The sequence below is a fragment of the Neomonachus schauinslandi genome, chromosome 10, assembly GCF_002201575.2.
Source record: "Neomonachus schauinslandi chromosome 10, ASM220157v2, whole genome shotgun sequence".
NCBI lineage: Eukaryota > Metazoa > Chordata > Mammalia > Carnivora > Phocidae > Neomonachus > Neomonachus schauinslandi.
Genome location: NC_058412.1, coordinates 117,761,471 through 117,905,649, shown reverse-complemented (window position 1 = coordinate 117,905,649; position 144,179 = coordinate 117,761,471). Strand labels below are relative to the sequence as shown.

Below are 144,179 nucleotides of genomic sequence, written 5' to 3'. Positions count from 1 at the left end.
TTATTTAATCCTAACAGTGAATTGTGTGTCAGGGTTCTGCAGAGAAACAGAACCACTAAGATATGTATACATACGGAGATTTACTTGGAGGACCTGGCCCACACAATTATGGAGACCCAGAAATCCCACAATCCGCAATCTGCAAGCTAGGGGGCAGTGGCATAATTCAATCCAAGTCTGAAGGCCTGAAGGCCAGGGGGGCTGGTGGTGTGAATCCCAGTCCAAGGGCAGGAGAAAATGAGGTGGGATATCCTAGCTTGGACAGCGAGGCTGGAAGAAAAGAGGTAAATTCCTTCCTCTACCTGTTGTTCTCTTGAGGCCCTCAAAGAATTGGATGTCACCCCCCTACGTTGGGGAGGAACCCCTGCTTCACTCAGCCCACCCATTCCAGTGCGTACCTCATCGGGAGACAACCTCGCAGACACACCCAGAAGGCGAGTTAAATCTGGGCCCCGGGGGGGCCAATCAAGTCAACACGAAATTAACCCCCACACAAGCCCAGGAGGTTGGAACTCTGTCCTTTTGCATTTTAACGGTAAAAAGACTGAGGCACAATGTCTTTTTGGTTTGGGTTCCCCCCAAGGAGACCCTGAAACGGGATCCAAGTGCAAGTGACTGATGTGGGAGGTGATCCCTAGAAACACGATGGGTGAGGGAGGAGGGGGAGAAGAGAAGGAAAGAGAATTATCGAGCAGGTCACAGTGTGGGCAACTGACTCTTAGCACGCCAAGAGGAGCACCAGCCCTGACGCTGGGGGAGCCAGGGGGCTGGGGAGCTGGGGAGCCAGGGGACTGGTCCTCCAACCGTCCACCACTGGAGGATCCACTACCTTTCCTTAAGATTTTATTTATTTTTAGAGAGAGAGAGAGCACGCGAGAGAGCGCGAGAAGGGGGAAGGGCAGAGGGAGAGGGAGAGAGAGAATCTCAAGAAGGCTCCCCGCCAAGCGTCGAGCCTGATGCGGGGCTTGATCTCATGACCCCGAGATCACGATGTGAGCCGAAACCAAGAGTCAGACGCTTAACTGACTGAGCCACCCAGGTGCCCCCAAGGGTCCGCTACTTTTGACTTCCCTTGCACCCTGAACACCCCAAGGCCAGAAAAATGCCCCCCAGGCAGTGTCAGGTGTTTGCAGAAAGCAGCCTTTGACTTATAAAGGTGAGTATGATTAGGAGAGGGGCCAGCAGCATCCACTGCACTCAGAGAAGTGGCTTGCACGCATCTATCGGCTAGGGTGGGACTGAGAAGGACTTGAATCTGTCTCGGCCAGCCTCCAAAGCACTCCATCTGGACGATGCTATTGGGATATGGAGGTTTCTAGTCCGGGGCAGAGGAGGGGTGGGAGTCACGAGGACCCGGGCTCACCCTCAGGGGGCGGGGGAGGACCGTGGTTTGAGGAGTAAGGTCAGAGCATCTCCTTCAGAGCTAGCTGGGGGAGCAGAGGAGGCTGGCTTTCCGGGGGGGCGGTCCATGGTGAGGGGCAGAGACTTGGGTTGAACAGACAGAAGGACGACCCCGTGCTCCAGGTCCGTGGAGGATGCTGGCCATTGCCAGGCCCCAGGCAGATGCACCTGTCCCGTGTCATCTGCACAAGGGCTCTGAAGAGGGACTGTCGCCCTCAACTTGCAGGGGAGGACACGGAAGTTCAGTGAGACAGTCCAGACTCACAAAACCAGCAAGTGCCAGGGCTGGAGTGTGAACCCTTTCTTTCATACCGGGAGGATGTATTTGTGGAGCCCCTCCGGAGTCCTACTGCCAGCCCTGGGAATGCAGCAGCGAACAGAAGCGACAACTCACGGAGTCGCCCTCACGGAGTCCACAGTCCGGTGAGGGAGACAGACCACAGCCAGTAGACAAATGGGACATCAGATGGTGACTGGTACTAAAGTAGTAGTAAGGCGGGGTAAGGGTGACAGCGTGTGGCATGGGCACAGAGCCTTTGCTGTTTGACAAGGAGAGCCCAGGGCAGGCCTACTCTGACACCCGGCCCGCAGGAAGGGAGAGCGCCGAGCGGGGACCTGGGAAAGGGCCGTCCACCTGGGGGCACAGCCGGGGCAAAGGCACGGAGGCCGCTGAGGACGAATGAGCAAGGCAGTTGGCTAGAGTGGGGCATGAGGTGGGGGGCACTCGGGGGAAAAGGGGCAGAGAGGAGACGGGGAAGGTAAGAAGGATCACGAGAGTCCCAAAGGAAGATCTTGCAGCGACTTGACTTTCCCTGAATGAGCAGGGTGAGGACATGATCTGACTGCCAGCTTCGCTGGCCTCCTCGGCATCTTCCACCCTGTGGGCAGGGTCCGCTTGGCCAGGGCTTGGGGGAGCTGGGCTGGGACAGGAAAGAACACCCTCCTGGGCTCCCAGCCCTCTGCGGCTCTCTCTCCACCCTCCAGCCCATCGGCCACCCTCCCTTCTCCTCCTCCCTGGAGCCACTCACTTCCCAAGACAAATGGCAGCTTCTTCCTGCCCATCCATCACTGCTCCCGGGCCCATCCATTAGCGGCCGCTCCCCCATCCTGCCCCCAGCCCCACCGTCCTTGCTCAGGGATGGGGTCCATTGATCAGAGGCCCATCTGCCGCTTGTCACATCCTGGCAGCCCTGACAGCAGGAGACAGAGCTGTTGCTGGCTGGGCCAGCCTGAGGCCAAGGGAGAGATGAAAGTGCCCCACCCCCAGGACTGGGGGCTAAGGCCAGGGCCCAGCGGGGAGGGGCAGGCTGGAGGCTCGGGGTAAGCCCTCCCCAGCCAGACACTCTTATTCCGGGTCTGCCAGGGCAAAGCGGAAAGTGAGTTCCTAGGGACAGACTCGCAGGCGCACCCATGCCCCCTTCCACCCTGCGTCTGCCCCAGCCTGGGTGTGCAAGCCAGGAGGGGCCCAAACACTTGAGAGCCCTCTCCTCCCAAATCCAGCTCTTCCCAGACTTCTTCATCTGCCTTAAAGGGCCAGTGCAGACCCCCAACCCGACCCTCCTTCGGATTCCTGCCAGAAGCCTCCCGGACCCGGCAGGCCCCTCTCACCAACCTCTTGGGTCACCCCGTTAGGTGACCAAAGAGAGTGACCTGTAGGGACCTCTTGCCCCCCGGCTTCGGGCTGGATTCAGACTACGGGAGGCACTGGCAGGAGAGCTAGAAGCAGGAGGAGAGAGGCTGGGATATTTATTCCCTGGCCCCCTGGCCTGCGGGATCCCTGCGGGTAAACATGGGTCCACCCATGGCCCCGGCTCTGCCAAGGAGCCCTCTCAACCGAGCCCCCCTGGGCAACCACTCCCCTTCGCCCCCTCCCCTGCATGTGGCAAAGGCTCCGCAGCATTGCCAGTCTGGGGATGGGCACTGCACCACCCCACGGCTCCCTCATCCTGCCTGCCTGTGTGCAAATGGCCCCTTCGTGATACTGCTCTCAGTTAACTGGTTTGAAAATGCGTCGGGTTCCTGGGTTCCCACTCAGATGTGATTCATACACCTGCCCTTCACTCTCTCCTAACCCAAAACCCCGGGGTGCAACATGGACACACCCCTCCCTCACCCTCCACCCCAGCCCCACCACTTTTCTCCCCACGCCTCCATCATCTATCTGTCCCCCTTCTCAAGGCCTCTTCCATGTCCCCACACAGCCCCCACACTCCACTCTCACCCCATCTGACTTTGTCAGCCCTCAGCTGCCACGCTGCAGGGCTCCCGGTCACCCATACAGCAAGTGTCCCTTGTCACCCCCACGGGGAGACCTTCTCCATGGGGCCCACACCCCTCCACCCTTCTCTTGAGCACTTCCTCTTTTTGCCCCCATGTTCTCCTGCTTCGGGGCCTTTGCTCATGCCGTGCCCTCCACTTGGAACGCCTTTCCCACCTTTCCGTATGTATATAAGTATACCTGCTCTCCTCAGAAAATGAGCTGTCAAGGAAGAAAAGGAGACTTTGCCGGGGGAGGAGAGGAAAGTCCCCTTGGGAACGGAAGGGGGTGCTGCTGCTGGGGGAGGCAGTGGGGCCCTTCCTTCCCCTGACCACTGCGGGCTCCTGCACCTGAATCCACACCTGTGAGGCCACACCTGGGCTGGTGCAAGCCCCAGGCTTCCCAGGCTCCCGGCTTCCTCTCCCTGAGCCCAGCCTCCCAGCCCCGCCCTCCCAGAGCTGTTCCTTGAGCAAACTGCAACAGCCACTGCCCTTCCCTTCACACCCTATGTCCCTCCGCATCAGTTCCACTCCCGGACCCAGGCCCCGCCCAACTCTCCAGTCTCACCTTCCACATGCGGAGTCGGTGGGACCAACAGGTCATGCCCTCTGGGAGCCCACACCCTCATCCCAGACCATGTTCCAGGTATCTGCACCCCAGAATTCTCTGCCCAAAGAATCAGTAGGCCTAAAATGTCATTGGTGCAGAGGTTAAAAATCTCTGCTAGAGTTCAGACTATTTAAACCTATTTAAACCGGCCCATCTATCAAGCTCACTTCCAGGGTCTACACGGGCCTCTCTCCCAGGTCCATCCGCAAGACAGACATGTCACTAGTCTGGGGGGTGGCCCAGAACAGCAGTCTGGGGGTGTAGACGAAGGTCAGATCTGGGGCTGGGGCATCCACGCACATGCAAACAACACTCCTCACTGTGCAGTGTTTGTACTCTTGCCTCAGACCTATGGGGTGAGCCTGCCCAGGGCCACAGGTTGGGGTCAGCCTCCCCCTTGCCCCCCAAAGCTGTCCCCAAGCTCTACCACCCCTCCACCTCCACGCAAAAGTCCTTCCACTCTTGCAGTCCTTCACCCGTCTCTGTCACCAGGGCCAGCTATGGACTTGGCAGAGCCTGGTGCCAACTGAAAATGTGGGACCCCTTATTCAAAAAGCAAGAAAAATGTGCCACTAAAAATACTAAAATGTAAAACTTCTTCCTTTCTTCCATGGGCTCTCTGTCTCCACCTGTCGTGGTGTTGGGATTTGCTAGTCAATGTTGTACTCCTGTGGGCACAGGGAACCCAGCTAGGCACGTGCAGACCCTCACGCACACATGCACAGCCCACCAGCCACCGGGGGCATCGTCCTGCCAGCCGCTGGACTCAGGCACATGCCCTGCTGGGGTGGGGAGCTCAGTCTCCCCTTCCCACAGGCCTGCTGCCTTAGCCCATGCTGTTAGCAGATATTATCATTATTATTATTACTATTGTTGTCTGCCGTAGCTCGGTAGAGCTTCCAACCAGGGGCAGTTCAGTCCCTCAAGGGACATTTGGCAAATATGGAGACATTTTTGGTTGTCCTACCTGCAGGGAGGGGTGCTTAGTGAATAGAGGCCATGGATGTTGCTTAACGGCCTAGTTTGCAAATGATACTCCCCCCAACAAAGAATCATTAGGCCTAAAATGTCATTGGTGCAGAGGTTAAAAATCTCTGCTGGAGTTCAGACTATTTAAACCTATTTAAATCGACCCATCGACCAAAAGAAGCATCCAGCTCCCACTCCTACAACTCCAGTTTCTACCACAAGGTGGTGCTTGAGGTAGCACGTCTCTATACTGGTGGATAATTCTGAGCCTAAATTAACAAATTATTCTCCTCGGTTATTCTTTTCTATCAAAAGCCATGCATGTAAAATAGCAAACCGTACTTAAAAATCCATATGGAGCTTTCTCTTCATACAGCATATTACAGAGCACATCCACGCACATCCTCTCCTTTGTTCCTCAAAACATTTCCACTGTGCAGGAATTATTAGTCCCATTTTACAGAGGAGGAAACTGAGGCTTCCAGAAGCAGTTCTCTTCTCAAACCAAGTGCCTCCCTAATGGTGGTTGGCTGGGGCCTTCCTGGCCTTGGAATTTTGGTTCCAATGGATTTGAAGCAACAAATTCTAGAATCCAGAAACAGCCCAGCCTTTGGGAGATCCCCCAGAGCTGACCCACCCTGGCTTCCCCTGCCTTTGTGCCCTGCACTCATCCACCAGAGCTGCTGGAGGCTCATTACCTGAACCCGGTGATTCCCAAACGTGTCTGCACGTTGCAATGCCCAGGGAAGCTTCAGAAAGTTCTGGTGCCTGTGTCCCATCCCAAGATTGTGAGTTCATCTGGAGTGTCTCAAAGATCCCCAAGTGATTCCACTGCACAGGTAAGCCTGGGAAACGCTGCCTTCACTGGCAGCCTTTGAAATAAATACCCTTCTTTTCAAGCATTTCACTACTTTATTAATTTTTCTGAACAGTTGAGAGGAAGGAGCAGAAGGTCTTCCTCAATCTCTGGGACCTACACGCTCACACCTGTTTCCAAGGGCAGGCAGCAGGTCCGTCTCTGCCTCAGCTTGCAGAAGCGTTCACCCCACCCAGACTCAGGCTCCGTCACAGACAGGCTGGTCAAGGAGGTTTCTTTTTCCATAAAAATGCAGTGCTCTTTCCAAAAAAAATTCTGACAAATCAAATTTCTTCATTTTGTCACAATTATTTATAAAGTAAAACACCGTGCACAACAGAAGTTCTCAAACTTGGCTGCACATGAGCATCACCTGGTTTTCAGAAGACCTCGATGCCAGACCAACCCAGCAGAATCTCTAGGGATCATCAAAGCCACTCCAGGTGATTTAATGGAAGACCACATTTGAGAACCAGTGGTGGAGACCCTGCTGTATAAGTGTGGCCCCTGGGCTAACAGCATCGGGATGCACCCCAGACCTACTGCATCTGAATCTGCATTTTAACAAAGTGATTTCTGTGCACATCAGAGTTCCAAAAGCATCTCTGTAGAACTGAAATCAGTCAATGCACACACCTGGTACAACCTGCCCCCTTCGCCACAGCCAGCCAGCCACCAACAGCCTCTCCAGTTAAGTCCTCTACCTGTCATCCTCACACCCGACACCCCCCCCCCCGGAAAAGTGCCCTTTGGGGACCGCTAGTTCTTGGGAGTTCAGGGGAGGGGAGGCATGCTTTCCAAAAACCACAGCACTTTCCAGCCACTTTATCTCAATTATTCTCGCTCAATCAGTTTGTCTGGAAATTTATATCGAGTGTCTTCTATGTACCAAGTGCTGTGTTAGTTGCTGGGCGTGCCACGGAGATATGCCTGTCCTCAAGGCGCTTACTTTCCCATGAACAGTCAGGCAAAACACAAGTGAGCAATCCAATTAACTGTTTAAAAATCCCAAGTTCTGGGGCGCCTGGGTGGCTCAGTCAGTTAAGCGTCTGCCTTCTGCTCAGGTCATGATCCCAGCATCCTGGGATCGAGCCCCGCATCGGGCGCCCTGCTCAACGGGGAGCCTGCTTCTCCCTCTCCCTCTACAGCTCCCCCTCCTTGTGCTCTCCTGCTCTCACTGTGTCAAATCAATAAATAAAATCTCTAAAAAATAAAAATCGCAGGTTCTGAGGAGTGCTGAAGAGGAAACAAGACCAGGAGAAAGAATCAAATGGGGGACCCCTCTTCACCACTCTTTGGTTTGGCCCAATTCAAATTGACTTTTGCTCAAATAAACTCTTTAAAAAAAAATTTTTTAAAGGACTAAAAGGGGCATTCACAGCCCCCAAGACAGTGGCCGGCAGGGGCCACTGTGAGGTGAGTGAGGGACCAGGGGGCCCACCGGGAGCAGGAAGCAGCCTTTGGAACACAGGGCAGGAGCACTGGAGGCAGACGGCCCCCCCATGGGCAAGTGTGGGGGGTCCTGGAAACATGAACAAGGCCAATAAGACCGACCTGGAGGGATTCAGGAGGCAGGGGACAAGAAGACTAGAGAGCCAGGCGAGGAGCGAGGCCTGGAAGGAGTGAAGATTTTACCATCAATGCAAATGGAAGCCTCCGCAGGCTTCTGAACTTGGGGGAGTGCGGGAATTTCAGCAATGTCTCAGAAAGCTTCTTTTGGCTGCTGGCTAGAGAACAGGCTGGGCTGGAGGCCACCAATGTGTCCGGGGACCAGTGACGGACGTTGAAGCCAGGTCACCTGGGCGCAGGTGGCCTTCCGGTGCCGGATGCTGCCGTGTGCACACGCAAAGCCCAGCGGGGCATGGAGGACAAGGAGGAAACCTTGTTCACCTTTTCAAAGGCTTCGCGGGATATCTGCTACGTTTTCTAAATGCAACGTTAAATAAAATCAAAAAGGCTGACTCTTTGGAGGCTCTGTTTCCTACCAGAGACGGACAGCCAGAAACAGCCCGTTTGCAGACATGTGCTCATTTACCTGCAAACATTGGGGGCAAAACTGCTACTTCAAAACCCGCCTGAAGGGTCTTTGTCTCCGGAGCTCTTCTCCTCTCTCCCTGCAGAATCCCATCTCTGCCCTGCCGCCGGACAAGGGCACTGGAAAGCTCTAAATAGGAAGGGCTGCATTGGTCCTGTGGATCTCTAGCAGGGGGCTCTGGCACAGGGCAGCGCATCCTTCCCAGCCCAAGGGCGCCCCCTGAAATCGCATGGCTGGACACCGAGCCGCTGGTTAAGACCTGGGTTCTGATGGAAGAAGGGGGCAGGGAAGCCAGGGCGACGTGCTTGACGACGAGATGGCACAGAGGGGAGACTCACATCTTGAGATATAAAAAGAGATCTAAAGATCCACATCTAAAGCAAGTGGACTGTGGCAGGGACTAGAGAGGCTAGCGGTTGGAGAGGGCTGGAGAGGAACGAGAGACAGACTTTCTTGACATTGGGAGGGTCTTGAGAATGTCTAGATGCTGATGGGGAGGATCCCAGAGAATCCTCAATAAATCCAGAGGCATGAGAAAAGCTAGCGTATCATCAGGACTTTATTTTTTTTAAGATTTTATTTATTTATCTGTTTGTTTATTTATTTATTTGACAGAGAGAGAGCATGAGCAGGGGGAGCAGCAGAGGGAGAGGGAGAAGCAGGCTCCCCGCTGAGCAGGAAGCCCGATGTGCAGCCTGATCACAGGACCCCAGGATCATGACCTGAGCCGAAGGCAGACGCTTAACCAACTGAGCCACCCAGTGCCCCTCATCAGGACTTTAGTTTATATTTCTCTGATGACTAGGTTACTAGTCAGTGTGGTCCAGAGAAATAAAACCAATAGGATATGGAGATATATATAAAACAAAACTTATTATAAGGAATTGGCTCACATGATCATGGACGCTGACAGGTCCCCAAATCTGCAGTCAGCAAGTTGGAGACCTAACAGAGTCGATGGTGTAGTTCTAGTCTGAAAGCCAGCAGGCTCAAGACCCAAGAAGAGCCGATATTTCAGTTCGAGTCCAAAGGCAGGGGGAGAACACATTTCCCGGCTCAAAGGCTGTCAGGCAGAAGTTCTCTCCTACTCATGGGAGGGTCTGCCTTTTCATTACATTCAAGCCTTCAACTGATTGGATGAGGCCCACCCACACTGGAGAAGGCAATCTGCTTTACTCACTCTACCAATTCAAATCTTAATCTCATCCAGAAATACTCTCACAGACACATTCCAGAATAATATTTGACCATGCCTGGGCAGACCCATGGCCCAGGCAAGTTGACACATAAAATTAACCATCACAACTAGTATGGTTGGAAATGTTCTCCTATGCTTGGGAGGTATTTATATTTATTCTTTAAAGGATTACACAGTTTTATCCTTTGCCTATTTGATTGTCAGTGATTTTCTTTATGAATTTATGGACATTAAACTTTGCTGTCACATATGTCAAAAAAGATTCTGTCACTTTGACTTTTGACCTTTACTCGAGGGCTATGTCTTGAAAATATAGGCAAGTAAACATCTTCAAAGCGAAATCTGTCCATCACCTTCCTTGGCAGTTCTATCCAAGGTCAAGGATAAAACCCTCCTTGGCTAGAGATCAAATAATTCTCTTTTTATCCTTTCTTCTAGACTTTTATTGTTTTATTTTTTACCTTCCACCATTTCAACCATCTAGTTTTTATTTTTTGGACTCTAGAACGAGATGAAGTTCTAAATTGACTGTTTTCCAAATAACCAGATTTACAGGTAGCATTTACTGAATAATCCATCCCTCTTCCACTGATATGTGACCCTTCATTTTTCACGGACCCAGTTATTCAGGGCTATCTATTTCATTCCATTGATTTGTCCGTCTAGTCTTATGCCAGTAACATACTGGTTTTATTATTGTAGCTTTATAATGCCTTTTAATACTTGGTAAGGCCAGCCTTTTTTCCAAATCGATTTAGCTATTTTCACCTTGTCAGGTTTTGTTTTTTTTTTAACATGTGTTTTAGAATCCGTTTTTACCTCTTTTTTCACTGGTCACCACGGGGATGTGACTTTGACATTTGCAAGGGGAGGGGAGGTGGGCTGTGCTCTGTGTGGACATCGCAGGCATGCTCAGTGGCCCCTAAGGGGGTCCCTAATGTGTCTGTCCTCCCCGGCGGCGAGGAGCTGGTGTGGGGCTCACACAGACTCAGAGGGAAATCCGGGCTGTTGGGGCAGAACCGTGTATTCCTTCCCTCCTACTACTTTGGTGTTTCTGCTAAATAAAAGTCCATTTTTATTCTTCGAGGAGCTGAGCAGGAAGATGTTTTACACCCTGGTTCTCACCCGTCGTGATCTATGTCCCTTTTACAAACTTATCTCTGGGTTTTTGCTCAGTTTATAAGCTAGGGGCAATCTTTCTTCCCTAAAGCCTCCTTCCGCCACAGTCTGGAGGAACCTTGAGATTTCCGGCCGATGATTTAAAGGACTATAACACTCGCAGGCTAAATTTGTTTTAGTGTCCATAAAACTCAAAAATTTCATAAAACAATTGGTGAAAATAAAATTACCAAAAAATGATATAGTACCAGCAGACTGCATAATAGTTACGGGAGAAATGGAGACCATGATTCACTGGGGGATAAAAATGACAACGTATTTATTGCAGTGCAGTGACAAGAAACTAATTTGTCCCTTTTACTTTTGAGACAGGGCAAGAATTCCGATTTTTCTCCTCTTGCTCTGTCTCTGACAGGGGAGCAGAAGGTGGTAGCAAATGGTTCTTGGCTTCAGGGGCTGCGTGTGTGCGTGTGCGTGTGTGTGTGCGTGTGCATGTGTGTGTGTGCGCGCACACACCAACGTGAAGGGTTTCGATAAAAACAAAACTGTGTTTTTTGCCTTACCTTGGTCTAGGTCTCTTTGAGCCTCAAAAGTTTCCTTGAGATTTCCTGGACGTGTGAGTGTATGCGTAAATGTCTGTGTTGCGTGTGTGAATGCATGTGCAGGTGCATTTATGCACAGTGTGTGTTGTCTCTGGCCATTATCAACAACAGTTTGAGAAGGGAGATGGTAGAACAATGAATCTTGCTTTTACCAAAGAAATGTGTGCCCTAAAGAGAAAGGGGAAAAAGAAACATAGCTGCAAAAATAAAAGCAAGTGATAACTTAAGCTCAGGGAAAGTGATTGAAATCAGATCAGTGGGTGTCTGAGGGTGAGGGGGTGGGTGGGAGATTGCACAAAGGGGTCGAGGGAAACTTTCCAGAGTCATGGAAATGTTCTCTGTCTTGACTGGGGTGGCGGTTACACAACTGTATACATTTGTCAAAAATCATTGACCTATAGGGGCACCTGGGTGGCTCAGTTGTTAAGCATCTGCCTTCGGCTCAGGTCATGATCTCAGGGTCCTGGGATCGAGCCCCACATTGGGCTCCCCGCTCGGTGGGAAGCCTGCTTCTCCCTCCCCCACTCCCCCTGCTTGTGTTCCCTCTCTCGCTGTGTCTCTGTGAAATAAATAAATAAAATCTTTAAAAAAAAAAATCATTGACCTATAAACATAAAATGTATGAGTTTAGGGGTGCCTGGGTGGCTCAGTCGGTTAAGCATCCAACTCTTAATTTCGGCTCAGGTCATGGTCTCAGGGTGGTGAGATTGAGCCCCAGTTGGCTCTGTGCTCAGCGGGGAGTCTGCTGGGATTCTCTCTCTCTCTCTCCCTCTGTCCCCTCCCTGCCCTTGTTCACACACATGTGAGCTCTAAATAAATACATAAATAAATAAAATGTATGAGTTTTATCTTATGTAAATTGTACCTAAGTAAATTTTTTTTTTAAATCCTTAGACTGGAAGACAGGGAAAAAGGAAAGGGAGTTGCTTCCAACCTGATGGATAGTGGTCAAACACACTGTCTGACACAGTGTGGGGAGCCCAGAGAGTGGTCCCTGAGTGAATGAGTGAGTGGCCAAACTTAACTCTCCCCAAAGACAGAGTCCACTGTTCAAATAAAGTAAGCTGTGGAGAGCAGCCTCTGGGAAGGTTTTATTATACCCACTCTACAGATGAGGCAGGTGAGGCTCAGAAAGTTCACCGGGCTTGCCACAAGTCACACAACTAATAAGAGGCTGGGAAAGAAAGTGACCCAGGCTCAGCTGCACACCCCAAATCATCATCACAATGAAGGGGGATGGGATTCACTTAGAGTGACCCTGCTGGGCTGATCTGAGCCTTTTCAGAACAGGAAGCACTAACACACACTTGCTAGTGCCTGGGGTCGGGGCAGGAGGGAAGAGCCCACTGCAGGCCACCACCTGCTCCCCGGAGTTGGCTCCCCACAGGAAGCCTGCCCTCAGCACACTCCACTGGGATGCTGAGGAGACGTAATGAGGGGAATGTGGACGGAGGTGTGGGCAGGAGTGAGGGCACCAGAGGCATGGTGGAGCCAGCAAGAGCTGGTCCCGCCCCTGCACCTGAGAGGTGAGAAGAGGTGGGGACAGGGACACGGGAGCACACCCCCACGAGCAGGGGACAAGGAGCCCCTCCAATGCTGGAAGCCAGGGCACAGGGAGCCCCAGAGTTCATGGGGATCAGCCTTCCCTGATGCACGGAACAGCGGGGAGATGGATGACAGAGCTGGGGCACATGCAGAACATTTGGAAACGGGCCTTCTCTGGATCCCCCAGCTCTCCACTTAGGCCTTGATGAAAATAAAGACATTATTTAGGGGTGAGATACAGGCAGACGAGCCAAGCAACCTCCTCGGAGGTGGGCATGAAGGTTGTTCTGGGCACAGAGGATGTCCTGTCAGCGTTCTGACTCAGCCCAGCCCTCTGACCAGCCCTCTGACCCAGCCGTACAGAGTCAGAGCTAACCTTCTTGGTACCTTCCGTAGTGAATTCTATGTGTCAACTTGACTGAGCCACAGAGTGCCCAGACACCTGGCCAAACAGTATTCTGGGTGTTTCTCGATGAGATTAAGATTTGAACTGGTAAACTGAGTAGAGCTGATTGACCTCCCTAATGGGGGTGGGCCTCCTCCAGTCAGGTGAAGGCCTGAACAGAACAAAAAGGCTGACCTTCCCCCATGTAAGAGAGCATTCTTCCTGATTGATGGCCTCGGGACTGGGACAACAGCCTTTTTCCTGCCTTCAGACTCGAACTGAAATATCTCTTCTGGGTCTTGAGCCTCCTGATTTCAGACTGGAATGACACCATGGGCTCTCCTGCGGCTCCAGCTTATAGATCCACCCTGCAGATCTTGGAACTTGTCAGCCTCCATAACAGTGTGAACCAATTCCTTATAATAAATCTCTTTATATATTGTATGTATGTATCATATGTAAATTAGCCATACGTATGCATCCCATCTCTGTTTCTCTGGAGAACCCTAATACAGTGCTCCTTGGTCATCAGCATGGGACCAGGGCTCGATGAGGTTAACACAAAATTTCCTACTCCAGACAACCAACCAAAGGAAGGTGTCAAGGCCCAACATGAGGCTGTGTAAGTAGGCGAACTCCCGATCCTGGAAGTAAGGGATGCCAGCCGGGAGGACGAGGTGGGGTCTGCCTGCCCACCTGCATTCCCCTTTGCTCTGGCTCCAGCACCCCGATCTGATGCGACATCATGTGGTTTGAGCCGGGCTGACCCAGCGCGCCCTCTGCATGAGCGCTGATACATGCCTGGCCAGGCAAAATGCACATTCTGCCTGACCCATGGCTGGTCCACACCAACGAGTCAGTCCTGCAGTAGTTGCTGGAACTACCATGAAAATTTTAAAATCTTCTCAGCTCTGGGTTGCTGAACAGGGAAGGTGTAAGCCTAGCACTGTAGGAGCCATTCTGACTGAGAAGAACACAGAAAGGAAAGGAGCACTGAGAGGTAAGCAGATTCTGATGCCGCTGGTCAAAGCCCTGGATCCAGTGCTTCCTGAAGGTGGATGTATCTCTAGATATCTTAGTTATGTAAGTCAACAAAATCCTGACAATACAGAGTTCAAAGCTCAGGAACCAGACTGAAGCAAAGGGTGGAGGTGAGAGGCACAGCAGAGTGGCGTCAGTCCTGGGAGATGACCTGAATGAGTGGGGGCTAGGGGAGAAGGGTGGAACATGGGCTGTCCACCCCCCAGAGTCTCAGGATGCACAGCATCCAACTTCCTAGAGAGAGAGTGTACAGGGGACACACTCTGCCACTCTGCTCAAAAGCCACCTCTCTATAGCCAAGACTCTGCCTGCCCTTCTGGAAGCTCAGTGCACAAGTATCAGTAGCTCCTCAGAGCCAGCCTCCCAACCCCAGCCGGGTACTAACGCCACTACACTCGTTAGCCAAATGCCAGGCGTGTTCGTTATCCTCAGTGAACTCTGCAGAAGAGATACCATCTTGTTAATTCCTCCTGCACTGTCTCTGCCCCCAGCCCCCACATTACTTCCTCCAGCTTGGTCAACTAAACTTCTCAGATGTCCCCCAGAATCCTGCACTTCTCCCTGTCCCCACTGCCTCCCCGGAGCACAAGCCTCTGTCCTCTTTCCCGGGACCATGTCAAGGACCGCCTAACCCATCTCCCAGCTTCCACTCTCGCCCCTGGTATCCTTCCCCGCCCCAGCTCCAGGGCGAGCTTGCTGAAATGAAAGTGGAAATACGGTATTGGCCTGTTACACACACCCCACCCCACCCCCACCGCTCCCAGAGGAATGTTCAGCATCTTTCATCTGCCTTGACAGTCTCAGCATGACCTAGTTCCTGCTGATGCTCCAGCACCACCTGTCACCTTCCCCTTCCCACCACGCCCCAGCACCCCACTGTTTGACTCTCTAGTGTGGCTTTTTGTTCCATACACTTTTCATTCAAGCACAGTGTACATACGGAAAAGGGCAAAAGCTATGTGTGGAGTTTCCCAAAGTGACCCATAACACTATCCATACCCCAAACCCCTGCTATCCTCTTCTAGCCCCACTCCCCCCACCCCGAGAGTAAACGCGTTCCCACTTTCCAGCCGTAGATTACACTTCCTGCTTTTGGAAGCTGACCCCAATGTACTCACAGCATCACACCTTCTGTTGCTGGCTGGGGTGGCTCAACATTAAGTCCACGAGATTCATCGTGTTGTACTTCATTTTCACTGCTGTGTAGCACTCCAGTGCATGAGCGGGCCACACTTTATCCATTTTACTGTTGATAGACGTCAGGATTCTTTCCAGTTTGGGTTATTACAAATAAAGCCTCTATGAACATCTATGCATGTCTGCTTTTTGACAGACAGACAGACAGAAGCATCCATTTCTCCTGAGTCCTGGTCCTGGCACTGGAGTTGAGGCCATTTTGCCTGGAAAGGAAGCGCTCCCTTCGGACCTCCCAACTCAGGGTCCGGACAGTGTATCCTGAAGCTGGAGGAGGGGCAGGAATCTTCAGGTTCCCAGAGAGGAGGAGCCTTTAGCCAGCGTGAGGCTGCAGCCCCCGAGCTCGCTGGTGAGCTCCCGAGAGGCGTCCGGCTGAGCCATGCCCTGATTTCCCACCCACAGGAACTCGGAGATAAATGTTTGTGGAGTTAAGCCTCCTAATTGGGGATCACTTTTTGCACAGCAATAGATAACTAACTAGTAATCCTGCTATCCAGAGCTACCCAGCCTACGTGTCCATGTGCAGGGCACGCTGCCGTGTGTAGCTGTCCCTGTGCCCATACGGGCTTGTTATTTATCAGCAGGTGTGTTGCTGCATAACAAGTCACGTTGATACACGAGGACCTGAAACAACTATTCTTGCTCACAGGCCTATGGCTCAGCAGCGCCCACTCACGCACCTGAGCTCAGCAGCCAGGAATGCAGGGCAGCTCTGCTGGCCCGGAATGGACACGCTCATGGGACTGCAGGGAAGATGGCTATAAGACGGTCTAGGATGGCCTCACCTGGGGGAACTGGGCTCCTCTGCATCCGGCCTCCAGGGGTCCCTCTGCCTCCAGCAGCCTAGCTCAGGCTTGTTCATGTGGGGACTGTCCTAAGACAGCCAGTGGAAGCTACCAGGCATCTGGAGGCCCGGGCTTGGGACAGATTCACTGCCCCTTCCACGTCACTCTGTTGTCCACAAAAAGCCTCCAGTCCAGCCCGGTTCCAAGGGGTGGGGAAATACACTTGGCCTTCTATTAGGAGAAACTGCAGAGTCACATGCGAAGGGTATGCATTCGAGCAGAAGCAAAGGAGTGAGAATATTTTTTGCAATCTATCCCAGCTACCCAAAGGTGAGGTGTGCGAACCTATCTACCCCCTTGGTCTGCATCTCAGCAGACTCTGGCTCAGGGGCAGCACCCTGACTTCAGGGCCTGTGTTCAGGTTTTCCTAACAATGTATACAGTGTGTTCGCATGCAGGCAAGCAGCCAACCCCCAGCCTCGAGGACAAGCCTTGTGTAAAAACAGAAGGTAGTCCGAGTACACACAGAGACGTACAGGTTGGCTGGCGACGGAGCCAATGCAAGCAGGTGCACGCAGCTTGGAAAACACGGTAGGAAGGGCACACGCACAAGCAGGCGTACACAGATGTATTATGCACACATAGCTTCACGGGCTGTGCACGCCGAGGCCACCATAACCACACCACCCCCCGCAGGCCTCACGGCTACAGGGGGTCTGCTGGCTTTGCATGCACCATGCACACATTGCTGCCCGAGTCCACGTGCACACACACTCCCGGTGGGTGACTCCCAGCCAGCATGTGAACACACAAACAGATCCGCACCAACAGATCCAAACTGTTGAATTCGTCTCCATTGGGCTGTCTTCTGCTTCCAGAAAGATGAATGTCCTCCTCTCAAAGATGAGCTGCTGACCCCACAAATCACTGCTCCTCGGCTCCTGTGCCCTCCCACCCCCCGACCCTCCCCCATTACTCATCCAAAGGGAAAATGCAAAAAGTAATAATAATTAGACAAGGACAAATCACTGGGCTGAGTTGGGGATGGCTCCACTCAATAAAGGGCCGTTTCCCTGGCAACCAGGGCAGGTGCTGGGAGGCGGGTGGGCGGGGGGAGACTGGGAGGCCCACAAGGGGTGGGTGTGGGGAGGTGTGGGCCAGGGCTCAGTCCCTGCACATGTCCAGAAGTTTCGAGAACCCCGGCTCCAGGGGACAAGGCAAGTCCAACCCCAATCCCAGGCACACTCATAAATTTTTCTTTTGAAGCACACATTCAGTGAAAGGGAGATTGATGAAGGTCTGTCACATCTTATATTTGACATTAAATGGTGCAAATCCTATCATTTTTTTTCAAAAGCTTATCTTTTGCTTCCAAAGAGTTAAAATCTTTAAGAAAAATATTTTAAACTATTATTATATGTGCTAGGTGCTTGTTTTTTTAAAAAAAAAAATGTAAATAATATGAAAGAATATAAAATAAAAAATAAAAGTCTCTCACCCGTAAGCCCAGCTCTGCTCCCCTGACATGGATACCCTAAACCTTTCTACAGGGTAGTGGTAGAGCTCACCCAGCACCTCTGACGTGCCACACACTGTTCCGAGCACTTCACGTCCATGAGCTCAGTTAATACTCCCAATAACCATATAAGGTAGATACCATTAAACCCCCATTTTTCAGAAAAGAAAGTTGAGGCACGGAGTCCAATGAGTAGCACAACCAGGATCCAAACCCAGGGAGTATGGCCCAGAATCCAAACTCTTTTCTACGACACCCTACTGCCTCTTATAATCCCTGACACTAATCTCCATCCTGTTTTCTGTCTTTCTGCATACAATCCTCATGATGATAGAACTGGACTGTCCAGAGGGTTAGGGCTCCAAGGCTTGCTGAGGAGGATGCAGGGGAAGAGGGAGAGGGGGCTGCAGCCTGGGGAGGGAGGGCCAGGGGCTGCCCAGGATGTGTCACTGACCGCCATCACCCTGGGGCCTCACGAAGAGGCCCGAGCCCTGCGACGGCACAGAGGAGGTGCAGTCGTCCATCTTCACATGACCACACCATTCGGGAATACTGGAAGGGCCCATTTTGCTGCCCCACATCAGCCTGGGCGGGGGGTTCTTGTATGTTCCTAGGGGAGGAGGGACAGCCCCCTGAAGGACTGGCAGGGGGGCTGTGAACCAGTCCTGTCTGTGAGCTGGTTGTTGTCTGTGTGCATTTCCCTCCCCTCCATTCCCCGCGCCCCGCACCCCCCGGGCCCTGCTCTGCCCCAGGAATCAGGATGCCATCCCTGAGCTCCCTTCCCAGGCCAGCAGGAGGCCCTGGCAGGAAACCAAGGGGCAGTGGGGCAATCAGGAAGGGGTCCCTTCCCCAGCTCCTCCTCTGTCTCCCCTCTGTCTGTCTGCTCCCCGCCCCCACCCCAAGTCCCCACAGGCTCAAGAAGAGCAAGGACACACCCAAGGGTGTGACCACAGGTTCTCAGGGAGTAAAAACCTCACATGTGACAATGGTTTGTGACCGCCCCCCCCCCCCAACAGAGCCACAGCACAAAAACAGACATACAGTATATCCATGGCATTGACATTTCACTGGGGCAAGGAGGGAGAAATTTAGGAAAACAAATGTCTTAAAAGTTTCCTTGCTGGAACTGTGGAAAGAGCCAAGATGTCCATCAACAGGTGAATGGATAAAGAAGATGTGGTATATATATACAATGGAATATTATGCAGCCATCAAAAGGAATGAGATCTTGCCATTTGCAACGACGTGGATGGAACTGGAGGGTATTATGTTGAGTGAAATAAGTCAAACAGAGAAAGACATGTATCATATGATCTCACTGATATGAGGAATTCTTAATCTCAGGAAACAAACTGAGGAGTGCTGGAGTGGGGGGTGGGGTGGGAAGGATGGAGTGACTGGGTGATAGACACTGGGGAGGGTATGTGCTCTGGTAAGCGCTGTGAATTGTGCAAGACTGTTGAATCTCAGATCTGTACCTCTGAAACAAATAATGCAATATATGTTAAGGAAAAAAAAAAAGAAGAAGAAGGTAGCGGGAGGGGAAGAATGAAGCGGGGGAAATTGGAGGGGTAGACGAAGCATGAGAGACGATGGACTCTGAAAAACAAACTGAGGGTTCTAGAGGGGAGGGGGGTGGGAGGATGGGTTAGCCTGGTGGTGGGTATTGAGGAGGGCACATTCTGCATGGAGCACTGGGTGTTATGCACAAACAATGAATCATGGAACACTTCATCTAAAACTAATGATGTAATGTATGGGGATTAACATAAGAATAAAAAAAAAAAAAGTTTCCTTGCTGGGAAGGGGTGCATTAGGGTTGCCGACACAAAACCACAAACTGGGTGACTTTGAACAACTGAAGTGTCCCCTCTCTCAGTTCTGGAGGCCGGGAGTCGGAAGCCAGGTGTCAGCAGGACCTCGCTTCCTCTGCAGGCTCTAGGGGAGACTCCTTCCTTGCCTCTCCTGGCATGCCTTAGCTGGGGGCCACATCCCCCCAGTCCCTGCTCCCTCGCTCCCTGTGTCTCTGTGTCCTTATAAGGACACCAGTCACCGGATGAGGGCCCACCCCAATCCAGTATGGCTTGTTATGGACTGAATGTTTTCGTACCTCAGCAAGTCACACATGGAAGCCCAACCTTAAGTGTGATGGTGTCAGGAAGTGAGGCCTCCAGGAAGTATTTAGGTCTAGCTTAGGTCAAGAGGGGATTAGTGTCCTTAACAGCAGAGGAAGACCGAGTAGTCTCTCCACGTCTCTCCGCAAGGAAAGGCCACGTGCACACACAGCCGGAAGGCTGCCATCTACAACCCAAGAAGTGGGTCCTCACCACACACCAAATCTGCCAGCACCTGGGTCTTGGACTTTTCACCTCCAGAACTGCGAGAAGTCAGTGTCTGCTGTTTACCACACCAGTCTGTGGTCTTCAGTTAGAGCAGCCCGAGTGACTAAGACAGATCTCACCTTAACTCGACATTTGCAAAGATCCTATTTCCAAATAAGGTCACCCTCACAGGTCAGCTTGAACAGATGGGGGGTGGGAAGGGGGCACAAATCAACCTACAATGGGGCAGTGAGGAAAACCAGTTGAGAAGCGTGGCTCTGCACCCACAGCTCCTGGGGGCGCCCACTTCCTCCTCTCCTGTCTCCTGGCTGCATCAGCCCGGGACATGACAGCTCCCCTGTGGTCACTGGTGCCTGGCGCCTGGAGAGCCCTTCCTGGCCCCTTTAATCCTGCCCACCAGCCTCTAAATAGCCTCTTCATTAGATTGTCTCAAATTAAACCCTGCCATTCTTCTAAGCATTTGATGTACGTCTCTTTCCTGCCAGGACCTTGACTCATTCGATTCAATTCCAAAACCCAGTGGTGTGGCGTGCTGGGAACGCTCAGGTACTACAGGTTTGGCTGTAAATGGGTGCAACCACTTTGGAAAACAGTCTGGCTCTGCCTTGTCAAGTTGAACATACGCAAGACGGTCTGATCCAGATGTCCTTTCCTGGAAACTTGCCCTAGAGAAGTGTGGTCTGTGTACTTCAGGAGACCTGTAATAAGAATGCTCCTGGGCAGAATTGTTTGCAATCGCCCCAAACTGGAAATAACCCGTAAGCCCATCAAATGTAAAATGGTGCAATTATAGCCGCTGTATTACTAATTATAATACCGCATAGCCAGACAATGGAATAATATTCGGCACAGAAAAAGAACTATGACTCCAGACAAAAACACGGATGAACCCTCCAAAACACAGAGTTAAATAAAGAAGGTAAGACACAAAACAATACATATGATGGAATTCCACGGACGTAAAATCCAAAACAGGCCAAACTCAATGATGATGTTCAAGGATACATACTTAGGAGAGGAAAATCATAAAGAAAAGCAAGAATCCTACAAGATTTCTGACCAGTCCTGTTCACAAAGGTCAAGGTCATGAAGAACAAGGAAAGACTGAGGAACTGTCGCAGACCGAAGGAGACAATGACAACCGAACGCAATTCGGGATTCTAGGCTGGATCCCAGAACCAAAAAAGAACATTAGTGGGAAAAGCACTGAAATCCAAATAACATCTATAGCTCAGTTGATGGCATTGTTTCAACATGATGCCCTTCCATGGGTCTATACACTGCTGTGGCTATGGAAGTGTCTTCAACAGAAGAAGCTGGACGAGGGGTAGAAAAGCAGTCTCAGTATTCTTTCTGCAACTGTCTTGTCAATCTAAAATTATTGCCCAACCTTTCGTGCACTGTTGGTGGGCATGCAAACTGGTGCAGCCACGCTGGAAAACAGCATGGAGCTTCCTCAAGAAGTTAAAAATAGAACTACCCTACCACCTGGGAATCACATACCTGGGTATTTACCCAAAGAATACAAAAACACTAATTCAAAGGGATACATGCACCCTGGTGTTTACAGCAGCATTATCTACAATAGCCAAGATAATGGAAGCAGCCCAAGCGTAGATCGATAATAAATGGATAAGGAAGATGTGGTCTATATATACAATGGAGTAGTACTCAGCCATGAAAAAGAATGAAATCTTGCCATTTGCAGCAATGTGGATGGAGCTAGAGAGTATTACGCTAAGCGAAATAAGTCAAAGACAAATACCATATGATTTCACTCATAGGTGGAATTTAAGAAACAAAACAAACGAGTAAAGGGGGAAAGAAAAGAGAGAGAGAGGCAAACCAAGAAACAGACTCTTACCTATACAGAACAAACTGATGGTTCCAGAGGGGAGGTGGATGGGGGGTGGGGATTAAGAAGCACCCTTGTGATGAGCACCAAGTGTCCTATGAAAGTGTTGAATCACTATATTGCACACCTGAAACTCATATTACACTGAATGTTAACTGGAATTTAAATAAAAACTTATAAAAATTTAAAAATATATTCCCCCCAAAAGATTTTTTTTTTAAGATTTTTTATTTATTTATTTGACAGAGAGAGACAGCGAGATAGGGAACACAAGCAGGGGGAGTGGGAGAGGGAGAAGCAGGCTCCCCGCTGAGCAAGGAGCCTGATGCAGGGCTCAATCCCAGGACCCTGGGATCATGACCTGAGCCGAAGGCAGACGCTTAACGACTGAGCCACCCAGGCGCCCCAAAAGATTTTTTTTTCTTAAAGCAATGATGATTGGGCGCCTGGGTGGCTCAGTGGGTTAAGCCTCTGCCTTCAGCTCAGGTCATGATCCCAGGGTCCTGGGATCGAGTCCCATTATCCGGCTCCTTGCTCAGCGGGGAGCCTGCTTCTCCCTCTGCCCCTCCCCCTGCTCAGGATCTCTCTCTCTCTCAAATTAATAAAATCTTAAAAAAAAAAATGAAAGCAATGATGATTACCATAACACTAAGCGTAATAGTTACCTCTTGGAGGAACTGACTCAAGAGAAGAACGTGGGGTGTTAGCAAGGTTTGATTTTTTTTTTTTAAAGATTTTATTTGACAGGGAGAGACACAGCGAGAGAGGGAACACAAGCAGGGGGACTGGGAGAGGGAGAAGCAGGCTTCCCGGGAGCAGGGAGCCTGACGCGGGGCTCGATCCCAGGACCCTAGGATTATGACCTGAGCCGAAGGCAGATGCTTAATGACTGAGCCACCCAGGTGCCCCAAGGTTTGATTTCTTGACCCAGGCGTTGGGTCCCTGGGTATTGGGTCCCCGGATGTTTGCTTTATATGTCTGCTTTAAACCGGACATTTACATGTTACGCACTTGTCTGTATATTAACTATTACTTGTGACTTTTTTGAATGTGAAAAAAAAAAGACCAAAGATTACCATGCCCTGCAGAGATGGGAGAATAGAAGCCCCCCCAGCTCGTGAAAGAGGAAAGAGCCTAGGTGCAGGTAAATAAAACCTTTTTCTGGTAGAGAGAGGGCAGGGAGGAGAGCGGGAGGGCATTAACAGTGCCTTCACCTCAAACATGGAGCAAGTTCATCCCCGTTCCATACACAGAGGTGTTTCTGCACAAGCAGGCTCCCGAGACACTGCGTCATGGGCATCTTCCGTGCGGACGCCTGCTTGGAGCTGGGCTCATTCTTTCTCAGCCCTCTGAGTGCGGCTCCACCATGACTCAGCCCCCCCAGCCCCCCGTGGACACGCAGGCTGTCCCCAGTGGCTCATGGCACAGGCCAGGATGCAACCTGCCTCCTCAGCCAGCACCCTGTAAGAGACCTTAGAAGAACTTTCCAGAGACTCAGTCCCCCAGCTGGAACATCTGGTCGGGGTCAGAAAGCTGTTGTCAAGTATGAATCAAGATGGGAAAATCCTGCCCTGTTTTTTCGTTTTTACTTATTTTTATTGTGAAATATGTATAATGTAACATGTGGCATTTTGATCGCTCCTAAGTGTACAAGTCAGTGGTGTTTAGGACATTGGCGTTGTGCCACCATCACCAATAGCCAGCTCCAAAACTCCACACCCCACACGGAACTCTATACCCATTAAGCAGTAATGCCCCATTCCTCTCTCCCAACCCCAACCTCTAGTCCACCTTCTGTCTCTGTGATTTTGCCTCTTCTAGATATTTCATAACAGCGGAACACAAAGGACAGAGGTCATGTCAGCTCTGTTGCTTTTTGCCCTGGAAGGCTCTCCCCATTCAGGCACCAGCCTGCCCCTGGGGGGCAAGTGGAGCAGAAGAGAACAGAGTGGGAAAGTCTGGCTTTTAGGTTTAAGATGTAAGATTCAGAAGAGTGTGTGCTGAAGGAGCTGTTCTTCCTGCAAAGAGGGAATTAAAACCAGGAAAACTTGGAGGAGTAGGGGAGGTGAAGAGTAAGAAGCTGATGCTGAAGGTCTCCAGGAAAAGGTCTCATGTGGCACCTGCTAAGGACAGGATGGGGAAGGAGCACTGGTACCTCGGATGAGACTGGGGATCTGACAGCGGAGGTGACCTGGACCCACTTGCCACCTGCACCCCTCGTCATGCTTGCAGCAATGGACGAGGGAGATACATGGCCTACGGCAGCAACATTCTTGATGCTCTGAATGTCTCTGTGCTCCTGAGGACAGAGAAGTGAGCTGAGATACCACAAGGGGTCTCAGCATCATGTGGCAATGAGCAAATGCAGCCAACAAATCCAGGGCAGGTCCATGGGCACCTCCAGGGACAGCATTCTGGGGGTGAGGGCTCGCAACCCAGCAAGGACCCACTCTATATAAGCACCCACCATCCCCAAGTGCAGTGCACCCCCAGGAAGAAAGGAGCAAGAGGAGAAATTTTAATTGGCTGAGAAGACCCTCAAGTGGTGAGTTTACCTTGAATTAGTTAGATTTCATTAGCTGCCAGATGGCGAAAGGGTATGTGTATTTGGAAGGGAGCGGGAGGTGCTGAGACAGAAATCAAATTCTAATACAAAATAACAAAAACTTGCATTTCCTGCCCAACTGAGTTTTAAAGACTAAGAATCCCAAACCGCCGCTCACATTTTATATCACAATGGCATTTTCAAACCGTTCTCCATAAGAGCTATGCCCACTCGTGCTCCCCTAATGAACAGGTAAGTGTGCTGTTTCCGCACACCCACACCAACATCCACTGCCGATCTGAAAAGTACCCTTAAAACAAAATTAAGTTCACTCCATTCCAACTGAACAGTTAGTTACATGCACCAGTCCATGACATTACGAATTCTGTCCACAACAGCTCTTGGCACAGAATGGGAAGAGAATATCAAACCAATGTTAATGAACTTGGAACCAAGTTCTTGGCTGGGAAAATATTGAGGCTCATTGAGAGATGTTCTTCCTTGGGGGGTTGTGAACATCGTGTCCAAGGCAACATCCACAAGGGAGACAACTTTATTAGAAGACAGCTGGGAAGGAGCATTGTGGGATGGTCTATGAGGCTCACCAAGGACAGAGCCCTGCAGACCCTCCAGAGTCCAGAAGACGCCCCTGCCTACCCAGCAGCCAAGCTCAGCATCTTCCTCTGCCACAGACCCATTCTCTCCACTTTCTCCATCTCTCAGGTCCCCGGACACCAACCTGGGTATCTACTCTAGGTTCTCTGTCATCAATCAGACTTTTATTTCTTTCTTTGCACCAGTGCACAGATTCTTAGGGCTGGGGGAGACCTCAAAGTTGTCAAGTTCAACTACGTAACAGATGCTTTAACTCCCCTATGGCCCCATCAGTGATGGACAGCTCCTTCCTTCCCAACACAGTCCATTCCACCCTGAACCCCCTGGGTGTAGAAAGTCCTCCTTAGGAGCTGGAAGCCGGGTATCTGTAAGTGCCACGTTTCTCCAGGAACACACAGAGTGCGTGCAACCCCCTTTCACATGCCAAGACTCATTTCCTCCAGAATAGCATCCTACCCTCTCCCGTGTGGGTTTCCTAGGGCTGGCATAACAAATTACCCAAAACGTGATGGTTTCAAACAACAGAAAATCATTCTCTCACAGTTCTGGAGGCCAGTCTGAAATCAAGGTGTCAGCAGGATTGGTTTCTTCTGGAGGGTCTGAGGGAGAATTTGTTCCATGCTCCTCCAAGCTTCTAGCAGCTGCCAGGAATCTTTCACATTCCTTGGCTTGTGGCTGCACCAGTCCGATCCGTGCCAACGTCTTCACATGCCCTTCTCCTACGCTTCTCCTCCTCTGTTTTCCTCTTTATAAGGACTGGTCACTGGATTTAGAGCCCACTCAGATGATCCAAATAAGCTTATATAATCCTCCATTTGGGCTGCCATTAACAAACTACTACAGACTGAGTAGCTTATAAACAATAGAAATGTGTTTCTCATAGTTCAGGAGGCTGGAAGTCCTCCTGATAAGGGTGCTAAGCAAAGTCCTGTGAGGGCTCTCTTCCTGAGTTCATAGCCAGCATCTTTTTGCTGTTTTCTCACATGGTAGAAGGGCTGGAGAGCTCTGTGCAGTCTCTATAAGGGCACTGGTCCCATTCAGGAGGGCTCTATCCGAATCACCTCCCAAGCGCCCAACCTCCTCATGCCATCACCTTTGGGGGTTAGGATTTCAACATGAATTTTTGGGAAGATATAAACATTTACACCATAGCAGATCACAGTCACAAGTTCCAGGGGGACGTACCTTTGGGGGCTCCATTACTCAAGCCAATACATCCTTAAAGTTCTTTATTCTGCCAAAAGACAGCCTATCTTCCCACCATGCTTCCGATGGCAAAATGTCAAGTCTGTTCTACTTCCTTTGGAGTAAAACGAAGTATGCCTATATGTATATATGTGTATATACACACATATTTTTCACAAAGTTGTCATCATCTTGTTCTGAGTTTATAATCTATATTTATAGTTGTATTTGGAAATCATGATTCAGTAGAAATGTACAAAAAAAAAAAAAGGTCTAACAAACAGGCAGAAAATGGTTTTCTTTCTTTATCTCTCCATCTCTGTATACCCTGGCCTGAAGGAAGCCAAGACCTGAGACTCTGACCTAAGTCTGTTTTACCATTTTAGAATTCCGTGAGAGTTGCCTGTGGAAAATGTAGTTAGACATGATTGGCTTATAGCCCTTCCCATTCCCAAACTCTTGACAAGTAAGGACAGATGAAAAGATCATAAATGTGAATACAGCGTGTGACATATAAGACATAATCCATGATACATACTGCTGTGTATAACTTATTTATATATAAAATTTTAGCTAGCGATCCATGCAGTGAAAATAAATAATAAATCATAAAGCCAGGTAAGGAGATTGAGAATGAAAGAGTGTTATTTTAGGTAAGGTGGGCAGGAGAGACGTCCCTGAGAAGGTCACATCTGAACAGAGACCTAAAGGAGTCCAGTGTGAGCCGAGGAAGCCCCAAGGGACAGCACGTCACACCATCACACCAAGGGAACAGAAAGTGCAAAGGTCAAATTAGAATGTACTCAAGACAGTCTTTTAAAAGCAGATTCCTGGTCCTGGTCCCCCACAGAGATTCTGGTTTAGTAAGTCTGGGAGGGACCCAGTTATCCCCACGTTCATCAATACAGGTGGCCCAAGGACCATATTTTGAGAAAATATGGTTTTATATTTCTCCCATTGTTTAGATCCTCAATCATTCCCAATGAATCTGTTCTATGCTTTTATAAAACCCCAACAGCTTCAGGGTTTAAGGCCTACACACACTAAAGTCAGCTAACAGAGCACGGAGGATTCTCCCAACACCTTCCTCTGCACCCACATGGCCTTCAGCAATACCCACAGAAGACGGGGCCCATCTGGGGGCTCTGGGATTCAGGGGCCGGGGATTGGACAGGCTGTAAGTGCTGGTGGGTGAAGGGTCTGAATGGTGTGCAAGTCACTCTCCGCCCCTCACACAGGTGCCCTACTCCCTGAATTCAGGGCGAGGTACAATGAAGGGAAATGCCCCTTCCTCCAGATATAGCCTTGGTCTACCTACCGGGTCCCCAGGCATCCACACTGCACCCCTCAAGGACTCTAAAATAACGACCGGGGCAGCAGCAGTAAATCCCAGGCCCACGCCTTACTGGCTACACGACTTAAGCAAGCGATTACACCTCTGAGCTTCAGTGAACCCATCCAGAAAATGGAAATAAAATTCCCATCCCTGAGGGCTGAGGGCTAGTAGGAGAGGACACATGGAAAGCTCTTGGTACAATCTCTGAGCCACAAAGGCATCCCATAAAATGTAACCCTTAATATGAATGATTTCATTATTTAACCCAAATAAATCCGGTGTGCCCATAAGCCCAGTCTCAGTCTGGTGGCACATTTAACGAAACCCAGTCTGACACTCAGAAGGTTATTGGAGGTCATTCTATTCTTCCTCTGCTCCCATCCCTGAGAGGGGGTCAAAGGACGCCGAAGGCATTACCCATCACGTAACTTCTTAATATGCCATTTGCATACCCTTTTATCCTTTAACTTCCCCCCTCCCCCCCCAACCCCCCCCACAGTTCCCTTGGCACCTCTCCCCGTCCCCCAATTCCTCTCTCTCAACTCCTGGCCAAAACACTCTAACTCCCACCCACACAGCCCTCGCGCTTCCCCCGCTCCTTCTTCCTTTCCACGTCCACGCTCTCTCTACGGTACATCTTAGCCTTTTAGATACAATTTCCCGATCCCCACTTCCCCCTCCACTGGCCCAGTAATAACCATGCCTGTCATTACAAATGTTGCATCTTTGGCGCTATAGGCAGAGGAAGCGGTGATATTCGTGAAAAAGTAGAGTGTAACCCACAAGCACACAAGCTCATCTCCCAAATGCAAATGGCGTGAGACGCAGGATACACACATGTAGACACGTGTGCAAGGCACATCTGTGCACACATGTGCTGTAACATGCATGTGTGTGCGTGCCTGTCACGTGAACACGGCACGAGCTTACCATACCGGCTGTGGCACGTGCGTGTGTGCACACACACCTGCGTGTAAACGGTGTGTGTGCTGCAGCAAGTGCACATGCCGGGTTGGCCCCGGGGTTCCGTGGTCCAGGCCTGCATCAAGCCAAGAAACGCTGGCCCAACAGCAGCCAAGCCAGGCCTCCCCGCCGCCAGCCAGTCCTCCCTCCCACTGGCCTCAAGAAACAAAGACAGTTTAGCAAGAACTCCCCAGCTAAGCGGTTTTTTTAAGACCTTCAGCCAGCAGTCGCCTGGCTGAGCTGAACGTCTCACTTTATTAGTGAGTTTGGCCTTGGGTGTCTGGCTGTTTGATCAATCCTACCGGGGGTCAGTGATATTTCCTCCGGGCCCCCCACCCCCACCCCTGCCTCTCCACGCACCTGATGAACAGCGGTGCCCCTGGACCGCTGATCACCTATTGATTTTCCAGCCGGAGGCTGCATCCGCCGCCAGATGCCATCTCCAGCCCTGTCACCAGGACCACTTAGTGACTAACTGATCCCCCCCCCGGGGCCCCTCCCCAGGCCCCCCGCCCAGACCCAACAGCCCTTCCCGCTGGCTCATCCTGCCTGTCTCCATCTGTCTGTGTCTAGCCTCTGCCCCGACTCTCTCTCAGAGCTGAGTGCTAGGCACAGACACCAAAGCCAAGGTCTTTTCTCGGTAACCACCCCCTTCTCCAGGCGGCCTGGCTTTGAACCACAGCCTGCGTGACCTTGGGCAACTTCAACGCCCTGCGCTTCAACGCCCTGCGCCTCAGTTCATCACTTGCAAAGCGGGGGCATATTAGAACCTACGCATCAAGTCTATAAGGCAGCCGTTTCCAAAGTATGACCTGGGGACTTCTGCAGTTCCGAGACCCTTCCAGAGTGTCCATTACCGTTAAAACTATGTCCGTAATAATATGAAGATGCTATTGGTCTTTTTTCGCTCTCGATGCAAGATCTTTTTTTTAAATACTCAGTGGAGTGATCCACAGACTACATGACATGCGAGATCTCAAAAACTTGCATGCAGACCCAGATATGAAAGCCCAGCTGTTTTCTGTGAAGCCTGACATGACAGAGATTTGCAAACACGTAAAACAATGCCATGCTGCCTTCGCCCTACATTTTTCTGTTAGGAAATGCAGTTATCTTTCATGAGATATTTATGTTAACTTGTAATGCGTTTATTACTGCGGTTTTAAATAAATTATAAACAAGTATGGTTACAATTTCTCAGTTTTAACTCTTTAATGGTACATAGCGCCACACACAACCCACAGTAGCCAGGGCTCTGAGATCCTCAGTGACTTTTAAGAGTGTAAGGAGCTCTTGAGACTAAAACGTTTGAGAACTGCTGATCCAAAGTGCTAACAACAGGGCCTGGTCACTGCAGCACTTGGTAAAGTACTATTAGACTGGGTAATTATCAATGGGCGATCTCCCCCACTTGAGCTGGGGGTTCTGGGGGGGGGGCGGCGCAGGGGAGTTGCCAGAGACCCTGATTGGGGATTTAGTCCCTGCAGCCAAATGGGGACAGGGCAGGGGCGGGGGCAGTTCCCTCTGCTGGCTTCTAGAACCCTCCTTACCTGGCAGTTTGGACGTTCAGCGCTGCTGCCAAGGGCAGCGAGCACTTGGCTGACCTTCGTCCGGGCACCTGGCATTGGCTGCTTCTTGCGCTGCATGCGCGTGCTCAGAGTCACCCAGCGGGAGGCTGTTGGTACAAACAGCACAGAGGGGATGTCATCGTAACAGCTACTCCTTGTTTAGCAGCTGCCAGGAGTCAGGCACTGTTGTAAGCACTTTAGGAAAGCGAAGCCGTTCGATTCCTGCAACAATCTTACGCCACTGTTCTAAAACGTACCTGGGACCGTGTCGTAATCAGGTGGAGTAAGATGACAAAGACAACTGCCTTGAAAGAAGAGCCTCTTTACTCACAGTTCCCAAGAGGACAACAGGCAGCAGGGCCCCCTGGAGAAGAGCAGAGTCCTCAGGAAGCAGGCACCAAGGGAGAGCCTGGGCCAGAGGCTCTGTTGTGGTTTTCACGGGAAGGAATGGGCAAGGCAAGGTAAGCAGTTCAGGACTGGTGAGTCTGAGTAACTTCGGCAGGCTCCAGGCTATCAGGCTGTCCCTAGTCGGGTGGTACCTCTAATGGCCCTGGGGTGATGTGGAGCACGGGAATACTGGCTTATGCGTCTAAGAAAAAGGTGAAGGCCGGGGTATGGGCTTTAGATTGGTCTGTTTGCATATGAAAGGTATGCTCCAGGCAAACTGTTTACTTTCTCTAGAAATTGGCTAGCCCTGGGAAGAGACAGTCCCCATCCAGGTCTGCAAAGCCCCAGGATGTCAAAGCATCCTAAAACCCAAAAAATAAAAAAGCATGATTAACACAGATGTGGTACAAGATTACTATCATCTTCATTTTAAAGACAAGAAAACTGAGGCAGGGGTTTGAAGAATCATGCCCAAAGCCCACAGCTGGTAGGTTGGTGACAACAGGAGTTGAACCCAGGCCTTGTGGCTCCAAAACCAGGCACTTAGCCACCATGCCACACAACCATACACCCGGGATTTTCCCCCCATATGGGGCTGCTCGCTGGCTGGTCTCCAATAGCCCAGGGTCTGGACTGGGATGGGGCCAAGCTGTGGCCATGGCTTCAACCTCACGGCCCTGGCACAGATGGACACAGCTCCAGGATCAGGCCGTATCTCTGAGTACCATGACCTTGGGCAATGCTTCCTGGTAGGAGCTAGTCCTCCTGCTCCTGGGCAGTGACCTAGGCATTCTGGCCACTCAAGACCACAGGAAGGATGGTTGCAAAGGACAGAAATGCAGATACAGGGCAGCCTCTGAGGGTTTGGACATCCCCCTGGCCCTTCAGATTTACTCTGCACATCTGTTCCTCGCCCCAGGTCCTCAGGTCTGCAAGGATCCTGATGGTAGAGCAGGGAGCTATGAGGATGGCCACCTCCTGGGGGCTGGCTTTACACCCCTCCCCTGCCTGCCCTGACTCCACTCTGAAGGTCCCTGGCCAGCCAAGTCAGTAATTAGAACCCCATAAAGTTCAGCTGTCATAATTTGATTTCTGTTGTTATTATTATCATATACTGGACCTGTAAACTGGGGAGGCTCAGGCCTTCCTCCAGGAGGTGGTCAGGATTGAAGGAGCTGGTGGGTCTTGCCCAGCCCTGAGCACAGTGGGCAGAGGAGGGTGCTGTCATGGGAGGAGCAGGGAGTCTCCTAACGTTCCGAGGCGCTCAGGCCGGGGCCAGGGCAGCTGGGAGTGCGCCTGGTGGACGGGCGGTGAGCGTGCGCCCGAGGGACACGGGTCTGGCGGGCTCTGGGCACTAACGGCACACAGGACCCAGAGTAGGACAGGTTTGTCCTGGCAGCACAAACACAGAGCGCCAGCGCCCCCTGCCGGCTGCTGCGCTCAGCGCCGCCTCTGCCTGCGCTGGGGCCACGCAGAACACAGCGCTCCGGCAACTGCCGCAGGGACTCAGCGGCCCTGAGCGCACAGGCAAGCCCCGGGGTGTGGACCCAGTGAGCTGCATTCTCTTGGGCAAGGCCCATGGCCTTTTGAGACTCAGTGTCCCCGCAACGTCGTCCTCGACGGTGTCCCTGCCTTCCCCTGGGGTCCACTTCCAACCCCACTGCTACACCACCCCATGTGCCTGACACTTCGTGCAATTCCAAGTCCCCGTGTGCCAACTCCTCTGCTTCAGACCCTGCAGGCAAAATGGCTGTTGCATAAAACATTGCTTTCCCATTAGAATAAACAAAAGCCCTGTAGGCCCAAATTGAAGGAAGATGGACAGACCGTCAGCGTCGCAAATCCCCTAGAAATCACAGGGTATGGTGAGACCCCCAGACCTCCAAGACGTTAGCTAGAAAAGGTGGAGGAGCTCATTCTTCCAAGGAAACAGCATTACCAAGGTGGGTTCCATTTCCAGCTCAAGCTTCAGAAGCCCGTGTGGCCTGTCACAGCCTGGGTGTCACGTGGTAGACTGGCATGGTGCCACAGAACAATCCACGCCGAACCTCGGTGGCACAAGAACGCCCACAGATTCCGTAGGTCGGGAATTTGGACAGGGCACAGTGGGGATGGCTTGGGGCCTCAGCTGAGCTCAGAGGATTCAAAAGGCTGGGGGCCTGGACGATTTCAGGCTGGAGAATCCCCTTCAAGATGACATCTTCATGTGCATCCTTGCCCCAGACTGGGATGGCTGAGGCCGGGCTCCACTGGCCTATTGGCTGGAGCCCCTCCAGCATCAGGCCGGGGTAGTTGGCCTCCGTAGGCGGTCAGCTGGATTTCACCTACAAATTCAAGATGTGGGTCCCTCCATCTCTGCTGGACAGAAGATGGCTGATGAAGGATTCCCCGAACCAACTGCAAGAGCTGGGGGCCATGAGGATGATGCCATGGGAAGGGGGCACTGAAGGACACAGCTCAAAAACCATCATGACTTGGATCAACTCTCTTTTCAAATTCAAGTACTGAAAAAGAGGACTTGGACTACCTCCATTTTGACCTCAAACTTTCCCGTTGATTAAGTTCTTTCCAGCTTGTCTCTTAACTCGGGCAAAAGACCCCGCAGGCAAAGGGTCCCCTAATGGGAACCAAAAACGCCCCCTCAAGCAAGAAGGACTGCCCAGAGCCAGCAAGACCCTGCGGGACTGACCCCAAGACAATGATGGACTTGACCTTCACTGCCCATCTGCACATACCCACAGACGTTTATCCCACGTTTTCTTTATATAAACCTGAAAGTATTTTCAGCACTTTGGAGACAATCTTTGAGACTCTAGTCTTCTGTCTTCCCAGTGTTGGCCTCACTGAAATAAGTTCCTTTCTTGTTTCACTACCACTCATTTCTCTGCGTTTGGATTTGGTCAGTGGTGAGTGGCTGAACCTGGTCTGGTTGGGTCCCCCTTGGCTACAGTACTTCTAGGGAAGGGGAAGGTGGGGAATGCAGGAAATAACAAGGAGCTCAGGGCACAGGGGAAGAGTTCTTCACACTGTCCTTTCCCCTCCATATTTGCTATGCCAGGGTGCCAGAAGCAAGGGACCAAAAGCACCCTCACCCTTCCCCTCAGCCCATTGCCAGGCTGGGACTGCCCTGTCTGGGGAATCACCGCCACCATATGGCCAGCAGAGGGCGGTGCAGCCCCATTCTGAGGCATCAGAAGCTGAGCAGATGAGCAGGACTGATTGTCTCTGATGGAACTCAGGGCCACATTGAGGACACCCCATACCCCTGGCTAAGGATGGGGTGCATCCTAAATGTGGGATCATGCTCTAGCAATGTGAGCTTCAGGAGAGCAGGGGCTTGGTTGCGTTCAGGGCCGCATCCCCCAGAGCCTGGGATGCACGCAAACGATGATCAATACATATTTGAATGTTGAGGTCTGCTTGTGTGTGTGCAATTGTCTGATCTGAAAGTTTTCCTGGGTGTGTCAGATGTGAGTGTGTGTCTTATCATGTAGGGTCTGGGGGTGTCCATGAGGTTTGCTTCTGGTGGATCTGAGTGTGTGGGTCTGTCCCTGGTGTCATCACTCACCTGGAAATGTCCTGCAGACCCACATGCCTTTCTTTGCTCACTCTCTCTTCCGGGGAAACCCGTGTCCCCCCAGACCCCAGCCCCAGTCCAGGGCTCTGTGGACACCTCCAGATATATCCCTCTCCTCTGCTCAGGCCCTGGCTGCCTCTGCCCATCTGGGGGCGGGGGGCCCTCATCACTTCATCCCAGTCTTCCTGGGGTGTCTTCATACCTCTCATTTCAATAAAAGGAGTCCTCCTTGAAGGGAGTGTGGGACCTGAGATCAGGGGAGGCTGGGACAGGTATGGCAGGATCGGGCAGCAGTGGGCCCTCTGGGAGACAGTGAGACTGAAGAACAGAGGCCCTGTCACCGAGCGCCCGGGGGCCACCACCACCATGGACCTAAGCCTGGAGCCAGTGAACATGTGACTGAGTGAATGTTGTAAGTTACTATTATCTTCAATGCACAGACAAGGAAACTGAGGTGAAGAGGGGAACTGCACCTTGCCAAGGGTCCCCTAGTTATCTTTTTGTGGGACTGGGGCTTAAACCTGGTCTGCCCGGGAAGCAAATGACTCCATTCATAATGAAATTCTAGAAAAAGCAAAAGTCATTCATAGTGACAGAAAGCAGAAGAGCGAAACCTGAGGCTGGGGGCTGCGGTGGGGGTAGAGTTGACGACAAAAGATCATAGATCACAAGGAAGGTTTTTGGATGGAAATGTTCTATACTCGATTTAGGCGGTCATTTGTGATACATGAATTGGTCAAAATTCACTGAACTATCCAATTAAAATGAGTGCACTCATCATATGTAAATCATACTTCAATAAAGGCTTTTGGTCGTTGCTTTTTAAATCCGGGTCTTGAGACTCAGATTTCAGGGCTCTCACCCCCACCACTCGGGAGACATCCAGTGGTGCTGTCACTGGTGTCCCCGTGGCCTGCAAGAGTCATTCCCGCACCCAGCGGCTGTCTGAGTCCCACCTGCGCAGGAGGCAGGAGACGGCACTGGAAGGCAGGGTCTTTAGTCCGAATTCTGGCTGGAATGATGCACTCTTCAATTGGCAAAAACCAAACGTAAAAATTGTACTCCACCTGGACCCACTCAGAACTGGGCCAGACACCATCACAGTTCGGGAGAGCTGACTTGATTTATAAATCTGGGAACAGGAAACCTGCCCTGTTTCCCTAGAAGCTGGGTCTCCATGACCCCACTCACCACTGGGACAGGTCACTGTTCCAGAATCTGCTCTCCTTCTGAGTCTGCAGCCCAAGCCAGGATGATTTATAACACTCTTTCCCCAAGCCATAAAAAGTTTAAAGTGAGACTTAAATTTAATAAGATCCCTGGCTGCCTCTTCGAATTTGCATGTTGCCTCCCTAACCTGGCCCAGATTTCTCCCTGCCCCCCACCCCCTACAAGGCAATTACTGGAAAACCAGACACCAGCTCTAATTAAACTGGTTCTTAAACAACAAGCAAGCCAATAGTCAGGAAAGAGGAGCCACACCTCAGGGCAGCAAACACAGCTGAAGTTTACACACTCCTTGAATGATAAAAGATCATCAGGGATTTTCAAAGCCTTGGCATATCCTGTTCTTTTTAGCCTCATAATGATCCAGGCCAGCTCTGAGAGCAAGAAGGCTCTGGAAGCAGAGTGCCAAGAGCTGCAATGAAGGGACGACAGTCCCCGTGGGTCGAAAGCATACATTTCATCTTAAGGATGCTGACCGGCAGGAAGGCCTCCCAATGATGTAATCTGTCCTACAAGTTCCTGTCTCGGAGACGTGGATGAACTTTGCCCAGATAAATCACGTGAGCTACCATCCATTCCAGTAGTCTGTCTATGCCTCAGTCTGGGGAGGGCTTTTCCAGCAAATTCGTTCGCCACTACTAAAAGGGACCGTGGGGCTGCATGCCTCCCACTCCTCGGTGGTCATACAAGACCTGCTGCTGCTGCTGGCCTTCCGATTGCCAGTGAGCCCCACCGTGGGGGGTGCAGAGTAAGTATGAGTTAAATGGGCATCACAACGAGAACATATACCAGAGCAGAAATGCGCTGTGATGAGGAACGTAAGCATCAGGACCTCCCATGGTGTTCATCAGAGCATCACATCCGGGATAGAAGCAGCTCCTGCAGGGATAGACACTGGGAAGCCCGCAGTAGGCTTGCTGAGATCAACACACTTAAGTGTGCCCAACCTCACAGAACCCCCGCTTATCTGGGCCACAGGTAAACCTGCCTCAGACCTTGACTACAAAAGGATACATGCCCTCAGATCCAGGTCTCTGGAAGATGGAACACCTGAGGCTCCCTCTTCCATCCTGTCCTGTTCCATTTGTTAATTTTCTTTCACCCCCATTCCTCACAGGCAGCCCTTTTAATGCACATCTGTACACATTTTTGGAAACGTTGCCTTGTTTCTTGTTTGTTGTGTCTTGTTTCTTGCGCGTATTATCTTTGGTGCCTGTAAATGATACTATCGCATCTATTTCTTACTTTCTTCACTCGGCTATTTTTTTTTAAACATTTTTTATTTATTTATTTGATAGCGAGAGAGGGAACACAGCAGGGGGAGCGGGAGAGGCGAGCAGGGAGCCCAACATGGGGCTCGATCCCAGGACCCTGGGATCATGGCCTGACCTGAAGGCAGACGCTTAACGACTGAGCCACACAGGCGCCCCTTCACTCAGCTATTTTTAAGGTCCGTGTTTGCGTGTTGTCTGTGGCTGGAAACTGCCCTGTAGTACTCTGTCGTCGGGGTCAGCGGCGGACCTTTTCCTGAATACTCCCCCAGTGACCGACGTGACTCATTCCCCCACCCCCACCACATTCACACTGCAGGAGCACCCTTACACATGGCTGCTTGCGGACCCAGGAGATCATTTTGTTGGGAACATTTACCCAGACATGTAATTTCTGGACTGTGGAGCATGCACAGACTTCATTTAATGAGCGGTGCTCCGTGGTTCTCCACCGACACTGCACCGAGTCCCCACATCTCTGCTGACACTTGACATGACCCACCTTTGCGCTTTTTGCTAATCTGACGCTGACAGGTGCAAAGCGTTCTCTAATTGTTGCTTTAGTTTTTGTTCCTCTGATGACTGAGTTTGAACAGCTCTTCACAGGCTTGGTAGACTTTGGGGTCTGCTTCTATAAATTGCTCATTCTTTTACCCAATTTTTTTCTACAGGGGTTGTCTTTTTATTGTTGATTTGTAGGAGCTCCTTGTATATTCTTGGCAGTTAATCCTTTGCTGGTTTCAACCACTGCACACATCTTCTCTCAGCTCCCACACCTACAGTTAGGCCTCTTGCCAACCATGAAAACAAATTAAGCAGACTAAGATATAACAGAAGGTGGGTAATGGAGAGGAAATGAAATGGAAAGCAAATTGTCCGGGTGAGTTTAAAACGAATAATATTAAAATGAGAAAAATAATGGAAGAAAATATTTACAGGACAAAACCAAAAACTTAACAGGTTTCTTTTTGTACGTAAAAGTACAAAATAAAAGCTGGAAACAAATCAGTAAAGCATAAAAAAGATCAAGAAGTTAAAATCAAGGTTAAGGTAAAAACACTTCTTTTAAAAAGAGTATAAAAATGAAGCAGATCCAACACGTCTGTATCCTTTTTCCAATTTCATGGTAAAAAGGGAAAAAATGCAGAAATCAGAGAGGTAGAGATTAAAAGGACAAAGCATATGCACAAGTGCAAACAAAGCAACAAGAGTTAAGAGTAAACACAGTAACAGCAGACACTGAGCAAACCTCATTGGACTTCAAAACAGAAAGAAGCGGGGAGGAAAGAAAAGGCTAAAATAAGCCAGCTGAAGGCAGACTGGTAAGTCCTTAGCCAATCCTGCCCTCAGGGCCCCCGGGGTCCAGAGGTGAGGGCAGGAGGCAGGGAGCCTGAGCTACTTTTAGGTCATGTAAGTGTTTGTCCCATGAGTCTGGGGGCCCAGCCTGGACATCCGTATTCAGAGCCACTGTGCGGGCCATGGTCAGTGGACCAGCCCTGGGCGGAGCTGTGCCGGGCCTCTGCCCAGCTCTGAGATTCTGGGCACCACCACGGGGCCCCTGCCACCACACTGACTCGCTCATGTTCGTCCCAGTCTCCCTAGCTTGCTCGCTGCCTTCCACAGAGCCCAGGTAGGGGCTGAGGCCACATATGCCCCGGGGCCTGGGGAAAGTGCTGCACTGAGATCTCGTCTGCGAGCAGGAAGACAGCCTGTTTGAACAAGCTCAGTACCACCCAAGAGTGCACAAGGTAACAGCTCCGTGATTCACCAGCTAGCGGAACATCACCCTGGCTTGTCGGAGGGAGCCGTGACCGTGAGGACGCGGGGACAAGCCCTGCCGTGCACACTCCAGCCACTCACCCCAAGTGGCCAGCTATGTGTGAAACGATTGGGTTGGCTATTTCCAGGTTCGGTGACAGAAAGATTAAACTGACAGGGAATCCAGAGTTCCACCACCCTGTTTCAGCAGAGTTGGAGGGCTGAGGAAAAATCCAGATGAGTCACTGGAGAGTGGAAAATATCTGATCTTATCTAAAGGTGAGGTAAGGGATGTGGGCGCTGAGTCCCGCTAACTTGAATCCTTCCAGTTATGTAAAGACAGGTAGTCTCCCAGCTGCTGCAGAGTTCACTAGAAAGTCAGTTGCTTGGAAAGGCAGACGTACTCCCCCGGAGCCATGCTGCACAACGCTCCTGTCACCAGCAGCCCCACGGTCTGCATGGCCCACAGCCTGAGGGCTCCCGGCCTTGGGGATTTCCTCAACCAGTTTTCATTTTTGTTTTTAATTAGTTTTTAATGGGGAGACTGATGTAGGATTGTTGGAATTGTATTTTTCCAAGGAAAACATTTCCAAAGGAGTACCATCTAATTATCATCACCATTTTCCAAAAGGAAGAATATTTAGCACCAGAAAAAAAAAGAGGAAAAAAAAAACTAAAGGAAGGACTTTGACAGACTAACATAAGCTTTCTGAAATGCTCACTACCGCATGTTCCTCATCTTGGAAGGGCAGTCAGGTAAACTGTGGTGCCCCCCACCCCCACCACGCAACCCCCTGAACTCACTGACCAGCCCATCGGCACTGGGCCCTGCGCAGAGCAGCTGAGAACAGGCCAGAAGGCCAGGGGACCCAGACTGAGGGAAGGCAGCACCAGTTACAGGCAGTGCTGATGGACTCAAGAGATGAGCGCAGTGCTGGGGCCCATGCATCCCGCCAAGTTCACAGCCAAAGGGAAACGTTCAGCTGGGACAGGACAGACAGAGCAGAACATGAGCACAATCTACATTCACTAGGAAAGGGTCTTGTTGTGGGGAAGCCTCTTCTGATTGCTGCCCTGGCCTCCAACGCCACCTGGGCCTCTGCAGTCCCTCCTGCTGGGTGGTTCTCGTCTGCCTGTGCAGTCACGTGTCACCAGCAGCCCAGGTGCCCAAGCATTTGCTGACGGACCGAGTGAGCAGCGCTGGGCCAGGGCCCCTGTGACAGCACCGGCCTGCCCTCGGAAGACCAGCTACAGGACAGCTACCGGCAGAGAAAGCTCCATCTCAAGCCTCCGGGACACCACCACGTTCACCGTGCTTCCAGCACCAACTCCCCTCCCCACTCCCACTGAAGCACCTGGCTTCAAAGGAAGCCACCGCAATGCTGGCGGAATTTCACTAAAAACACCTGAAAAGCGACGAGGAGCCTGAGGGAACTGGTTCTGGCGGAGCTCCGCAGGGCCAGTCTGGGTGGCCAGGCAATCCGGCCGTGCGGAACCAGGCCAGGACGTGGCTGGCTGACGAGGCTGTGTGCTTGTTCACACACAGGAAGGGCGCCTCAGCCAGGCCGGGACTCTGGCTGCAGCCTCTGACAGAGAAGACCCCTCTCCACTGGGAAGGGCTGCCCCGCAGGAGGTGGGGGCTCCGAGGCAGAGGCGCCGCCGTGCTCCCCCCGACCTGTGCACACCCGCTCGCCCAGCCCCATTTGTCGGCTCTCCCATCTGGGAGATCTCCAGTCTCACCGCACACGGGGTGGGTCCCGTACCCTTTCCTCCTCCCACACCCACAGCAGCTCATCACCATCCACTCTGGTTCTAAATTCAGACTTTACAAAAGTAGTGTTTCTACCTCTCTACAAAAAGATCCCAATGAGAAACTGGCAAAAATTAGCACCTCTTTAGGACTTTATTTAAACAACATCCCAGTTTGCTCCCCTGAGCTCCGGAGGGCGTATGGTGGCGTGGACCTTGCGTTGGGAGGCTTCCCACGTCCACGGAGCCCCCAAAGCTGCTGGACCGCCAGAGCATCAGGCTTCTTAGCTAACGTCAGGCCCTCTCGCAGAAGAATTCACTGGACCATCTTAAAATACAGACCACGAGTACCACGGATGGGAGGGAACACATTTACTTGAGGTACAAAGGTTTACGATTATTAACAAGTTTCCACTATTATTTACAGGTTTACAAAATGGAAATAAAAACGACATACGTGTTTGGTGCCAAAAGTGGCACATCCAAACTAAGATCAGTACAAAAATAAAGTTTCAAGCCACGTGTTTTTGAAATAAAGGTCACTGAAACAGTAAGGGGAGAAACCTGCATTGGTCACGTGTTGAAAGGCAATCGCCATCCCGACGAAGAAGCCCTGGGGCGACGACAGAACCAGGGCCTGCTGCGAGGGCCGCCCCGGGTTCTTGCCGATCCCGAGCAAAGAAACAAAAACCAAATATACAAGTTATGTTCCTGAGCTACGAAGCTTAGCGCCCCTAAACTGTTGTGAATTCCTGCGGTAGAGGGCTCCCGCCAGGGTGTGAGCACCTGAGCTCTACTAGTGCTCAGCTTGTGGCGGGGACGGGCCATGGGGTCAGACGCGCAGAGAAAGCTAAGTCCACTCGTGAGAGCCAACAAAGAACAGTGTCTGTCGGTCACCAACCCTCGAGAGTCTCCTGCCACAGACAGGCAGGGTCACGGCGCAGAGGGAAAACCGAAGCTGCTTGGGTCTGGGAGCCCCTGCGCCGGCCAGCCACGCCCCTCAGAGATGCGGCAGACCCTGCGGGGCCGTCTCACCCGTCTGCAGACACACGCTCGATCACACCCAGCAGCACAGCCGGGGCCCGGCCAGGGAAAGCCAAGGCAGCCCCGCACACCTCCCCGTACACCCTGCCCAGCGCTCCAGCCCGCCGTGGCCAGCTTTCCTCCCCGTGCCCCACGACGAAGCTGGGCCAGAACCGGGCGCCAGTCGGAAGTGGCATGCTGGGTCGGTGGGGGCGCTGTGTGAGCAGAGAGCACGGCCCTGCCCACTCCCGCTCTGCCTGGGTGCAGCGCAGCGGGGTGCCCGCTCGTGCACGAACGCCCCCGGGATCCCAGCAAGGAACGCAGATGCCGAGGGGAGCGGGAAGGAAGGGGCTAACAAACAGGCTGCGGCCCACTTCAGAGCAGCAGAAGACTCCACGTGAGCCGAGGCCAGCTCGCTGCCCAGGGCCGGGGGACCCCAGTGTGGAGGAGAGGGCGCCAAGCCCCCTGCGGCGGCAGCTGAGCTCCGCTCACTGGTCCTGGACCTTGGCCCTTTTGGCTTTGAGGGACAGGTGCTGCAAGAGAAGAGAAACCATCATCGTTAGGGGTTGCTCAGACAGAGAGACTGGACTTCAACCAGACCCCCACATCAAAGACCACGCCAGCACTGCCCTCTGGTTCGCACATTCTCGGCAGATGCCGTGCCCCTCAGAAAGCAGTGTGGAGGGGAAGAAAAGCCCAAGGAACCAACAAAGGTGATGGACCTTCGGTAAGGCCCAGCAGCCCAAGGCCCAACCCACCATGGCCGACCCTGGTCACCCAGGGCTCTGCGAGAAGGTGTCAATGGGACACGCTCCCCCTCTGCCCCAGCCCCCAGGACAGCACCACAGCCAAACCCCTGTGCTCAGGGGACTGGGCTCGGGCTGGAAGTCACCTCACGTTTCTATGAATTTCTTATAAACGGTCAAGGAAAGGTACCCTCCCCATAGGAACAAGGAGATCCACCATTTCACCAAGCACCTCCACGTGCAGATACATGTGCTCAGGGCCCTGGCCCCCACGGACCCCCTGGCAAATGCACACGAGGGAAGACAAACAGGGAAAGAACACCTCCTAGCACCACCCTTTCCTTTCAGAAACATCGCTCCCTACCAGTATAAAGAACACAGGATGCATAACATAATCACGGGCAGCAGATAATAGGATTTAGTGATACAATTATACTTTGTGTTCGAAGATAAAGCCAGAAGTGCTGGAAATCCTAAAGCACACGTTTAAGGCAGAGTATGTAAACAGAAGCTTTTAATAAAGGACCTCTGTTCACCGACTGAGGTATCCCTAGTACCCCCTCAATAATCCTAAGCAAACAACCGAGAGATACGCTAACATGCAGTGGGATCCTCACATGAGGAACTCCCAACCTGACTGCTGGTCCCCAACACGCTCAGTGCCCAACCAACATCCACACACCCACGTGGGCTGAGATAGCAAGGCCACTGCTGACGGGGAACCACAGGCCCTGAAAGAATGTGGGGTGCAGGAGACATAACACACCGTCTAGTACCTGTACCCACTGAGAGAGTGAATGTGACAGAGGTAGGAAGTCCCTTTCTAACCGTGTGTGCTAGAGAAAGGACCAGTATGGATTCTTGCAAAGGCCCTGGTTAAGAGGGTTTTTCCTAGATCCCAAGGACACCTCTGAGAATCAGGACACAAAATTAAGGACTGGCAGGTGACTCTCTGAGCAGGCCACCCTGTTCCCTCCAGCTGGGGGTCTTGCTGCATTTCGGTCGTTTCTCTCCTCCCTGCACTTTACCCGAGAGGACCCCTCCAGCTACTGTTAGACACTCTCAGCCCTGCTTGGGCACGGGGCTGATGTCATCGGGCCTGTGCACAGGACCATTTTTGGTGTTCATTTCTGAGAAGAATGCGGAGTATAAACACAGCCAACTCTGGACCATTTCAGGCCTTCATACAGGACGAGAGTGACACTCTGAAAACAACAGCAATGGAAAGTCACGAAAGGTGCCAGGAACAGAGCCAGGGACCCTCTGTGGGTGGGGGGAGGCCATATGTTCGACAAAGGAGCGTCTACCGTACATGGGCGGCCAGTGGGGACCTGCAGGGCTCTTGGGGAAATCCATTCATTCCGACAAGTTAACAGTGCAAGTACCTATGGACTGCTTAGGTAAAAAGGGGCCAAGGTTCTTGGGGGGTTTCGGGGCCCTTGCCCGTACGATGAAGCTGTGGCACCAGATGACTTGTAAGATCCAGGCATCTCTAAAAATACGCGGCTCATAGGCAGTGATGGGAATGGACCAGTGAGTGGGACAACAGGCATCTGGAGAGAAGAGGCCAACGCAGACATCGGGGGTTGTCACTTCCTTCCAACTTCCGGGGCTATTTGCTCTAGCTTGGTGGGCCTGAACTGTGATTTTGAGATGAGAAGGGAAAATGACTCAGCTTCTAGGTTAATCCCGTTCTCCGAGAATCTAAATGGATGCAAGACAACTTCAGGTTCACCCCCCTCGAATAATCGCATCCTCCGACTTGAACCACCAGCGCTTCTCAGCTTCTAGTTCTCCTCACTCCTCCTGGACTTCTGAAGTCTGCTGCTTCCCGCCTGAGAGGTTCTGGGGGAAAGACACTCTCGCACTTGAGGTGTGTTCTTGTCAGCCCAGCGCAGCACAGACAATACTCTGAATGCATCTCGGTGCCTGGTGCCTGCAGCTGACCTGGTTTCTAGCTGCAGCATCTGTATGAGGATGTGTGAAGAACTATACAGGCTTCAAACAGTTTCCATCCAACTGGATACAATTTAAATACTTTAAGAAGGTTTTAAAAGGACAATTTCCCCTGACATTCGAGGGAGGAGAAGAGCCTTCCATTTACAGGGTCACAACTCAAATGTTTCCAGGAGTCAAGCAAGTGAGGCTAACAAGTGAAACAGGACCATGGCACCTGGACAGCGTCATTCCCAGCGAGCAGCCGTTCCTTGGCCCCTGCTGATTGCCACCAAGCAGTAACTCGGGCCCAGTGCCAGCAGACTTTCTTCCCTTCTTTTAAAAAAAAATATATTTTATTTATTTATTTATCTGAGAGAGAGAAAGAGAGAGCAGGAGCAGGGGGAGGGGCAGAGGGACAAGCAGACTCCCTGCTGATCAGGGAGCCCAATGCGGGACTGAGATCAGGATCTGAGCTGAAGGCAGACGCTTAAAGGACTGAGCCACCCAGGCAGCCCTGCCAGCCCCAGTGCTGGCAGACGTACCATTTCTTTTAAGAGAAGCCTAAAATCCATATTTACTGTGAAATCTCCCAATTTTTAAATGCACCCATCAGGGGCACCTGAGTGGCTCAGTCGTTAAGTGTCTGCCTTCGGCTCAGGTCATGGTTCCAGGGTCCTGGGATCGAGCCCCGCATCAGGCTCCCTGCTCGGCGGGAAGCCTGCTTCTCCCCCTCCCACTCCCCCTGCTTGTGTTCCCTCTCTCGCTGTGTCTCTCTCTGTCAAATAAATAAAATCTTTAAAATAAATAAATAAATAAATAAATACACCCATCAATCCAAGTTTTGGGTTGAAAACACGGCAGTCTGGTTACAGCCCTGATGAAGTAAGAGGTTTGGACTTTCCTTTCTGGGGTAAACAGTGGTAAAACTGAACGAAGTATCTAAGGCAACTGTTTTCAGGCATGGGCAACACAGAGCATAGGCAGTAAAAAAAGAAAAAGAACTAATTCAGACTATAGAATACAACCAGCATCGTGGCAGACTTCAATCAAACCGTATCAGTAATTGCATTAAGAGTACACTAAACACTCTAATTAAAAACATGATGCAGACCAAACAGAATGAGTCAGTGGAAGTTTGTGAACGCTGATTTACCTGTTTTCATGCCAGCCTTCCAAATATAACCACCACTCAATTAAAGATCTTGTTAGAAGAATGTATGGCCTTCCCCACCCATCCCAATGAATAGACCATGCATCTCCTCTACAAGGCTCACTACCTTGCTGGTCCCACACGAGGGCCTGCCGTGGAAGAAGAGTATACACAGGAATACCAATGCACGGTAGCACCCACCGCTGGGTAAACCACCTTGGGTGTAAGCTTGCACACGTTTATATTCTTTGTGAGTCAATCTTCATCAGAGAATATTTGTGCCACTCCTTGTGAACATGGCCCAAAGTGTGACAGAATTTCTTTTGAAGAAAGAAAAGCAAGAGGGGGAGAGGAAGAGACGAAGATACATTCTCTTTTTTGTCTTATAAGCTGGAGGGATGCATTTCCAAATGCACTTCACTATGATCAAAGAGTATAGTGCTTTCACCCAGAGTGGGGAAGAGATAGGGGAGTGGCCTTTCCACCCCATGCACTATTGGGGAGAACAAATTTAGGCCATGAAACTGGAGAATCAATGTGCACTTAGAAATATGAAGAGGCAGCTACTAGGTGTTTTGAGGGATAGTCTCTATTCACCCCTACCGTTCCTTGTTGATAGAAGTGTGGAGCCAGCTCCAACAGCCACGCAGATTCGATGGCCGTCACGTCTCTCATGTAATACTTGGAGGTCTGTATAACTTCGTTGTAGATAACCCTGAAACCAGGAGAAAACAGGAGTTTCCTAAACCTTATGGTGAGAACCCAGAACCACAGCAAGCAGGGCTGGTGAGTGTCCCCCTTTCCCAGGGACCTACTGCGTGTGCCGGGGGCTACACTAAACAAATGCCCTTCTGCCTCATGACCTGACTGGTGGGTAACAGTGTGTCCACTTTACAGGACAGCTCAGACATGACTTCCAGAACATCTCACTCTCAGTGCAGGACCCTTCTGGATTCTCAGTCTGCATTTACAGAACTCTCAACAGAGCACTGACTTTATTAGAAAATGGAGAAAGAGAAGCAAAGGCTTACCGGATTCTGAAAAGGAATAGAAATTAACTGTAAAGAGACACAAGGGAACTTTTTAGAGAGATTGAAATACTCTACATCTTATTTGGAGTGTGGGTTACATGGGTGTACACAGTTGTCAATACTCTCACTGTACATAAATTATACCACTACTCATGGAAAAAAAGGAGGGGCGGGGGCCTTGCCTGAGGCTGAGGTAAAAGACACCAAAGAGCCAAGCAGATAATTTCAAATCCCCAGATTTCCAAGTGCACGTATTAGATAGACATCAGTTTCTGAGCTATGTGAAGTGCTGACGCAGGGCTTCCCTAACAACCATAAACACCCGCCACGCTGCCACTGTGCGCTCCTGGAAGCTGGCAAACGATCAGCTGCTGAAAGTCGGACCCAGTGAGGGGGGGGGCCCTCTGCAGAGGCCGGAGGGGAAGGGTGATCCCTCACCACCCTAAGGTGATGGGGCTGCTTCAGGACTGGCTCTATTCAGCCATGTTCTCTTTGCCCTTCAGGGCTCCTTGGGAACGAAGCAGGAAAAAAAAGTCTCCCAAATTAAGCAACTCCCAAATTAGTCAACCCAAAGTTGGCAAACCACTGGGAAAGGATCTAGAACTGAGGTTTGCTTCCCTCTTCCACTCACCCTGCGTGGTGATGGACATCAGGCAACATTTCTAAACCCAAAACTGCCTGACCAAGTCTGGCTCCAGCTAAGCAGCTTCTGGATCTGCACAGGTCTCGGAAAGGGTTCCAAGCTTTACCACCCATCAGAACCACCTGGTTCTGGGCTTGTTAAAACAGGACCCCACTCCCAGTTTCTGATTCAGAAGGGCTGGGCCTGGCCTGGACATCTGCATTTCTAACGGGCTTCCAGGTGATGCTGATGCCCGCCTGCAGACCGCACTTTGGAAACCACTACTCCAGGACGCCAAGGACCTCACAGTGGACCTTTCTGCCCTCTCTCTCTTTTACCATTATCTCCCCTCCCCAGGCCCGCGCTCTCTCCACCTTCTCCACTGATCTGTGGGGAAGAACCAGTTGTTGTTTTTAAATTTTCTAATCCACTATGAGAGCAATATTTTTCTAAAACACAATACAAATGAATTACTAGAAAAATGAGATTTCAAGAAGACATACAAAAGACAGGCTCCAATTTATTACCAAATTGGGCAGCAGACAAAAATTTAACTGACTGAAGTGTTATTAAAAGGTCTAAATGCCTCCTAACTTGTGTGTGCATCTCTTCACAGGCACGGCCCCAGACTTGTCCCATCTCACAGACCACCTTGGGGTAGCCTGGGTCTGCTGCACCAGGGACTCCCCACTTCCCAGAAAGGAGCTTCCCTCACCTTCCCATGCCTTCACTTCTGCTCCTGCCTCAGTGTGTATTCCCTCCACATCCTTTTCTGCCTGAAAACTCTTGTCTGCAGGCCCCAGAGCAAATGTCATCACCTCCACGAAGCCAGCTCTGACTCTCCCTGGCACGTGAGGTACCGAGCTCAGTGCTTTACACCCCCCACACCAGGTCCTTCTCCTGAGCTGCTGGAATCTGTCTGAATGTGTGTCTCCATCAGGACTGTGGCCCAGAACCCCAATCCACCTCCACATCGCTGTGCCCAGTGTAGGGTTTAGGACCTAGTCTCTGGGTGAGGATGAAAGTTTGCTGAGTACACGAGTGGGGAGAGGAATATCCCCATTTGCGTAAGGAAATCTTTGATAAGAGCAGAAATTCTGTAGATGACTCAGTGTAACAAAGTCAACAAACGTGTATGCCAGGCGCTGTGCCAGGCCTGGGGACCCGGGGATGAACAAGAACCAGGCCTTGCCTTCTGAGCAGTTACAAGGCTCAGAAGCAGGCGGTGGCTTACCAGCGAGGCGGCTTCTCTGCATAGAGGACCGAGGCAGGGTGGATATGTAATTCATGATCGTCACGGATAGTCCTTGCAAACAGAAGAATTTTATCTGAAGTCAGCCTGAAATACTTAGAGTGGGACTCTTCCACAGATGTGTTTCATATTATCAAAAAATGCATGCAGATGGTACTTCACTCCAACAAACTATTCTCTCCATCTTCTCTAGTGCCCTGGTTGACCCCTCGCCCACTGCCACCCCAGAAGTCAAGAACAAATCATACAAAAAGCAGCATGTGGCTATTCAGGAAAAAACATGGAAAATATACTGCTCTGCCCATTTTCATGTTTATCTTCCATACGTTCTCTTTCAAAAAAATTTCCTTAGGGACAGAAATAACACATATGGTGACCTGTATAAACTTTTCTATTGAATAGAAAAATAAAAATGTTTCTATTTAAAATTAAATAGTAAAGATAAAGGCTATGGAGGACATAATAATAGGGGGAAAAGAAAGCTCAGTATTAGACTATCCATGTCTCTCACATAATATTTCAAATTTCAACTCAGATTAGATTCAATTTAATTCAAAAAATAATTACCGAGCACACAACTATTGGTAAGATCAGATCACAAGAGAACATCAACAGATTAGGATGCTGCTGCCCAAACCCTAATTATGGGGTGTTTCTGTGGGTGCCAGGGACCTGTGTGTCAGGGAATCGCTTCGAGCACCATGAGTGAGCCCATCTCCAGCTCTGTGATAAAATCAGCACCCCAGGGTCCTGGCTGTGCTACCAGGTGGCCTGAGCTGATCGACACTGAACTTTTGCCTCAAAGGGACTGACTTGAAGCCGACTTCCCCTCAGAAAACAGGAATGTAGTATTCTTTGAGAGGAAAAGACTAATGACAAAATAATACATGAAGGAAATGCAAAGAAAAGCTGGGGAGGAAGCCTTTGGGATGACTTCCGTATGAAAAAACAGATGCACTTTTAAACAGGCGCGGGTGATGCTCTGGACCAGAATGAGCCGAGGCCCTGAGGTTAATAGGAGGGCATGGGTGACCAGTGATTTTCTCCCCAGAAAGTGGAAATGGAAGAAATGGGCTGTGGTCTGTGGCAGGAGGCACATCCAGCACATGAAGAAACACTTGCCAACATACAAAGATGGCAACTATGGCCACAACTTCCCACAGGTCTCAAGAAACAAAATGAACTGCCGGGGTAGTTTCTCCAAGAAAGATCATCTCTAATGGTCCTTTCCAGTTCTATTATTCTGTTATTAGAATGGAAATATTTCCAGCCTCCAGGCTTGTAATTATCATCCTTCCACAACATACGGATGAGCTGAATATGTGAGAATCATTTCCATCAAGTTAAGATATTATGCTGAAAGCTATGTAGTTAACCTCAACTCATCTTTGGAAGGAGATAAAGAAAACCTATTTAACTTAATTGCTGTACTTTCCTGGCACATCAGCTTTCTATGGGGTTTGGATCATTTTTAAGATTTCTCCTTTAACAAATGCCTTCACAAAATATCATGTTACCTATAAGCTCCAGTAGAATGAAACCTTGCTGCATTTGCGAAGAATCCTGAAACAATGCACCTCAGGACTGGATCCGGATCACCTGCACAAGGCAGCAAACAGAGTGACGGGTAAGCCCCTTGCCTGCCCTATGCTCCGCGTGCTCAAGCTTGTGCAGTGAGGCCCCAGCCCAGGCTGCTTCAAGCCACCTCACAAACCTCTCCTGAACCAGCCCCAGCCCCGTGCCTCCCGGTGCTGGATGCCTGCCCTGGCACCATCTATGGCTGTTGAAGGAAGCTGGACTGTTCCTTTAACTCAGGATGCCCCAACCCCACCAGGCCACAGGGTGACAGGGGAAAGGCCGGGCACCAGAACCCGAGAGAGCACACCACGGGCTGGCCAGTGACCCCAAGAACTCCTTTTTAGGAGAAAATCTTACATTTCTTCCGTAAGACACATTATTTCTGTGGTTATAAGCTACAGCACGTAATTCTTCACCATTTTTCAAATGCCCCATTTTAATTGATGTCTGTATTGCTACAGTAAACATCTTCCAAGGATAGAGCCCAACCATTTATTAGATGATTTTCACAGGATACATTCTAAATGATCACGCAAAGGAAAATGTCATGTGTGTGGCTTAACAACATACTGCATTTCATCAATTCTAAGACTCCCTCTCTTTTCCCCCTTTAACTCACTGAAATCAGGACAGCATTTTGTAATTATAACTGGCAGTACTTTTTTTCTTAGTGGTGCATAAAATAACAATGTCAGCGTCACCGCATTCTTACTGGCAATGATTTGGCTAAAAGGTACCCCTTCTATTACTGTACATTTACCAGTTATTATCTGTGTTTCTTCTTTTCTGAGTTTTCTGTCCCTCTGCCCATATATCATCTTGGAAACTCTTTTTTTTTTAAGCATGTTAAATGAACTCATTCTATGATAAGGTTTTTAATTTTTCATCTCTTGTCTGCTAAAAATATTTTTACTATTTGCTTTTTCTTTAAACATCTTGAAATTTTAAATTTGTACATAATTTATTGTGTTTCCATCATTTTCTCTATTGTTTCTCAGCACAGAACTGATAAATCTCAAATCTACATTTCTAACCACAACCTGATCCAAGATTCAGTCTCTTCTCTCCAGCTGCTACCCAAAAGAAACTTCTCTGTAGAACATACGTTCTTATTAGGGGGATATCGCTTCCAAAGGGATGAAAACTGGCTCTTGGGGGCAGGAAAGGGGGGATATCTTAGATACTGCCATGGCTGTGGCCCACCAAGGCTCAACCCTACTTTACAAAACCGTATTTTCCTTCATGTTTAATTTCTCTCGTTAGGAAGAATTTAAATTTAATGTCACTTTTCTCCTGAGTGAGAGGTTGATAATGAAAAACAGGTTAAGAAACACAGATAGAGAAGTAAGGCTGTCATCTGTCTGTTAGATGACAAGCACTAGGTGAGCTTCTCCCCAGTCAGCTGCCTTTGGAAGCTTCCCCGTTTCTATCAATGACACCAACTTTACCCAATCACCCCGGTTTCAACTCTCCCCTCTCCCATGAGCTTCTTCATTCATCAATATTCTGAGCATCTGATATGCCCCTCACCCCAAGCACCTGTCTCCACAGCCTCCCTGCCCTGTGCTTGCTAGTGCAACCAGGCTGCTGGACTGGACCTGGCCACCACTCGAGGCCTGCTCTACAACCTCCCAGGCCCAGCCCCACTGGATTCCCTCCTCCCTGCATTCCTATTACATCCACCACCCGTTTGCCTAAAGCACTGACGGATCTACTCCTCTAACTTCGAAGAGAGCTGAAGACCTCACACTGTAGCACTCTGTCTACCTGCATCCATCTCTCCCTTCACTGCACTATTTCCTGAGAGAACCATGTCTTGCCCATTTTGTAATCACTTTCTAGTAGGATAGAAGCAAAAATAAGGCTGAAATGGCAGGAATGAAACTGCCTGAGTTCAAGTTCTGATTCCACCACACACTGTGTGACCTTCAGCAAGTTTCTCTTTGCCTCTTCGCCCACTGGTCTCATCTATAGATAGGGGTATGAGAGGCATATATTCACTGCATCAGTGTGAGCATTAAATGAACTCACACGCAGGAACACTCGGCGTACCGCCGGCCTGCTCTCGGCACTTATGGAATGCTAGCAGGTACTCGCGGTGCTGAGGGTGTCAGGGCGCCTGGCGCATGCCTGGCACTCACTGGGCAATGGCCGGTGAATGAGCAGATGGGTCACCTCTTCAAGAGCACTGGTTATAAGCCTCACAGATCCGGCTCAGCTGAACCAGCTGTGTTGTCCTGAACTCAACTGAATTTCTCCCTAGGACTTTGAGACTCATTTGTAAAATAAGGACAGTATCACCCACACCTCACAGAGTGTCACCTGTGACACCACACCTGCCATTGCATAACCATGTCCTCAATTAATGGTAGTCACGGTCACAGCCAGAAGCCAGAGACCATGTCTTACGCAGCACTCCTGTCTTACCCTAGGGACTGCTGAGGCTCAACACACAGACTTCATGAGTAATGTCTGCATTTGAAAATAAAATGTAATTTATTTGGAATAGCCCTAAATATCGTCCACTTCAAAGCAACTTTTCTTGCAAAGCCAACATGGGGAAATTAACTACATAACATGCAATGATGTGAATGCTAATGATCCTGAAGTCTTGTCAGGGCTTGTCAATTTTTTTTTCCATTAAGAATAGCCCTCAGAACTACAAACAGACCTCCCTGGAAAAAACATGCTACTTTCACACGCTCAGCTTTTCACCGACACGGGCAATTCCGTGTGAGCCTGGGGAAGGTACGGAGCACACCGTGCCGCCTTGCACCAGCCTAGCACGGACCGTCCGGGAATACAAGTGAACAGCACAGAATGGGGCGTCGCTGGGTATGGAGGTTTGCTCTTACCTTCACTAGATTTCTTGGGCACTTGAAACTTGACAAGAAGCTTCTTCAACTGCTCTCGCACTGTCGCCGCTCTGACAAGACCCTTGTAATTCAGGAAATGTTCCTGACACCACTGAGAGTTTTTACTGTGCTACAGGGCAACCCAGACAGAGGGGGAGTGAGAGAAACGCAGACAAGTTCTCAACCACAGCTACACTGCAAGGTGCCCTGTTTCCTCTTCCCCCTTTTGCTTACGTGGTGGGACAAGATCGTCCCATCCTAATGGTCCCCGTTCTGCCCCATCTCCCTAAACAGATGCTGACCACCATGCATACCGTCTGACTGCTCTTCCTTCTCGCTTCCTGTGCCAAAGGTCAAAGGAGAACTTACTGACAAGCAGAGCTGTTTTCAATCTGAGATACCCACCCGAGTGGCGCGAATTATCAGAAAGACCCACTTCCCTGTGGGTCTTTGTAAATTAACTTTGAGCAACTTTGAGTTCATCATTCTAGGAGACTACAGGTGAGCAATGATACTTGCCAATTTAGAAATAATTTGCAAATTACTATTATTTATCCCCAACATATGGTTTTTCTATCAACAGTGCTTATTCTATATTCTTAAGTAGGATCATTATGTCTTAGATTAAATTATTGCTGTGGGGATATACTCTGAAATTCTACTCTAAGCCAGAAAGGAAAGCATTTTAAAGAAGAAAATATCATCCACAGGAGATTTTCCAAGGAAAATACACTAATGTGATACAGACATGCGCCCACTTTCCACCAGCAGAGCGAGCTTCAGAGTGCAGACGGCACACTGTGCTCGTACAAATGAATTTTAACTCCCGTAACTCATAATTCATGATCTCAGGAAGCGATCAGGCTTTTCTGAAGACTGTTCATTAAATGAATAATCTCCCTTAGATCACTGGTGAAACAAAAATTTAGTATTTCTCCTCTTCTAAGAAAATATTTAAGAAACAAATACAAGATACTGGAAGTCTGAAATATCTAATTTCCCCCTCCCACCCTTTCCTTTACATAAGAGGTTTCTTATGGTTTTCATCATCTTTAGAGCTCTCTTCTTAGCAATTTTTGGTGAGACTCTTAAGCTGTATTATTTGCTAAGTTTTACAAAACGTTAAGAATATTACAGAAAAACACAATAAAAATTAACAGCCTATGGCTAAATATGGGTAGGGCGTGTGAACAGACACGAGTCCTCACCACACGTTCCTCACAGCCGGTCCCCGTTGACTCACAGAGACCGCTTTGAAGATTGAACTCAACACCACACACTCTTGGCCTCACTTATTTGGCAGAAAATAAAACCGGGCTTGCTATTCAGATGTCTGCTAGTGCCGTCCAGCAGCACCAGTGGGTGTGAGACGGTGGGGAGAGCGGGGAGGCCGAGCCGCCAGCCTGCTGCTAGCCATCGGCGTGCTGCTAGCCATCGGGGGCAACCAGAGGCGACTTCTGTGTTCTTCCAGGCAAAATGGCACCACAAACCCAGGCAGGGACCCCACACGTGGATTAGAAGTACTGGCAATAATCTAACAGAAAAATACCGAGGTCTCTCGGCCACTCCTTTATAAACTTGACCTTCTGGAATCCTCACTCCTAGATCACCTTGAGTGGGGTGGAGGGGCCTTTCGAGTGGTAGCTGTACTTACTTTGATAAATGCTTCGTACACATTGAGCATAGTGAGATGATCACCCTCCTCCACAGCAAATTTTCGGTGCACTCGAATCTGGAAAGAATAAAGCAACATTTAGAAGTCAACTCCTGTGAGCCTCTGGTGCAGGAGGTAACATTACATGCTGAATAGCTCGTGGCCTGCAGAGTCAGAAAGACCTGGTCTGCACCAGCTCTGGCTCTGCCATCTCCTGAAAACCTCAGATTGGTAACTTACCCATTCTCGGCCTCAACTTCCTTAACTGTAAAACTGGGATTATTAAACCTATCAAAACTGCTGCGGAATTAAGATGATTCACTATGACACCTGCCAGAAGTATTAGAGAAATGTTAGTGTTCTTGTCTCTCTCCTCCTCTATCCAGTCAATACCATCTCTTTCAGAAGAACCCCTCCTCGCCCCCCGCAGCCCTAGGAGAATGTAAGTTCCAGGAGGGCAGGGGGCCAGCTGCCTGGCGCGTGGTAGACATTCTGTATTCGGGGGCTACCGCCAGCCGCACAATCCTTTCAGACATCCCTCAATTTTCTTTTCTGTAAGATCCTGGGCAACACCACCCTGCTCTCATGAGTTCAAGAAACAGCCCAGACGATATATACATAAGCACACAAATATACTTAGTATCTCTAGAATTTTCTCCTTGCATCAAATACCACACACTTAACCAACCTACCTAGCCACCTTCCTGCCTTCCATCCGTTCCTTCGTTAAGAGGTATTTACTGAGCACTACTAGAGGCCAGGCGCCGTTCTAAGCATTTGGGAGGTCGCAGTGAATCCAACAGCGGTGGAAGCCAAAACCAAACAAGCAAACCACACAAATATATGGTACAGCAGGTGGGAGGACGGGCTAGAGAACACAGCAGAGGAGAGACTGGGCCGGGGCAGCAGGGGAATGCTGCAATTCCAGACAGTGGTAAGGGCCTCAGGTTCCTCATCTTACAAAGGAGTCTGTCTGCTCTGAGGGAGGATTGTCAGAAGGGTTAAGAGAAAAGCAAACAAAAAAACAAGGGAGAAAATGGATTTAACCACCAAGCACGGAGGCAGGAAGGTATAATCTATCATGTTACGACTGTCAGGAAAAAGACAAGCACCTGTAAGAAAGTCCAAGTTCAGCTCCTGCGTGTGCAAGGCTGCCACATCTCACTCTTCCCACAGGAACCGGCCCCGATCTCACCCTGGCCTGCCTGTCAGGGCGCCTCACCTCCGGGGTGCTCTGCGTAGCCTGACTTCTCCAGTCTCCCCGGCGCTCGCTCCTTCAGGCGTCTCTGGTGCCGGGCCTTGGACAGAGCCCTGCCACCTCCTTGGCTTGGAGTACCCCTCCACCACCACCAAAATCAGCCTGCTGTGCCCAGGCACGACTCCTTACGTCACTAGTGTGCCACCAGGTCGCTGCCGGAGAAGCCTGCAGGCCAGTTTCCCTTATGGGGAGGTCAGCAGGTCACAGTTCAGACCGGGGGCTCCAGACTGTGAAAGGCAACTGCCCCACGGCTGTGCAATCACAAACGAGTTACGTGACCTTCCGGTGCCTCCACCTCTAAAAATGATGAGAAGAGTGTTTACCTCCCAGGGTTATGGGGAAGACACTAGGGAATACGATGCACCTAAAATGTCTGGCACAGTGTCAGGCACACGGCAAACACTCAGAATGCAAGTGGATCCCATCTGCACAGCCAGTGGTCCCCGGAGAGTTTCAACAAGGGGAGCCCACAGTGAAAGAGACCGGTATGAATGGCTTGGGGAAAAGGCTAGACTTACTGCCTGAGACTTCTGGTTTGAGGGGACCACAAAGATATTCTGGATTTGCATCATAGCTGCAATGCTTAGAATTTCCTGAGAACAGCCAAAATTTCCTATAAAACAAAAAGCACGTTTGATTTCAAATATGCACTGTCAATGAGAAGTGAAAAACATTTGGTTATTTTCTTACACCATACTACAAACCTAAAGTCATATATTTATATACAGTTTGATTGTTTAGTTGTAGCATATCAACCCTTTACCCTGCTGAATGTAATGTCCCATAAGTGGCCCAGATGAACAGAGGCCCAGGAAGACTCTGAGAAAGGGGCTGCTATACTAGGCAGCTGGGACATCAAGGACTCTCGCTGTGCACCACGGTGGGGCCAGAGGAGCCGTGTCCCTAAGGGCAGGTTCACTCCACACCTGTTCCCTACTCCCATCAGAACAGCTAGGATCCTGGCCAAAATCCAAGACGGAAAGGAGGGGCAGGGATTATGTGGGTTGTGTCCCTTCTGGGGTCTCTCTCTTCCTGGACCCTTCTCTGGGGGGACCTCACTCCTGACAGGGCTCACCTGACCCAGCGAGCCTAAGGCATGCTTAGACCAGGGCAGCACTCCGTGAGCAGCAGCTGCTCACACCTGGGAACAGGGTCTGCAGCCATCGGCGCACCAGGGAACTGGATGGTGACAGTGAATTGCCCATCTGTAGTCCTCCCCACAGCTTCCTGCCTCATGGCTGACATGCTCCCCCACCCGAAACTTAAAAAGAGTCCTGTTTCTCAATGTAAGCCTGAGGTCATCTGGATGTTTCAAAACTAAAGCTACCTCTCACCACGCTTAGTCTGAAATACAGCTCTGTAAATTGCTAGTGAATCTAAAAGTTAGCCAAAAGCAAGAAAAAATTCTAACTTCCTTTCCTGGTAGGGGTCATGATTCTGACCTGACCTCTAACTTATGAACTTTCGCCCCTTACTCCTTTTCTCACAAACATCTGAAGGCGTCAGGGAAGTTGGGCCCCTTGTATGCTGGCAGTGGGAGTACAAAGGGGTGTAACCTCTGTGGAAAATAGTATGGTGAGGCCTCAAAAAATTAAACATAGAATTATTGGATGATCCAGCAATTCCACTGGAAGTATATACCCAAAAGAAGTGAAAGCAGGGACTCCAACAAATGCTTGGATGCCAATGCTCACAGCAGCCCTACTCAGGATAGCCGGAAGGTGGAAGCAACGCAAGTGTCCATCGACAGATGAACGGTACATACACACAGTGAAATACTAGTCAGCCTTAAAGAGGGGCATTCTGACATGGGCTACGACACGAATGAACCTTAGAAGACAGTAAGTCGAGTGAAATAAATCTATCACAAAAGGGCAAATATTGTAGGATTCCACTGAAGGGAGGTTCCCAGGATCCTCAAATTCATGAAGACAGAGTAGGAGGGTGGCTGCAGGGCTGGGGGGAGGAGGGAATGGGGAAGTTGGTGTTTAATGGAGACAGAGTTTCAGTTTGAAAAGATGAAAAAGTTCTGGAAATGGATGGTGATAAGGGCGGATTGACAATGTGAGTGTACTTAATGCCTCAGAACTGTACACTTAAAAATGGTTAAAATGGTACATTTTATGTATTTTTTACCATAATTAAAAAAAAAAACCTCTCTGTTTAAGAAAAAAAAAACAGGCGTCCGTTCTAGGCCCCCCAGGAAAACAAAAGCGTTTACTGAATTAATTAATGGTGACTGACACAGAATCCCCAGTTAACAACATGCCCCAAATCAGACAGCGTTAGAGGAAAGCTCCTTCACTACTCGGAATGTATCATGCCCTTCCCCCGGGTGCACAAAATTCAAAGAACTAATCCCTTGACAGAATCAATGAGAACTATTGGTCTCTACCTACCTGATTCAAGCAGCATTTTTGCAAACATGGGATTCAAAGGAAACTCTGCGATTCTCATGCCAAGCGGTTCAGTTAGGCGACAGTCTTTGTCCAGACCTGCCGTAAGAACAAGAACAAAAGAAATCAGAAGGTCTGTACCATTGTGTTGGAAGATGTACGGTTATCAGGAGGATAAACGATGATGTACACTAGGAAAAGGTGTCCAAAAGATGAATCATGCTACCAAACTCAATCTTACATCAGAGTGCTGTTACATTAAAAGAAGAAAAGACCCCCTCTGAGCTCCTGAATAGCCAATTTTGAAAAACTGATACTTCTAATAGCTTCTATTCAAGGACTTCACTCCAAGGAAACAGCCCTGCAGCCTCCTCTAGCTCCCCACTCTCCTCACCCACCCCAGAGACTGCTCCTTCCAAGTGCAAGTGCAGATGTCCCAAAAGGACATCCCATGCCCTCCACTCCCACACTATGAGAGCAATTACAAGGCCAGCGACTACAAATCTAAACGTCTGCCCAGATCTCCCTTGGATGCCAATACCAGAACCGTTCATCCAACTGCCTCCTGGGCAGTTTACTAAACTGGATGGACTCCAATTCCCCACATCCCTCCTTGCCTCTGTGCCACTAGCCAATATTCAGGCATGGGATTCCAGAGACGCTGACTATTGTTTTATTGCCATTCAGACTATTCCCAAGATGTACCATTAAAATACATGCTGCAGAGCTCAGAGTGAGACAGGAAAGGTAGTTTCTCTTCTGTTCCCATATAATCATCTCTTGAAAGGTGACAATTCAGCTTGTACCTGTAAATTAAGTTGGGTGGTTCCCCCTGCCTTCTCCAGCTTACTTAGGACAGTGAAGAAACAGAAAATATTTCAACTTTCATTCTGTTGGATTAGAGGCAAAGCAATGCAAATGAAAACCTCTATGTTGTCAATGTTCTCTCATACTCATTACAGACTATCCCAGGAAACCCTGCTTTCAGGGTCCTATCACATGCCTGAGAACAGGGATGGGAACCTATTCCAGCACACTCACTCTGGGCTGACTTGATGCAGACCCACCTAAAGGCCTTTTAATTCACTTGACGATCTTTTAAAGCAGTAATTGGCTATTCCTTTGTGGGGAAGTATCACAAATGTAATGAATGAAGATGGACCCCATATAAAAAAAATTAACTCAAAAAGGAGCACAGCCTTACTACATGTAAGAGCTAAAACTACAAAAACTTTTTAAAGAAAACCCAAGAGAGATCTCCACGCCCATGGGTTGGGCAATGGTTTCTTAGGTAAGACACCAAAAGCACAAGCAACAATGAAGAAATACATATATTGAACTACATGAAAACGTAAAACTTTTGCACTACAAATACCATCAAGAAAGAAGAAAGCCAACCACAGAATGGAGGAAGTATTTACAAGTCACAGATCTGTTAAGAAACTTATACCCAGAACACATAAAGAACTCCTCCAACTCAATAATAAAAAGACAGTACCCCAAGTAAAAATGGGCAAAGGATTTGAATAGACATTTCTCCAGAGAAGATCTAAGAGTGGCCAATAAGCACATGAAGAAGTGCTTACCACCATTAGTCAGTAGAGAAATGCAAATCAAATCCACAAGATACCACTTCATTCCCACTGGGATGCCTACAACACAGAAGACAGATAACAAGTGTCGGCCACTTGCTATCATGTGAAGCAAGTGGAACCCTCATACCCTGCTGGTAGGAATGTCCACCAACAACTAGCGCATAAATGTTTCGGCAGCATTATTTACATTAGCCAAAAAGGGGAAACAACCCAAATGTCCATCAACTGCTCACTGGCTAAGGATATTATGTGGCATATCCAATCCATGCAATGCTACATTATTCAGCAATAAAGAGGAATGAAGTGTCAACACATGCTACATACAACACGGATGAACCTTGAAAACATCATGCTGAATGAAAGAAGCCACTCACAAAAGACCACAGATTATATGATTCTATTTATGTGAGATTCCAGAATAGGCAATCTACAGAGACAGAGATTAGATCAGTATATTGCCTGGGGTTGGGAAGAGGGGAAAGGGAGTGGGGAGTGAGCATTCATGGGTACAGGGTTTCTTTCTAAGGTGATGAAACTGTTAAAGTTGGGGTGATGGTCGCACAACCCCGTCAATATACTAAAAACCACTGAACTGTACATTTTAAATGGGTAAACTGTATGGTATGTGAATTCTACCTCAACAAATATGTTAAAAACAAACAAAACAATCTCAAAGGACAAAACCTCCACCGAAACTTACTACCAAACCAGACATTATATAATGTTCCCTTGGGGCAACATTCACAGAAGTTAGGTACCTCCTCAACAGGTGAATTCAAGGCCTTAAACACTACGTTTTTAAACAAGAGAATAGAGGTTCTTCCAAAGCATGGTGTTTCCTTGCCCCAAAGAATTCCACAGGCTGGTCATCGGCCCAATTCTCCACCCACAGGGACCTCCAGGAATGAAATGAGGGGGAAAAGGGAGAGAACACTAAGCCAGAGGTTTTAGGATGGGGTGGATGGACTGAAAAATAGCCCTGGAGAGGTAACATCTGAAATACTGGTAGGGAATCTTCTAGATGTCTTTCAGGGGTGCAGCTCTAATGATGGTTATTAACAGCTCCTGATATACCAACATGCTTTATAAATTCATTGTCCTAACTGGGATTCATGTACTATTAATCTAATTATGGTCCCACCTTTTTATTTCCATGAAGCTTAAGGGTTGTTAAGAGGATTATATATATGGGGAGAACCAGTCCCATCCCTGAAGATACTAAGGAGCCCTAACGTGAATACAACCTAACCAATACCATCTATTAGTAAGCAGATCAGAGAACACATAAGAGACAGGCGTACCTCCCAGAGCATAGAGTAACTCCAACGCTTGAACCATCGACTGGGCTGGGGGGGGCTGTAAAACATAAAAATCCTCCTAAATTAATTTCTTCAGGTAACAGACTAAAATGTGACTATTTCCTGCTCAAATCCACTCTTCCCTCTTATGTACCCCATACATACCAGCCTCCGTGCTTGTGTTTCATGCCGGTGCCCTTGAAATGCCCTTTCTCTACTTCTCAGCATCTTTACTACTATTTGGTCTTCAATGTCAGCTTGATTAAACATTGCCTCTTGGAGCCCTCCCTCCTGCTCCCCTCCACCAGAAGTGATGGGTCCCTACCTTGAACAACCTTCCTGTTTAGTCCTACACCCCCATCAGACACTTCTGATTTTGTCCTTCACAGTCTCAACCTTCTACTCCAGCAGCCCTGGTGGGTAACACTGCACCAGGCCTCGCCCACAGGGGGCAACTGACATACGCAGAATCTGAATCTCTGGAAAGAGAGAATGCTAGGCAATCTGACCTTAATTTAAGCAAAGCTGCTATTGTGATCTTCGGTCTGATTCTCTGGATCCAAATCACATCTCTGGTATTTTCACCTAAACACACACTGACTAGTATTTCTCTCTAGCCTCATCTGATTTGGGACCATATGTGAACGTTTTAACATAATTGGAAGGACTGCATATGTATAATTTTAGTTTGTTTTTCTGCATGGTTTTCTGCTTTCATTGTTTGTTTGTTTGTTTGTTAACCCAGAGAAACTTCACAGTGATTACTTGGGATGGCTGCATAATGTTCCAACAAGGTCATACTCCATAAAATACACAATTGTCTTCCTCCTGGGCAACTGAGTTGTTTTCAGTTCTTTGCTACTTTAACTAACACTGCTAAATAAACAAAATTATATGTGGCCTGTGATTTCAACTGTAAAAAAAACAAAACAAAACCACAATTTCAGGAGAAAATAACCAGAAGGGAATATATGAAGATGAACTTGTATGTATTTTCCTCATTCTTCAGTTGTCCAAAAGTTTATGATTTTCATTATTCTATTTAAAAATTTAATATACAATGATACTATAAACATGATCATGCTATGTACATTCTTTTCCTCTTTTTCTCAGGAGAAATTTCCCTGAGAAGAAATACCAGGCGTTTCTAAGCCTCATAAAATAACGTCAGAAAGCCCTCCAGGACTAAAGCGGAGGATGAAACCACTTTCCCAAACTGTGTCAGCTTTGGACTTTCTCCTTTTTCTTCCTGTTTGATCACTTAACTAATGTGAAGTGGTACCTTACAGCTATTTCAGTTTGCACTTATTTCTCTTCTAGAGAAGCCAAACATGTTCCAATGTTAGTTTACTATTTGTGTGGCTTCCTTTCCTTTAGCTCTTTCTTCTGTGGATATTTATTCCAAATGATGCTTGAAAAACTGCAGTTTTTGAGACGCTGATATATCATTTTTGCCATTATATGTTTTCTTTCATCTTAGACGGGAGGCTTTTCTGAAGCTTTTAATTTGCATATACTGTTTACCTTCTCTATAATTTCTTGCACACACCAATAATCAAAGAGTGTATTTTTTCCATACTTATGATAAACACACAGTTGTTTTCTTTGGGAGAGAGACTGCTATTTTCTATTCCTTCATTCACCTGGTTCATCACGACATATATGACATGAGGGACTTTATTATCTGAGAATCCGGGCTTCTCACACCACATAACAATGCAGCTGGGATAGAACAAGAGATAAAACGCTAGTCTTCAAATCATAAAAATTCAAGAAGAAAATATGACCGAATGTTTACTAACTGACCTAGATGTGGGGAAGTGCTTCATAAGAACAGGAATAACAGAAGAAATCAGAGAGACAGAGATAGAAAGATTTTACTGTGGAAATACTTAATATGTCTGCACATTAAAAAAAAATAAATTAAAAAACAATAAAATACAAATAACTAAAAAACCATTTGTAAGAAATACTATAAACAAAGATTAATGTCTTTAATAATTAAAGGACTCTTAAAAACCACAATAAACACTAATTCTAACAGATAAATGGCTTAACAATTCAGAAGAAATATAAAGTGGACAATAAATGTTTTTTTTTTTTAACTGTCTTTTGAGAAATCAAATAATAAGGTACAGATATTTGTCCTCCCTTCCCTTCTCCCTCCTGACATCAACAAAGAAGCAAACCTCTAAAAGAAAGTACCACGGCATGGCAGAGGCACTGTGTGGGGCAGCGTGCGCTGCTGGAGCTTACAGCAATCTGGCCACACAGCAAGGATGTACAAAACACTATGGCTGTTTGACCCAGTAATTCTACTCCAGGGACCTGCCCCAGGAAATAAACAGAAGGGCGATCAGCCACGACGACCTCCCCCGCAGCTCTATCACAGCTCTCCTGGCTCCCCCAGCTGTGACACTCCCTCACGGAGACCTCCACACACTCGCCGTCCCGGATCTCCCCACCTCCTGACCTGGTGAAGTCCTACTTGGGTTTCAGGTCTCACTCCGCACAAGACTAACCAGGCTGGGGGCCCTTCCTTTGTCTGAGCACTGGACCCACGCACGGCAATTACCCACTTACTTGTCATCCACCCCCCCCCAGGCAAGAACAGGATTTGTGTCTGCCCTGTCTGGCCCTGCTCCCCCATACCCTGCACGGGGCCTGGTCCAAAGTAGGCACACGACACCCGAGCTAAGGGGAAATTAAAAAAAAACAAAAACAAAACCAAAAAGTGATGCATTCTAATCTTATGTCCCGACATTTGCCCGTGGGCATTCCAGAGAGAAGGCAGGACTTACCGACATGAAGTGGAACCTGAGGACGTTGTCGATCCCTAGCGCTTTCAGCTGTAGGATGACAGGCGCCAGATTGCTACGCTGCATCTCAGGGACGGTGCATTGAGGCAGCTTGTCAAAGGCTTCCTCTGAGGATAAGAAATCAGAACTATTTGGGGTCAAATGCCACAATCAAATGCAATCATCATGATGCCCACGGGACAGTTTTCCTTCTCTAAAGACAGGCTTGAAGACTCTAGGATCAGATGCATATGATATCACTACACGGAGTAGTTTCACATTTAGAAAAGACCATTCTATTTAAAAGGTACCTTAACAGTTTATATCTTTATAAATAATATATCTTTATACAAGTCTGTTCTTTTACTATAGGATGCTTTTTTAATGTGCTTTTTGTCAGCAGAACATGAAATCAAAGCCACAGGTATGTGCTGGATCACGACTGGCACCCAGGCCCTCTGCTTGGGGCTGCAGTTAAGTCTGGAAGGCAAGACCTGTAACTATAAGCAAAGAACAATCTCAAAGTAAATCACCAAAATGGTAACCAGAATATAAGAAAAGACCAAATCTTACAAAGAGCAAAAGTTGTCCAAATCTAACTTTTAAAACCAACGAGCCAGGCCCGCATCACACTCAAAATCTGGTCACCAAACAGATCAACGAATGCTTACATGCCCCATCAGGAACAAAAGGTGACCTCCAACAGGAAAAAGCACCACAAGGCATAGAGATGCCAAGATGGGAGGGGCAGGAGAGGGGGTAGGGAGGAAGAGACCCTGGAGGCCTTTTCATAAAAGCCTGACAAACAGGACGGTGAGGGGGACGGGGAGAGGGAGGAAGAGATTGAATCACTTTGGTATATATTCAGAAAGCTTACAGATTATATAGAGAAGGCTCCATCCACAAAATCCCTCTCACATCAGTCAACATTTTAACTGCACACCCTCCTTACGTTGAGGCTGGCCCAACCTCCGTGCAGATCATAAGGCTTTTGTTAACTAGAGAAAGAAAACAACAAGAGGTGTCATGAAGAAACAGCACTATCACTGAAGAACTTTCTCAAAAAGGTTGTGAGTGAACAGATAACCAATGTTCTGTGGACCAACTGATAGAAATGGCCACAGGCACGGGTCTAACTGGGAGATGCTGAAGAACAAGCAACAGCAGGAAGTTCCAGATGGAACATTCCTTTTGAGTTTCAAGAGCGTTTGGGGGATAGCTTTTTGGTAGGATAACCACATTTTCCAAGCATACTGCTGACAGAGGGAGAATCGATGTTCTCAGATACCAGGACGACCCTGCTGAGAAGCCGCTCACAGGAAACAGTGCTGCCCAAGAGTTTATGACATCCAATTAAACTCTACTGAAGACCAAGTGTGTGAGGCCCTGGGCCAGGAGCAGCAGGAACAGCCTCCAGAAGCTTCAGTGATATGAAAGGGCCTGGAACCAAGACCAAAAACGGTCACCTCCAAGGCCAGGTCCCAGTGAACAGTCCTCCTGAAGGAGAGTGGAGGCTCAGGGCAGGAGGAAACACAGTCATTGCAAAAAGGCATGTGAGGTCACTTCATGAGGAAGTTGTCATTTGCAAGAGGATTTGAAGGATAAGGGGGATCTGTTGGGCGGAGGAAACAGCCCAAGGGAAGGTATCAAAGATATGAGATGTGGATGTAGAAAAACAAAAAGTGCGTTTAGGAAGAGCGGAGTGCAGCTGGGATGCAGTGTAGGGCAGGTATGTGGATAGTGGGAGAACATAAGCCAGGAAAAGTCCTGGAGGATTCTGGGAAACAGTTCAGGGTCTGAGCACATAGCACCCTGCTCAGGACTACACCCTGTGAAAGCTCATCTGAAAGCCAGTCAGCCAAGAAAGCCTAGAGGCTGGATGCTAGTGTACCCCATTATTGTCAGGTGGGCCCTACCCAACCCCACTCCACTAAAACTGCTCCTGCTAAGGAGGCTGGTGACCTTTCAACCAAATCGACCTATCTTTAGTCTGCATTCTGTGACTTTATTTCTTTGGAGGATGAGATACGCAGGCCATTTCCTCTTTAAAAATAGCCTGAGTTCCTCAAAAAGTTCAACATGTAGGACCCCACAATTCCACTCCAAGGTATATGCTCAAAAGAATTAAAAACAGGTACTCAAAACACAATTTCATAGTACCAGCTATTCACAAAAGCCAGAAGGTGGAAATAATCAACTGATGTATAGATAAACTAATTGTGGCATATCCATCCACGAACTATTATTTAGCCATAAAAAAGAATGAAGCACTGGCGTACCTGGGTGACTCAGTCGGTTGAGCGGCCAACTCCTGATTTCAGCTCAGGTCATGATCTCAGGGTTGTGAGACTGAGCCCCAAGTTGGGCTCTGTGCTGGGCGGGGGCATGCTTGAAATTCTCTCTCTCCCTCTCCCCCCTGCCCCCAATCCCCCTCTCCCTCTCTTAAGAAAAAAAAAAAAAAAGAATGAAGCACTAATATAACAGAGATGAACCTGGAAAACATTTAGCATTCATTACACTAAATAAAAGAAGCCAGACACACAAGGTCACATATTTATGATCCCATTTATACAAAATATCCTAAGCGGATAAACCCATGGAGACAGAAGAGACTGGTGGTCTCCAGGGAGGAGTGCGGAGAAGCTGCTTAATGGGTACAGAGTGAGGGAAATATTCTGAAACTAGACAGAGGCAGTGATGCACACTGCGGATGTAATTAAATCCCACTGAACGGTTTGATTTAAAATGGTTAACTTTATGTGATATGAATTGCACCTCAATACATTTGTTTTCAAGTATTCTGAAACTTTCTCTTCTTCTAAATTTCCAGATGCCTTTTAACCCTCGGTGCTCTCTTTCCTCTCCCATCTTTCCTCCTTATCGCCCTAGCCTCTGGCTCTGCCTGCCCCCTCCCATGGATACTCCCCTTACCTGCTTCCTCCCCACCACATACCTGTAACATTCCATTCCCTCTGCCTGGTGCTCTCCTTTCCCCTGGAGAACCGCTGGGTGGCCAGTAAGATCAGGCACAAATGCTCAGTTGTGAAGCCCTCCCCGGTAGGATAACTCCCTGTGCTCTGCTTGCAAGGCTCATTCCGGTATGGCGACCCTATCACACCATAATATGCCGACCTGTTTGCAGGGCTGCCTCCAGCACCTGGCTGTCCACCACGTGCCCACAGACCACGTCTCGCCTAGCCCAAGATCTCCAAACCCTGGCACAGTGGCTGGCCTACGGCAGGTGCTCTGTAAACATTCGCTACAAGAAAAAATAAGGACTGAACAAGGGTGATGGTTACCGGAAGGAAAGAAGAGACAAATGACAAAACCCCTGGATTTGGGAAGTGAGCGCAGATGGATGCTGGACAGAGGATTAAAAATAATGTGAAAATTAAGTCTGGACAACTGAGGAGAAATCTTGGTGCCATCACCCACAAAAGAGAGGCACAAACAGAGAGAGAGAGAGAAGCTCTGGACATATCACTGTCGAAGGCAAGGCTGCCTTCAAGCTGGAGAGAAAGTTCCCGAAGGGCTGGGATAGTCTTTATCATAATTTTATCTTGCTCCTTCAGAGCCTAGCATGGTGCCTGGCGCAGAGCAGGAGCTGAACAACTATTTGCTTTCTATCAGTGGTCTCAGGACAGAGCCTGCCATTTTCACTCTGCAAAGATGCTCTGAACCAGAGGCAAAGATGGAACCCACTGTGAGGCCTCATAGAAGTCCAGGATTCTCGTTCTTCCCAGAATAAGAAAGCAGCACGTTAAGCTGACGGAAAGGTAAGAAAGACAGGACCCGAGACACGTGGCTCAGACTACAGGGAGGTCTACACCCAGACATTAGGCTGGGAATGGGGATGGCAATAACTGGGGACTCATGGGCCAACCTCGGCCAAGGGGAGCAGTAGCAAAGAGAGCAGCGGGGCCAAGGGACAGAGGGCCTGGTGACGGGGGAGTCTGGATTTTATGTGAAGTTCTGCACATGGGGGAAACATCTGTGATACTCTCCAGTGCTCAGACTAACTAGGAGAAAGTCAAAAGCCCTGAAGGAACGCCACACTAACCTGTATAAAGGCGGTAACATTTTCCCGAGCGGCTGCGGCCACCACGTCCTGCGCGCTGATTGGCTGATGCCTGGGACACCGGGACCACCACCAAGCACTCAATGGCCGTCCTGGGATTGTAGGCTCGGAGTTTCACAAAGCCACAGTCGATCACATACACAATCCCACTGATTGTAATGGAGGTTTCGGCCACATTGGTGGCCACTATCACCTAAGTCCCCACAGCAAGAAAAGTAAAAAGAGAAGTTATTTGGTTCTTTTCACTTTTAAGAAACTACTCAAAATCCTAAAAGATTTATTAAAGATATGTCCAACAGTGTAGAATCTGTAAGAGGCAGTTTAATATACTGGAAAGAACAGGAGTCTTAGGGTCAGGGTGCCCTGGGTTTGAATTCTCCAAGGTGTGACTTTGGGCAAGTTACTTAAATTCCTGCCAGTCCCTCATCTACAGAATATTCACCCCCTGCTGGGTTGTGGGGGCATCAAACGTGAAATATCCATAAAGCAATTACAGCTTGGTGCTTGGCCCATAATAAATACTCAACAAATGTTAGTTTTTGCCTTCTGCACAACTAAAGCAAATCACCACCTTGAACATCTTTATTCATTCATTCATTCACACTTGGAACTATTTTCTGAAGGTCTATGCTTTGCAGGCACTGTTCAAAGTGCTGGGCATGTATGAACAAGGAAGACAAGGCCCCCGTTCTCCCAGAGTCTGCATTCTAGTGTGTTTGGGTGGAGAAGCAGTGAACATAAACAAGCAGATAACCTCAGAGTGACAAATACCATGAACAAAATGCGAAAGAGCAGTAATACAACATTACATAGCATTTAAAGCGTTCCCTGTGTATTAATAATAGTGGGCTGTGCTACTTTGGATGGCCAGGGAAAGCCTCTCTAAACAAAGATTTTGAACTGAGGCCTGAGTAACAAGAGGCAGGCAACCCTCTAGAGATCCAGGCAGAAGAAAGAGTTCACAGAAAGGAGAAATAGGCAGGGAGGCCAGAATCCAGAGGAAGGACGAGATGAGGCTGGAGGACAGCAAGGGCCAGATCATGTGCTATCTCTGGGCCACTGTGAGGTGTTTACATTTTATCTCAAGTGCACCGGGCACTGCCCCTGGAAGGTTTCGAGAAGCAAGGAACACGTATAGATAGACAGCATTTAGAACTTTTTAAAGGCACTTTTATGTCTATCATCTTATAAAAATCTTCCTACCATTTTTATACAGTAGACATTTAAGATTTTACACCAGAGAACCACCGATCCAAAGGTTCTTATTTATGTTTCACAGCTGAAAACACTGGGCTTGAGACTGAGTAACTCAACCAGGCACAGAGTAACTCAGGCACAAAATCCAGGCCTCCTGACTGACTGGCCACAGTTCACATCTGGCAGGGCCGACTTGCGGTGCTTCATCCCAATGGCCATGAGGCTGAGCACCTTCTTCCAAGGGGTGTGAATTGGGAGTGGACCCTCAGACCATCCCTCACCTACTGTCCTCTCTGCCACTTGCTGATAAACAGCTACAATAAGCCAGCTTCGGGCTAGTTCTATGCCTTCCTCATCTAATGGGAAGGAAAGCCAAGTAAGGCCCAGGGGGTGATGAGGACACAGACTGGCTGCCTGCTGGTTCCTTCCAACCAGTGCTTCTCACCACACCCTCCCCCACCCCAATTTCAAGGCTAAATATTTTTAAGCCACACCCTGAATTAACTGATTTAAATTTGGCTTCATAGGGTAACTGATGTCTAAAACAAATGGTTTAGAAACCATTTGTAGTAATTTAGCTATTGTTCCTGACTGATCACAATTCACCCAGACAGTCGTTTAAGCCAAGCTAGCATTGTGCCGTGGGGAAATACTGAGCAGGCGGAAAAGAGGCAAAGAGAAGTCACTTGCTCTGGTAATTACTGTCAGAGTGACCCTTCTGCGAGGCAGGTTTAGAAATCTCTACAACATACGATTTATTGTGTGCTTTTAGAACCACTGCACAGAAACACGGACTTAAAACTCTTAAAGAAACCTTCCCATTTAGCAAGTTTCACTTCAATTAAAAAAAAAAAAAAAGTCTTCCCAGTGCATAGGAAAGGGGCACCAACACGACCCCAGCTGGCTGCAAACGGCCCTGGTCACCGGGTTAGTCTCACCTTTCTGACGCTGCGGGACACCCTTTCAAACACTTTCATTTGCTCAAAGGAAGGTAGTCCTGCGTACATGGGGAGAACCCGGAGGTGTCTCTTCATCCCAGTTCGACCCAGCGCCCGAGCCTGCTCAATCAGCATAGACACGACAGTCTCCACCTCTTCCTAAAGACACCCAACCAGGAAAAACCAAAGAAACCAAGATCAATCCAAAGCACATCATTTTATCAGACTTGAAAGAAAATGAAAATCGGGATCAGAGTTTTAATTGCGGTCAGATTCATGATTTCTAGTGTGACCACACTCTGCTTGGGGGTGGTTTTCAATCAAATGCTACTGAACAGCGGTGCCTATGGGGTGAAAATTTGCAAGTGTCAGATTCATTACTGAAATCTATACTATCTGCAGTGAATAGAAGAGCTCCTGATAAACAAAACCAAACCTATCTTACTTGGCTTTCATGTACTGTGGCCAAACAAAGCATGTCATACATAAGGACAAGCCGTGACACATGCAATCACTAGAAGCTTTCCCCAGAAGAGATTATGGTACCGTGGAAAGTGTTGACAGTGGAAAAGATTATGGCGGGAGGGCGGTTCTGAACAGTGCTCTTGGGCTTGTTCAGTTGTCCTTCCAGAGATATGCCCACTAACCACCTCCAGGAGGAGCGGTATCAATGGGAAAGAGGCTTGCAGGAGCAACACACATGCACAAAATGTACCTAACGCAATATTTCATTGTAGTAAACAAAACAGCCACTGACTATATCATTTACTTTGGACTCAACTAATAAATTTAAAATATATTGAACCCTCTGCAGACAGAATAGCTGGGAACTAATGATTCCCTGACAACCTAGTCAGTAGATGAATGACATCAATCCAAACAATTTTGTATGCAATTAAGTAAACACAAAACACAATAAAACATGAAATGAATGGCTAAGTAGAGGAACAGGCCCCTGTTTAATTTTGGTGCTGCCTTAACGTGTCCGTTCATCAGAGAAAATTCCAGTGGAATTACCTGTCCAGTCAGAAATGCTAGTATGTCTCCATCTCCCTCTGTCTGGTGAATTTTCATCACAGTTTCTACAGTTGATTTGATATAATCTGGAACAGGACTGAAAAGATGTATGAGATAAATTCATCACTAGACATGTTCATTAATTATAGATTAATTACCCTAATAATCTGGCAGCAAAGCTTCATGAAAGTTAGTTTGGGCCTGCCTGGCAGGTAAACAGTATATGAATAAATAAACATTCACTCCCTTTTCTTCTTTTTTTTAAAGGCAGCATCCAAAAGGAATCCATAATTAAATGTACACCATGATTCTTATCTTTATTTGCAAAGAAATAAAAACCCATGCAAATAAATGTGCTATCTTTAGCATGCAAAGATACCTGGTCAATGAAAATCGGGCACTGGGGTCCCAATGCCAAATCCCACACTTTCCACTTTCCCTCCTGACCACTAGCAACATGTCTGAGTAGGCTGTTCAGAGCTAATGGATATGCTATCCAGCAAGAAAAACTCACAAGTCAAACCCACAACGCTCCGGATTTATCAACCACTGTACCAGGCTCCTGGTCTTTGTCCAGTGACTAGGTAATTAGGATGGTCTCTTCCTATCTAAGGGGGCTCCTCCCAACCATGTCAACCAGGCCTTCTTGCTAAGATGTAGAGAGCTAAGAACAAATGATTCAAAGTATCACTGCTGCCCTCAGAGACAGGCAGTCTTGTAAACCCCAGTTCTGAAGACTATCAAGCCTCTTCCCTGTAATCTTGTTACCACTTTGCTCTTTCCAACTGAGCTACTGACCACAGACTCGTAGAAATTTACACATCAGTGTCAAGAGTTTCAACTGCATTCAGCAGTGATACTGAGCAGGGTTCCAGAACATCCTATCAATGACAGGAGACACAAAACATGCTCCTCTCAGCAGCCTGATATATTACCCTTGGGGCTGCAAGCAGATACAGTGGCTTCTCATTCCATAACTCAGGCCCAATTTGCTAATCACCATCATTAAAAATGCAAGTATACTTAAGGGTTGCATACTTTTATGGAATAAATCTGAATGATCCTACTCCTTTGGAGTAAAACTTAGTGCTTACTGGTTTCCAATTGTATTTAGCTTCTGGTTGGAATTTGAAAAAATGAAAACCTAAATAAAATAGGTGGAAGTTCCCTGACTATTCAGGTGAATACACATACACACACACACACACAAAATGCAAGTTATCATCAAACCTTTGTAGATAAAAGATATCCACTGGAAATGTTCGCCCTTCTACTGTAAGGATCACACAAGTATCCCTCGTTGGGTCATTGGTTTCATTCTGATTAAAGAAATCCCGAAATTTCTATTAAAAAAAAAAAAAGAGTACTTCATTTCTCTCAAAAAAAAAAAAAAAAATGGTTCACAGTAACTCACCGAAAGAAAGAAAATAATATAAACTGGCAGAGCAGGGGGTGGGTAGTAGAGACTGGATATATATATAACACAGACTATGGGTTACAAAATAACTACAAAAAATACTATTTTTTTTTAATTATTGCAATTTTGAGGAATCACACTTGAATACCAGACTCTTTACTAAGGTTTGATAAAATACAGGTTAGAATTCAAAACTGTATTATTCACTAATGCATCTGGGTCAACATGTAGCTGTGGTATTACTTTTCTTATTTTTATCCCCTGTATCTTACTAAAGGTGTGATTCAAATTAAATACAGATTAAATCAGGTTGATGTGTAGTTTCAATCAGAAAAGCACGTATCTGACCACACAGGTTATCAATGTATAAAGAGAACGTGCATCTCTAGGAACGCTAGGTACGGCCCTAGTGTTGCAGCTACAGACGCATACAGGTTTACCACAACCTCCCCAGACTGCAGGCCGGGACAGGGTCTCCCCCACCCCCATGCCCTGTGGCAGTTAGCACACCACCCCGTCTGGGCAGGTCGCCCAGTATGCACTTGCCCGGCACTGCCACAGTACCCTGAGAAGTAGCTCCTGGCAGTGCCTCCAGGACAGGTGGCTACGCCTTCTTCGACGGCACACTTGACCAGCAGACTGGCAGACTACGGGGAGGCCTGGCATGAGAGCTCCGGCCGAAGACGGGACAGGGAGATTCCACTGAAGATCCCCTCACGGGGAGCCTGACCCCAGATACACAGAGACGCTTCTGTGCAGGGGGGTGAGGACCAGAGGGGAAGCTGCTGTGTCGGTGGCGGAGGGACATGGAAATCCTGCTGGGGGGAGTACGTCATCGGGGCCCCACCGGTGATATTCCACAGTCCCCCTGAGGCCTGGCTGGGCATCGCTTTCTGTTATCCTAGGAGGTCTGGCTATGTGACCACAGTCCTGCCTCCTTTACTTCCCCGTGTATCTTTACTAACCATGCCAATGCCTGCTCCTGGACACTGGGAGCCCGGGGTGCACTGAGGACTGCATCGAATGCAGTGAATGGACATGGAGGAGCACCTCTACAAGAGCTGACTGGACTGAACTACAGAATAATGGGGTGCGATATGCTGACCTCAAAGTTGTATCTGAGAAGAGTAAGCAAAGACGTAAAAGTGCATCATGCCAACAAAAGAACCATGTTGTGCTACGAAGGACCTCCTGGCACCATTCTTCACTTCCCTTTTGGCTCAATTCGGTTCAAGTTGACTTCAGCCCTCCTGTGTCCCGTGGTGTGCATAGCACAGGCAGGCTACAAGTGATATACGAACAAGTGAGAAGAGACAGCTCCCCCACACCCCAAAAGAGTGAATAATCCGGGGGGACGGGCACACCAAGAACCAATCGTAACACAAACCGAGGCAGAATGACCACATAACGAAAAAAGTCAAAAGTTACGCAGCGAGAACGAAAGGTCAACGCTGGGCGGCTTTCAGGGAAGGTTTCATGGAGGCAGGAGTACCCCCTGGTGAAGCCTGAACGGACAAGGAAGACTATTACTGCCTGGAAGAAGAAGGGACAACCCTTCCCAGGATGACAGCAGAGTGTAGACTAAGACATGAAGGGGCCACCGACAAAGGAGAGAGCCCAAGGTCTAGGGCAGGCCAGCCCCATTCTGAGTTAGTCCTCTCGTCTACAAAGGGACAAACTGCCATCTACCCTGGGTGCGGACTGCAGTCGGCACCAGTCTGGCCTAGAATGTGTACTCAGTAAGTGATCTTATTATCACTCTGAAGGGGCCCAAATGTCATGCTTCACGGGCACTTCATTTGATGGGAAAGACAGGGGCAGTGAGCACGGGCATGACGTCATTAGACCGGTATTGCGGATGCCTGGCTCGGGTGGCCGTTTTGGAGGAGGGCAGGGACAATAAGAGATTGGAGGCAAGCTAATTCAGGAAGGTACTGGAATAGCTCAGAGGAGAGAATAAAGGCCAACACTGGGCAGGGGCCAGGCAAAAGCGAAGCGTGCCAGAGGTATGAGCGACGGGGCCTGGCAATCGGTGAGTGCGAGCACACGCACGTGCACGCTGGGGAGGAGGGGGTTACTTCTTAGTCTGGGAGAACACTTTCTAAAGCAAAGGAAGTCTTGAATGACCACGATGAGAGAGGGACTGCCACAGAGAAGCCAACAGTCACAGGGCAGCAGGACTCACAGGTCTGTGAGTTTCTGGAGCATAGGAACACGGTCAGGACGGCCACAAGCACAAAGCGTCGGCTGAACCAGGGGCCATGGAGGTGGGCAGCCTTGAGGAAGAAGAGCAGCCAGCAAAGGAGTCTGACGGGGATGCCTCAGGGAGTCAGGAAAGAGGGGAGACGGCAGGTATTCCAAAGCTGCAGACAGAGGAAGATTTTAAGAACGACTTGGTGAACGGAGCTGAATGTTACCAAGAAGGCAGGCAGAACAGGGAGGACACCTCATTCCTGACAATGTGGTGCTGAACAGAGCAGACCAGAAGTTATTCTTTCAAGAAATAAAATTCAGCATTTACTGAGAAAGCATGAGATCTCTATCCTTAAGATATGTATCTTTTATCTTTACCTGGAAATATAAAATATGCACATACAGAAAAGTACAGACTAGAGAGCAAATAAATCTGGTATCAACAGCATACGCCTTGTGGGACAGTGAAGGAAAGGCAAGAGTGAGATGAAGATGAGTTCATTTCACAGGGAAAAGGAGAGCGTGAGTCAGGTTTTAAACAGGTGGGCTCACACCGACACAGACACACAGCAAGAAACATAAAATGACAAAAAGCAAAATGACAAAAAGCAACATAAAATGACAGTCTGAAACAGAATGTAAATGATGTGCACATCTGCTGGGCCGTCTTCCTTCCCTGGTAGCTGCTCAGACCTGACCCACAGAAGTGAGCTCCCAGCAGCCATGTCTACCCAACACGCCCACCCTGGGCCAACAGCCCTTGGTCCATGCAGATTGGTTCCGAGTGGGTACCTGACCCAGGTGACCCCCAGTTCCTTCTCTAGGAATCTGGAAAGAGAAATTAGTCTCTCTCCAAGAAGCTGAACCGATGACAAAAAAACTGTAGGAGTTGTCAGCAACCCTATTTCCTGCCATGTGGATGGAAACAAATAAAAGAAAAACAACAGCTAGTGATACAATGGTCAATTAATACTTCATAATTAGGGGCACCTGGCTGGCTCAGTCGGTTAAGCGTCTGCTGTCGGCTCAGGTCATGATCCCAGGATCCTGGGATAGAGCCTCACGCAGCGGGCTCCCTGCCCTGCTTCTCCCTCTGCCTCTGCCTGATGCTCCCCCTGCTCGTGCACGCTCTGTCAAATAAATAAATAAAATCTTAAAAAAAAACATTAATACTTCATAATTCTACCTGGCCATGCTCTATAACAGCTCGCATAGTTAGGCTTACATTAACAAAGCAGCTAACCCAATCAAGGCAACGATGTGATCAGCCCACTCATACTCCGCCTCCGCCTCCCAGCTGCTGTCACTGGTGGGACACCACCAGGCTGGGTCACCCTGGGCCCTGAGCGAAACCAGAGTAGAGGGCATCTATCCCTCCAGGCAGCAGGGCTTGGAATTAGTCTGTCACCCATAGACCTAGCAGCTGGGGCACCAGGAAGGGGGTCTGGCAGGCCTGGGCCTCCAGGTCCATTGCTGCCCAAAGCCGCATGCCATCTCCACTCTCCCCCCTCCCCCCCTCAGCCCACTGCTTTCCCTCCTCACCCTCCTACTCTCACGTTAGGACTCCCACGCCCCGCATGCCCTCAGTCACAGAGGAAGGACTCCACCCGCCGGGTCCCAGCTCAGACACACACACTGGGCAAGGATGGGTGAAGGAGTGAAGGTCCCAGCCACCGAAGGCCCAGCTGATGGCTACTGAAGGCCCAGCGTGCCCTGCATCAGAGCACACCCCAGGCCAGGCCAAGTTTCCTACACTCCATTTTCCCACTTGAAAAAAATTCCAGAAAGTCTACCTAGACCAACTATTGTAGGCAGATTGGAAAGAAGCTCTTTTTTTAAATCTCTGTGCCACACCAAAAGACAACAAAAGGATATTGGAAGCGATAAATATTAACAATTCTAAGAAAAGACTCGGACATGGTAATTTTCAAAACACAGTAAAAACTGTTCGTTTTTAAAAGAGAGAGAGGGGGTGACGAAGGTAAAAAGTAAAACAGAGGAAGACATTCTGTGCCACGTGGGCATGGAGGCGATGGCGGGAGGTGAGGCTGGGTGTAGCCCCTAAACTGGCGTTCCAGTGGGTGCCATGGGCTTAGGGGGGTGAGAAGTAATTCAAGAGGGCAACAAAGAGCTTTGACCCAAAGGTTATCATGTGCAGACTGAAGACAACAAGCTCCTACAGCCTGTGAGAAGGTCCAAGAAACCAGCCAGGCTATGCACGCAGACACCCCTCTTAGCCATGCTGAGTTTCTTCCCTCAGTTGCTCTACATCCCTGAAGCCACAGGGAGGCCAGGAGACAGGAGCCAGGCCCTTTTCATATGTCAGCTGGCTGACACAACTGGCTTGCTGACTGGTATCTCCACAACTACTCTTGCCTCTTCTACACAACACCCAGAGTGATCTTTCTAGAACTCGAACGTGATCAAGTCACTGCCACAGCTCACACACATCCCAGGACTCCCAAACAGGTGTTGGGTAGATCCTTCCTCCTTCACTTGGCCTGTAATGCCTTCCATCACCTGATGCCTACCAGCGTCTCCATTTTAATCTCCCACTGCTTCCCATTCTATCAAAAATCACTGAACCTAAAGCATCTACTCTGTGCCAGACACTGTTTTAGGTGAAAGGGATAAAATAATGAGTAAGACATTCAAAGTCCCAATCTTCATGGAGCTTATATTTTACTAATAGAAGACACACAATAAACAAACACTTGGCTATGCACATTATGCTAGGTGGAAATAAGTGCTAAACAGAAAAACTAAGCAGAGTAAGACAATGGAGCAGCAGGGCACTGTTTCCATCAGGGTAGTCGGGAAAGGCCTCTCTGAGAGGATAATACGTGGTCAAGACTGAACTGAAATGAGCAAAGAACCATGAGAACGTGTGGGGTATGGTCTACAGAGAGGGTCCCCCCAGAGTAGAAGCATACCTGAGTTTTTCTGAGGAACAGCAAGGTGAGGCTGGAGTGTAAGGAGCATGGGAGAGACTGGACAGAGATGAAGTCAGAGAGGTGACAAGAGAGGTGACTGGGGGGCAGAGACTGTCCCCCACAGGGCCCTACAGGCAAAGTAAGACTCCCACCTCCACTTGCCTCCCAGCCCCTCGGACACACTATTTCATGACCCTGAGGTTCCATGCATGTTTAGGACACCCTTCCCCACCCCTGCCCATCAAGCAAACTTCTGTGCATCTTTTGAAACCAAATGGGATATCTCACCACTGTGAAAGCTTCTGGACATTCTCCAGCCAGCTAGACTTAAGCAGCCCCCTCTTTGGCTGTCTCAGCACCTTGACATACTGATCTGTAAACATCTATTTATGTGTCTGCTTCCCAAGAAGTCAGGGAGGTTATGAATCACCCTTAGCCAGCACCGCGCTGAGCTTGTGTATATATATTCATATATTTATAGTTATATATTTATATACATATATTCATATATAACAAGTGGTCAAAATTATTTGAGTTGAACTGCTGTTTTGAACTAAAATATTAATTGGTAAGAGAGAAAAATAGTATAAGCTGAGCCATAAAAATTATAACATAAATTACTATATGTACAGGGAAAACTTCAATTGTACACATAAACATCTAAACCTAAATGCTACAGTCATAAATAAATTTCAGAAATATAACCTCATACTGAAAAAAGTAACAAAAGGAAACTGCCTATGTGGGGAGAAACACAGTATGTAGAGAAACAAGACGAGGAGGTAATTATGAACTCAATTAATTACAGGTTAATTTCCACCCACAAGCTCATATGGAATCTAGGACATCAGATGGCCCCATAAGGAAGGTAGGCCAGAAAGATAAGCTCTCGCTAAAGGTAACTTCCCAAGGACATGTCCAACAATTCCAGCGCTTACGGGAACAGCAGGGTGAGGCAGGAAATGCTCCTACCTCTGCATCCAGAGTGGCTGAAGCTACAATCAATCGAAGATCCCCTCGCTTTCTCTGAATCTAAAAAAGAAAGCATTAGGAAAAAATGAAACAGTGCAATACGTACAGATGATATATTTTGGTACCTGCAATTTACTTCAGAATAAATCAGTGTGTGTATTTTTGGGGAGTCAAGGGGGGAGCTTATAGATGAAACAAGACTGACCACAAGTTGGTAACTATTAAAGTCATAGGTAAAAGGTGGTTCATTACACTATTTTTTCTAATTGTTTAAATAGTAAAATTTTCCAAAATAAAAACATTAAAAAAAATGTTTATTGAAAGTTTAAAGGAGCTTTAGGAACTGAATTTGAATTTACCAAAAGTAAAACCATTTCTTCCTGATACTTGGATTTCTGGATAGTCAGAATCTATGTATACGCAGTTGAAGTATGAAAAAGTACATTAAAAACAAACAAACAATAAAGGATAACACTGAGAGAGAAATATGGACAAAAGATCTTAACAGTTATTCAAAGAAAGGAATGATCAACAGGCAGAGAAGAAATGATCATATAAAGCATAGCAAAAATATATGATAACATGACATTACTTTTTCATCTATTGCACTGGCCAAGATTTATTTAAGGCTAATACTCAGGGCTCACAAAGATTCAGTGAAATAAGCCTCTTATTATACTGCTTCCCAGAGAATAATAAGCAGGTGGGATTATCCCTAATCAGTATCAAAAGTATAAATCTTTGGCCAAAGAATAACATCATGAAAACAACAAGAACAATGGCAACTAACATATACTAAGTGATGTGCTATTCCCGGGTCTCTGCACACGGCCATGCAGAGATGCCCAGCTGAGGGCGTTAAGGGCATCTGAAGCCCAGAACATCCTCCCCTCACCGAGCTGTGGACAGCCTCCAAGTGCGGGCATCTTGCTCTAATTTGTACACCGGTGGGACTTCAGTCTATTTGTGACCCTGTGCCAGGTACCATCTGAAGAATTTTATGTGATCTTATTTAAGTCTCACAATAAATGATGATCTAGAACAGCTCTGTCCAAGAGAGCTCTCTCCAAGGATGGAGAGGTTCTGTCCAATGCACTAGCCATTAGCCGTGTGTGGTTACAGAGCTCTTGAAATCTGGCCAATGTGACAGAGGAACTGTATTTTTAATTTTATTCTATTTTAATTAGCTGACTGCCACAGGTGCCTAGTGGCTGCCATACGGGAAAGCATACTAGCGCAGATGTAGAGACTTCTGTCATCTCCATTTTAGAGATGAGTAAACTCAGCAGTCGGAATCTGAACCCAGGCAATCTGACCCAGAGTCCATGCTTTTAATTACTTTGGTCTACTCCCTGTTTCTAGACTCCAGTGATTGGGAATATGCTCAAAGAAAACAATCAGAAAATACAGGACGGGAGGAGAGGTAAGGCTGAAATAAGATTGCCCATGAGTTGTAATAGTTGAATCCAGATGATGGGCACAGAGGGGTCATTAAACCCTTCTCTTACTGCAGTATGTCTGAATAAAAAATAAAAATTAAAACAGAAATGCAACAGATTTCATTATAAAGGTGCTCATTACAATTTTATTTCAAATACTTCAAATCTGGAAGCCATATAAATGCCTAACAGTAAGGGAAGAGTCAAATACTTTATGGTAGGGACATATGATTGTATAGACATTATTAAATACAATGTCTTCAAGGAATATTCAGTGACACAGAAAAATGATTTTGATGTAATATTAAGAGAAACATGCAAGGTACAAATTAGTGCCTACAGTCCAATCCCTATCGTGCCAAAACAGATGCACGTACACACACAGACACACACAAAAAAGGAAGAAACATACCAACATTCCACCAGTGACTTTCTCTGAATGGGTAGAATTATGGATCATTTAAATTTTTTTCGTTCCTATTTGATTGGATTTTCCCAATTGCTACAATTACTTTCCTAATCAAGCAATAAAACAAAATGAAAACACAAGAGCAAAAGTCTGGCAGTGAAGTTACACCTTTTTCAGCAAGCCAATGGCAATGTCTGTGTACAAGGTCCTCTCGTGGGCTTCATCCAGCATGATGGCACTAAGAAGCAAAGGGAAGACCCTGGTGAGCATCAGACAAACCACCCACATAATCCCATCCAGATCATCAAAGGGACTTCTGTGTGTCCAGTCCCCATGCAATCACCTTGTATCAAAAGCTGAGCTACGTTACGCCCCCTTGACAAGGAAGGAATTATTAAGCTAATAAAAATGGTGATATTAACACATCTTGGTGAAGAAAACAGTATATTTATTGCTATCTTTAAAGAGTTTTATAACCCATAGTGGATTCTAATGGGAACTAATACCTGATTTTAAATTACAATATAACGCATAACCCCACAGAGCACATAAAAATCAGAACAAGGCCCCACCCACTGAAGACTGTTAAGCTGCAGAGAACAGCACAGAGACATGTGATCACAGCTGTGTCGCGTGTATGTACCCAGGACTCAAATTTAACGTCCTTCCCTAGAATACCACAGAGCCTGTGTAGGACAATGTTAATGCCATGAGTAATGGACAAAGACACACAAAGAGGAAGACAGTGTAACTATCTGGACTCTGCGTATCACGTGACACAAAACACTGCCCAGTTCTGTGCTATGATCTGCAGTCACCATCAATCCTGGGACATAACAGAGGCAAGAGAAGTATGACAAGTCAACAGATTATTCAAATAATGACAGGGATTTTAATGTGTCCATTTTTTACTGTTAGTAGATTCTGAGAAAGCATCAAAGGTTGCAACAGCCCAGGTAAAGAGAAAGCTCTGGGGCAGCTGAAGGCAGTCATGAAGTCCCAGCTATTAACACAACTACTTGGGTGCTTTTTGAAACTTCAGGGAAGTTATTGTAGGAAAAGCACAATTACCTATATTTTGTTAACAATGGATCAACCATCATTTCCCTGACCAACATTCCATCAGTCAGGAACTAAAAAACAAAAACACAAAGTTTTAGAAATAATTCATTTACACTGTACATTAATGATTTTTTCAAAAAGTTCAAATGTAACCAAATGCACACAACTCTTCGCCAGTGTGTGTACAAGATAATTCCCACAAAGGACCATGAGGAAAAGGCCCAATGCTTTAGCGATCAATGCAACTGGTCACAAACAAGACTTCAATCACAGGGTCCTCAGCTGGGGCCTGCAAATCTTCCAGGAGAATTCCACCTGCATTTACTATCTGAACATTGGCTCAGCCCCATTTCCTCTGGGCCTGCACTACTGGTACTGTGGACGAACAGGCAGTGTAGACAAACCTTGTCCACACAAAGGAAGTCCACGAGCCTGAGATCATTGTTCTTAAAATGTCTCAAAGACTGCAGACCTGCAGCTCTTGAGGTTACTAACCTCAGCTTCGACTGCTATTATCTTAGAGAGGCTGGATAGGGTTGTGGTTAAGAACAGAGGCCGTGGTGTCAGTGGGCTGGGAGCCCAGATCCTCATTCTGCCTTTACTTGCTGTGTGAACCTTGGGCAAGTTACCTACCCTCTCTGAGCCTGAGTCCTCATTTGTAAAATGGAAACAATAAAGTATCTACCTCAGAGGTTTATTATACATACATATATATATAGAGAGAGAGAGGCAGTACAGGTAAAGTGTTCAGCACAGGACCTGGTACACAGTGTTCATGACTATCAGGAGGCACCTGGGTGGCGCAGTCGGGTAAGTGGCCAACTCTTGATTTCTGCTCAGGTCATGAATTCTAGGTCGTGGGATCGAGCCCCATGTCAGGCCCTGTGCTGGTCATGGAGCCTGCTTAAGATTCTCTCTCTCGATCCCTCTCCCTCTGTCGCTCTCCCTCTCTTTCTCTAAAATAAATAAATCTTAAAAAAAAGAGTATCAGTTATTATTATTTAGGATTAATGTATGTTTATAAAATGCTTCAGAAACATGCAGTAACATATTATTACTGCCGCCCAAAATAACTCAGTACTTGAACAAGGCTAACCATCTCCCCTGCATGCTGTGGTTTAGTGCTTTTACTTTTTGTTTTGTTTTAAGAACAGGATACGTTTCCATCACATTTTTCTTGGGCATGGTACCAGCTGCCACACATACACACAGCAGTGAGGAGGACCTGTCCCCAATGACAGGCACCAGTTAAGAGCAGAGCGCCTAAAATGATGACCAAATGGAATACAAAAGCTTTTCATGCAAGAGTCAAAAACAACCATTTGGTTAGGTAACCCACTAAAAATTACCTACTTTAAATATATTTGATGGTACAGAAGAATATTCTCTTTACCCAGCAAAATGAATCTCAAAGGTAACAAAATACAAAAATTTAGAAAATAAGATCCCTGTTCTTATAAATCACTACCTTGTCTGGTTCATCTGATTATTTTCAACTTTCTTCTGTGGAAACTGAGAGGAAACTGAGAGCATTCCATTGTTCTGCAGAACCATCCGACCCGCACGACCCCAGCCCTGTGCTACGGAGCAGGCGCTCCGCTGACGGAACACCCATAACTGCGGACACGAGTTCAACAGTAGCAACTAGGTCAAAGAACAGGCAAGTAAAATCCATCGTCACGTAAACGTGAAAAAGTTCTAACTCGTGAAAATAGTATTTGTGAATTCGACGCTTTATCAATTTATACTGCCTTGTCCCTGTTTTTCAGTCTTTTACAGGCAAGTCTCTATATTTTGACAGCTATATGGATTGGTGGAAAAACAAAAAACACATATAAGACAGGACAGCCTCAAGTCCTGGTTCTATCATCAACGGGCACATACCTGAGGCAAGTCATTCAGCCTCCCAGGCCCTCAAGCTCTTCATCTGTAGAACCAAGGGCTCAACCTTCCTTCCGAGGTCCCTTCTGGGCCACGATTCAAGGACTCTCCGAGAGAGCTCCACACCTCCCCGCAGACTAAACTCCCTGAGGACAGGGTGATTTCGTACACTTTCTGCCCTGGTATCAGGGTCTCAGTCAGCAGCGATGCTGCATGTTTTTAAGCCCCACCCCCCCAATAATCTTCTTCCTGGTTCACAGTAGGAAAAGCAGTGTGAGCACTTCACCTTGATTCTCGTGGCCAGTGGGTCGGTGCAGTCGTCAAAGCGGATGCAGTAGCCCACCTCGTGGCCCAGCACTGCACCCCTTTCCTCGGCTACTCTCCCTGCAACCTTTGGAAAGAAAGATCATGCTGAAAATAGAGACATAGAAATTACTGCACAGAGCACATACCAAGGAAAATCTAGTATTTTTTTAAATAAGTATGTGAACACAGTGGAGAATGAGAAGAAAAGGGGCAGGTCATCAGAGAAAAAGCATGATTTATTTACTTTGTGTCTCACTCCTCCATCTACAATCGACTTAGGGCAACTTAACTTATAATTAAGTATCGTATAACAATAAGCAACATAAATGGAATCACATAAAGATGTTACAGATCAGGACCAAAGAAATGGCAGATAAAATTCAAAAGATCAAAGCCAAAGAGAAAATTTTAAAACACAGATATGCCAAAATTATCTCAGTCGAACCACAAATTCAGCTCGGCATTTCCTGGCAGCCGAAACAAAAAGTGGAAGAAATGACAAGATTCACCGCAGTAAAGCTTTTTAGCATACCAACTAGGGAAAAATTTTCACGTCTCTGTGCCTTGAAATAAAGTACCTTCCACTGGACCATAAAGGCAGGAGAATAGGAATGATCAAATTCAACACCAGGCCAAGGTCATCTTCTCTTTGGAGGCAAAAAAATGACGTTTCCTGAGCCAGATAACCTAAAACAATTTGCAACAGTGCCCCAGCTACCAAAAGCATTAAAAGGGGAAATAAAGACAAGAATGCAGGTTAAAAAATGAAAGCAATGAAAAGGGGCAGAAAAGCGGATGAGAAGGTAAATGAAGAATCCAAGTTAACATAATGAAGTAAAAGCAGAAAACAGAATACATAATAATATATTATGAAGACCATAAACTATAGATACCTTTTTCACTTACCAATATATGACAAATAAAAGGGGAGCACAGGAAAGAGAAAACAAAACCCAACAGCAAGATCTCCTACTACCCCTAGAAGGCTATTCAAAGGTTATCAACTTATTAACAGAAAATGTTTGAAATGATGAATAAATCAAAGTGGAAGGGCAATAAAAAGAAACTGAAGAGTTGAACATTCATTATATCAACTGCCTGACTGAAAAAAACTACAGGAAAACCATATGAGAGGCTTCTGGGACCTGGCACAGCGCCCCCAACCCCCCACGTGAGGCAGGCAGTCAGTGTCTCTTCCCGTTCCCCCCCCCCCCTCCTCCTGGGTCCACAGGTGAGGCCACCTCTCCACGGACTCTCTGAGTCCTGGGTCTGGAACGTGGGCTGGCACAGGCGGTGGCCTGAGGCACTTTTCGCTACTGCCACTGGGTGCAGCAGCCCCAGGGTCAGAAGCCCAGAGCCTTCCTGCACTCAGCTCTCCAGGCATTATCTGGCCATCAGTGTTGGAGAAACCCAAGAGCAGATGAGGAATAGAAGGGGCTCTGCCTAATGACTTGGAATTACAGAGCTGGCAGGCCAAAACCGAATCAACCATTCCACACCACGCAGTCCTGGAAATCACCTTATGAAATCAGAAATCCATCCTACAGTATTGCTCTACCTCCGCAGGTTCTATTTCCTGCCAACCAGGATTTCACCGTGAAAATTTTGTTATTTTTTCAATTTCAACTCTACAGATCATTATACTATAAATCTCAGAAAATGGTACAGATAGAAAATGTGTACGTAGATCTATGAGGAGCTAATGGGAAAACAGGCTTGTAACAATGAGTATAAATGGACCAACCCTCTCCATAAAAATATAATCATTTTATGGGTCTAAAAGGTAAAAGCCAAATACATTTATTCTTCTTATTTCACTGTTTGTATACATATGCTATAAAATATATTTTATCGTAAAACTCTTTTATTTTATTTTTTATGTATGATCACACCACTGGACATTTGAAAGGTTATATTCTATCAGCTTTCTAACAGATTTTTACCTCTACTATTTAAGTTTTACTCCCATAACTTCATCAATTGGACTGGATAAATACTATCTATTTGACTGAGGCAAATAAATACAGAGAAAGGGAGATCAAGAGAAAAAGAAATCCACTCACTGAGTACTTACCACCTGCAGGTTCTAGGCTGCAAGTTTTCACAAATTGTATCTCACTAAATATGCACGCAGCCCATGAGGTGGGCAAGATACCCCGTTTTTACAAAGAAAGAAACTGAAATAAGACAGGTTTAGAGCTTGTCCTGAGTCACAGGTCAAGGCAGGGCCTGGTCTGGAAGACAAACTCAGACCCTAGGAGCCCAGTGAACAAGCTCGTTAGTAAGTGCCTCTCACAGAGATCAAGCAATGGCTCATGCCATCCGTTCTTAGGCTCTGAGACTGTTTTCAGAGTTCAGCTGGCACACAAAGTACTCTTTGAGATGTAGCATTTCAAACTTGACAGCTCTATTAATACTCCACCGTTAATTTATACACTCTTCGCTCTTTCAAGAGAAGGCATGGAGTTTCATGGAATTATCCATAGCTACACATTTGGAGCTAAATGCAAAATGATTAAGAGCTAAGACTCCCAACTACAAACAGGAAAAATTGCTCTAATTTCTAAGTAACTGACTTATCTTTCGGTGACATAAAAGGTTAAGTCTAAACACTGCAGTGTGGTTTCCCAACTGTTATCTCTATACTTACACTCACAAGACTCAGAAAATGTCTATCAGTAACTTCTACCTTGAAGACAATTAGAAAGTGAACTCTGGGGAAAAGGATAACACAATAATGAAAACTCAATACTGAGCAAAAGTAACTCAAGGCAACAGAATTAATTTCTTATCCAGGTAAGACGACAAAATAAAGGCACCCCCCATCTCCTCTGAGAGCTAATTTAGAACAACAAAAGAAATAAAAAACATTGTCAACCAAACCCTACATCTTCAATGAAAGAAGGAAACAGCTATAAGCCCAAACAAACGAGGAAGCACAGCTGCCGAATACCATGAGGTGTGACTCTAGAAGAGAGGCTCCGGCCTCCTCACAGTCCCAGCACACTACCGCTCTCTTAATGTCACCACCCTAACAGGCAGGGCGGACAATGCTTACTTTAGGAAGACAAGAAGCAGCCATGTGTTCAGGCCCAGAAGACACAGGAAATGTTTCCATAGAGACCTATTTTGCTAGCAAACAATCACGAGGGAGAGAGAACTGAAGGAGAGGCAGCAGGCAGGCAGCAAGTACCAAGTCCTAAATCAGAGAGCCCACCAAATTTTATCATGAGCTATTACAGACCTCTGCAATCACTAAGGAGTGCACCTCCAGATCCTCATCCTCATCTTCATCCTGCCCCAGCAGAGGAGGATAAGAGATTTGGTGGGAGGCCATGCACTAACCAGACCAGCACAACCTCACAACTCTGCAGCCATTAGTGGTCCAACTCAAAGACGGGTAATTATCATCAAAGTCCTAACACCAGCCCACTGCAGTAAAGCCGACCAAGAAGGAAAGAGACAGGAACAGAAGCAAAAAAGCAGTTTAAAAAGAAACTTCAAAAGTATTGTTCAGGGGCGCCTGGGTGGCTCAGTTGTTAAGCGTCTGCCTTCGGCTCAGGTCATGATCCCAGGGTCCTGGGATCGAGCCCCGCATCGGGCTCCCCGCTCAGCGGGAAGCCTGCTTCTCCCTCTACCTCTGACACTCCCCCTGCTTGTGTTCTCTCTCTCGCTGTGTCTCTCTCTATCAAATAAATAAATAAAATCTTAAAAAAAAAAAAAAAAAGTATTGTTCAAAGAGGGCGCCTGGGTGGCTCAGTTGGTTAAGCGACTGCCTTCGGCTCAGGTCATGATCCTGGAGTCCCTGGATCGAGTCCCACATCGGGCTCCCTGCTCAGCAGGGAGTCTGCTTCTCCCTCTGACCCTAACCCCTCTCATGTGCTCTCTCATTCTCTCTCTCAAATAAATAAATAAAATCTTTAAAAAGTATTGTTCAAAGAAACAAGTAGAATTCAGCTAAAGGAATCCAGTTTCAAAGAAACCCTAAGTTTGAGCTAAAAACAGCTTAAGGCAGAAAGACAAAGTCAAAGGAGAGTCAAGGAGAAACAAGGTCTGAAATGGACATGTCAGAAGCCAGTCTGTAGAGGTCCCCCAAATCTCACAGCTTGGATATGACGGACACCTGAGAGACTTTTCTTAAATTTGAGAACAATCCCCATATTTATACAATGCTACAAACAACAGTTATAAAGTTAGAGAAACTTTTCCACAGTGGCAATAATAAAAAGCAAATCTGAATCAACTATGCTAGGGAAACACTAAAATATTACTCTACTCCCTCCATAAGAAAAGAAGAGAAAATCATTCTCATGTGAAGAGGTGACCCATGGGAATATAACCAACAACTGCAGGAAAAAAAGATTTACAGAAATGTATCAGGCAGGGGGTGCGTCTGGGTGACTCAGTAGGTTAAACATCTGACTCTTGGTTTAGGCTCAGGTCATGATTTCAGGGTCGTGAGATTGAGCCCTGCACTGGGCTCTGCACTGAGCATGGAGCCTGTTTAAGATTCTCTCTCTGTCTCCCCCAGCCCCGCTCACGCACTCTCTCTTTCAAAAAAAAAAAAAAAAAGGCAATGTGTCAGACAGTTAATAAAAATGTTACATTATTTTTCTGCATTTTTTAAATGTTTGTAATATTATCAGCTTTTCAATCTGTAATGTATTTTAATTATCTCCTCCCATTCTAGATATTCACTTCCCTTTTATTTTTTTATTTTTTTTAAAAGATTTTATTTATTTATTTGAGAGAGAGAGAATGAGAGAGAGCAAGCACATGAGAGGGGGGAGGGTCAGAGGGAGAAGCAGACTCCCTGCCGAGCAGGGAGCCCGATGCGGGACTCGATCCCGGGACTCCAGGATCACGACCTGAGCCGAAGGCAGTCGCTTAACCAACTGAGCCACCCAGGCGCCCCTATTCACTTCCCTTTTAAAGAAAAAAAAAAACATTCAAAGAAGTGATTATGAGACCTAGGTAGAGATATAAAGGAGCCAAAATAGAATACATTTGACTAAAAACAATCACGAACATTGTGGACAGGCTTGGAGACATCTTACAAAAGAAACTGGAAAAGAGCAGATGATTCCAAAGATGGTGATAAATACTAAAAAGAGACAAAGGAGATCTAATACACACTTAATTGATGCCCTTAGAAAAAAGAATATACATGCCAAGATAGAACAGAAGAAAACCTGAGATATGAACCTGAAGACTCAAAAGTTCTTCCATATTTAAGAAACAATGAGACAGAAAAACCAGCATCGAGATACGTCCTGGCACAAAACAAGCTTACAAGCATCCAAGCAGGAAGTGAGCCAGGAAGGAAGAGGGAAGAGAGCCCACTGGAACTCAGACTTCTGCACAGTGATCCTCCATGCCAAAGGGCAGTGAGCAATGTCTGCACAGTTCCCAGGGAAAGAGAAGGCGAAGCAAGAGTTTCATAACAAAGACTACAACCAAACATTCTCAGGCATATACAATTCAGTCAATCTAGAAATAAGTCAAAATGAGCCATTCAAGATTAGCAAAACCATGGTAGAGAATTAGTGATGAACACTGGATCTATTTAAACTAGAATTAAAGTTAATCAGCGGTGGAAGTTATGATTACAGAAAAGAACATGTATGTATACACTTGAAATGAAAGTCATAGCACTGCATCTATAACAAACAGAGGGAGAAAATGCAGAAAGAGTAAGTGGGCCTTTGCTCTTTTCTAACAGGAAACTACCTGCAACGGTTTCAAAAACACGTGATGTTAAAGCTTTCTGTAATCTTGTTTCTTAGTTTTCAAGCCTCCATACATTCTCATGTGGTGAACAAATATTTCTCCAAAGTTAAGTAACTACTCCTATTTCACTTCAGTTTCCCCTTTTGTGAAATTCAACAAAAGCAAATGTATAGCTGGCATCCCATTTTTGTAGAATTACTTCTATGCATTCAAGGCACCACTCATCTTCATGTAAACATAAGAGCAAAGCTTGGAATGATGTTCACAAATGTTCACAAGGTTTTTGCTGGGTGGTGACATTTTTATTTATTTTAATTATTTTTCGTTTGTTCTGACTTCCACTGTACTTTATTACTACTTAAAAATTTGTGGGGCACCTGGGTGGCTCAGTCGTTAAGCGTCTGCCTTCAGCTCAGGTCATGATCCCGGGGTCCTGGGATCAAGCCCCCCATCGGGCTCCCTGCTCAGCGGGAAGCCTGTTTTTCCCTCTCCCACCCCCACTTCCTTCTCTCGCTGTGTCTCTCTTTGTCAAATAAATAAATAAATCTTAAAAAAAAAAAAATTGTAATGTACAAGTATCAATTTTACAAAAATAAGCAGGTCGTAGTTCTTTTTCAGCTGAAGAACTAAACACTCAAGGAGCCACACCATATTCATTTGGGGCCTTAAGGAAACAAGAAAAAAACAGTCACTGAGACAGAAGACACAGATGGGAGTTTGTACAACATGGAAAAGAAACTTACTGTAACAGCAGCCACTCTTCGAGGCTGGGTCACTCCCACCACTCTTCCTTCGGCAGTCCAGCCCGCTTCTGCAAGGTACTGCAAATAAAACCACACCGAAGTATGCATCTGACACCACTTCTCCAGAAACAATTTCTCCCAAGATAACCCTGTATTGTGTTAAAATCACTGAGAAAGTTAGTAACAGATGGTTCTTATCCCAGCAGACATTTTGGAAATTATTTTGCAAATGAGGGATCTGAGGCTTGGCAATGTTAAGTAACTTGCTTACATTCACACCAGAGCTGATAATCAGAAGAACCAAGGCCCAAGTTCAACATTCTGACTCCCCAGTCTTACAAATTTCCAAGTACCAGAGCTGCCTGAAGGAATAAACTACTATCCATGGGCCACACGGAACAGTGCTAAATCTACAGGACAAAGAATTTTAAAGTACACAGAGAGACATCTCAATGTAAATATCAACCACACAGAACATTTTAGTCAGATTAAATAAAAATAACTAGATTTTGTACATGTGTATATATGCCATTATATCAGAACACACAAAATTTGACAGTATGTATTTATCTGATTTATTTATGTATTTATTTGCTATGTATATTCATTTGTTATGTATGCATTTGATCGTATACACTTTTAAAATCCAAAGTGGTAACAGCTGTTATCAGTTACATATTTTTATAATGTCTAAATTGCTTCACAATGAATATATATTTTACAGTAGGAAAAAAATTAAAAATGCTACTACATGTATCTACTCACTTGTTCAAAAGAAACAAGGGAAGAAACTAAAGAGAATGGTTATCTACGGAGGATCGGGAGGAAAGGAGGAAAAATGGAAACAGGACAGCAGGGGATGAAGAGGGAATGACAATGCTCCGAGTAGATGTTTCTGGGGAGCTCTGATTCAGAGCCAGGCATGTTTCACATGCTCTTCAAGTGCCCAAAACATAAACAAAACCAACCAAGATGTACATGATGGGAAACCAGGAGGAAATACAAACACTAACAAATGGCCCTTTCTGTAGCACAAATGAATTACAGGATCACACCCAAGGGGATGGGGAAGACATAACCTAAGTAACTGGAAAACAAGGTCTGGACTAGATGCTATAAAAGCCAATGAGAGAGAACCGTGATCTAGTCAGTAAATGTGGGTAAATAACCAAATGGGGGTATGGGTTAGTAATTCTAAAACTACTTTATGTTTATATTAGAATCCAACAAATAAGTTAACGTATTGTAAATAATGAGGACTGAGTTTCTCACTATAGGAGAAATTTACAAATAAGGAAAGGCTAAAATGAGCCCTATGGTGTTGGATTACAATCAGAAGTATCAGCATAAATTCATGGTTTTTAATACATACACAGACTGATACAGATATACAGATGTTTTTATGTGTGGGGATTAGTAGTCACATATATATTTCCTAAATCTGCCCACTGAGACTTATAGCAATGACACCTCAGTGGCAACGAGCACCCTAGCACCCAATTCTTGATTTCTAAACACCATTCTCCAATAAAGGAACCAGGGCTCCTTGGAGAAGTGTTTGACCCCAGGGCTAGTCAGGGAAAATATAAGACAAGCCTGAAATGTCCTGTAGTACTAGAAAGTAAAGAAAGGTTAAAAAAAAAAAAAAAAAAAAAGGCTTTAGGAAAGGACATAGGGCCTAACTAAAGGAGCTCCTAATGATCAAAGTAACAAACTAAAAAAGACAGTATTGGATTTTAAGCCATGGAACAAAATATATATTCATGAATCCACACTGATGTATATAATAAATGAGGGGAAAAGGACAGTTCTTCCTTAGAGAGGATTCCATTTAATGAAGGAAAAAGGGAAAGAGAAAAGCATCAAGCAAACCCCTGAGTAAGTGCTGCAGACAAGATCCGCTAAGGGATGCTAAAATTAGGAGGCAAAAGCTTGAAGGGAAGGGGAGTATCTGCAGTCTGAAAATATCTCCCCTAGATATTTACCAACTACCAACAAAGGGCAAGACAGTAACTTTAGGGGCAAAGCCTGGCACCTGAACCAAGGTTAACCTCGCCAGCAATCAGACATCAGCATCTCAAACCCCGTGATATGATGCACTGAGGAGGACACACCATTTCTGTGGTATTCTTTCCCAAAATCCACCAGTTCATTCTAACCATGAGAAAACATCACACAAATCCAAGCTGAGAGGTGTTCTATCACATAAATGCCCAGCACTCTTCAAAAATGTCAAGGTCCTGAAGGATGAGGAGGACAGACTGAGGAAACTCCCCCAGCCTAGAGAAGACTAGGGAGACATAACAACTCAATGCAACGTGAGGTCCTGGATCTTGGAACTAGAAAAGGACACCAGTGAGAACACTGAAGAGATGCGGAAGATCTGTAGCCCAGCGGCTGCACTGTACCAAGAGAGATGCCTGCTTTTGATTACTGCAGCAGGGGAAGTGGTGGGAGAGGTTTAAGGGAATTCTGTGTTATTTTTACAACTGTTCTGTTAGCCCAAAATTAGCTATAAATAATAGTTTAAAAAAACAACTGTAAGGGACATGTTTTAGATAATGTAGGTTTTTGCCATAAAAACTGTAAAGTTTCTCTCTCTTGATTAAATACGTAACACAAAACACTACCAACCACACAATTCAACACAAAGGCAAAAACAGAACTACAAGAAATAATAGCTAAGATTCACGGACTACGTTATTAAGTGCCAGGAACTGTGCTGAGCACCTTGCATGCATAAGCCCATTTAATCCTCACAATATATCTATGAGGAAGGTAACAGCATCATCAACAATTTAGAGATAAGCAAACAAAGAGATCACAGAACTTGTCCAAGGACCTGGATAAAAATCTAAGAGCTGGGATTTAAGCTCGGCAAACCAAAGCCCTGCCACATAACCAGGACACAATTCTACCATCCAAAATAAAACGCACATACTTGTAGTCAATCTCTTAGTAACAGTGGTAAGTGAAAGAAAAAAAATTTCCATAATAAACAACCTGCCCATGAAGCCAGTCTCCTCGATACACCTGTGATTCAGACTCCTGCATGCTTATGACTGCTGACAGATGGAAATTTAAAGATGCTGCAAAAGCAGGAATAGCTATCAAAATATAGAAATAGTTACAAAAGCTATCAAAAGGCAGTGGATGTCACGCTGAATTCCATCTTCACTCTTTTTAAGGGTCACCAAATCTGGTCTTCTCATTAAGGAGTGGGATAAGGAAGCACTCCATCAAAAACAACACGAATAAAAATTGTAGCAAAGAGCTTGTTTTCATAGTCCATTGTTTTGACAGAGCTCTGGGAAAAAATATCAGCTAGATTCCACAAATAGTTTGTGAAATTTCAAAACTGGTGTTTGGTGCTTCAACATGCGGTACTTTTCCAAGGAAAGACGTTATATAAATCCAGCAAGACAGTGCGTTGAGAAAAAGTTGCTCCACATTCTTGCCGTGACCTTCAGCTCCTCAGCCTGTCCAATTTTCCTAGACTGTAACTCAAATTAGCGTCACAAGAAGTTGTGACGGTCTCAGAGAAGAACTGCGTGGTGAGGAAAGAAGGATGATCCTTCCATACAAGGGGCGGCAGGTATTCGGACCAATGATATAATCAACTATCACAATGACCTAGTCATCAGTTTCACCAGCAAAGCTTAGGAGATTCACTCTTCACCATTTATTCTCTTGTGCTTCTTTAATTTTGTACCATGTGAATGTATTCAAAAAACACAGTGCTTGTAAGAAAACACAGTTCCTTAAAAGCAGTTAAATTCAAATGTATATGCCCTCTCACCCAGCAACTCCATGACTACTGTATTTATTCTGTAAGTATACCTATACATGTGCAAAATTATATGCAAATTGATTCATTACATCATCATTAGGTTGTTTAGGAAACAACCTAAATGCCTATCAACCGGGAACTGGTAAAATAAATTATGTGCAATCTATGCAACTGAAAAATGATACATTAAGTGGGAAAAAAGACAAGGTACATTAAAGCACGTATAGATGCCACCTATCTGTGTTTTAAAAAGAGGAGATACACACACACACACACACTTCTCTGTAAATGCAGTAAGAAAATCTCTGAGAAACTAATGACATCAGTTGCATCCACATAAAGGAAATGAGCATCAGAAGATAGGGCAGAAGAGAGATCTTTCTCTTTCTATGTCCTTTCGCATCTCTTGAATTTTAAACCATGTGAACCTATTAAATACTCTTCCAAAATTGAAAAAAAACTACCTTTGTTCACTGCCACTGGATCCTCAGACCCTGCTCTTTCGCCTCCAGGCCATTCTTTCCCTGTACTCGCTCCTCAGCAGGCCCCCTCTGTTCCCTGGCAGCTAAGCCTTGCTGGGGGAAATGACCAGATCGTCGTGCTGTACAGTATCTCGGATCCAAACATTTGCCACCCACCCCTGTCGGAGGATTCCACACACCGCCACCCCACCGCTACCAGGCCGGGCAGTGAAACCTGCCTTGTGCAATGAAATGTGAGAAGTGCCACTTCCAGTCATAAGTTCTAAAACTTGAGCCGTCTCCTAATCCTGCCATCTACCCCAAGACTCCCAAGCCCCAGGTAAGAGCTGGGCCATCTTCCTCGGTCCCAGGGACCACGTGGAGCAGCCATCTTGGGTCGTCAACCTAAGAAGACCACATAGTAGGAGGAAGAAATAAACCTTTGTGTTCTTAAACCACTGAGATTTTCAGGTTCTTTGGTAACATAATATAGTTATGTTGAGCTGACTAAATAACCAAACAGACTTATTCCTTAACAAACAGACCACCTCACCTCATGTGACCCATCTTTCAACCCGTTCTATGTTCCCTCCTCCACATCACTGCTCTCTAATGTCTTCAACTGTAAAAGGAAGGTAATGATAGTACCTGCTTCACACGGTCACTGAGGATTAAACAGATTAATATGTGCAAACTGACCACTTCATGTAGCACTTACTTATTACTTGCTTGACAATGACGATGGCGGTGGTACTGATTATTACTGCCTTCTGATACTCTCTCAGTAATTCAACATGGCCCCTGTTCTGTGTCTGTCTGTAAGAAGCAAGTAATGTGCTATGGTCTTGATACCACCTGCACGTTTCCCTCCAGGCCACCATGTGCTCTGCTGTCCTTTCTCTACTGCCGTCCGTTCCCTTCCGCTTACCTTTCCCTAGCTGCACATTAGATCACCTGGGGACCTTTTAAGAAATACCATGTCTAGGCCACAGCCTAAATCCATTATTGGGTTGGGCAAAAGAAGCTGTATTATCTCTTTCTATAAGTTCAAAAACAGAATTAATCTACGGTGTTAGAAGCCAGAATGAGAGATACCCCTGTGTGTTGCACAGGAAGCAGGAAGAGAGGGCAGGAGACCAGAAGGGGACAGAAGAGGACTTCTGGAGCTCTGGTAATGTTCTGTTCCGTTTCTTGACCTGGGGACTGGTAAACATGTGTATTCACTTGTGAAAGTTTATCAAGCTGTACAATTATAAGTACTTTGCAATATATATTTTATACTTCAATAAAAATCTACATTAAAAAGGAAAGAAAAACCTGCAATGACTCTCATCCTTGACCACTTACATATCATTCTTCACCCTCCAAGTCAAGGCTCGTAAGACACACTTTGACCTCACCCTGTCTTTCCACTCTTGCTGAGTCCCAGACACTTCTCACACCCCAGTATCTCTGACCACAATATTCCCTGGATGAGAACATCTTCCTGGCCAGCTCCCACTGGTCGTTCAAAGTCTACTTCAAATGTCATTTCTTTTACAAGGCCTTTCCTGATCCTTCTGTCCACCTCTGTCCACACCAGACAGCAGCTTGCCTTGTAACACGGGCTCCTTCCACAGCACCATGTAATTCTTTGGTAGTCCATTTTTATTTACAACTAGAGCAGTATTCATTCATTTCACACTCCTCTTCAACTGTAACTACTTGAGGACAAAAACCAGGCATTATACCTCTTTGAAGGAGTCTCCACTGTTCCTTTCAGAGTATGGCTAGTCAATCATTATTTTGGAATTATAATAAATCAAAGATGACTATTACTTCGATGGTAATCAATCACAAGAGCCAAAAGCTGAATAAAAAATATCTAGTCGGGTTGAATATTTTCTCTCTGACAGAAGATCTTTAAAAAGCAAATTATAGTAAAGAGAGTTCTCAAGTTACAAAACCCTTCTGGCCAAATGTAAGTGCAAAGACACATATAAGTACATACTCACTTGTGGGATCTGCGTACTTTTCCCACATCCCGTCTCTCCAACAATCACCACTGTCTGATAGTTTTCTACCAAGTATAATATATGATTCCTAAGCTGAAAAATAGAACCATACATTGTAAAGAGCCATACATGTTCTCAAAAGATCTAAACAAAGATATTTAAACATTATGAAATGAGCTGTTTGCCAAAGGAAAGTAAATCTTACAAAGAATTATCAAAATATATTTCCATCTCGCAGTGTCAGTGTCCATATAAGCTGAAACAAGTGCAATTGAGAGCAGTAACTTACCAAAATATACAATATACATACCCTTTAATTCAAAATTTTTACTTATAAGAAGTTGTACTACAGACATACTAATAATATATATGAACAAAGAGGTATATACACAAGCATACTCACTGAAGTATTATTTATAACAGCCAAAATTTCAGTCTAAATGTTCATCAACAGGGTTAAATCAGTTATGAAACACTCCAATAATGGAATATACTCAGGCGTTAAAAAGAACAAATACCCACTGGAAACAAAATGAGGGTTGCGGGGGGGGAGGGGGCAGGTGGATGGGGTAACTGGGTGATGGACATTAAGAAGGGCATGTGATGTAATGAGCACTGGGTATTATATAAGACTGATGAATCACTGAACTCTACCTCTGAAACTAGTAATACACTATATGTTAATTAATTGAATTTTAAAAAAAGAACAAATGTCTATTTGTCAAATGTCTGTATGTTAATTGAATTTTAAAAAAAGAACAAATGTCTATCTGATATGGAATGGTCAACAAGATATGTTAAGGGAGGAACTCAAGGTGCAGAACAGTGTAAATAATACACTACTATTTGTGTTTTTAAAGAAAGGATACATACATGCTATGTACAAGCTATCTTTACAGAAAATAAAACAAAACAAAAAACCGATCATTGTATTATCTCCTGGAGCAGAAGAGGGTGGCCAGGGAGCAAGGATGTGAAGGAGACAGACCTTTACATTTTGTACAAATTATGTATTATCTAGTTACAAATTCTTTCATTTATTAACTGGGGGGAAAAAAGACAAAAAGAATATGCTTTCACCTCTACCTCTAAATCCAAGTTCGTAATAAAGCACCCATAGGTTACACCTGTATTTCAACTGAGCCTTTCTTTACCCATTCAGTGTGAGCAGAAAACTGAAGAGATGATTCTAATATCCTATCTACTTAGCCCCCTAGTATATATTTGTACCCACATGTGCTGAAAGACGCACTTGGTCTGGAAAGTCATGAAGGTATTCCATAAATACCTGGTCTGGAATGAAGTAAACCCTGACGAGTTCCCCCACTCTGACTACTGCTTGGCCTGTCTGATTGGACACCGACAACGTGGTGAGGACTGGGAGAGCGAACATGCTGCCTAACTGCCTCACGAAAGTATTGGCTGCTTTGGGGTTTTGAATCTGGCATTATTTGGGGTCTAAATATATAGTTCTCACATTTTAGTGTGAAACCCTCTTAGGATATTTGTTAAAAATGAAGATTCCTAGCCCTATTCCCAGGGTTTCTGATTCAGTAGGATTACGTTGGGGCCCAGGAATCTGCATTTCTCAAGCCCCCACAGCAGATCCTGCTGCAGGTGGTCTATAATGACTAGTCTAGACACTCTTTTGTCAGTTGCCTGGCCTTGGTGCTTTCTTTCGTTTTGGGTAGGGGAAGGTGAAAGGTTTGGGATCTTTGCAGGTATTTTATGAATGTGGATCCAACAATGGGTGGGTGGGTGGATGGATGGATGGATAGACGGATGGATGGTGGATGGTCAAGGAAAACTAGAAAGACAATCTGAATACAGACAGAAACGAGATAAGGCATTCCAGGAAAGGGAAATAACGTAAGCAAAAGGAAGAAGACGGAAACAAGCAAACAATACAAACTCTATTCCAGGGACATCATAAGAGCCCACAAAAGGCTCCAGGTGTGGTTTCGAAATGAGTTATGAGACGGGTAGTCCAGGCTTCCCTAGCAGAGCTACGGTCTGCACCGTCCCTGGGGCGCTGGCTGGGCTGTCAGTGCTGCACCAGACGAGACCGAGCAGAAGAAAACCGAAGGCAGTAACTCACATTTCACATACTAGATAGGAAGGGCTGCACACGAAGAAGGTCCAACGTGTAACATTCGAGAGAGACATGACAAGATTTCCAGTCTGGAGACTGCAAAAATGACAGTAGCGCCCACAGGCGCAAGCAGAGAAATGGCCAAGGGCTGGTGCGGAGGAGGGAACTGAGCTTCAGGGAGGCGGTGTGTAAAGGAGTGAGAGGACGACCTTCCATAGCAATGTCCAAGCCCCAGCAAGAATGCCAGCCTACGGGAGGTGGTCAAGAAGGCTGCCTTGTAATGACAGCAGGAAAAAGAGAGGAACTTTAAATTTATTGCCCCTTTAGTTTCAATTTCTGTCTTTAAAGCTACTTTTAGTTTTAGTGGGGGAGGGGTTGGTGAATGGGTCCCTTTCACCCTTTTCATCTCCTAGATTTATCTTTAACATCTCATGAGTGCCTAACTATGCTTAAATTCTGTTTTGCTTTTTACCAATAACCCATACGATTTTAATTTCCATCAATGTTAAACCTTGATTACTTTTTCATTTGTTTCATTTATGGTATCTTGTAAGTTCAGATGGATGATGAAAAACAGTCAAGGAAAGGCCAAAATTAAATACTTGGTAAATAATAATTATCTGTGTACTTGAATACTTACAATATGTCAGGTACCTTGCTAAATGCTCCATGTGGATGATCTCATCTGGGCCTCATAACAATCCAATGAGGTAGGTGCTATTAGTCCCATATTACAGATAAAAACACAGAAGCTCAGATGGTGAAGCAAGGTCACACAGCACAAAAACAATGAAGCTCGGGTTTGAGCTCTAAAGTCTAGCTCCAGAATCTTGATACTTCACCGGAGCTCAAACTATGTCCCTCAACAGCGAGGCAGCAATGGTGAACCTATAATCTCATCTCCTGAGGGGCAAACCGGTTTACATTCACACATATTGGATGAGGTTAATCACCTGAGGGAGAAACCCAGAAATGTCAGTGAGTGACTAAAATGTTTGGGGCCACATAACACTCTAATCTAGGTGACTTGGCTAAGTTAAGAAGGATTCTGTTTCGAATCCATTTGGAGAAAGCATATATCAATAGAAGAGGAATGATTAGCACAGTCTAGACAAAGAGACTCCCTTAGTGTGAGAACTTGGCAGCTCTCCCCCAGCATTGTCCAGGAGAAAGAGAGTGAGCCACGGGTGCTGGTGGCCACACCTACTCGGGTCATTCCAGGGGCATCACGTGAGGCTGGGAGAGCACGACGCCCTTCATCGGGGGCTATATGAAACATTCTTCAGCTCTATCTAAATGGCCTTTGGCCTAGAGCTCACTTCCTGATTACAATCTGGCTTCCCATGTGGTCTTTTTTTTTTTTAATAAATAATCTAATTTTATTTATTGAACTGATATAATGTAGAAGTTGTGATTACTTCATGATGAAAGGTTTTATATTTGGCATACTAAAAATATATTAAAGCACTACTATATGACAGATATTGTGCTACAGCTTTTTTTTTTTTAAAGATTTTATTTATTTATTTGAGAGAGAGAGAATGAGAGAGCACGAGAGGGAAGAGGGCAGAGGGAGAAGCAGACCCCCTGCTGAGCAGGGAGCCCAATGCGGGACTCGATCCCGGGACTCCAGGATCATGACCTGAGCTGAAGGCAGTCGCTTAACCAACTGAGCCACCCAGGTGCCCCTTCCCATGTGGTCTTGGCAACAGGGAGAAAAGTGAGCCCATGGACCATGTCTGTCTGCACTGGAGAATGACGGCTATAAACAAATGTATTCTGAATTCTAGTTCATGCTTTGGTCTCTTGTGAGATGAACATACGTCCATTTCATGAGACCAATAAAATCAAATGCTGGATGTGCACACAGTACATAATAAGCACCCAAATCCCGTCACCGTGTCAGTGGGAGTTAACTTCTTCCACAGAAACCTCCTCAGATGTCCAATTAGTCTTGTTTAAAGAAATTCGCCTTTAAAAAGAAAGCTAACATTGGCCATACACTGGTAATCTGTTGAAGTTGGAGGCACAGCAGTTCATTGTGCTGTTTTCTCTACTCTTCTGTATGTCTGAATTTGTCCATAATCGAAAAGCAAAGAGAGGGAAAAAGAATGTCATTCCATCTCTTCCAGGTTTTCTTTTTTTTTTTTTTTAAGATTTTATTTATTTGACAGAGACACAGCAAGAGAGGGAACACAAGCAGGAGGAGTGGGAGAGGGAGAAGCAGGCCTCCCGCAGAGCAGGGAGTCCGATGCGGGGCTCGATCCCAGGACCCTGGGATCATGACCTGAGCCGAAGGCAGACACTTAATGACTGAGCCACCCAGGCGCCCCTCTTCCAGGTTTTCAATTTGTAACAACATCTAACTTAAAAAACCATTAAGGACTTTCAAGATTTATATGGTTAAGCAACACACACATATTTTGAGGTTCATCCCCTCAGATAAGGGCAGCTCCAAGCTCACTGTGTCCTACAGAGTCGTTAAGAGTAAGAAGACACGATTCATTTCAGGACCCAGTCTAAGGCCACCGCGCACGGCTTCAGGCCGACCGACTGCACAGGCTTGTTTAGTGTACCTTGAACACCGGCAGCTTCTGCCTCTGCTGCTCTATAGAAAGGGCAGCGTAGGGATTGTAGACAACGGGTGGTGCAGAGTCTTCAGCCAGACTCTGTCTCTCTTCAGAGATGCTGACACCTGGTCCCTCTGTACCTGTAACAGAAATGCTTTTTTCAGATTCTCTGATGCAACCAATGGACAGAAAAATGTGCAGACTTTACAAATTCCAAGGCGAAGATACAACACAAGCAATGCATTTTACCTCAAACTACTAGAAGATACTAAACTTTAACTTCAGGAAAGCATCTAGGAAAGGACCTGGGAGAATACAAAAATCTCCCCTAAAAGCTTCACCGCAGCATCAAGGACAGAGAGGAGAGGCCCACTGGGCTCCAAACCAGCCACTCGTAACTGTATTCCAGAGGACAATGTTTTCAGGTCTGGCCCCGACATATTACTACTAATTACTCTAATTACTCCTCCTACAAGTGACAGAAACCCAGTGGGAACTGGCTGAGGTGCAGGAACATGCTACTGCAGGACGGCAGCAAGGCCCGGGGACGCAAATGCTGCCTTGGCTTGCTCCTTCTCTCATCTCAGCGCCTCTCCACCAGCTCCTTTCGATCCCTAAGTTTGGATTCTCAGTAGGAGCTGGAATCAAGGCTGCTCAGGCTCACAACTCCCCACCCTCCATTCGCTCCCCAACAAGGACTGAATGCAAGAGATGCCACAGGGAACACTCCAGATGCTAGGTCCTACCCTCGTGCGGCTTACTTGCTTCTTTCACTCCTCCTCCCATAACACGGTTTTGTGCAGAAGGTGGTAATACGTGCTAAGGAGAAAGTAAAAGACTCAGCAAGGGGGGGCGGGGAGTCCCCGGTGTGTGTGTGGTCTGTGGTCTGGAGGCGGGGGAAGGCTCCTCTTCCCCCAGCTTAGGTCCAATGCCCAGCCTGATCCAACCAACCATGGCCAGTGGAGCGGGAGGCGGGAGGCGGCAGCCCCCATTTTGAATCACAGAACTGGAGTGGTTGGGTGTGAAGTACCATTCCAAGAAACCACCGTGCTGAGCAAATTAAACAACAGCTTTCCACAATGCTGGCTTGGTGAGAACAATGACAAACTGGTGCTCAGGACGGTGAAGAATACGGAAGCCATATCTCATCATGTAAAACTCTTCAGGTACCATGAATTTTAGCCTTTGAAGGAAAATGCCTTAAGAGGAACATGGGTTCAATTTTTACAATCAGCTTCCAGAACTTTTCGCGCCAATTTGTTTGTGTAGGCCTTGGACAGAACTAAGAGTAATAAGTGACACAGGGTTTGGAATTCAACAGGACACAAGGAAGCTATTTTCAAAAGCTAGAGCTGTTGAGTACTGGGGTGTAATGCCTTTGTGAATCTTAAAAACCTTCCCTGGAAGTTCAAACACAGGCCACATAGCCTTCTGCTGGGGGCACTATAGGAGTGATTACCCCAAACTATCATCTCCCAGATCTTCTGAACTCAGGGTCTGATGCCATGTGAAATTACAGGGGCTTTATGACAAGCACCTTTAGCCCAGTGATTTATTTTTACATTTTTTGGAGGTCCCAAACCCCTTGACAATCTAATAAAGGCTATGGACCCCTCTCCTGAAAAATACATCAGAATATAATGTATCAGGACAGAAAATGTTCGTGGTCCATAGACCCCCTAGAGCTAAGTTTAGAGTCATTGTCACAGATCTCTAATCCCTTTTCCACTTATTTCTAGGAACATAGTTGTGTTCCAGAGGTCCAAGATTGCCAAAAATCATTTAAGTGGGGCACTGCTATATTGTTTTTGCCAAAATGCTGACATTCCTTTCAACAAGATAAAAGATAGAACAGGACCTGGAACAAAGCCTGTGCTCAAAGAGGCAGGTCTCCTTTCCTTTCTTCCCTTATTATTGCCACATCTACATAACTTCTTGTAACCCTTCCCCAAGAAAACTGCTGCAAAGAATAGTTCATCCTCATCCGCTCTGTTTTTGTCACCAATTCCCTCCTTTTCAAAACACGTTTTAAACCTTTCCAGCCTGTCTTAGCAATAGCATTGCTCCTGCAAGGTCTCTTGCTTCCTCCCACACCAGGGTTTAATCTACCCAGGTGTCTTCTTTACTACCCCTCCCCTCCCTGTCTCCAGCCTACAGCCAAGTCCACCTCAGTATATTCTGTCATGAGATGTTTTACAAGAGCTAATGTCAATCAATAAGGAGTATGTCTCCTCCTTACAAAAGACTTCATTCAGCCAAACCAGGACTGCCTCCCCTCTACATACATCCCACGGTCCATTCTGACTGCCTATGGTTGCCTTTCCCTGGGGAACATTCCCTATACTTAAGGGAGTAACAAGTTTGTAATCCTGCAAACCACAAATGCCTTCATTTCTCCACCTACAAAACAAGGCTGACAACAGCACCCCCACCCCCACCCAGCATTCCCTCTAATTTCAATTTTTTCAATTCAGTTTTTCAATTTGAGTGATGCCCCATTAGTGGGTTATGAAATGAATGTAGTGGGGTCATGACCAGCATTTTTTTTTTAAATAATGAACTAGAAACAGAATAACATTATCTCCTGCTTCACTCCAAAACGTACCCTATCACTTAACACCATCTCACTACTCAATTACTTTGGTTTTTTGGACATTCCTGAGACACACATCCCACTTTGCCTTGGTCAGGCTGCTCTCTTTACCCAGAGCTCCATACCCCTACCTCTCCAAGGAACAAAACCTTATTTGGGCTTCACTGTTCACCTCAAAAATATCACTATCTTTATGAAGTATTTCTTATCCACACATTCAATCTTTCCCTCTCTTCTATACCTCTATGTAATTCTAATAGTTAATATGTATCTAGTACTAAGAGCTTTACATGTATTCTCATTTAATCCTCAAAACAATCCTTTGGGTAGGGGCGCCTGGGTGGCTCAGTAGGGTTAAGCGTCTGCCTTCGGCTCTGGTCATGATCTCAGCGTCCTGGGATCGAGCCCCGTATGCGGCTCCGTGCTCAGCAGGGAGCCTGCTTCTCCCTCTCCCTCTGCCTGCCTGCCTGTCTGCCTACTTGTCATCTCTGTCTCTCTGTCAAATAAATAAATAAAATCTTTAAAAAAAACAAAAACAATCCTTTGGGTAGGTGTTGTTCTGTCCAATTCACAGATAAGGTCACTGAGATTCTGAGCATTTAAGTGACTTTGCCAAGTCACCAGGCTAGTAAATATGGCAGTCAAGGATAGCTTTACAGTCTGACTTGTAGAACCTATCCCCCTTACCACCACTTCTTTCTGCCTCATTCATAATATCTCTTCTAAAGGATATCTAACTTTATATCATAAATGAGACAGAGAGAGAAAGAAAGAATAAATCTTGAGAGCAGAGCAGCAGCCTGGTCATCTATATTTGCCGCCTGATCACAAGGTTAGGCACTCAATAAGTATACCCTCAACAAAGGAACTATTTAAACAATGGAACAGAACTCTCCGAGTAACCCCATGTTCTTTAGCCAAAATAGTATCCTCTTCTGATTTGCAACAATTCATTCACGCCTTTATTATACTTAACACTTTGACCTGTTATTAAAGGCTTGAATAAGTGAAATAGAGGGTATCTCATCACCTAATGAGATCTTAGTTCTGGCTGCAAATAAAATTCAGGATGGATAACTGGCTAATGATTTGAAATACTGAATAAAACTGTCATTAAGGGACAAACTACAGATTTTTAAAAAGAATTAACATATCCCTTGCTTGGGCTTATCTCCCACATCAAGTATATGCATGGTTAGCATCTCAGGGCAAAACTTTAAAATACCATTTAAAAGTTTTCCCCCTATTACCTTCTCCGTCACATTTCATTTTTGCTGCAATATACTTTGCACACCCAGACCTGCAGAGGTGCAAGTGGTGGAAAAACGTAAGCTGGTTAACTGTTAAGAAACTTTTGTTTTTCACAAGAAACTGACGGAAGGGGAGGAAGTAAGGCATCTAGCAGGATCTGGCAAGTACACATTCAATAAAATCCTGATTAATGAAGAAACAAAACACATCAAACAAAGCATTTTGTGACTAACATTCGTGTTTCCCTGACAGAGGGAAGTGGGTGACAGCCAATACGAAAGAGGGTGGTCACTTTCTGGTAGACACTCGAGATGGGCAAGAATTACCCTAAAACAAAATAAGGCACTTTCCTTTTTTATGAGCACTTACTCTGGAGTCAGACAAGGCGCCGTACTCGTTATTCAAGCCCACAGGATAACTATTACTCTACTCATTTCACTGGTAAGGAGGCTAGGGCTCAGAAAAATTAAGTGACTTGCCCAAAGGAACTCTGCTACTATAGGGCACAGCCGAAAAGTCGAACCCAGGCAACCCGATTCCACAGCTTGAGCTCCTAAACCCTGAGCAGCACCGCCCGTCCGGCCCCAGCGTAGCCCCAGGGCGGTAACAGGACACGCGTGGGCGCTTCAGCGCTTCCCCAGCGTTGGGCAAGGCAGAGATCACGAGCGAGGAAAACGAGGCCCGGGGAAGCTGAGACTCGAGCAAGGTCACGCAGAGAGTTTCTGCCCAGGCTGGGGGCGGACGCCCGAATCTGTCGGGACCACCGTGGGCGCCTGAGCCGCAGAGCCCACCAGCTCTGAGGCGGCGGTGGCCAGCCCGCCGAGGTCAGGCCTGCGAGCAGGTCCGCAGGCCCCAGGGCGCCGGCTGCCGAGCCAAGACCAAAGTCAGGCCGCCGCATCTGCCCAACGTTTCTCTAAGGACCTTACCGGGTCGCCAGAACTTCACCGGTCCCAAGGGCGCAGCCATGCTGGGGTGAAAGGTCACGAGGGAGACTCCACCCCTCCGTTGCGCGTGAGCCCCCGGAGGGGCCGGGAGGCGTGGCCCGCGAGGAGCCTCGGCCCAGGAGGCTACCGCGGAGTTACGGCCACGCCCCCGTGGTCGCCACCGCCCCCCAGCCACGTGACCTACGGCCGTCTCCAAGAGCGCTTCGGCCCCGCGCGCTGACCACGTGACCGGCCCCGCCATATTGGGGAAAGAGGGCGGCGTTCGCCGAGCTTTTCAGTGTGGTGTGTGAGGGTTCTAGGTGGCCCTTCCAGGAGCACGGCGTGGGCCGGGTGTCGGCCGTTCGCCCCCGGAAGGGCAAGCTTTGGGAGAAAATTGGTGTCACGGGAGTGCTGTTTTTTCAGAGATGAAAATTCTGCATTCGTTATAAAAAATGGCATACTCTTGGAAAGATCAAGAGCTTTGAGGTAAGTAGAGGTGATTTGGAATCCTAACTTGGCCATTTCCTCAGGCTGAGCTGTCATCTAATCTTAGTTGTAAAATGAGGTCTTCAAAGGTTCTGTTAAATGAGATAACATGTAAAACACCTAACAGTGTAAGACTTAATAAGCATTCAGTCAATGTTAGCTCTCCTTAACTTAAATAGAGCAAATCCACCAGGAGGAAAAAATCAGAATTTACATGCATACATTCATTTTCCAAATATCTCCTTTATCTCCATAATAATAAAAATAGGGCTCAATACATGATAACCTCTCTGCCAAGAAATCGTCATTCATCTTTAAAATATCTTTACATGGGCCAGCTCTAAGAATAAATTCACTGGCTTAAGCATTCCGCCTCTGTAGACTCAGAGCCTGTGTGCTCACTTTTGTGGTACCATTTAGTTGAACTATAGTTAATCTGCCTCTACTGTTAATATGGGAGCTTCTTAAGGACAAAGATCAATTCTTTTGTTTTATGGGAGAAAAAAACTTTGGTTCATGGAGATTAAAAGGACTTGGTCACACTCAATGAGCTAATTTGAGTATCAGAACTGAAACTAGAATTCAGGCTTTCTAATTCCCAAGCCAGTGGTTTTTCACCCACATAGGCCATTTAAAACCATTAGAGCTTAGCTCTCTTAGATGAGAATTAGTTAATCTGCCTCAGAAAGTTCTAAAGCCTAACTGTCCCTAATGGGTTGTTTTGCTTTCACATACTTTTATTAGAGAAAACACCTAAGTAATAACCTAGATGCTGATGTTGTGGTTTTATTGTCACAAACTAGGAGTGGTCTTAACAGACGATCTTATCCTTCCTAATTAACTATTTTTGGAAAGATTGACCTTAAATAACTACTCTAAAATTAAGACTTGTTTCTTGAGATGGCATCCAGAATTTATTTACTTCATTGCCAACAATTCCGTGAAAGTTTGAACATTTTGTTACATGGGGGTATATTTTGCAACTTCTGAATGATAATTGGTTTTTCAGAAAGATAATATTCCTCAAAATTATGTTTCATGGAAATGTTAAAGAAGTTTCTCTGTGCCTACGGTAGTTAATTGTTCCTTTCTACTTTGAAATATTTCCAGTCCGACCATCTTGGCCATGTTTAGGAGGCATAGGATTTAGGGGTTTTCATCCTGTACTAGTTTAAGGCTTTTATGTAATAAGTGATAGAAAACCCAATGCATTCTCTCTTATGCAAAAAAATGGCTCATATACTTCAAAAAGTCCAAGAGTAGTTCAGACTTGAGACACATAGGACATAATCAGGACTCAGGGGCCACCTGGGTGGCTCAGTCATTAAGCGTCTGCCTTCGGCTCAGGTCATGATCCCGGGGTCCTGGGATCGAGCCCCACATAGGGCTCCTTGCTCAGTGGGAAGCCCGCTTCTCCCTCTCCCTCTACCCTGCTGCTTGTGCTCCCTCTCTCTCTGTCTCTCCCTGTCAAATAAATAAAATCTTTTTTAAAAAAATCAGGACTCACTTCTGAACATTTTGCTTTCTCCTGTCATGAGTGTCACATGGCTATGTCAGCTCAAGCATCACATCCTTAGCATCAAGCCTCCTTACGAAAATCCCTGGCAAAAGTATCTGACTGACCACATATCCATCCCTGAACCAATCACCAGGGCCATGGAATATGAGATACTGACTGACTTAAACATAGGTCACAAACTTCACCCCAAGTCAGGTGTGGTCAGCTTCACCAGAATGACATGGACTAAGAGTTGGAAACAGAATAGTTCCTCAGAGGGACATCTGAGTGAAATTAGCCGAAGTGGAATGAAGAAAGCAGAAATAACAGATGTCCATGACACCATCCCTGGATTCATGCACTAGAACTCTTAGCTTCCTAAGAAGAATCCTAACTGCCCTTGGGTCTCCTCCATGAAGCCAGAGCAGAGAGAGCTAGCTGTCCCCCAGCCTGAAAAGAGGTAGTCTTTGGCCAAATTGCACGACACTGGGATTTCTCCCTGGGTCTAGGTGTAGCCCTCTGAAACCTGTAACATCTATAAACCTGTCTGGTTTGTTGGCTTGCACACAAATGAGCAAGTTCACACATGAAACATAATTTTGAGGAATATTATCTTTCTGAAAAACCAATTATCATTCAGAAGTTGCAAAATATACCCCCATGTAACAAAATGTTCAAACTTTCACAGAATTGTTGGCAATGAAGTAAATAAATTCTGGATGCCATCTCAAGAAACAAGTCTTAATTTTAGAGTAGTTATTTAAGGTCAATCTTTCCAAAAATAGTTAATTAGGAAGGATAAGATCGTCTGTTAAGACCACTCCTAGTTTGTGACAATAAAACCACAATTTAGCATAAGCAAAAGTGTTACTTAGCTCCAAGGACTTGGGTACAGAGGTGTGGGGATCCACCAGGAAAGAGACTCAGCTAGCAGGGGGAGTCTCTGTCATGTCGGTCTGAGGAACAAGGCCCATCTATGCAGTTGGGGAGGGCCTCAGATCTGGTGCTTTCAAGATAGGATGATAGTATGCTTTATTGTCCAAACAGGACACTTCTCTGACCGAAGAGAGGCCCTCGCAGGCATACACTGGAACTCTGCCAGGCAAACTGGGGCATCTTTCTGGGCGTGAGGCACCAGTGAAACTAGCATAATGATGCTTATGGGAACATATTCAACGTAAGGTACATAGTCCATGCTCACAGAGTACGTCCAAATATAAACTCATTTATAGCTTTAAACAACTGTCCTAGTGGGTTCAGTGTCTGGGCACACCTCAGAGTATCTGTCGTAGGGTTTATCATCAGGACGTTTCTGTCTGAACACCTCACAGTACCATCTTTATTTCTTTTTAAGTTTATTTAAATCTCTACACCCAATGTGAGGCTCAAAATCACGACCCAAGACCACAAGTCACTGGTCCTTCCGACAGAGCCAGCCAGGAGCCCCCACAGTATCATCTTTATAAGATCCTTGTGAGAAATTCTTACCTGATCTTAGCATCAAGAATTCTTCCTGGAGCGCCTGGGTGGCTCTGTCATTAAGCGTCTGCCTTCGGCTCAGGTCATGATCCCAGGGTCCTGGGATTGAGCCCCGCATCGGGCTCCCCCTGCTCTGCGGGAAGCCTGCTTCTCCCTCTCCCACTCCCCCTGCTTGTGTTCCCTCTCTCGCTGTGTCTCTCTCTGTCAAATAATTAAATAAAATCTTTTTTAAAAAAAACAAAGGATTCTTCCTGAACCTGGATTTAATGCGAATGGTGGATCTGACCAGGTTTCTCTTTCTGCCTCGCCTACTGAGAAGCTTAAAGATAAACGTGTGGACTACCAAGGGAGCATGCTGGTCATTGTGGCTTCATTCCACTCCACCCCTGGGCTTCTTCCATGTAACTTTTCCTTTACATGATCTTGAACCTTAGGTTTTCTTGTAAGTCACCTCAAGTTCCCTTAGTAAAAGATAAATATTCCCCAATCCAACTGCCTGTGGGGGTGGGGTGGCCAGCTCTTCAGCTGACTCCTTAAGTGTTTCAAAAGAATGTCGACCCTGCAGTCTGATTGTGTTGACCTTGGAATTGCATGGATCTCTAACAAACCAATCAGCAGGGAGAAAACAAGACAACTGAATTTCAACACTATTTGATGATACTGGGAAATTTTTATTAAAGTTGTTTAGGTAGGATCATGGTATTGTGGTTGTCTTTAAAAGTGAGTTGTTTTTTGTTTTGATCTTTTACAGATACATACTGAAATATTTACAGCCAAGTTTGCAATGGTTAAGTCTGACATTAGACATATAAGGAAATAGTAATTCTCTCCCAGGAAGGGGCAACCAACATTTTTGAACCAAATAGTCTGCCCTACTCATCCTCCCCTCCCCTGGGAACAGGGCCAATAATGGACATTGTAAACAAGGACCCAGCTCACCCTGATGCAGGTGGTCCTCAGACCTCATCTTGACCAGCTATGCCCTGGAATGATATTCTTTCCAAACTCGAATGCCCGAAAAGCTTTGTTCACTCTAAGAGACCTAGCCATTTCCTTGGGATCCCATATTTCTTTTGTTCTAATTTCTAATCATTGGCAACACCTTTTCAGTTTCAACTCATCAGTGTATTGACTGCCACTTCTCAACGTACACCCTGTGCTGCCTCCACCCTCCCGCAGAGACTCGTACAACCAAGTCCTGGACTCCCAGTCTAAAAAACCTGTGTTCCACACCTATGTCACTCTTTACCAGCCTTGCGACCTAAAATATGCCACTGCATCTGAGCTTCTGTTTCTCTGCTCGATTATTGGGAATAACAGCTGTCCCAGGACTACTTTGTTACGAGGGCCAAAGACAGAACATAGGAAATGATCTAAATCTGCAACTGGTTTCAACCAACTATACGTTTGTGTGAGGCTTAGGACCGAGTTGTTTACAACCGGACATGAACTGGATGTCTGGCCGGCTTCACAGCCCAGACTAAGGCACGAACCCAGCAAATAACCAGCCTGGGGACCATCAGGGAGGCCCAGGGCACACATGAAAACCCACAGGCATGCTCATGATCCAGTGCATCAGCATGTGCCTATGTGGCAGACGATACCCTCCCCTGTGACAGATCTTTCTTGCTTTGGCCAAATCAGAAGGAGGAGGCCACCCTTTAATTCTCTTCCTTTGGTCTGTCCACACAAACGAGACTGGACAAAAACAGGATTCCACAGCCATACCAACCCTGATTAGCAGGGTGTAGAAACCAGTTGCATGGCCTGCCACCGGACCTGGAATCTGGGATAATTGTCAGATATCTCTTCTGCCACTACTCCAGGATATGAGATTGCTAAATCATTGTCAATACACCCATCTGATGAAATTAGACCCATGGGGCCACCAGAGTTAATACCAGGGCTGAATCCAGGAACGCACACAAAGGCCGCCTTTGGCAGCGCAGCAGAGAACCAAGTTCCTTGTCTAAATAGCTCAAGCTTTTCCTGTGAAGAAAAGACAAGCAGAGAGAGGCACATGAAAAGACCTGCAGTTGCTGGCAAGTTCCCTCCTTCAAACTATACAGATAGTAACACCGACATTCCTATCACTAAGGAGGGCACGACCCTGACACTTATTTTACGTCTTCTAACTTTTAAGTGGATATTTTCTCTTTTAACAGTTTGGATCATCTACTTCTTCCCCATCCCAACACTATTAAAAAAAACAAAAAACAAAAAACCCTGCAAAAATAGCTATTACATGTATTTACTTGTGACACACTCCAGGGTTAAAGAGGAAAGTGCCAGAGGGGAAAAATATTACCCGCGCAATCACCACACAAAAGTTGTTTATATTTATTTAATGCTAAGAACATAGATATCCTAAAGAAGACACAGACGACAAGGAATTTTCTTCTTAAACAGGATTTTGATCATAAAAACTAGTCATGCAAATCTCTAAAACAGAAGAGCACACATATCTAGAAAAATACAAAATGTATTTCCTCTTTTACCTGAATTAACCTGAGAACCCCTAAACACTCTCTTTAAGAGATACCAATATTAAAGTCGTGCAAAGAAACTGTACCCATAGTGTTTCAACCATAAAACCAACACCTGGTTTATACATGACAAAAATAAGATAAAGGCATGTAAAAGAATGTGCAGTTTATAGAACTCAGAGAAAATCGGGGTGACCAAAGATCAGGTGAACGGGCTGCAAAGCAGGGTGCTCGGGGGACGGGTGCTGAATGCTGAGTGGTCACTGATAGGAGGGATACAGTGCGATATCTCTCACAGCCAGCAGATTCACCGAGGCCCTGGTAACGTTTCCGGGATGAAAACCAAGGTACTTCTCAGTCAGGAACGTTCTCCTGGAGAGCATGGCCAGCATGTGGTTGAGCCGGGACCTGATGCCAGCAAAGTGAAACTGGCGCTCTTGATTCAAGTTCCTAAAGGAGTCTCGCAAGCACAGATCCAAGTGGGGGGTGCCCCAGAACTTGGAATGTCCAGCGCGGACAAAGTCAGTGGCTCTGCTGGACGCCTGGGAACCCAGGGAGCTCGCCACGGAGCCCTGAGAGGACAGAGAGGAGGAAGATCTCAAACTGGAAGATCTTGACACAGACATCCTGGACACTGGTGACCCTTCTTTAGACTGGGTGCCCTGAGAAAAGAGAACGTTCTCATCCACGTCAGTCTGGGTGGTGGCCGACATGGACCGAACCACAGTTTGGGAGCTCGCCACCCTGGTGGTGACTGCGGTCTGGGTCCCGGCACACGTCGTCACGGCGCTGGCCTGGGTCCCCGCATCACTCACGCTCACTGCTGGTGCCTCCTCTCCTGCCTCCGTCTGAGTGGCGGCATTGGTCATCCTCCCGCCCTCTAGTTTGTCCCTGCGGCTGTTGAAGTCGTCCTTGTCACTGATAGTGGAGGACTCCGAGTCATGGCGCCTGGCCTCTGCCCTGCCCTCAGTGGGCGCCTCGAACCCCAGCTCAGCCTTCTTGGGGGTGCTTGAGAGCCGGGCCAGCCGCAGGCGCAGCAGGCTGCCCAACGTGAGCTCCTTCGACAGAGGCTTCGGGTCAACTAGATGGTCAAACTTGCCGCTGATCCGGAAGTTGGACAGCAGCTTGGAGCTGATGGGCTTCGACTGTGCGTACAGGATTCGGAACTCCAGATCAAAGTGTTCAACCACTTGGCCAGACAGGATGACCAAGTTACTGCTATTTAATTTGCCATCCGTCCACGTAAAACTTAAGGATTAAAAACAAACAAACAGAGAAGCTAGTAAAGATGAGCAGTCAGTCTCCTTACTGTTTACTTACTGTCAAACTGAATAATAAAGCCCAGGTACTCTGCTCCAGGAGTCACAGCTCTGGCGACAGCATACCTACCAGGCGGTGTAAATTCAACCAGCCTTACCCCGGGGTCTGACATACGTATGCATTAAGAGAAGTAAAAAGGCCAGCTCTTTAACCAACACACTAAGACCCACACCTCCTCAGTCTCGGAGTTTCTAAAAACTAGAAAGGGCTTTAAAAATATTCAGGCCAGGGCTCTCACTTCAGAAGTGAGGAAACGAGCTAGCGATGTCCCAGTGGGAAGCTGGTGGTTGACCCTAGACTAGACCCGAGTCCTTAAGATTGCCAGTGCTCTGCTCCTCCAATACTGTCATTTTCAAAGGGAGACAGTACTGTCATTCTAAGGATGGTGCTGTTGCTCCGAGCACATTCCGAGCTCATTAGTGGCCATGTGCCCCTGCCTGTCCAGCATCCCTTCTCCTCCCTCTAGTGATAGAACCCCACCCACCCCCAGCCAAAGGGCGTTCCTTTATGCATCTTCTCCAATCACAATAGGGGTGGACATATGACCCAGGCTGGCCACCAGAGTATTCCATTCCCTTGGGTCGGGGATCTATCCAGGGTGGGCACATGACCTAGCGAGGACCAAGGAGTTTTTCAAGGACTGATGCCAGTGCAAACAGAAAGAAAGTCTCTCTCTTTGGGAGATAGCTACTAAAGGCTATGTAAGTAAGCCTGGATCTTTGCCTTCAAAGGGATAAGCCTGACTGAGAATAAAGATCAGCTAGAGAAAAGCAGAACCAGGGGACAATATTCTGATAAACATATGCCCTCCAGGTCAAGACAAGCTGAAAACCAACTGCACCTTTCTACACTTCCAAGTTATGGGACTCAATAAATTCTATTTTGCATAAAGTAGATTGAGCTAGCTTTCTGCACTCACAGTCACCCCACTGATAAATAAGTTTGTATCAAGAATAGGATGTTTTAAAGGAGATCATAACACATAGTGTCAACTCTGTCTCTGGCAACCATGATTCCTTGCTGATGCAAATCCTACCTTAAGAACTGCCTTCAAAGCCGGATAAGAAAGATTCTTTTGAAAACCCTCAATGAGGGTTGAAATGGAAAACCTTCAATCATGCAAACAAGACACCTACCCAACACCAGGATTATGAAATGCCTTCAACAAATAGAAGCTACCATCTTCATCCTTATCCTCAACAGTAGTGTATTTTTTTTAGAGAGAGTAATGTAATTTTTATATTTTATATTTTAGAAGATCCAAAAACCATTTGAGACTAAGTCTGTATAATGTAGATAAAGCCTATTTTGGATGAAAATCCAGTTTCTTCCAGTTATTTATGAACATCTCATGAAAGGAGGTCTCAAGGAAGAGCGTGAATTTTGCTCTGAGCAATGACGGTACTGTCTGCAAGGACAGGCATCGTGAGTTTGCAGATCTGACCACCTCAGCTTCTACAATCCTTTCCATGTCCGCCTTTACCCAGGGCTGACACATCATCACCACCCAGAGATGCATGTGTCTTCAAAAAGGAGCTTCTCTTTTCTAAGCTCAAGACATACTAATGCATACCACCAGACAATCTAACACACAGACACACCACATCAGATCTGCCCAAGTAAACATGGTGTATCTTAACTTCTGGAGATCCGTGTGAACCACTATTATCTCCACCCTCTTCAACATTCCGGCACCCTAGCATAAGGTGCCAGTGCCAAGGTGAGACTCCAAAGGTGGGCCAGAAACAGGGACCAGGGCTTTCTAGACTAAAGCATTGGGCTACAAGGCTTGAAGGAAGGTGAAGGATTTAAGCGTAAGGTGACAGCTTCAGCTCTGCCCTCCACTGATGCTGAGGCCTGTGACTGCCCTTACCTGCAAGTGAGCAGGGACGAGGGACAGGGGGAGGTCAAAGGCCCCAAGGAACAGGATCTGAGACTGCTCCTGTCACTGGTAACCCCTGGTTCAGCCACGGCAGGCCTGGCCGAGGCTGGAATCGACTCATCCACCTGGGGTCTCCAGGCAAGTTTCACATCTGCACTTTAGTTTTGTGGCCCATAGGGCGGGGGTGGGGGGGGTGTGACCCCACACCCCGACCACCTCCTGCAGGAGGAGGCTCTGACTGATATACTCACACCCACAGATGCACACCTACCGGAATGCTTGGCCACAAAGACTCGCATTGAGAGGAAAAAGCAGCTTTTACCTTTATATAGCAAGCACGTTCTACAAAGGTTAGAGTAGCAAGCATGGGCAGGCTAGAGACTTACCTATAGGAGCCTGTAGCCACTCGAATGCCATCAATCAGTGTGAACTTTTCATGAACCTGCCCAACTATCTTAGTTCCCGACCTTGCATAGTAAATACTTCCAGTAATGGTCCGAACGGTCATCAGCTGTCGGCAGGGAATGGGAGAAAAAGAAACAACAGTCCAGTGAGCAAATGATAAAGAGGGCTTGGTTTATAATTCCCCAATAGACGCACTCATTGGCAAAGGAGTGGTCCCCAGGCCCCTTCAGGAACACCATACAGGGCACACGAGCCAACAGTGTTCAGGACTCAAGGAATGGGGCCTCGCTGAGTCCATCTTCTTGTGAGCCCTTTGATCACACTGATTTTTGAGACTCTTGGTCCTTGTGTACATGTGCTTGAAAAGAAGACTCACTGTTGGGGATATGACACAACAGAATCCAAGAAGTGATTTTGAAACAAAACGTGGGGGATAAAATCATCAAAGAAAACACGCTAGTAATAAATATCATTTTAACAAAGGCTTGAAGAAGCTAACCTGCTATTTCTCCTACTTTTTTATTTACAGCATCAGTAATGAATAATAATAGCCCATCCTCACTTACCCCACACCATGAGTCTGGAGATCAGGACAAGCCTTCTCTAACATGGGACTTCTGAGGCTGAAACACTCATATCACAAGGGGCTTAATCAGCAATGTCACATCTCTTGTAAGAATGAATTTACCAAAAGGGCACCAACATACTGGGGCCTCATGGTGCATATGTGGGCATAATTATCCTTGTAAAATGACGCATGGAAACATATATCCAATGGTATGTAAAGTACTAAGACCATCTGCATTCTTTGGGGCAAATCAGCACTGAGTAAACTATATACCTTTAGAAATCTTAACATGATTCAAATGAAATGTTTAAGATATTTGTTCGACCCTCTCCTTCATTCCATAAACAAAGAAAGCCCCTACAATGTGCTGAGCCTTGAGACAACAGAGATATCTGGCATGCCCCTTATCTTTAAGGACTAGGAGAGAGGAAAGTAATGCAGGATGAAAAACCGCAACAAGATAGGACATCGTCCAGAGAAGTGAAAACCTACAACTACACAAAAACCTGTGCACAAAGATCCATAGCAACTCTCCTCATAATAGCACAAAACTGGAAGCCATCCTAAAGCCCTTCAGTGGGTGACCGGTTAAACAAACCATCGGACAACCATACCCCATGACACAACTCAGCAGTAGGAACAACAAACTATGGATACACACAACAATTTGGGCGGATCTCAAGGGCATTGTGCAGGACAAAAAAAGCCAATCTCAACAGGTTACATAGTGGGGCACGTGGGTGGCGCAGTCGGTTAAGTGGCCAACTCCTGGTTTCAACTCAGGTCATGATGTCAGTCGTGAGATCGAGCCCCACGTCCAGCTCCGCGCTGAGTGCAGACTCTGCTTCAGAGTCTCTCTCTCCCTCTCCTTCCGCCCCTCCGCCCCTTGCTTGCACACATATGTAGGCGTACTCTCCCTCTCTAAAATAAATAAATCTTAAAAAAAAAAGTCACATACACTATGATTCCATTTATAGAACATTCTCTAACTGACAAAACTATAGAGATGGGGAACAAATTTTTTTTTTTAAAGATTTTATTTATTTGACAGAGGGAAAGACAGCGATAGAGGGAACACAAGCAGGGGGAGTGGGAGAGGGAGAAGCAGGCTTCCCGCTGAGCAGGGAGCCCAATGCAGGGTACCAGGACCCTGGGACCATGATCTGAGCCGAAGGCAGATGCTTAACGCCGACTGAGCCACCCAGGCGCCCCAGAGATGGGGAACAAATTACTGGTTGCCAGGGGTTAGAAATCGGGAGGAAGGCACAGAGAGGGGAGCAGATGGGACCATAACGGTAGCAAGAGGGAGATCATTGTGACAGGACAGTCCTGTATTGTGATGGTGGGGGCAGGTACACATGAGTCCATGTGTGATGAAATGGCACAGAACTACAGACACACGTTGTACCAACCCCAATTTCCAGGCTTTGATTTTGTACTCTAAGTTACTCAAGATGTAACCGCTGGGGGAAACTGGGTGAAGGACACGTGGAACCCGCTATCTACCTTTGCAGCTTCTGTGAATCTGTCATTATTTCAAAATACAAACAAAAGCCAAAACAAAACAGTATGGTATGACATAACATCCCTTCTGTGGTCTTACCAAAACACATATCTGAATTTGACCATGAGGCAATGTCAGACAAACCCAAATTCTACAGAAAACTGGCTAGTGTTCTCTAAAAGCATCAAGACCCTAAAAGACAAAGGAAGACAGAGGAACAGTTCCAGATGAGAGGATGCTAAGGAGACATGACAACCCAATGCAAGATATGGTCCTGAGTTGGATCCTGGACAAGAAACAGGGCATTTGTGGAATGATCAGTGAAGTTGATAAGGTCTGTAAATTAGATAACAGTATTATATCAAATTTATTTCTCAATTTTGAAATTGCACCGAGGTTTATAAGATGTTAACATTTAGACAGTCTGGGCAAAGAGTATTCAGGAATTCCCTATATTTGGGGGCACCTGGCTAGCTCAGGTGGTAGAGCCTGTGACTCTTGATCTCAGGGTTGTGAGTTTGAGCCCCATGTTGGGCATGGTGCCTACTTAAAAAATAAAAAACAAATTTAAAAAAAAAGGAATTCCTTATTTTTGTAACTCTTGTAAATTGAATTGTTTTAAAATAAAATTAAACAAACAAAAAAGCTTAGGAACTTCCAAAAAGTTGTACACATACAAGGAACAGGCAGGGGCGGGCAGGGCAGGGCACAGTTGGGGGGCGGCTTCCTGCAGGAGATGCTAATTCCTGATCCAACCTTTAAGGATCAACATATAATAAACAAGCATTAAAAAATATCACTATGGGTACATTTTGGTGTGGTTTTGTACATATTTCCCTTTGGCACTTACCTGAATGTCGTACAGGCCCCTGTGATTGTGGCCAAAGCACTTTTGAGTGTCTACACACAAATACATGACCAAGTTCCTACAGACAGGACACCCGCTCAGAACCAGCCACGGAGCCAGGGCGGAGGTCAGCCCCACTGGGTGAGGGACAGATTCACCAGCAGATGCGCCCGGGTGAGAAGCCACCAGAGAAGATGGTGCTTCTCTAGGAAGAAGTTAAGACACTAGAAAATTGCTGAAGCCAAAGGTACAGACCTTTCAACTCTTCCCTCGGGCAACATTCAACAGTGTGCAACCAAGTTGGTAGGTAATGCTAGATTTCCGCGGAATGCATGGGTTGCAGCCAATGTCCCGATCAGAGCTGCAGCCAGAGCCACGCTGTGAGATTCCTGCTGCTGACACACAGCCTTAGTTTCAGAGAGCCTCGGAGTTCCACAGGGTCATCCTGCATTGCTTCACCGGGCTCTAGGTAAGAGCCGGCACAGGCTGGATGTCTGGCTAGATGAGAACGTGCTTTTCCGTGCCCGACATGCATTTTCCTGGGGCCCCCCTGACCTCCTGTTTCAGCTAGTGCTGGGTCACGTGGCTGGACCATTTCATTCTGGCTCCAAGCTCCAATTCTACCACCACCGTGAACATGAATATGCTTTGTAGCTGCAGCAACCAGTAACTACCTAATTAAACCCAATCCTCAGGTTCCTCATTAGGGAAAACCACCCCCGGGAACTCTGCGGGGGATAGTAAATGGTGACATTTTATAGACCAAGTTACTTGTTAATAACAAGGTGGTAAGCTGATGTTCACTACGCAAGTAGCCTATAGTACCAAAGCCCAAATTCCTAGTTCGGTTTGTTTACTGCTTTCTTTCCAGTACCTAGAATAGTAAGTGGCTCAGAGAAGGTGCTCACATAGGTGATGAACCAAGTGGATGAATTAAGTCCCGAAGCTCACGGCTCACATTAAGATGCTTGATTTAAAAAGATGAATAACAAATATGATGATTTTTCTTGCCTCTTTCCACTACAGAGAATCGGCTAGCTGACTTATATAACCTTACATTTAAATACTTAAGCTCAAATTTTTTTTAAAGGTTTTATTTATTTATTTGACAGAGAGACAGTGAGAGAGGGAACATAAGCAGGGGGAGTGGGAGAGGGAGAAGCAGGCTTCCCGCCGAGCAGAGAGCACCCCAAGCTCAAATTATTTTCATGCTCAGAGCAAAGGATATAAAAAGCCTAATTTTATAAGAATGAGAACCAAGGGGCGAAAAGCCTGGGTGGCTCAGTCAGTTAAGCGTCTGCCTTCGGCTCAGGTCATGATCCCGGGGTCCCGGGATCGAGCCCCGCATCGGGCTCCCTGCTCGGCGGGAAGCCTGCTTCTCCCTCTCCATCTGCCTGCCACTCCCCCTGCTTGTGCTCTCTCTCTCTCAAATAAATAAACAAAATCTTTAAAAACAAGAACGAGAACCGAGAGCAGCACATGAAGGTGATCAAGAACAGCCGGGCAGGAGGCGGGCAGGTGCACTGATGGGGAGTCACACCCTCGGCCCACTCCTTTCTACTGGTCGACGCTGGGCTCTCTATGCCACCACTTCGGAGCTGAAACAGGGCTGCGGTGAGGACTGAGTCACATAACGTTTGTCAGAAGCCTAGGGCAGTGCCAAGGACAGAGCAGGGGCTCTATGAGCGGAGGGCCTGCCGGCGCCGCTGTGAAAAGCAGCACCTTCAAGACAGCCTCCTGCTGCCAAGAGCTGAGCTCCTGGTTAGGACGGAGCGGGACATGAGGGGCAAGCCAAGGTTTGAGTCCTGACTCTGCAGTTTCTTTTTTTTTTTTTTCCTAGTCACAGTGGTAATTTATTTTTATTTATTTATTTAAATTCCATTAACATGGATAATAACTAGTATATTATTAGTTTCAGAGGTAGAGCTCAGAGATTCATCAGTTGCATATAACACCCAGTGCTCATTCCATCACGTGCCCTCCTTAATGTCCATCACCCAGTTCCCCCATCTGCCTACTCCCCTCCCCCCCCCTGCAACCCTCAGTTTGTTTCCTATGATTGAGAATCTCTTATGGTTTGTCTCCCTCTCCGGTTTCGTCTTATTTTATTTCCCCCTCACTTCCCCTGTGTTCATCTGTTTTGTTTCTTAAATTCCACATATGAGCGAAATTATATGATAGTTGTTTTTCTCTGATTGACGTATCTCGCTTAGCATAATACCTTGTAGTTCAATCCACGTTGTTGCAAATGGCAAGATTTCATTTTTTGATGGCTGCTAATATTCCATTGTGTATATATACCACATGTTCTTTATCCATTCATCTGTCGATGGACATCTGGGCTCTTTCCACAGTTTGGCTATTGGCTGTTATGAACATTGGGGTGCACGTGTCCCTTCAGACCCCTACATTTGTATCTTTGGGGTAAATACCCAGTAGTGCAATTGCTGGGTCACAGGGTAGCTCTATTTTTAACTTTTTGAGGAACCTCATACTCTTCCAGAGTGGCTGCACCAGCTTGCCTTCCCTGTGGTTTCTTTTCTGTGAGATTTCAGGCAAATGGCTTTGCTCATGGCCTCAGTTGCCTCTCCTGTCATGGGGATCCCCCGCCCACCACCGTACAGATCATGTAGGTCTCGGACGCTCAGTCATTACTGCTGATTGTGGGGAGACTGGAAACGTGTAACACAAACCTTCTCCTGCTCAGGATGCACTTTCAGATCCATGCACATATCCAAAAACTGCAAAAGCAGAGCCTGGTCCAGAAGGATGTAGACGGCAACTCCCTGTTTCCGACTTATTTCTTGCAGGTCCCTGAAGATGTCGATGTCCGTGAAAACATCCATCACCACGGCGATCACCTACAGAGTGAGGCAGCAGAGGGAAGAGCAAGCGGTCAGCTCATGGGAACACCAGCTTACAGCTCACTGTGCAGACTCTGGAGCCCACCTCAGAGCGGGAAAGGATCCCTGCCCTACAGCACCCCTCCCCTCCCCTCTTTTCCTTCTGCACTGTTTGCCCCCAGCCACAGACACTTCCATCCCCAAAGACACGCAGGCCACTGTACCCTACACATCTGGACTTGGCCCAGCTGAGCCTCCTGACCGACTCCCAGCCACCGTCCTCCGCACAGCCCTGGACCAGTCCTTTCTTCTCCCCAGCAGCACAGCTCCATTCATGCCTGCTGTCCAACCCTGCACACTCAGCATCAGACTACAGTTCACAGCTGCCTCAGCCACACAGCCCCGGGCAAATTACAGTCATTTCCAAGGTCTGGTCCTGAGTCTGCAAAACAGGTGTGTAGCCAGAACTAAATGACTCTGTTACATGAAGTGCAAGGTACAAAGGATCCCTCAAGTATCTGTTCGTTGATTCCCCTCACCAGTCCAGAGTCAGAGTGTCCGGATACTTCAACACAGGGAGACATCTGCCTGAGCCTAGCTTTCCTTGCCGGAGACAGGCCGCTCCAGGCACCAAGCCTCTTGTCATACCCTCTGCAGTTTAAGAGCGGGGCCCTCAGTGAGGGTGGGGGGTGTCAGAACGTGCAGCCTTAGCACAAGCCCCTGAAAACCAGGCCAGAGCTGGGCCTCCCTGAGCCACCGTTAGGAGCAGCCTGGGCTGGAAGCAGGTCTCCCTCCTCCTCACTTCAACAGCAAGAACTTGTGTCTCTCAGTACTACATTAACTCCTTTTCTGAACGTTAAGGTAATTTATTTACAGGTCTCACGTCTTCTATGGGAACGGAGGCCTTGGAACGGGATGGATTTGGCTCTGTGCCCCAGAGGACTCAAGACAGCACCTGACGGTCATGGCCCCTTAAGGAGGTGGGGGTTCAAGAAGCAACACAGAGACAAAGAGGAGATTCTGGGGGTGCCTGGGTAGCTCAGTCAGTTAAGCGGCTGCCTTTAGCCCAGGTCGTGATCCCAGGGTCCTGGGATCAAGTCCCACATAGGGTTCCCTGCTCAGTGGGGAGTCTGCTTCTCACTCTCCCCTTCCCTCCTGCTTGTGCTTTCTCTCTCTCTCAAATAAATAAATAAAATATTCAAAATATTAAAAAAAAAAAAAAAAAAGAGGAGATTCTATGGTCTTTCTCCAACATCCCAATCTCACCTACCAGGATGAGGGACCATGAAACACCAGCTCCCAGGAAGTCACTGCTATGTGGAGTCTGGGAAGACCAATTTCTCTCTCTGGCTGCCTTCCCCAAACCTCAAGCCGCAGTGGTGATAAAGCCCCAGCTTTTTTTGAGCTATTCTTGGGGAAGGGTTTAGCTAAAACCCCCTGGATACAATGATTTAAAAAATAAATGTGTTTTTGTTTTTGTTTTTTTAAAGTCAGCTCCATGCCCACCATGGGGCTTGAACTCACAACCCTGAGACTGAGAGTTGCATGCTCTACTGCCTGAGCCAGCCAGGCACCCCCAAAATAAGTGTTCTCTCAAAATTGTGGCATCGTCAGAAGTTTACCACCTCCCACATTGTTTTACGTGTCCCACGTGGAGTTGTAGCCATCCCGCTAATCCATAGTGGGCAAAAGGCAGAAAGGCCTGGGCACCGACCCCAGCTCTGCAGCTCACTAGCTGTGTGACCCTAGGCAAGTTCTTCATCTCTCGGAGCTTCAGTTTCCTCCTCTGGAAGAGATAATCATAGCATCTCCGTCAAAGGGCTGTTGTGAGGGTTACACGAGACACAGACAGAGAGGCTTAGCTCAGGCAGGAAACATGTGCTCCGTCGTGCAGCCAGCACCTCTTCAGGGTCTGCTGGGGGCCGAACCTTGGACTAAGCGGAAAGACAGCTAGAAAGAATCTGACAGACACCGGACTCATCCTTTGCTGTGGTGGACGTGCTACAGGCACTCAAATGTTCACCAGAGGAGAGCAGAGAAGGATTCCTGGAGGACAGGGCTTCTGAGCTGAATCACAAATAAGGACCCGTTTTGGACCAGGGAGTTGTGAAGAGGAGGGCATTCGTACAGGAAGCCAGCTGGTGGCGGAGGAAGAGGCAGGAAATGACGGGGTAGGGGCCCGTGTGGCTGGACCTGGCTGAGAGGCATATGGGTGAGCCAGGTCGTGGAAGGCCTGTGTGTCAACCACAGAGTCATCACCATTCAGGCAATGGAGGGGGAGGTTTAAGAAGAGTAAGGAGGGGGCGCTCAGTGGGTTAAGCATCTGCTTTCGGCTCAGGTCATGATCCCAGTGTCCTGGCATCAGGCCCTGCATAAGGCTCCCAGATCAGCAAGGAGTCTTCTTCTCCCTCTCCCCCTCCCCCTGCTCATGCTCTCCTGTGCGCTCTCTCTTTCTCAAATGAATAAATAAAAAAAAAGAAGAAGAAGAAGAGTAAGGAGTTCCAGGGATGCCTGCGTGACTCAGTTGGTTAAGCACCAACACTTGATTTTGGTTCAGGTCATGATCTCAGTGTTGTGGGATCAAGCCCTGCATCGGGCTCCATGCCCTAGCCTAAGATTCTCTTTCTCCCTCTACCCCTCCCCCCATCTAGAAAGAAAGAAAAAGGGGTCAACAACAGCCCGTTTGCGGCGAGCTTCCCGCCCACCACGTGACCCTCAGACTCCCTTCCTTCAGTTCCCTGGTGCTCCTGCCAGGGAAGGCTTCTGGAGACCCTCCTGCTCACAAAGCAAAAGACGTCTTTTCTCCCCATTCGTTACAGGTTTTAAAAGAACGGAAATCACGGCCTTGAAATTTCTTTAAAAATGTTTAAATAACTTGGTATTATCTTCAGGGTTTAGAAACACGAAAAGCAAACGTGCACAATGGACCCTAAGTTTGCCTGTGCGTTTTCCCTCAGTTTCATAGGCTGCTATTGTACAGTTAACCATTTCAGTACCAGGACGGAGGGGGCGCCTGGGGGGGCTCAGTGGGTTAAACGTCTGCCTTCAGCTCAGGTCACGATGCCAGGGTCCTGGGATGGAGCCCCACGTCAGGCACCTTGCTCAGTAGGGAGCCTGCTTCTCCCTCTGCCTGCCGCTCCCCCTGCTTGTGTGCTCTCTCTCTCTATCAAATGAATCAATAAAATCTTTAAAAGAAAAATAAAATAAAGTCCCGGGACGGAGGCTGGCACAGCCTCGTCTGCAGCGTGGCACAGCGCCTCTCCAGAAAGCAGGGAGCAGCACCCGCCCCTCGTTGGCCCCAGCGGCAGCTGCATCTCCTCAGTTGTCATGTTCCGGCAGGAAGCACCTAGGGCAGGTGGGCTTTTAGAAAGAAAAAGCATCCAGGAGGGGTTTGGGGGGTGAAGGGGGTTATCGTTCTGAGTTATTTTTATGTTATACTTATGTAAAGCATTTACCTGGGTCCAAAGTCCGATCTACAAAACAGGGCGCTTGCAGAATCCCCTAGCTCCCGTCCTCGTCCCTTGTGCCTCCTTTCCCTTCCTCCTTTCTCCATTACGATGAGGATTTTGATCCGTTCTTGGTCTTCCACTTTCCTAAATAAGTATGCCTATGTGTGTACACACACACTTGTTTACTATAAACACATAACATCTGTTTACTGTAACAACAGATAAAAGGCAGCATGTGATACACAACGTTCTAGAACGGTGCCGATCAACAGAACCTTCAACAGAACCTTCGAGAGCATGGAAATATTCTAGCTCTGTGCCATCCACATGGTAGCCACTAGCCACCACTGTAGACTGAATACTTGAAATACAGCTAATGAGACAGATGAACTGAATTTTTCATATTTCATTTTAATTCATATAGATTGAAATAGCCACAGACGGCTGATGGTGACTTCGTTGGCTGGTGCAGCTGTGGACACTTAGTCACAGGGAACAGAACAGGTCCTCGCTCCTTCCTTAGAGCTGCAGGGGACCCCACTCTGGAGACGGGTCAGTTGACTTCCCACTCTACTGAAGGACATTTCTGCTCCTCCCGTCTCTCACTATTGTAAATAGCACCGCAAACAAACCCCCTACTGCACGCATCTATTCATGTTTTTGCCAGCCTGTCTCTAGGACAGACACACAGATGTGAAGTTGCTGCGTCAATGGGTAAATACAACTGAAATGTTGCTGGATGTTGCCAAATTCCCCTCCACGGGTTCTATCATTTGCATCAGGATTTTTAAAAAGCCCGCATACCCAGGACGTTTTGTGTGTGTGCGTGAGAGAACTGACCCCGCATCCATAAAGGACCCAGGATGATCCTGCAGCATCTCTGCTGTCTGACGGATGTCAGATGAAAAGAACGAAGGAATAACGGCAGACAGAGCAGAGGGTGGCTGCAGGGCGGAGGGGAGGGGGGTGGGAGTCACTGTGCAGTGGGGACAGAGCGGCAGTCTGGGAAGACGACATGGTTCTGAGGCGGATGGTGGCGATGGCTGCGCGATGTGACTACACTTAATGCCACTTCGTGGTAAAATAGTAAATTTGGTGTATTTTACCACAATTTAAAAAAAGAAAGAAATGGCTAACAATTCCAAAATCCTTCACCTGACACATAAAATCAAAAGAAGAGATAAAAAGCAGCCAGACTGCCTGGTGGGGCACATCCTAAAATTGTGCATCAGATAATAGGCCTTCTAGGCCGGTGGTTCTCAACCAGGGGCAATTTCCTTCCTCAGGGGACATTTGGCGATTTCTTTATTTTTCTTTTAAGATTTTATTTATTTATTTGACAGAGAGAAAGGGAGAGCGCGCACGTACAAGCAGGGGGGAGTGGCAGGCAGAGGGAGAGGGAGAAGCAGACTCCCCGCTGAGCAGGGATCCCAGGACCCTGAGATCGCAACCTGAACCAGAGGCAGGCACTTAACAGACTGAGCCACCTAGGTGCCCCTTGGCAATTTCTTTAAATTGTGGTAAAATATATGATAAATCTGCCATCCTCATTATTTTCAACGGCATTAATTACACTCACAACATTGTGCGATCATCACCACCATCTGCTTCCAAAACTTTGTCATACCCCACATAGAAACTCTGTAACCTTTAAGCATAGCTCCCTATCTCCCCTTGGGAGACTTTCGAATGTCCTGACTATTGGCAGGGGGGTGGTGCTTCTGGCATCTAGTGGGTGGAGGCCAGGGATGCTGCTCAGGGTCCAAGGCACAGGACAGCCCTCCAGGACAAAGAATCATCCGGTCCAAAATATCAACACTAGTGATGTTGAGGAAGCTCTGGGCTGACCGGGGCATCCGGAACAGGAACTGATCACGCCGCACAGATCCTATTGTAACTCAAGAGGAGCATTAAGCAAGATCAGGAGGGCCCTGGTTCTGATACATCCTCATGCACGCCAGAGGCCTCCAGCAGATTTCTCAGCAGCCACTCCTCCTGTCAGGACTCTTCGTCAATACAAGGACTGCTTCTACTAATGCTCAGGTTATCAAAAGGAGGCCCAAGGGTGCGTCACAGTTCAAGTGCCTCTTCGGAACATAGGCAGCTGGTGAGAACGATGCCTCTGAGGAGTGTGGAACCTCCTGGTAGAATGAGCTTTGCCCATGAACTCCCATTCAAAAACCAGAAATACCCCAAGGGCCACCGCAGAAAGCCCCCGCCAATCGAGGGCATGCAGCACTTCCAGGGAAGGTCTCTACTCCCGCCTGACTCGTGGGGGCCAGAGTCCAGCCACACACTGATTCACATGGCAACAGAGACAGGAGTGTAGGGAAAACAGGAGTAGGTGTGTCAGGGAAACAAATCCTGTTCTGTTCAAAATTACTCTAAAAATTCCTTGGGAAGCCAACCTCTTGGCTCTCTGGTCCAAAGTGCTATTTCCTCTGGCAGTGGTGAAGCCCAGCTGAGCGCCAGGGCAGAGTCAGCCTGCATGAAGGCATGCTGCACATCTGGCGTGCGTGTTCTAAACGCTGTGGCCTACTCGTGTGGCAGGATGCCCACACTTTGAGCCGACGGAGGGCCTGGCAGATGCACAGCCCCAGTCACACCCCCTCTGGGAAAAGAACTCACTGAGCAGAAAGGCAGGTAGAATCGCCCGCACTGTTTCGTCATCTGCTGTCCTGCCTCTCCCCTCCCCACCGACTGTGCCAGACAGCATGCAGCAGAAGTCCTAGGCGAGGACGAAACTCTCCGAAAACCAGCTGTCGGGGCTGCAAAGCTAGGATTAGACACCGCCATTTACCAAGTGACCCCGGTTTCTTGTGCCTGTATCCTGACCACTCCAGCCTTCACCCTGAAAAGTGCAGTTAGTATTAGTACTGTCCTAGACATTTTCCAGGTTAGAGGATGGGCACCACAGAAATAAAAAGTCCAAATCTGCAGAAACTGTTAAGAAACCTTCAGCCTGGGGGCGCCTGGGTGGCTCAGTCGTTAAGCGTCTGCCTTCAGCTCCGGTCATGATCCCAGGATCCTGGGATCGAGCCCCGCATCGGGCTCCCTGCTCGGCGGGAAGCCTGCTTCTCCCTCTCCCACTCCCCCTGCTTGTGTTCCCCCTCTCGCTGTGTCTCTCTCTGTCATATAAATAAATAAAATCTTTAAAAAAAAAAAAAAAAGAAACCTTCAGCCTGTTGAAACCTGCCAAGGTGCCGATCCTCCCGCACAGGAGGGAAGGCACGTGGAGCAGTGGTTATGAGCACAGGCCCTGGGCCTAGGCAGGCGGGCTTGAGCCCAGCTCTGCCCCCCACTAACTGTGATCTTGGGCAAGTTAAGTGCCTGGTCTCTTCTTAATGTGGCCTCCTCCTAGCGGCGGGAGGGTTAAATGGGAGAATCCAGGTAAAGGGCTAGCACAGAAATTAACCCCCGGGAAGTGCTCAATCCTACCAGCAGGTGTTTTCACCACCAGGACACGGGTGCATAATGGCTTTTCAGGCAACTTCTCTGTGCCTCAGCTCCATCGCCTGCAGAGCGGGGATGACTGCACCTACCTTGGGACTATTTGGAACATTGCTTAGCAGAGAGCATGATCATGCTCTTTTAAATAAAGGGGATGGTCTCTGAGGCCTCGAGACTAACATGTCTCAAAACCAACTCCTCTCCTGGTCCCAACTCTCAGCCTTGCTCTCCCTCCTGTAATCTAATTTGGTAGCCTCACTGCCCACCCAAGCTAAAAAAACCTCTATCTTCCCTAACTCTGCCTCTCCCGCCTTCTTCACCTTGCCTATTCTCCTACCTCCTCACTCAACACCCTCCCAGGCCACTGACTGACCAAGGCCTGTCATTAAAACTGATCCCCTGCCCAACGCCCGCCCCACACACACTGCCTTAGCACCCACCCTCATCAGTAGGCCCGTGGCCTCCTCCCTACAAGCACCCCACATACCAGCCTCAGCCCTCTCGAACCCATCCTCCCTCATGCTCCCACCAGAACTGCTGCTCAGGGACACCAATGTGATCATGCTCCTCCCTCGAAACCTTCAGTGGCTCCCCATTGCTCTTTAGTGGGCAAAGCCTGGCTCTAGTCTCCCCTTCTACCACTAACCCTGGCATACTCTCTGCTCCAGCTCTGAGGAATTTGGTTGCCTCTAAACATGCTGGGTCCTTTCACCCTTCTGGGCCAGTCTCTACCCTCTGGCCTGGCAAGCCCCAGGCATCCTTCTGGACCCAGCTCCAAGGTCACCGCCTTGCCTGGAATTTTCTTTCTTCCACCCTTCCCCTGCTGTCTGTAGCAACCTCTCCACCCATTCCACCAGCAGACTGTCAACTGTCAAGTGCCCTTCTCCTGTGGCCCCGGGCCCTGGCACAAGCATCCGATACACAGTAGGTGCTGAATGAGCAAGCAATTTGGCATCTGGCAGAGATACTGAAAATATTAATCAGATGTAAAGGTAATGTACCACCTTTCTCCTTTAAAATTGCCCAGGTTCCAAATACAGAATCTCAAAAATATGAGTGGGTAGCTGAACTAGGGCACAGAACAGGGCAGGAGGTCCTACCTTGGAATGCCAGTATTACAGAATGCTCCCAGGGCAAAGGGGAGTCTGAGCAACAGCCTCAAGCCCCTTCCAAGGCCAGCATGTGAGTTGATAGACAGTTTTCCCCCTGGCCTTAGCTCCAGTGCCCCTCACTACCAATAAAAAGTGGAGCTGGGCAAGAGATTAAGGCAATTCCTTCCTCTCTTTCATGGAGACCTATTCATTACTCTTTTAAGTTCCAAGTGCCCAAATTATCCTCCTGGAGGTGAGCTCTGGAAATGCATCCCACCATCGTGCCGTTCTCTGTCTTTTTAGTCTTCTCAAGTGTCTGCTATATCAAAAGGACCTTCAGCGGGGCGCCTGGGTGGCTCAGATGGTTGAGCATCTGCCTTCGGCTCGGGTCATGGTTTCGGGGTCCTGGGATCGAGTCCCACATCGGGCTCCTTGATCGGCGGGGAGCCTGCTTCTCCCTCTGCCTGCCACCCCCCCAGCTTGTACCCCCCCCCCCCCCGCCGGCTAAATAAATAAATAAATAAATAAAATCTTAAAAAAAAAAAAAAAAGGACCTTCAGCATACCGATAGCACTGCGGCCTACCCACCACACGTACTCCCCCAAAGGCAAGGCACTAGCCCACACTCCCTTCGACCCAGTGACACTATCAGGAAAAGAACAGCCAGCATCAAGAACACTGGAGAGAGTTGGGGCTTGTTCCTGGACTTGACAATTTCAGTCCGATTTGATGCAGATTTCATAAGCCACAGTCAGACACACTCAGGTACCAGCCCTACTCGGCTTAACCATGGCCTGGGGCTTTACCTGCCATGTCCCTGGCACAGGTGACAGCCAGGAAGATGGGCCCTGCCAGTCAGCAAGCAAGGTGGCAGCTAACTATGTGTCTGCCGCAGCACCCACCCTGCCCCCACCTACCTTTCTCCCACACCCCTAGGTACCCAGCACCCTGCTGAAGTCAAGACTTCCCACCGCACCCACACTAAGAGTCAAGACAACACCAAAACCCAGTGTGAAGAGAGATGACCCAAAGTAGGGGTATCTGCATTTTAGAAGGCTACTAACTGGCACAGCCCCCCCTCGTTCACAGAAAGAGCAATTTCTCCTCTGGTCTATGGCAGGAGGGAAAGGGGCAGGGTTGTCACTTTGCCACTCGAATGTATTTGCTTTCTACAACATAAGACACAGAGCTGTGACTAGCACTAACAGACTCCTAATGCTCCATAGTTGTCGCTGAGTGCAATCTTTCTGGAATTTTCCCCTAGGGAATGCACTTCTCAGGAGATGGGATCCAGTGTTGGCTGATGGCCAGGAAAATTAGCAATCTGGCTTGGTTTTAACTGAAACGTGGAACTGGAACTATTTCTGGTCCCCTCCCCCAGGGGATGTGAATCAGGAGTTGGACCTCGGACACAACTCTCATCCATGCGGGCTGAGACCAATGTCCCTGTGACCCGAAGGAAGGCAAGCAGACTTGGACGAGTCGGGGGGGCCCCCGGGAACCACCCGGCCCGCGCTCCCGGCCGGCCTGTTTCCCGTTCTTGAGAGGGCCTCCCGTCCGCCCCGGGGCCCAAGGCGGGCCGCTCACCTCCCGCGCGGAGCGGAGCTGCTGGCGCAGCGCGTCCTTGCAGCCGTAGGGGCCGCCGGCGCCCGCGCCGCGGGGCTGGAAGTGCGCCTCGACGCGCGTGGCGCCGCGATAGGCGCCCCGGTAGAAGGCGGGCCAGCCGAGCTCCAGCAGCGGCGGCTCCAGGTCCGACTGCTCCGGGAAGTAGGTGCCGGACGAGCAGTCGTGCGACGAGCCGAAGGAGTCCTCGGCCCCCGCCGCCGCGCCTTCCTGGCCGGGCCGCTCGGCCGCCCGCAGGATGCCGCGCACCTCGTCGGGGTTCAGAAAGCGGCCCAGGCGCTCGCGCCGCAGGAAGGCCTCGAAGGCGTCGGGTCCGCCCGCCACCAGCTCCTCCAGCGCCAGGCGCCGCGCCTCGCTGTACAGCTCGGCCGGGTTGGGCGGCCCGCACGGCGACAGGCAGGCGGCGGGCAGCTCGTCCAGACCCTCGGGGCGCAGAGCCATAGCGGCGCTCGGACCGGACGGACCACACCAGGCTCGGGCGAACGCGGGCGTGCGGGCCGCTTTATAGGCACCTTTGAATCTAACCGGCCCGCGTCCCGGCCCTCCCATTGGCTGCCACCCCTAACGGCGGAGTCCGGGCGCAGCGCACGCCGCCGCGGCTCCGCCCCCTGAACTGCCATTGGCTGCCCCGCGGCCTGGCCCCGCCCCGCGCCGGCTGCCAGCTGCCGGCGGCGGCCCAGTCAGTTCTCTTCCGGGCGTCGCTGCGTGGAATTTAAGCGTGGAGACTCCATGCCTTCTCTGATCAGTACCCGCTGCGGGCCTGCGGAGGGCCGAACAGTTCAGGGTCAGCTAGAGAGGGGGTGCCGAGCCCTAGTGGCGGTGCTGCCCGGGGCGGCGGCCCAGGCCCCCGAGCCCGAACTGAAGCCCGAGAGCCCGGCCCCCGCCATTCTAGCGCGCCCCCTGCTGGCTGTCAGAGCTCGGGAGTGTGACCAGCCCTGTTGTCTTCATCCCGTGCATTTAAATATTTCGTAAATACCTTCAAGAATACCGGCCCTTCCGCCTGGGTGGCTCAGTTGGTTAAGTGACTGCCTTCGGCTCAGGTCATGATCCTGGAGACCGAGGATCGAGTCCCGCATCGGGCTCCCTGCTCAGCCGGGAGTCTCCTTCTCCCTCTGACCCTCCCCCCTCTCATGTGCTCTCTCTCTCTCATTCTCTCTCTCAAATAAATAAATAAAATCTTAAAAAAAAAAAAAAAAAGAATACCGGCCCTTCATAAGCGCTACTCCTTTGATTACACTTTCAGGTAGCTTTCCCTTTTCTCACTCCATCAGGTTTTTGGCCTGGCAAAACCCCACTCTCCACCCACTTTCCACCTGCTTCTGGGCAACCATAGAGTGCTGGGGAAAGGAAAACGCAACCTGTGCCTTAAATTCACGATCTCAAGTGGGTCCTTAAGGTTGCCTGCTAGCCTACATTTCCCTCATTCATTCTACCTTTTCCTCTCTTTCTTACTCATAGAGTTTGCTTCCTATTTCACTGAGAAAATAGAAGCGGTCAGAGAGAACTTCCCACACGCTCCCGCCACATCTACCTACCCGTCTACACTTCTGCCCACATACTGGGCCTTCTGTTACTACCAATGAACTATCCCTGCGCCTAACACCGATCCTTCCATTTGGGCATTCGCTGCCAGCCCCGCTACTACTAACCTACATCCCTACAGCAATTCTTGCCCAGATCGCCGGTTTCCCTTCTTTACTGGTTCATTCCTATCAGCATACAAACATGCTGGAATATTTTTCATCTTAGATCCACCCTCTCTTGACCTTACATTCCTCTAGAGCTTCCTCTTATAGCATTAAACCTGAAGCCAGTTGTCCCCAGTTTTCCTCCCATTCTTTCTCGAACTGGTCCAAACAGGCTATGCTTCCACTGCTCAGCCAAAACCTCCCGTCAAGATCATCAGGAGCCCCATCACAGTGCTAAATCCAAGAGCCCGTTTTTAGGCCACGTTTTCTTTGTGTAAATGAGAAAGCACATGTACAACTGTAACGTGCCTCTTCATAAATGTGAGAGGTTACCATGATTACTTGGAAACCAGTAAACATTTAAAATTGATGAATGACCATTGCTGCAAAGATACATCTATTCTTCCCACCCTCTCCCCATCCCCAGCCTGCCTGTGAAGTTTTTCAAGCCTAAATGGGGTTGCCTTCCATCCATGTGTTCCTGCTCTGGCATTCAATATCCTCGTGTGTGTGTGCGCACGCACGTGCCTACATGCGTGCATTATTATGGGGCTCCATGTTATTCCAAAGAGAACATTTGACAAAGCGAAGGTCATTCCCAACCACCCTTCTTTTCTTGAATTCCTTGGGTTTCACCACCCTCCAGTCTAGAAAGACATCTGCTGCATGTCTGAGCCCTCAGAGCTCCCTCTGTTTTAGGGGCCTCATGGGAGAGCCCTCTGTGGTGGGGAGAGGGACCAGGAGCCCTCCCTGCCCTCTGTCCCAGGGATCACCTCTTTGTGAATTCAAATCGCCATAATTCAAGTGAGCTCACAGCAATAACCACAGCCATGCTAGCAGGTGTTATTAAAAGGAATTTAATAATCTTAATTAAAAACTCTCAACAGGGAATTCTGTCACAGGCCTTGGCAGCTGGAAGCAACTCCAGGAGCATGCCCCTTCTGGGTGTGGTCGAGCCACGGTCTTGGATCGAGGCCCACCACTGCCACATGGCAAGGAGCTACCTGGAAGTTACTTCAATACAATATCAAAGATCGGCAAGGATTTTTTTTTAAAAAAGTTTTAAATATATTAGACTCTCTTGATTGCTATTTTTACACAAAGCTGCTGATACAGTATACAGAGTTTTAACTTTTTTTTCACATAAAATACATTTTTCTTAAATGTTCTCTGTACGTCAGTGGCTTCCGGTCTGGGGGATTATTGCGGAGGGCTGGGGGTCTGCAGACTTTTCCTCAGCGCGCAGAGCCAGGCCCCGCACTGTCGCATTTGCAATGCCCATGGGAAGCAGGCCCTCTGGTGAACTGGCCAACAAGAGTCTCCTGTCAAGGACAGGTCTACAGCTTCTGGCAAAGGGAGTCACTTCTGCAGAGTCAACCACTGATCACATGACCCCTTTGCTCTTACGTGCACTGGGGTGGGGGAGGCTGTCCCCAGGCCACAATAGCAAGAGTTAAACACAGTCCTTCTGGGTATCTCGTAAAAAAACTGCCCTTCTGGAAAGTGCCCCAGTATCCTGCTCTGGGAAATCAAGTGGGAGAGAGAGCTCAAGATCAAAAGGTATCTGACACCAATCACCAAAATGGTCTCATGTTATGACGAAGCCAGCAACCTGTGGTGGGGTAGGACAGGGGACAACCCCCGTGAGCTTTCCTACGCCCACTGAAATTGATCAAACAGTGCAGAGCAGTTTAATCGCTGCTGCGTATTTGATGGAGAATTATATCCTGAACTCTTCAGTAGAGCTGGGGCTAGGGTTTATTCAACTTCCCTGTGCTCTCGCCAGGAACTCACTATCTGTTGATGGCCACCAACTTTCGGTGGTTTGGGGGCACAGGGTGGGAGCAAAGGCCAGAGCTCACCGTGAGCCACGTGGCACATGCTTTGGAAGTAGCCTCCTTTACCTGCCTGGTCTCAGAGGGAGCTGAGCTAGACCTTGCTAGCTTTCTTCCAGCTCCTTGATCCCCACCCACCAGGAGGAGAGGCAGATGCTTGAGGAGAGGCTTCAGTGTTAAAGAAGTTCCTCGCCTCCCATTATCCATTGGTGGGGCAGGAGGACCCCATAACAAATGAGCAAAAATGAGCAAGAGACAAGGAGTTTCAGAACCTGAGATGCATTTGGCAGCAAATTCCAGACTCTTGGTTCTTCTGCCTACTGACCTCAAACTGCTATTATACAATGCCCCAAAGATGCTGGCCTGAAGGCAGCTATCCCTGAAAGTTCCAGACAGACTTGGAATGCTGTCTCCCTAGAACCAAGATCCAACATCTGCATTTAATAGCAAATGTTATTCAGGGACGGCCATGGCAGCAGTTTCTCTAGGGATTCTAGGAGCTAGAAACCGGGTTGAAGCTGGACCAGGATGTGGTCACTCCGTCTCAAGTGAATTGAATGGGGCTGCTGATACCCGTGGTCCTCAAGGGATGAAAACTGTACAAGGCAGTCTCCTCACCCTGTCTTGTTCCTCCTTTACCCCAAGAACCTAACGTAGTGCCTGGTAGGTCTCAGCTACTCAATAAACTACGTGAACAAATCAATGAGTCACCCTGACCCCACCTTGTCCCTCAACACCAAGGAGACCCTTAGGGAAAGTTCCCCAGGTCCCTGAAGCCCTAATAGGGAATGGCTTACCCCGACTGAAAATGAGAGCTAAAATGCCCATGAGTCTGCAGTTGGCTCCTGCCGGGCAATCAACTGGGATTCCCGGCCTTCTGGGTGGGAGATGAATGTCCCAGGAGGCAACAAGTGAGGGCAAAGGAGGGACTGGCCAGGAGGGCTCAGCGTGGGCAAGAAGTGCCTTCAGTCTCCAGCTCCTGAACAAACAGATCGGGAAACCCTGCACAACCCCTTCCTAGGAGTGTATGGCTTCTTCTGCTTGCAGCTACGTTGGCTCAAGAGGAATTCAGGGTCAGTCTAATCTGAACAGTTTTAAAGCCAAAGGTATGTGTGTTCTGGATCATCCTCTGCCCTGCTCCAGCCCTAGGCTGACATGATGGAGAACCTGCCCCAGATGCCAGACCCTCGGGAGGCATCATGCCTACCCATCTGTAGCCTCCTGAGCTGCCCCTCCACCCTAGCCTGGATCTGTCCTGGAGTTGGGGTGGGGCTGGCCTGGTGCTGGGACCCTCCCTGCACCCAGGCGCCACCAGGAGCACAGTGACTCCACTGAGCCCTCTGTTCTCTGGTCCAGCTGCCCTGCTCCTGGTAAAACATCAGCCAGGCCCCTGGGATCCAGCTCCCTCTCTGGACTGTGGGGCCATGGAGGCCACAGTGGGGACTGGGACTGATAAACAGCAGACCCCATTACTAGAACTGTGGCACAGGGGGGCTCCTTTAGTCCCAGCCACCCCCCCCGGCCCAGGTGCCCCTCGGGGAGAATTTCTCATAGGCTCAGAAAGAAGAAGATTAGGAGGAACCCAGAGTTGTCCCCCAAATCCCGGAATTTGGACTAAGGGGACCCCTTCAAGAGTTCTAAGGAGGTAGTTTTAGGACAAATAAAAGGCGCTCAGAGCAGGGAACAAACCTGCTGCTTATTAAGTACACTAATAGGTTTTGGCTGAGCCTGTGGACAGTACCCAACTCATGGGCAGCAATTTTAAGGGGGCTCTTGAGAAGATGCAGTAGAGAGGTGGTGGGCAGCCAGCCCTTCTCAGTCTCCCCTCCCCAGCGTCAGGGAGATCGGGGCTACGAGACTGTTGGGCTGTGGGGAGGCCCAACTCCAGCCCCACCACCGCTCTCCTGAACGCAATGCAGGGTGTTGGCCATGGGCACATTGGATTTGCAGCCGTGGGGTGTCACCACTCCCACGAGGGCAGGCTGGGAGCCCCTGGGCCAGGCAGGACCTCACAAGGGCCACCTGGCAGACTTGTCTACCAAGCATTCCAGAAAAGGCAAAGCTGGGCCTGGGGTCCTAAGCATTTACTCTGGGAGGGTGGGGGGCTCCCAGGAGTCCCTCACTACTCACTCTGACGGCTCAGGCTGAGGAAGTCTGGCTGACACAGGCTGGACTGAAGCTATCTGAATATTCACAAAGATCTCCCAGGGCACTGGGCTCTGTCACGGCTACTAAAGATGCTTACAGAAATCAACACCAACTCACTCCTCGCCCTGGAAAGCCCTTCCAAAGCAAGCTCCTCCCTTAGCTCCATGTTTCCAACACCAGTCAGTAAAACCTAGTGATCATGATGCTATCCAGGAAAGAAAGCAAGAAAGCAAATTCAGTTATCTCCCACCTGGCGTTCTGCCGCCTAAGAGAATTCTTTTATCAAGTGCACTTTTGGACACACTAACTTTGTTCCCCCCTCCCTCCAATTTTTGCTACTTCCATCCAGAAGTAAAATGTGATTTGGATTATTCCGGGAATGGAAGAGCCTGGCTCTCCACCTCAGCCTCCGGGAGGTCACACAGCTGGCTCCCGGCATGGGCAAGGCTCTGGGGAGCAGGCCACTGCCCATCTCATGGACCCATGTGGCTCCGTAGCTCCCTCTGATCAAAGAGCGGACCTCCTGCTCCTTCCAGATGTGGGTTGGTGACGCAAGCCCCGGTATGACTCCGGGTAGGGCTGTGGGTCTCAGCTTAGCAGGCCCCCTTCCCTGCTAAAGCCACTTTCGCAGTGGTGACAAAACGGAGTCTTAGCCTCAATCCTTTTGGGAAGAGCCCACAAATCATTGATCCCACCTGCTTCCCATGAGCCCAGCTGTGTCATTCCCATACACGGTTGAGTGTGTGTGTGTGTGTGTGTGTGCACGTGCGTGCCGCTATGTGATATGCAGGTACTGGTCCAGAGAAGCCTTTACCGACAACCGAACTGGAATCCCAGCCCCCCCTCCCAAAATCTGGCAGCGGGGTGAGTCAGGAAGCCACGATGGGCCTTGTTTCTGATGGCAGACAATGCAGCAGGAAGCAGAACCGTGGGAAGTGGCGATGCTCTGGGCTGCTGGGTGAGAGGTGGGGTCAGTGTTCCCCTGGAAAGCAGAGCCCACCTCCCCGCAAGCTGCCCTCTCATGTCTCCCCAGCCAGGGCTGCTGGGTGGGCCTGGATTTCAGAGACCCTTCCCCGGAGCATCTCTCTCCTCCGTGACACAGAGACTAGGAGATGCGGCAGCAGCCATGGACCTTCTCCTCCATCTCCTCCATGGGCGCCTTGAACTTCAAGAGCGGGGGATCTCCGCTGGTGACTGTGTAATAGACCGAGGTGTCATTGCTGCTGTATGGTGAAGTTCTGCCTCCGATCAAGGGGGCCTTGCCTTCGCTGCTGCCCTCGCCCGTCCTGGCCATGCTGCTGCCCAGGTGGGTGCTCAGGAAGGGGTGGCTGAGCAGCTTGGTTGCAGCCCGCTGCCGCTTCAGCTCCAGAAGCGTCTGGGGACTCTGTTCCTTGTAGCCACTCCAAGGAGGGGTGGCGTCGGCCACGCTGGGGCTGCCGTAGGCCATGTTGTAGTCGGGCACCTCGTGCACTTTCCAGATGTCCCCGTTGGACAGCGCGTACTGGTAGGTGCTGACCGGAGCCCGGAGGCCGTTCTCAACAGGCCCATCCATTTCACTTCGCGGGATCTTGGTAGAGAACTCAGAGAGCAGCACGGGCTTCTCCAGCCGGGGGTTCTGAGGGGGAGAAGGACAACATTGCCAGCCGGTTAGAGGATCGGAATGCACTCCCCACTTGCATCTCTGCGGAGGGCATTCTTGTCTGGACCTGTTTGCCCAACTGGGCTAATGGGACCTGCATTCCGCTTTGGGGGACTCGCCAATCTATGTGTTTTGGGAGAGCTGACTGATCCCCATCCTTGCCGCAGGGGCTGGACCATGACCCCCAGGCCTGGCCCATCAACATACTCCCTGCAGGAATTGATTCTTGACTGAAATTGATGCCATGAGACTTAACCCTGGGACTTGTGCCAGAACAACTGAGAAAGAGAAGTTCTGTGTATGCAGAACTTGAAGGGTGGTGAGGACAGTGGAAGCTGGGGGGCTGGGCAGACTGCACGTCAAAGGGCCTGCCTGACAGCAAAGCTGATGTGAAGGGAGGCTGAAGGGGTGCACTTGGAGCCCCGAGATCCAGCTGGTCCCAGACTCTGCAGTTACACGAGCTGAAAAATTCCTGTTTCGTGTCAGCCGGTTTTAGCTGAGTTTTTGGTCACCTATAATCTTTCCTATGTATTCCCAGCAAATACCTACTCGGAACGGCAGAGATTCTAACACAGAAATCCCTGGATAACAAGAGCTTTAAAAGGAGCTGCTGCCTAAAAACTAGAAACTAAAAGGTAGCTACATTTCATGCTCACAAAAATATAAACCATAGTAAAACCCACCATAAATGAAGTCAAAAGACATTGAAAAAACTGCAACATATATGACAAAAAGGGACTAATTTCCCAAATAAACAATTCTTAAAAGCCCATTTTAAAAAGCCCAACTATCCAACAGAAAAAAACCAACAAAGGAGACTCATGTGCAGCTCACAGCAATGATGATGATGATAATAAAAAAATAATAATATCAATATTATTATTATTAAACATATGCTATTATGTTTATAGCCTACAAACACAGGAGAAAATATTCAATCTCACTCATAATTAATGACATAAAAATTAAAGCAACAAAATATCTTTACCTATCACACTGACAAATATTTAAAAAATATGTTATGAGTTGGTGTCGGCAAGAGTGTGGGGAAACAGGCAGGTACATAAAGTGCCACAATCTCTTTGGAGGACAATATCACATCATCTCCCACCCCCCAAAAATTCGTTTTTAAGGAAGAATGCATACATTGCACCAGCAAGCCCATTTCTAGGACTTCATTTCACAGATATATGTTCCTTTAGGGGAGAAAAGCCTGAAAGTCACCATTAGGCAGGTGGGAAATTATGACAAGTACTTGTTCTAGAATGTTCCACATCTGGTAAAAAGAACGAACGCAATCTGCCTGTGCTGATTCGTGATTCCAAGAATCTCCATTTCTTGGACAGATCTCCAAAAAATATATAATTAGGTTAAAATACGGTAAGGTGAGGAGCACTTCCCATAGTAAGCTTCCATGTATGTATGGTCTATTTTTTTTGTTTTTAATGGCACCTCTGAGCTATGCAGGCAGACTGATGCCACATTTGGGGCATTTTTTTTTTCAGCTTGAATTTTTGTATCTATTTTCTTTACTTCCGGAATGGTCCTGGAAAAGACCATTCTTCATTGTCTAAATCAACGCTTCTCTAACTCTATGCATATGAGTCACCTGCGGCTCTTGTGAAAATGCACATGCTGAATCACCAGGTCTGGGTTGGGTTGAATTTTAGCATTTCTAACAAACTCCTGATGATGCTTTGATGAGCACGGATCTAAGACACTAGTTCTCAGCTTCGGATGCATATTGGAATCACCTGGGGGAGTTAAAAACACACATACAATGCCCATCTGAAAGGGCTACACCGTGTGATTCCCACTCTATGACATTCTGGAAAAGGCAAAACCATGGAGACAGTAAAAAGTTCAGTGGTTGCCAGGGGGCTGGGGAGGGATGGACAGGTAGGTGGAGCACCAGGGATTTTTAGGGCAGTGAAAGTATTCTGTATGACACTTTAATGATGGATATATGACATCACGCATTTGTCAACATCCATAGAATGTGGAACACCGAGGGTAAACCCTAAGGTAAACTATGGATTTTAGTTAATAATCATGTATCAATATTGGTTCATCAATGATAATATACCTACTACACTAATGTACGATGTTAATACCAGTGGAAACCCCCACATGATGAAGGGGGTGTGTGGAAACTGTATGTACTTCCTACGTATGTTTTCTATAAACTACAACTGCTCCAAAAAATCAAGTCTATTAATTTTTTTTTTAATACATCAATACAAAGCCTGAGCCCCAGGCCCAAAGATTCAGATTTAATTAGTCTGAGTTGCAACCTAGACACCAGAATTTTAAAACAACAAAACCAAAACACCTCTCCAGGTGATGTGGCTGGTACAGTTAAGTTTGTGAGCCACCGGCTGAAGAAACGGGGCTGTTGCATCACTCCTGAGCCTCATGCCAGGGAGTCAGCTCTGCCAAAATATGTGCCAAAGCCAGCCCTGGTGGCTGATCGGATGGAGTCTTGGCTAAAACCCTACTTGCGGGTCAGACCGAGCAAACACTCCCTTAGGTGAGTGGTTTTCAAGTTTTTGTGCACATCAGAATCCCCTGCAGGGCTAGTTGAAACACAGATTGCTGGTTAAACCCGGAGCCCAGGATGTATGACTCAGTCCATCTGAGGCGGGGCCGGAGAATTTGCATTTCTTTCTTTTTTTTTTTTTTTAAAGATTTTATTTATTTATTTGAGAGAGAAAGAATGAGAGAGAGCATGAGAGGGAAGAGGGTCAGAGGGAGAAGCAGACTCCCCACTGAGCAGGGAGCCCGATGCAGGACTCGATCCTGGGACTCCAGGATCATGACCTCAGCTGAAGGCAGTTGCTTAACCAACTGAGCCACCCAGGCGCCCAAGAATTCACATTTCTAACACGTTCCCAGGTGATGCTGCTACTGCTGGTCCAGGGAACCCACTTTGAGAATGTCTGTCTACCTTAGCGACTCTCACAGCCTTGCCAGTACCTAAAGCCTTGAAAGGGGTAGGTCAGAAAAAGGAAGGAACTCAGGGCTTCATAGCTGTGCCCTGCCATCTCCTTGGTTTTCCCCAGGCTGGGCCCGGGATCTGGGGCCCTGGACCCTGACAGGTGTCCTTGGGACTGGACATCTGGGTGACTGGCCCGAAGCCCAGAGCTCCTTCTTTTTTCTTTGCAAAGCAGCCCCCTTTGTTTGCCTTCACCTAACCCCCAAACAAACCACAGTGTTGAGAAAGCCAGAGAAGTTACCGACAAACTCAGGCCACATCCTCCCACCCTCTCCCCTGCAGGGCTGATGATTTATGCGGCTCCACACCAGTGAGCATTTCTGGCAGAGTCCTGGGCCTGTGAGATCTGAACAAACACAGGGACAGGTGTGGAGGAGGAGCTGCTTCCGTGAGGATTTCTTGAAGAATCTCAGTCTCTCCCACAGATCAATAAGGAAAAGAGGGCAACCCAACAGAAAGGGGCAAAAGAAGACACTGCACAAACGAAGATAAGCAGACGGCCAATAAGCACATGAGAACGTGTTCCCCATCGTCCACCGTCCGGGAGATACAAATTTAAAATGCGAGCTACCGCAGCAAGCCCGCCAGGGTGGCCCGGATGAAAAGGGACGGGCAGGAAGAGCTCAATGGGGCTGCTGGGAGAGCAGAGAGGTACAGTCGCTCTGGAAGATTACTTGGCAGTATCTCTAGTAGCCTCCCCATGACTCGTTCTGCATTCCTGGCTATACAATCCTACAGCAAATAGGGCTTATGCCCACCACAAACCATGTATAAGAACGTTTTGAGCAGCTTTATTCAAAGTAGCCCCAAACTTGAAACAACCCAAATGTCCACCAACAGGAGAATGGACACGTACGCTGTAGTATATTTAAACAACAGAACTCTCCAGAGCAAGGAAAAGGACTGAACTACTGCTATATGCCTGCACAGAGATGAATCTCATGGTGACGGAGGAAGTCAGACAGAAAAGACTACAGAATGCCTGGGTCCATTCATATGCAGATGTGGACGCAAAACTCATCTTGAGCGCTCAAAGGTAAACAGTGGCGACCTTTAGGGTAGGGGGACCACTGAAAGAGAACCTGGGAGCTTTCTGGGGTGATGGAAATGCTCTATGCATTCACCTGAGGGTACGCGTTTATAAAAGTTCACTGAAAGGGCGCCTGGGTGGCTCAGTTGGTTAAGCGACTGCCTTCGGCTCGGGTCATGATCCCGGGGTCCTGGGATCGAGTCCCACATCGGGCTCCCGGCTCAGCGGGAAGCCTGCTTCTCCCTCTCCCACTCCCCCTGCTTGTGTTCCTGCTCTCGCTGTCTCTGTCAAATAAATAAATAAAAAATCTTTAAAAAAAAAAAAAAAAAAAAAGTTCACTGAAAAAACCATTTAAGATTCGTGTACTGTACATAAGTTCAACTCACAAAGGAAAGATAAATAAATGTGATTTAATTTCAGTCTGCAGCTCTTTTCTTCCCAACCCTAGGAACTAGGCAGAACAAAGCCTCCAAGGCACCCTCTCTGTCCCCAGCCAGGGCTGTGATTGGATTCCCTTGGGTGGGCACCCTCACCGGCTGGAGACAAGCCTGCATGTGAGCTCTCTGTTCCAGCAGGGAGCAGGGTCCCACGCGGGCACTCTGGGCTAATCATTTTGCATCCCGCCAAAGCAATACTCTCCAGAAATGTTTTCGGCTGCTCATCATTGGTGGAGGTACCAAAAAGGCAGACTGCTGCTGGAATGGTCAGCCTTTCCCTTTTTGGCCCCAGCTGTTCTGCTCTGGCCCCAAACTTGCTGGCCCCACTCAGCAAGCGAGCAGCCATGCGTGAAACCCGAGCATGTTGGTACTGAGTCCAACAGTGTCCTCCCAAAATTCCTGGCCACCCCACATGTCTCAATAGGACCTTAGTTGGAGACAAGGTCTTTGCAGATGTAATAAGTTAAGATGAGGTCATACTGGATTAGGGTGGGCGCTAATCCAATGACTGCTGTCTAAGAAGAGAAAACAGAGACACAGACACACACAAGGAAGAAGGCCATGTGACGACGGAGGCAGAGACTGGAGTCCTGCAAGCAAAAGCCAAGGAACGCCTGAGCCACAGGAAGCTGAGAGAGACGCATGCAACGGACTCCCCTTCAGAGCCCGCAGAAGAAACCGACGCTGTTGACACTTTGATTTTAGACTTCTGGCCTCCAGAACCGTGAGAGAATACATTTCTACGGTTCTGAGCCCCCGAATTTGTGGAACTGTGATCCAGCGGTCCTAGAAAACCACCATGGCATCCCCTTAAGAAAGCCGTTCCAAAGGGCACCTGGGTGGCTCAGTTGGTTAAGCAACTGCCTTCGGCTCAGGTCATGATCCTGGAGTCCCTGGATCGAGTCCCGCATCGGGCTCCCTGCTCAGCAAGGAACCTGTTTCTCCCTCTGACCCTCCCCCCTCTCATGTGCTCTCTGTCTCTCGTTCTCTCTGTCTCAAATAAATAAAAAAAAAAAAAGAAAGCCGTTCAATGCCCAGACCCCTGGCTCCTCTTGGCTTCTTAGAGCTCCGACCAGGACCCTACTCGGTTTTCCCAAACATTTCTCCCAACCAGACGTGCTCTGTAAACACAATTCTCAACATCTTGTTATGTTCCCCCCAAAAAGGCTCTAGTACCTTTAGCGCCCAGGGTGGTTGCTGTACTGAGCCTCTCTTCTGGGGGGCCCAGAGCCAGATTTGCGGGAGCACAAGCGGACAGGCAGCAGGTACTTCCTGTCCGTTATGAGACCCTCCTGGGTGCCAAAGCTCCCAGCTCTGACTCTCACACCCCCAGGACTGCCTCAGTAAGCCCAGGAACCACCAGCACCGAATGGGATCCAGCTGGTGCAAGCGCGCTGCCCTGCTGCCCTCCCTCCGAAGGCCCTCAGATGAAGAGGCCAAGCCCGGGCTGGGGCCCTGTCCTCCGCCCCAGCCGACAGCGAGCCAGGGTGCGAGGCCACTCACTGGGTCCTTATTCTCTTGGTCTGTCCTGGTCTCCCTGATGTCCCCATTGTAGGTGGCGGTCCGTTGATCCTCGGCCGCGCTCCTCTGCTGCCACAGTATGGCCTCTCCCTCGTACTCTTTCCTGTACAGGTTGGTCCTGTCCGACAGGCTGGCTCGACGCACCACCTTCCTGAGGGGAGAGAGGAGCTGCTGGTGGGCTGCGCCCAAGCCCCGCAGGCAGGAGCGCCCCGGGGGACCGCGGCCGGCCTGCCCTGACTCACCCACGGCTCCCCGCACTGGACGTTCTCCGGCTCAAGGATGACTTGTGTCTCAGCTGTGACTTCATGATGACGTCATGCTTGTGTTTGAGCTCCAACAGCAGGACTTTGAACTCCTCCTCCTCACACAGGTCTGAAGGGGTAGAGGAGGCTGTTGTGGGGAGCAGTGCAGGGGCCCGTGGCCCCCAAGTGCCCTCCAGACCACAGCAGCTGCCACCCCAATGCACTGAAAACTCCCAGCATCTTTTGGGGCCATCCAGGGAGGGAAGTAAACAACACCGGCCTCACTTCCTAGGCTACACCCCAATCCTTAGAGGATAAGAACAGGAAACGCAGGGCCCATACAGTCACAGCTCCTAAGGTTCTCCGCTATGACCAAAAGATCCATCCACCCTCAGTAGTTTCCAACAGGAGTCATCAACTCTCCAGTGATGTAAGAAGTATCAAGAGAAACAAGCAGGTACTTTATGCAGCCCAAGCCAAAACTTATAGATATCTCGAATCATATATACCTACCCGTTCAATCCACCCAATCCCTCATTCATCTATCCACCTACTCACTGACCCATCCATCCACCCATAGATTCATCCCCTACCCACCCATCCACGGATTCATCCATCCATCCATCCATCCATCCATCCA

At 47.9% G+C, this 144,179-nt stretch overlaps 3 protein-coding genes across 5 annotated transcripts in view; all 3 read right to left on the bottom strand.

Moving 5' to 3' along the window:
- Positions 1 to 41,092: 41,092 nt before the first annotated feature.
- On the bottom strand, positions 41,093 to 105,116 carry DHX35 (DEAH-box helicase 35). 2 transcript variants are annotated; one of them, XM_044918615.1, is made up of 22 exons: positions 105,077 to 105,116; positions 100,313 to 100,446; positions 95,645 to 95,737; positions 89,400 to 89,477; positions 82,907 to 83,011; positions 80,749 to 80,810; positions 79,846 to 79,915; positions 77,830 to 77,889; positions 71,545 to 71,657; positions 70,315 to 70,411; positions 69,298 to 69,456; positions 67,145 to 67,355; positions 63,088 to 63,212; positions 60,290 to 60,344; positions 57,397 to 57,492; positions 55,516 to 55,610; positions 53,740 to 53,817; positions 52,086 to 52,215; positions 49,170 to 49,251; positions 47,635 to 47,706; positions 45,351 to 45,462; positions 41,093 to 41,446 (listed from the first exon to the last, which is right to left on the bottom strand). In XM_044918615.1, exons 1-22 carry the CDS (start codon positions 105,114 to 105,116, stop codon positions 41,402 to 41,404), a joined length of 2,112 nt encoding a protein of 703 aa, XP_044774550.1. In that variant the 3' UTR covers positions 41,093 to 41,401. The 2 variants fall into 2 exon arrangements, with proteins under 2 accessions (XP_044774550.1, XP_044774551.1); XM_044918616.1 differs by lacking the exon at positions 95,645 to 95,737.
- A 5,805-nt stretch (positions 105,117 to 110,921) lies between these two features.
- Positions 110,922 to 130,465, bottom strand: FAM83D (family with sequence similarity 83 member D). The gene is made up of 4 exons (XM_021689036.1): positions 129,969 to 130,465; positions 120,242 to 120,409; positions 114,611 to 114,735; positions 110,922 to 112,270 (listed from the first exon to the last, which is right to left on the bottom strand). The coding sequence occupies exons 1-4, from the start codon at positions 130,443 to 130,445 to the stop codon at positions 111,283 to 111,285; spliced, it is 1,758 nt and encodes a 585-aa protein (XP_021544711.1). The 5' UTR covers positions 130,446 to 130,465; the 3' UTR covers positions 110,922 to 111,282.
- Positions 130,466 to 136,780: 6,315 nt separating this feature from the next.
- The window catches only part of PPP1R16B (protein phosphatase 1 regulatory subunit 16B), a 62,169-nt gene continuing 54,770 nt past the window's right edge, over positions 136,781 to 144,179 (bottom strand). For both annotated transcript variants that reach the window (XM_021689163.1, XM_021689164.1), the window contains 3 exons: positions 143,540 to 143,669; positions 143,280 to 143,448; positions 136,781 to 137,290 (listed from right to left, as the gene is read on the bottom strand). In XM_021689163.1, the coding sequence (XP_021544838.1) occupies positions 136,781 to 137,290; positions 143,280 to 143,448; positions 143,540 to 143,669 (809 nt within the window). The remainder of the gene's footprint in view (positions 137,291 to 143,279; positions 143,449 to 143,539; positions 143,670 to 144,179) is intronic.

Excerpts from the sequence above, each read along its gene's own strand:
- DHX35 (XM_044918615.1), bottom strand. The coding sequence starts at position 105,116 with ATGGCTGCGCCCTTGGGACCGGTGAAGTTCTGGCGACCCG. Across the intron at positions 83,012-89,399 it reads GAAGAGTGGCTGCTGTTACA|GTTGCAGGGAGAGTAGCCGA; the intron begins GTAAGTTTCTTT and ends TTCTTTCCAAAG. Across the intron at positions 53,818-55,515 it reads CAAACCAGAAGTCTCAGGCA|ATTCGAGTGCACCGAAAATT; the intron begins GTAAGTCTAGCC and ends TATTCTTTCCAG.
- FAM83D (XM_021689036.1), bottom strand. The coding sequence starts at position 130,445 with ATGGCTCTGCGCCCCGAGGGTCTGGACGAGCTGCCCGCCGCCTGCCTG. Across the intron at positions 120,410-129,968 it reads AGCTCCGCTCCGCGCGGGAG|GTGATCGCCGTGGTGATGGA; the intron begins GTGAGCGGCCCG and ends CTCACTCTGTAG. Across the intron at positions 112,271-114,610 it reads GTGGCTACAGGCTCCTATAG|TTTTACGTGGACGGATGGCA; the intron begins GTAAGTCTCTAG and ends TTAATCCTTAAG.